We start from the raw sequence: 111835 nt of genomic DNA, 5'->3' as shown, positions 1-111835 counted from the left end.
AGTATGAATTGAGATCGCGATTTTCTAACGATTAATCGTGCAGCCCTACAGTAGATCTATTATATTACATGTATTTCTCATTTTAACCCTCACAGCTCGTCTGACTGTGAGTCCCAGCAGCTCTCAGATCTTTAAAGGAGACTTTGTGTCTCTGAGCTGTGAGGAGGACGACAGCTCTGCTGGATGGACTCTGAGGAGAAACACAAGCAAAGGAAACACCACTCAGTGTGGAGATGGGTGGGGAAAACCAGCAGGTTCTTCCTGTAACATCATTAAAGCAGCATCTCACGACAGTGGAGTTTACTGGTGTGAGTCCAGAGAGGGTCCCATCAGTAACATGGTTAACCTGACAGTCACTGGTAAGCTGAGTGTGTGGAGTTAGTGTTGATGAAGCTGTGTGTAAATGGATGAAATGCTGTAGTTTGTCTCTGTGTTGAGGTGGATCAGTGATCCTGCAGAGTCCTGTCCTCCCTGTGATGGAGGGAGATGACGTCACTCTGCTCTGTAAAACAAAGACCACTCCCTCCAACCTCCCAGCTGCTTTCTATAAAGATGGCTCCCTCATCAGGAAGCAGCCTACAGGTCACATGACCATCCAGCATGTTTCCAGGTCTGATGAAGGCCTCTACAAGTGTGACATCAGCGGTCATGGAGAGTCTCCATCCAGCTGGATCACTGTCACAGGTGACACACTCACCTGTCTGTGTTTCTGCAGCTTTCAACATTCACAATGTGACGACAACTTAATGACTGTGTTTGCTTTATTTTAGGGGAACACACCACCACACCTCCACCTACATCCACACCTCCACCTGGTTCTTACCTTTTTCCTGCATTGTCATGTGTTGGATCAGACTGTGCTATGGTTTTACTGGTGTTACTGGTTGTGCTGGTGAGACAATGTGTTCACAGGAAACCTTAAGGTGAGACTCAGACTTCCTGATCTTTCATGTTTTAATTTTATTGTTGTGGATTTGAATAATCTACACATTTATCATGATTTAATGTTTCAGTGTTTACATTTTGTGTCCATTCAAATAACATTTCCGTTTGTCTTATAAATATTTTCACTGTAAATTTTTATTGGATCCAGATAAAGCTGCAGGAGATGATGTCACATACATTCAAGTATCACATCGCTGGCTGTGAGACAAAGCAGAAGGACCTTTGGTGGGTGATTTGGTTTTTCCAGTGTGGAGAAAATAGGATGTTTATAAAATTGTATCACTTGAAACTTGGATATTTTCTAAGAGTTCAGAGAAATGCTTAGTGGAAAATGATTACACAGTGCTCTAAGAGCAATATTGATGCTGTTTGAGTGACAGTTTCTGTAACGTGTGGTCGTAGTAAAGATGTTGGTCAGTGAACTTACAAGACTGTATATCAAAGATGGAAAACACCAGAATGACTTCATCAACTGGCTTCAGAAACTAAAAGTTACAAATTTTTTAACAGCATCATTTTAGCTTTTATAGCCAGGAGAGACTCTATTTATCAGCTATCAGCTAATGTTAGCTAGCTTGGTTATCAAGCTTCTCCATAGACTGTATGAGACAAACAGAAAGGCACTGCTAATTAGAGCTCAGTAACATAATTTCTTCAGCAGAGGTCCAGTTCAGGGACTCCAATTAACTAAAGTGAAGCCCAACTGACAGCTGGCAGATATAAATAGGCCACGCCCCTAATTATGCAAACTTTAAGCCTCAATAACATTTAAACAGGTCAGTTATAACAACAATCACCTCATGTACAGCAAATGAATATCAGTCTGTCTGTAGATTTTCGCACCATGTTAAGTTCTGTGTTTGCTGAACGGTGTGTTTGTCGTCTGTGGTTAACACTAACGAGTCTGCGACTGTTTCTGAGGAAGGAACAATAAGAGCTTCATCTGCAGGTGTTTCAACACAGAGGTGTGAATGTTAAATAGAGGAAGAAACACGTGAGTTATTTGTAAGAGTATTTCTGTAAACTCACACAGGTCAGAGACTGTTATCATATTTACTAAATATGAAATATACTTATTGTATTGTAAATTTCCAATTACTATAAACTAATTTCCTGCAATATTGTTCACGGTTTTCCTTTTAAGATTTACTCTTTCATATTTATGACACCAGCATCTTAAATTTGTTCTGCCTCTCTATCTAAATTCTGAATTTATCTTTTATAAAGTCAATAATTTAACAGTTTGTCTATCTGTGATCTTGATCAGCTAACATGTTAGTCATTAGGTTACTGCTTTGTTAGGTCCCTTTATCTCACATTCGACTTCATGTTGAAATATTTAAAACTTTTAAAATAATCCTAACAGTTTTCATATAAAGATTTGTGAGTGGCAGCAGTTTCATGTCTGTTATCAGCTGTTCTGTCTGCAGTGACGTCCTCTGTGTGTTTTACTGTGCAGACACTGATCCAGCTGCAGTTTACTCAGCAGTGAGAACTGAAGACATCACTTACGGAAAAATCATCACAGACAAGAACAAACGATCACAGATAAGAGGTAAAGCTGCTCTTCATCACTTCTACAGTCAGGTTTCTCTCAAATCTAAACATTAGAGTGCTGATGTTTCCCCTGCAGCCTCCCTGGACACGTCTATGCCAGGGTGCTGGACAGGGGATAAAACCTTGGGTTCAGGAGGAGCAAAGAGGTTTTTCTTGTGGTCTTGTAACACTGGACCAGGTCTTTATTCTTCTGTATTCAAGTGTGCTTCAGAGGTTTCCAAACTTCAGCTGCATCTCTTTGGGTGATTTGCCAGTGTGCTTCAGGAATATTGAGTATCTAGCCTGCTGCTCTTTGGTCTGTCTCCACCTGGAGGTGACATCACGACCTGGTGGAGCTTTTACTTCTGTGTTTATAGGGACTTAGTAGTTCAACAGTGGAGCTCCCCGTTGTGTTTTAGGAAGAAATTTGCCCAACTGTGGCACATCTGCACTTTTGTTTGGTTAATCTGATGGTAAATTCAGGGAAAGTCTGCTGCAACTCAGCCACAGGTCCACCTTTCATAGATCAGCTGTCCTGTGTGGTGCAACAGAACACAGGTAGTGATGTAACTCAGCCATGTGTACCAAAACTGCCAAAATGAGGCCCAGATGGGTCTGCTGTCTGTTTCTGATACATGAATTTATTGCTAACATGAGTCGTATAAAGAAGAAGGCTGAACAGACCAAAGAGTGTTTTCAGCCTCTCAAACTGTCCTTTAATGAAATGAATCCTTTAAAAACTTTGTAATTATTTAATTTCTAAAAACTGAGTTCAGTAAAACAATAAAACTTCCTGTTGCTGGCTGCAGTCAGACTGAATCTGAGGACACTGATGAGAACATGTCGGCTTTCTTCCTTGTAGATATTGTATCTGCAAAGAAAGAAGATGGTGGCTTTGCTTTCAGCACAGGCGACTTACAGATCTGTCCATTCAGACATTGGTTCACAGCAAAGGTGCTGAGAAGAGAAAGAAACTGAAACCCACTGCAGTCTTTAAAATACCCCCCACCCTCCACTCTGTACAGGTTGTCAGTCATCCAGTTCATCATAGTCTAAGGACTACGGAAAGAAAAGCATCTGGACTAAGTTGCTTGAGGTGAAACGTCTTCAAGCAATTTAAAGAAGTCCAGACACTCTTTCCAAGCACTTTAGACCACTGCTCGATATTAAGTGCAATCTCAACAGTCATGAAAACTACTATGTATAGACCCTATAGACCTAGTAATACAAATACAGAAAAGAACCCAACAATCATATGACCCCCTATGAGCAGCACTTTGGCGACAGTGGGAAGGAAAAACTCCCCTTTAACAGGAAGAAACCTCCAGCAGAACCAGGCTCAGGGAGGGGCGGGGCCATCTGCTGCGACCGGTTGGGGTGAGAGAAGGAAGACAGGATAAAGACATGCTGTGGAAGAGAGACAGAGGTTAATAACAGATATGATTCAATGCAGAGAGGTCTATTAATACATAGTGAGTGAGAAAGGTGACTGGAAAGGAAAAACTCAATGCATCATGGGAATCCCCCGGCAGCCTACATCTATTGCAGCATAACTAAGGATTCAGGGTCACCTGGTCCAGCCCTAACTATATGCTTTAGCAAAAAGGAAAGTTTTAAGCCTAATCTTAAAGATAGTGTCTGTCTCCCGAATCCAAACTGGAAGCTGGTTCCACAGCTCTCTGTGCACAAGGTAGGCCATGTCAGTTTGAGGTCATACTTTTGTCGTAGGTCCGTAAACACAGAGGGATCCAAACTTCAAGTGCTGGTGTTTATTCACACACATCAAAACAAACACAAGTGTTTATTTCCAAGTTAAAACAAAATAGTAATTTCACTGAGGAAAAAAAGAAATCAGTCTACATCGCGTCGTCTCTCTGCGTCCGGCCACAAAATTTTGCATACATCACATGCAATGTCCTCTAGTCCAAGGCACCGGGGAAATTATCTTCTGGAATGGCGTGTCCAGGCCTGACATGATGCCTGGTCAATATCCCCACATGCCTCTTCCACTGCCTGTAAAAGGGCTTTGCGTTGATGGGGATGACAGTCATAGACCTTCCAGCGCCAGGCAGAGAAGAACTCTTCAATTGGATTCAAGAATGGAGAGTATGGGTGGAGGTTGAGTACAGTGAGGGGTGGGTGATCTGTAAACCAGTTGCGGACCAAAGCAGCCCTATGGAAACTAACATTGTCCCATATGATGACGTATCTGGTCTGCTCTGGTCTCTGAACAGTAGTGAGCATGTCATGTAAGGTGTCCAGGAATGTAATAGTGCGTGCAGTGTTATATGGGCCCAGGGTTGCATTATGGTGAACAACACTATTGAAAATGATAGTTTTTATATTGTCATTTGTGCTTTGAAACATATAATCATTTGTATGCTGATAAAAATCATATCCTTGTTAGGTCTGTTAAAAGTCTGTGTGCACTTGTGTACCATGAGATGAGAGGAAGCAGCCTTGACGGTATAATTTCCATTATAGCTTTAGGAACTAGACTTTGCTCTTCCTAAAAGTGCATGACTTCACACCTTTAAGTGTTCGTTTGAGAGATGATCTATTCCAAGTTCCTGTTCTTATCATTTAGCAAGACACTTACTTCTGCTTTTCTGCATACCTCATACACAGTACAGTTTAAGTTCATTGAAAGGTCATATGTCTATGTATGGTATAGCTGGAAACACACACACACACAGAATACAGACACTGATGTTGTTCAGATGTGCCTGCTCAAGAATGTCACATGCATTTGTAATTGCATATTCATGAATGATTGCTTGCTGACAATAAAAAGGGCTGTAGCGAAGGAATCAGTCAAAGTTGACTAAGGACAGGTGAAGGCCTGGGCTGACTTCCCTCGCGAGCCACAAAGACAAAGCGCTCTGTCTTGTTTTGTTTTGTCGTGCAGTTTGGGCTTGTGTTCCAGCGGGGTTTGTGCCTCAATAAACCCAACAAACACATTTTGACTTACAGCTGCACACATAGTTCTGTTACCACCACGTTGTCCTGGGACACTGATTATGGCACGGTGTCCAATAATGTTCCTGCCACGCCTTCTTGTCTTAATGAGGTGAAAACCAGCCTCATCCACAAAAAAATGCCCATGACCCATCTGCCTCTAGCTCCATCACTCTCTAGACAAGACAAAACTAATTCAGCACAGCAGGTACATGCACAGCACTGCAGTGTGCACTTCCTGATTCAGTACCAATGATACTATAGCTTACCTGCACATAGTCATATCGCAGCTGTTTTACACGTTCACCGTTTCTTTCCAAAGGTGCTCTGTAGATTTGTTTCATTCGGATTCTGTTGCGAGCAAGAACACGACCTCATACAGAAATGCTCACATTTTGTATGTTTTGAAAGGTGGTGTCATCCTCAGTTATGGTCTGCTGAAATTTGCGTAGCCTTATGGAATTATTTGCAATCACCATATTGACTATATGCGCAGTGTTGGGAAGGTTACTTTTAAAATGTATTCCGTTACAGAATACAGAATACATGCCCCAAAATGTATTCTGTAACGTATTCCGTTACGTTACTCAATGACAGTAACGTATTCTGAATACTTTGGATTACTTACTATATTATCATGCTTTTTACAACAACGTGAATGTACTATTGCTGTGTGATTTATTACTATTACTGAAGGTCCGCGTCTCCGAACTGTAGTAAAGGGACCTCTGACTAATACGGCGGGGTCCCTGTCGGCTCGTAGCCGAAAAATAGCTTTACTTTGTTGTGTGGGTCAACTTTTCTTGCGAGAGACAGAGAGAGGCGTTGAAAGACTGCTCAAACGGAACTTATTGTTTCAGAGGAAAACAGGAACACGGTGTACAGTCGAGTCTTAATAGCTTACTTACAACTGGGCTCGTCAGGCACTCTTCTTGGCTGAAGTGGTTATTATTATATTTACATGTTTCCAGCTCCCGTTTTTCCTCAACGACAACTCGTACCTTTCCACTCCCCCTTTTCTCTCTCCCTCCTCGCTCACAGACCCATAACGTGTACGGCAGTCCATTCTCCCTGCAACACGGACTGCCCATGATGCTACATTCTTTAGAGCTATGCTTGTAGCATTCTGCCTGTTAGCTTAGCACAACAACAACAACAACAACAACGAAAAGGCGCTCTCTCACCCAGGAAACACAGAGAGAGAGAGCGTCGCCCTGTAACCATGGCAACCATAACGCTGCCGCCTGGAACAACAGAACGTAGCTGTCAAACAAAACCCAAACAGTCCTGACCCGCGACAAAATGAAACAGCAAAGTACCGCAGTGTAATCCATTTATTTCAACAAAGTAACTGTATTCTGAATACCACCTTTTTAAACGGTAACTGTAACAGAATACAGTTACTCATATTTTGTATTTTAAATACGTAACGGCGGTACATGTATTCCGTTACTCCCCAACACTGTATATGTGTTTCTTGATCTGCAGTGAACATGCTTCCTCTGCCCCCAGCATCTGGTCGTCTAGCAATTCTGTAAAGTAACAATTTCAGTATTTTTACATCAATGGTATTGGTGTGTTTCTCATTGGCATATGGCAGTGCTACAAATCTTAGTGCAAAGTGACTGTGCTAACCGACTCTCATTTTGACATGTCCTTATGATGCCTGCTACAGTGTAGCGGCTCAAGTTAGGCTGAACCCGTTGGCCGGCTACCCTCAGGGTCATTCCATGGTTGATTACATCGTCCACTATTGTGCCTCTGATGTCATCAGCAATTCTATTTCTTCCTCTTCCCCCTCCTCGTCCTCCTCTTGCTCCTCCTTTTCCTCTCCCTCTAACTTCACCTCCTTGTCCTTGTCGTCCTCTTCATCCTACTTCTTCACCTCCACGTCCTCTTCCTCGGCCTCCTCTAATTCTCACTCTTCTCACTCTTCCGTCTCCCTCCATTGTACTCCACACGGACAGGTTACCTGAAGCTTATTTTTAGTTCTTAGGCGGATTTGCAAAATGTGTGTTACAAAATGGCAAACTGAGTGCAAAGCAGTGTTTGTGCTTTTAGTTTGGCAAACTCAGTGAGTGGTTTTCCTATAAGTATTAATAGTTTTAGAAATTGTGCTATATAGGGATGGGTATCGTTTAGGTTTTATCCGATACCGGTGCCAAACCGGTACTTTTGAAACGGTGCCGGTGCTTAAACGGTGCTGAAACCGGTGCTTAAAGAATGGAGAACACAATTTTGTGTCCAAAAACCTCATGTTCAGCTGGTTTTTTGTAAAAAGATAACAATGTTAGCCTTTTCTGCAGCTATGGGGCATATATGGTATCACTCTTGGCTGGAAGCAGTGCTTAAACAATGGGAAAAAACACAAACTTTGTCCAAAAACCTCTCATGTTTAGCCGTTTTCCACTTTTTCTTTGGTCATTTTAGTCTTTTTGGCCAGGGTGAAGGGAGTATCTGCCATCAAACAAGAAGACAGCCGCATGTAGCTATGATGATGTTTGCTAGTTCACCTTACATGCATTAATGTAATAACGTGGTTAGCCTACTCAACGTAAATTACACACGAACAACATTAAGCTACTCACACAGAGAAGAATGGCTGCTGCTGCCGTCATCATTTCTGCTACACTGGCAGGGCTAGGGGTCAGGACTCTATTCTTCGGGTTTTGGGGGATGTTGCTCCGGGTCCGATAACAGGCACCACACCTCCAGTAGATGTGCTCGGTGTGAGGTCTCGCAGCAAGCTTAAAGCACTTGTTGCAGGCTGCTGAGTTTGCATCTTTTGCTGTGAAGTACAGCCGGACTTTGACCGCTTCGACTTGGGCATTTTTAATCTGTAGCTCTGCTCTAAAAGAACGTATGTACCTGGACCCGCCTACTATCCTCGGAAACATGAAATGATTGGCTAGAATCTAAAGTGTATCACAGCTCAGGAAAAAAAAAAAGCATCGAAATAAAACACCGAAATGTGCGCTGCTTTTCGGTCTGGTTACTACCGTTTATGTCAGAACGACACCGGTACCCATCCCTAGTGCTATACGAATCACAGTTAGGGTTTAGGCCAGACCTTCCCAAAGTGTGGGGCCCAAAGTGGGGGGCGCAGAGCCATTGCAGAGGGGGCGCGGTGTGAAAAGGGGAGGGGACAAAACGCTTGGACACTGCTAGCACAGGCGCCCACAGAAACGCAAAGCAGGAGATGAAGCATCGAATATGTTTCCAAACCAACTTCATTCTAAGCCAAAGACTAGAAAATATGGTGAAGTATATCTTCCCTTTGGTTTCACCTGCACAAGTGCCGAGGTAGGTCTCCCCTGCAGGATTGGTTTTCCCTTCGTCGGGAGCAGCGCTGGGCTGTTTAAATCACGGACCAACAGTATCCCACAGTTGTTTATATTTTTAAACCCATTTTGCACAGAGGCATTTTTTGAAAAATCTATTGATAACAATGTTGAATATTATTACACAGGAAAAAAAATCTCAGTTTTCGGTGATTTGAAACGCCGTTTACATGTGGACGAAACAGCTGCGATTTCAAAAATACCTGTGTAGGTGCGGACGCAGCGTAAAAGAGCTAGTAGTTTATTTTACTACTACCTGTAATTTATTGCAGATTACTTGTATTTGCTTAATTGTTGACTAAATGTTTGAGGTGTGAAAGAAACCGCAATGGAGCAAAATATGTGTGTGTGGTTGGAGGACGTGTGCGTGTGAGAAGGGGGGGGGGGCGCAAACATTTTTCTTGTAAAACAAAGGGGGGCCTAGCAAAAAAAAAAAAAAAACTTTGGGAACCACTGGTTTAGACAATCAGAAAAAACTGTCATAAGAGGTGTTACACAGGACGCTAATATATATTACAGTTTTTCTGAATTGCTAAAACACATTTCTTAAAATCTCATCTCTTTGTCTCAAAGCACTAAACACAAACTTTGAAATTCAAGCTACACCCACATAACCTTCAACTTGTCTTGTAAAGCCAATCATTTGACCCCAAACTATTTGAACGTTTCTCAAAATCAAGCGCTACTGTCAAAAACCACACCAAGCCAGCCAGTTTGCAAACACATCTTAGCAACGATTACACACTACAGAAATAAATACAAAACACTGTGAGATAGCGGGAAAATATTATGTATTGGTTTCACAATGAGCAGCATTTTATCAATGTGTTTCTTCCATCATCCTCTCCCTTTTTGAACCCTATCGAGGAGTTTTTCTCAGCATGGAGATGTAAAGTATACGACTGAAACCCTTACACAAAGGAAAATCTACTTCAAGCAATGAATGGAGCATGTGGTTAGATAGGACTGGAATCTTGCTCGGGCTCGTTACACTGCAAGGGAGACCATAACATGTGTTGTGGATGAAGTCCTGCGGCTTGACCCAGCACAGAGGCATGATACTTTACTTTCCATCTACAGCGGTGACAGAAGTTGTAAAGCACAATCTTAAATCAAATTGTTTGAACTGTGTGTGTTTGTGTTCAGACTTCAAACCAGACCCAGACGTCGTCTACTCTTCACTGAAGTAGTCCACCAGTCCAACCACTGACATCCAGATGCTGGTCTCTAACTGGTCCCTCCAGAACCTCAGACCAAAGGACCCATATGCAGACATATTGCTGTGCATTTTGGGAGGAACACTCTGGTGCGGGAGTATGAAAAGGAATCAAGGAAACTAGCGGATTATAGGAACCATCTTTGTTTCAACCTAAGATGCAGACAAAGCAGAGTTGTTCCTAAGAGTTTGCGCCTTGGATCCACTGTCAGGGGATACAGAGCAGATTTGACTCTACGGAGAGCACAAAATCAGCTTCTAAGTGAGAGGATAAGACGGGTCCATTTCACTATAGATTCCCTTCAGAGCAAGATTAGCCAGACTCTGCAGGAACTGGAAACCCTTCTACCCTCTCCGATCTTAGAAGAGGTTTACAAGTTTGTGGACAAGGCTCAGCGGGCCCAACACTCTAAAGGAGAAGAAAGACAATGCAGGAAATTCCACACCTTGCTTTCAGAAACACTCACTCCTTGGTCTCTTCACAGACATATGCAAAATCAGCACTATGTTAATATGTTCTCTGCCCTCGCTAACTGGTTGTAATTGTTGTAGTTTTATTCATGGTTGTTGCCTCTTGTTTCCATGTCAGTGATCTGGTTTCACTGGTTTTCTTCGTGTGGTTCTGTGGGTTTCTGAAAACTGTCAGATGGAAAATTTGACTAGTTTGATTGTGGCTAACTGACACACACCTCCCTCCCACCTCCTGCACACTGAATATAGCGGAAGCATCATTCAGTGGCTGCAGAAAAGCTTTGTTTCACGATGGGTGTGTTTGACGCAGCAGTTTTTATTTCTCTGTGCTCAAACAACAGAAGTGTTTAATTTGTGCTTTGTAAGCACAAATACTGCTTTTTTTTTTTTTTTTTTTAAATAAAATCTCCTTAAATTTGAAAATTAGCTTTTTAACAACTCAAAATGTGGATTTTTAATCATAGCCTACATATTGTGCTTCATAACTAAACATGCACAGAGGAGAATAAACCTGATTCTGTAAGTTGTCTTTTCAATGTTTTACAATCAGTCACTTTTATGCTGATTCAATAATTTAGGATAAAAAGAGATATCATTTCTTTTTAATGTCTGATAAACTACAAACTCATCAACACAGAGCCAGAAACTTGAAATGATCATGAATAACACTGATAGCGTGCTCCCATCTCATTGTGACACCGGCTGTTACAGCAGAGCAGCTGCTTCATAAATGTCCACCAGGTCATCACTGGGGCATTAGAGTTAGGTTGCAGTTCAGCTTAGAAATGCTTAGAAACTAGAACATGTCACACTTCACATCACTGCTGATTTCTTTTGGGGGAATGACAAACAGATTAAAATTCACTAAAAAAGTGGAAAGGTCATATTTGGTCTTGGACTCAGAGAGCAGCCTCAAACTGTTCACAGTGTAAAAGTGTTTATAGAGAAGAAAGGTGGGCTTTATATTGATAATGCTACACCTTTGATAAATGACAACAGTTTAATGCTCTCAAAGCAAACAGCACAGCTGTAGAGGTTTTTAATGACTGCTGTCACTTATCGCCATCTCTCTTCTTAGCCTAGCTTCAGTAACTCTTTGCCATAGTTTCATGGTACAGCTCATCAGCTCTCTAAAGACTGTAAATTGAAAATAACCAGCTGAAGTCAGAAGCAAGAAAGGAATCGATCTGAGGACACCAATCCTTCAAAGTAAAACACAAAATGAGAGACAAACAAAGAACCAAGCCTCCACTTGGCAAGATGACACAGACAAAGGACAACAGGGAGAAACAAACACTTAGACAGCTCATTACTACTACAGTACTGCTATGAACAAGAACACAATGTGTAGTGAAAAACAAAACCCAAAGCTCTGAATTTACTAAAAGAATAAATAAAGCAGAACACCAAGAGTCCTGACAGGGACTAGAAAGAGAGAGCATATTTCTCCTGTTTTGGCTTCCCTTCATTGGCTTCCTGTTAAATCCAGAATTGAATTCAAAATCCTGCTCCTCATATACAAGGTCTTAAATAATCAGGCCCCATCTTATCTTAATGACCTTGTAGTACCATATCACCCTATTAGAGCACTTCGCTCTCGCTCTGCAGGCCTACTTGTTGTTCCTAGAGTATTTAAAAGTAGAATGGGAGGCAGAGCCTTCAGTTTTCAGGCCCCTCTTCTGTGGAACCAGCTTCCAGTTTGGATTCAGGAGACAGACACTATCTCTACTTTCAAGATTAGGCTTAAAACTTTCCTTTTTGCTAAAGCATATAGTTAGGGCTGGACCAGGTGACCCTGAATCCTCCTTTAGTTATGCTGCAATAGACGTAGGCTGCCAGGTATTCCCATGATGCATTGCGTTTTTCCTTTCCAGGCACTAAGTGTTTATAAACCTTAAACCACATTTTAATTATTCATTATTATTAATCTAAGTTCCTGATCAAATGCGATTGTCCACTTGTTGGGTTTTCTCTGTATTATCTGGGTTTGTGACTGTTGTTGGGATTTGACCCTAGATAAATAAAACTGAATTGAATCATTAAACGTTGGATTAAATATTGTAACTGGTTGTAGTCTTTTAAAATAGCTTTAATGCATGAATCTCAAAGACACACGCTCTGTAAACGTTGTGTTTGTACAAATATAGGAAGAAACAGACTCAGAGGAAGAGGGCGGGCTTTGCTTGGTGTCAGTGACAGAAATGAAAAAAAGCTCAAATGAGTGAGAAGGACGATGAAGGAAACATCTGTGCTGTGTCTGCTCTGTAAGTAGAATCTCTGTGTTTGTTTGAATTCTTGTACTTTGACTGTCTGCTCTCCTGATAACTGATGATGGAGGAGAAGACATGAAAAACAAATCAGGCTGAATTCAAGTTCAAACACCACGAGGACCAACTGCAGGTCTGAAGTTTCACAGAGTTACTGATGAATTTATGAGTGAAAAGCTGAAATAAAATGTTGGTGTTTGTGTGAACAGAGCAGAGGACAGACCTTAGTTTAGTTATAGTTTGTATGTATTCAGTGTAACTATAATGTAACTTGAAGGACTTCCTTGTTCTACAGTAACTCCAGAAGCAGCTCATGAAGCATGAAATGATGTGATCAGTTTTATTTAATAATTCTGATCATCGAGAAGTTGAAATTGAAATCCTGGAGTCTCTGGTTTAGTACGAGCAGCTTTTTGCTGACCTGGTTTAGATCCACGTTTCCTCTGACAGGAAGATCAAACTGGGCTGTAGGCGACACAACATGGAGAGTTTGATGTTTCTGTCTTAGAGGGAAACATCAAATAATACAAAGTTGTTCTGAGTGATCACCTTTGTGTGTTTATGTCAAATCAACCTGAGTGTCATTTCTCTTTAGTTCTGATCTCACTGCTGAGCTGCACAACAAACCAAGGTCAGTAACCTTCTTCTGTCACAGTTTAAACCTGATAAACTCTGACAGGTTTTACACATTTGGATTAAAACCTTCAGTAAAGATCTCAAAGACGTGATCATCAGTTTTTCATTGTAACCCTCACAGCTCGTCTGACTGTGAGTCCCAGCAGCTCTCAGTTCTTTGAAGGAGTCTTTGTGTCTCTGAGCTGTGAGGAGGACGACAGCTCTGCTGGATGGACTCTGAGGAGAAACACAAATGCAAGACAGAGGACTCAGTGTGGAGGAGATGGGTGGGGAAGATCAGCTGGTTCTTCTTGTAACATCGATGTTTTCACCCAGGACAGTGGAGTTTACTGGTGTGAGTCCAGAGAGGGTCCCATCAGTAACATGGTTAACCTGACAGTCACTGGTAAGCTGAGTGTGTGGAGTTAGTGTTGATGAAGCTGTGTGTAAATGGATGAAATGCTGTAGTTTGTCTCTGTGTTGAGGTGGATCAGTGATCCTGCAGAGTCCTGTCCTCCCTGTGATGGAGGGAGATGACGTCACTCTGCTCTGTAAAACAAAGACCACTCCCTCCAACCTCCCAGCTGCTTTCTATAAAGATGGCTCCCTCATCAGGAAGCAGCCTACAGGTCACATGACCATCCAGCATGTTTCCAGGTCTGATGAAGGCCTCTACAAGTGTGACATCAGCGGTCATGGAGAGTCTCCATCCAGCTGGATCACTGTCACAGGTGACACACTCACCTGTCTGTGTTTCTGCAGCTTTCAACATTCACAATAAACTAATGATTACATGTTGTTTATTTAAGGGAAACCTACAAACAAATCTCCATCTACTCCCACACCTGTATCTACATCCACCTCTATCCCTACATCAGCTACTCGCCCTGGTTCTTCTGTTCTTCTTCATGTGTTAATCTCTGTTGGATCAGTCTGTGTTTTGGTGCTTCTGGTGTTACTGGTTCTGCTGGTGAGACAATGTAATCACAGAAAACCTGAAGGTGAGACTTTCTGATCTTTCATGCGAGGAATTTGATTTGTTGATTAATCTAAACATTTATTATGATTACATTTTAGTGTTTATATTGTGTTTCTGTGCAAGTAACATTTAGTTTCTCATACAATGGTATTACTGTTAAATTTCAGCAGATCAAGGCAAAGCTGCACGAGATGATGTCACATACAGTGATGTCAAAATATCACATCGCAGACAGCAGCCTGTGAAACACAGCAGAGGTAATAATGAGGGACGTTTGGTGGGGATGTGGGTTTCCAGTGTGGAGAAAACTGTGTTTATAAAACGGTAAAACTCTATTTATCAGCTATCAGCTAATGTTAGCTAGCTTGGTTATCAAGCTTCTCCATAGACTGTATGAGACAAACAGAAAGGGACTGATAGCTGCTAATTAGTGCTCAGTAACATCCAAATAAGATCCTAGAATTTCACTCAACAGAGGTGCAGTTCAGGGACTCCAACAGACAAATAGGCCACACCAAGGGCTTGGATTTGGCATGGACGGAAGGGACATGTCCCCACCAATAATTTGATCTCATCGAGTAAAGAAAAACAGAACCCATAGAAAGAAAAAAAATCGATCTGTCAGCGTCTCATTCATCCAGCGGTGCAGAAAGAGTTGAATTATGTCCTCTACTGGAGTCCTACGTCATGTGACAAATATGGCCAACGTGATTGGCTGTGCCTTTCAGCGAGCTCTGTTTAGTTTTAGCAGCAGCAAACCTGCACTGCGAGGAGGAGAGGAGGATGGCAGCACAAAGGAAGAACCTGGATATAAGAAAGTATTTTTCAAAGAAACTATGGCTGTAATGTGACAAAATGTGGAAAAGTTCAAGGGGGCCGAATACTTTTGCAAACCACTGTAGGGATGGCTGTAGCTCAGGTGGCAGAGCAGGTCAGCAACTAATCAGAAGGTCGGTGGTTCGATCCCAGGCTGCATCCTGGCTGCATGCCAAATATCCTTGGGCAAGATACTAACCCCATGTTTGCCTACTGGTGGTGGTCAGAGGGCCCGGTGGCGCCGGTGTCCGGCAGCCTCGCCTCTGTCAGTGCGCCCCAGGGCAGCTGTAGCTTGCTATCACCAGTGTGTGAATGGGTGGATGACTGAATGTAGTGTAAAGCGCTTTGGGGTCCTATGGACTAGAAAAGTGCTATACCAAAGCATTTACCATAGTTTACAGAGGCTGTTAAAATTATATGTCTAACATTAAAATGTTGGTGACACAATAATTTCATCCTAATGGCACTGACGTATTCATAGGTCATAGTCATGATTTTGCAAATATCCACCTTGTAGTGTAGTTTGCACAACTTGTTTTAAAAATGCACTCAGCCTACAAACATTACTGATGAGTCAAGATCTGCACAAAGTGACAGAAACACTGAAGCAGCTCCACATTTTATTCTTATTGTCATGTATGTCCTATTTGTCAGGTGACAGAAGAACCAACACAGAGCTCAGAGAGTAATGGTGACACAAGATCACAGGTGAAACTGGATGATGACTTGTTGGTTCATGACTGTATTTGAAGCACATGTGTGACTGCATGTATTTGGAATGTCTCACTGTTATTCATCAGGTGACAGAGGCAGCTCTGCCATGTTGTAGCTCAGACAGAGGTGGAGAGGCGAGGTCACAGGTGACTGACTGATGAGTTGGTGCTATAGATTAACTAGTATTTATTATCATCATCCCAGTATCATTGGCTGAGGCTGAAAGAAGCTTCAGTGCTCTCAGAAGACTAAAAACATGACTAAGGTCAACAATGACTCAAATGAGATTAAACAATGCTGCTGTATGCCATGTCCACCAGGAGAGACTGGACAGTATAGATGTAAAACAAATATGCCAGCAGTTTACCTCAGTTAACGAGAGGAGCAGGCATGTGCGTGGCTGCTTCACATTGAGTTGTTGTGTGGGACACCAGTAGCTCATGTCTGTTGCTGTAACAGTAGTTCATGTATAGAATAAAAAGTCCCAGCTCACTGAGTTGATCGGGGCAGTAGTGCCTAAAATGTTGCATAATTTTGCTGAGAGATCTTTGACTTTGTGGTAATCTTAGATGAGTAGTTTTATGGACAAAACCCAGCAGGTCATTCAGTGTTCCCTTAGTGCTAATGTGTCAGAGATGTTGGTGTAACTGAAGTGATGTTGTTAAGTCCTTAAAGTCATATTCTTTTATTGTCATGACTGTATTTGAAGGTGTTTTTATGTTTGTATGATACTTGATTTATATGGAATATGGTTGAAGTAAACTAAAGTCTAAAATACTTTAGTCAGTCATTTGTTTAATAGTAATTTAACATTATATAATTCACATATAAAATTGTAATTTTAAACGGTTTAAAAGCAGGTAGAATAGCATATGTAGGCAAGTATATTTCTCCTTTTTTTTATCAAGAAGCAAAGACAAAAAGGAAAAAAAAAAAAAAAAAGAATCATCCGTCCCCACCAATGCCAAAACCAAATCTACACCCTTGGGCAGAGGTCCAGTTCAGGGACTCCAATTAACTAAAGTGAAGCCCAACTGACAGCTGGCAGATATAAATAGGCCACGCCCCTAATTATGCAGACTGTAAGCTTTAATAACATTTAAACAGGTCAGTTATAACAACAATCACCTCATGTACAGCAAATGAATATCAGTCTGTCTGTAGATTTTCACACCATGTTAAGTTCTGTGTGTGCTGAACGGTGTGTTTGTCGTCTGTGGTTAACACTAACGAGTCTGCGACTGTTTCTGAGGAAGGAACAATAAGAGCTTCATCTGCAGGTGTTTCAACACAGAGGTGTGAATGTTAAATAGAGGAAGAAACACGTGAGTTATTTGTAAGAGTATTTCTGTAAACTCACACAGGTCAGAGACTGTTATCATATTTACTAAATATAAAATATACTTATTGTATTGTAAATTTCCAATTACTATAAACTAATTTCCTGCAATATTGTTCACGGTTTTCCTTTTAAGATTTACTCTTTCATATTTATGACACCAGCATAAGAAATTCCTTCTGGCTCTCTATCTAAATTCTGAATTTATCTTTTATAAAGTCAATAATTTAACAGTTTGTCTGACGTCCTGTTATTCTGATCAGCTGACATGTCTGGCATTCAGTTCGTCCTTTATCAGGTCTCTTTACCTCACATTTTAATTCATGTTGAACTATTTTAAACTTTTAAAATAACCTGAGCAGTAACTGAAAACACTCTGAGTGTTTCATATAAAGATTTGTGAGTGGCAGCAGTTTCATGTCTGTTCTCAGCTGTTCTGTCTGCAGTGACGTCCTCTGTGTGTGTTTTACTGTGCAGACGCTGATCCAGCTGCAGTTTACTCAGCAGTGAGAACTGAAGACGTCACTTATGGAAAAATCATCACAGACAAGAACAAACGATCACAGACGAGAGGTAAAGCTGCTCTTCTTCACTTCTGCATAAAAACGTCCCGATGATGTTCACGTGGTTTTTATCCTTCTGTGTTTGAGTGTGCTTCTGCAGTCGCACAACTTCAGCTGCAGCTCACACACAGGTTGTTAAAAGGATGACTTAGTTGTCAACATGAGTCCTATAAATAAGGCCAAACAGACCAAAGAGTGTTTTCAGCCACACTGTCCTTTAATTCAATTTTACAACATCGTATTTTAGTTTTTGCAAACCACAACAGAATCTTCCTGTTGTTGGCTGCTCTCAGTCTGAAACTGCAGCCATGTATATCTGCCTGCTCGTTTGGAGCCACCTATAAGCAGCTCTTGAAGTTGACAAAAACTAAGCATAGATTTAGAGGAGACTGTAGCTGCCCCAGAGTTGTGCAATGATCTGCCCTTCCATGTTAGGCCTCGTCTCTTTCTGAGTTTAAAACTTTCACACTTTTTAAGAGGTTGACTGTAATTTTTTTCTAATTCTCTATTTTAAACCTGATTGACTTCATTTTCTGTTCATGCTTTTTGTATATGAACAGCACTGTGTGAAACCTGGTTTATTTTAAAGGTGTTATGGTACGAGTCTGACAACACTGATGAGAACATGTCACCTTTCGTGCTTGTGTTTAGTGTGTCAGTCTGCACTGAGAGAAGATGGCGGCTTTGCTTTTAACACAGACACCTCACAAATCTATCCTTTCACTGATTGGCTCACAGCAAAGGTGCTGAGAGGAGAAACTGTGACGAGCAGTTTATAAAAAATCCCCACTTACTGTGTGTGTGATGCTTCATTACAAATACTGTTTACACACAGTAAGCGCTGCAGTGATTAAACATCTTCTTCTTTGTCTGAACACAAAATATTTAATGATGAGAAGTTTCCACATTACTAAAGCTGCTTCTTTCACACGAGGATGGACTCAGGTGCTGCACCAAGGCCCAATGTTGGATTGAAGGATTCTGAACTGTGAATTATTCCCAATCAGATTTTCTGTGGAACATGAAGCTCAACTTAAGTTTCCCACACTGAAAGTTGGAGCACCAACTTCCCCTGAGTTAGTAATCCAAGATGGCAGCACTGAATGTAAACAGCAGTAAAAGTGTAAACTTTAAATCTGTCCTGTCACTGCTGTGTGTTTGTGACTCGCTAAATAATCCAAACACAGAGCAGTGACCAGGCTCTATTCATTAAAGTGTTTTATGAGGACAAATAAGTCAGTATTGTGCTGTTTGCTACTGATACCTGAACGGCTCTAAGAACCAAAATAACTCCTTTATTTTTGTCTCTTTGGCTGTGAAGTGTCTGGAGCCCAGCATTAGTCTGATACCAGCTGCAGCACAAACTGCTTCAGTTACCAAAAGTGCAAGAAGGTGTTTGTGGTTCACAGCAGAGGTGCAGAGAGGAGAAAAAAACAGTGAAACCCCAAATACTCCCCCACCCGCCTCACACACAAGTGCAGCCTCAGCATCATGGAAACTATTTAAAAACTGTAAACTACATAATGGATAAAAACTAATGAACAAAGACTAAAGCAACCTTTCTACGTTCTCCCAAACTGCACAGCTCCTTAGTGCACAGAGCTCATTCATGTCAGCACTGACTGGTGACACAGCTCTGCAATAAAAACTGTTTTCCAGTCTGTTTGTCCTTGTTTTAATCGTTCGGTTTTGTCTGCCTGATGGTAACAGTTCAAACATGAGCACAGTCCAAAGAAGCCATGATGATGATATTAGCCTTTTTGAGGCAGCAGGAACTATGTAGGTCCTCCAGAGTTGGGAGAAGCCATCCAGTAACCCTGTGGAGCTCCTTTTTCTGTGCAACAGCAAAACCACACACAAGCAATACACTAACATGTGGAGCCATGGTATGGGGATCTTCCTGAGGACCCTCAGGAAAGTCTCTGCTGTGATGTCTTTACCCAATCCGTGTTTAGACCCTGGGTCATTTCTGCTTGAAGTAAACTTGCAGAAACAGGAAGTCCTGACCCTCTCCTCGTGGTCAGTCGGTGATCAGGTCGTTTGTCCTGGACACTGTGGTGTCATCAGGGTTCACCAGATTATAGAGCAGGGGCTCAGCACACAGCTCTGTGAGGATCCAGTGTTGAGCTGCAGGGCTGTGTCGGCCCACTCTGACCCACTGACAGCAAGTTATTGATCCAAAGATACCAGGTGTGTGGCAGTCACAGAAACACACACAGTGTGTGTCTGACTATTATCTGTAACATGTTTTGTCATAGCTGTAATGTGTCAGCTGTTCTGTCTGCAGTGACAGTGTGACTGTGTGTGTTTTACTGTGCAGAGACAGATGCAGCTGCAGGGAGAACTGAAGACGTCACTTATGGAAAAATCATCAAAGAGAAGAAAAAGCGATCAGACACGAGAGGTAAAGCTGCTCTTCTTCACTTCTGCAGTCAGGTATTTTTTTAGAGCTAAACATTAGAGTGCTAATGTTCCCCTGGAGCTGTCCTGGACACGTCTGTGCCAGGGTGCTGGACAGGGGATAAAACCTTGGGATCAGGAGGAAGATGACTCCATGTGATCTCATGACCTGGTGGAGCTCCTACCTCCGTGTTCATAGTAACTGAGCTCTGAAAACAATGTTTGAAGATAAACTCTAATAAGAAGTTTGTGCGTAACTAAAGCTGCTTCTTTCACAGTGAGGATGAACTGAGGTGCTGCACCAAGGCAGATTAAAATATTGTAAACTGTGTCCAAAGCTGCACAGACAGGTTTCAGAGTCTGCTGGTGGTTCCTGTTTTTTAAGTAAATGGCCTGTATTTGTATAGCGCTTTACACATCCAGTCATCCACCCATTCACACACTGGTGATGCCAAGCTACATTGTAGCCACAGCTGCCCTGGGGCGCACTGACAGAGGCGAGGCTGCCAGAGACTGGCCTCTGACCACCACCAGTAGGCAACGGGTGAAGTGTCTTGCCCAAGGACACAACGACCGAGACTGTCCAAGCTGGGGCTCGAACCAGCAACCTTCTGATTACAAGACGAACTCCCAACTCTTGAGCCACGAAGTCTCACAGCTCAGCCTGTTGAGGTGGAGAGAAGAGAGACTTAAGCTGATGAGCTCTGTGGGTTAAAGGTTTGAGTTTTGTTTATTTCATCGATGTCTCACAGCTAAACTTTGTGGAGCGTGGAAGTGCTGTAACTTGTTGCTGAGATGGTTTCCAGTAAAGTCTGACTTACGTGTTTTCAGCTTGTCAAACAATCTCTGCGGTAAAGTCTTGAGCAAAGTTTGCAGCTCGGTTGATGGCACCTTTGTTTTTCTCAGAAACACTTCATAGTTCTATCCGATCAGTCATTGGTTCACAGCACAGGTGTTAAGAGGAGAAAAAAAACTGTGAAACCCCCATCAGTCATTAAAGTACTCCACCACTCAACTGTGCAATGATCCATCACAACAGTCATGACAACTACTGAAGAAGTTTACAAAGAAAAACACCTATAAACTCACAAGTTATCCAAATTGCACAGCCCCATGAAGCACATGCCTAGCACGGGAATAAAAAGGGTAGAAGGACACCGAGAGCCCTTATACACTTGGACCTACTCAGGTCACCTTGACTTGGGGTTTTCATTTGGTGGAAGTCCCTGGTACTGTTTATTATTATTATTATTATTATTCTGTTTTTAGCACCTGCTAGAAGCCAGAGTTCTAAGCAATCTGAAAAGAAAGAACAAAAGAAAAAATAAAGAGTCTCGGGGGATAATATTCTTCATGAGGACCCTGCAGAAGAAGTTAAATCTCTGCTTTGCCTTCTTAACCACACGTTCAGGCTCTTGTTGTTGTAAAATCCCAGAAACTGGACGTCTGTGACCTTTTCCACACAGTTCCTGCTGATAATTACGTGCTTAATCACAGTGAAGTCCATGGTCCTGTCTCGTGTCCTGGACATTTTGGGGACCAAGTTGTTGTCTTTAAACCACTGAGACAGTCGCTGGGTAGACTCATTGTCCCCAGAAATGACACCGACCACCGTGAGTCAACTGCAAATCTGATGAATGTGTTGCTGGGATGGGAAGAAAGTATGGAGCAGGGTGCTCAGCACAGCTGTAGAGGTCTGAGGTCATACTCTCACCCTCTTTGTGCATCGTGATGGGAAGCCGTCGATACAAAGTCATAATATGTGGCGTCATTTTCACAAAAAAATAAAATTCTCTAATAATAAGACGGAAACTTTGCTTAAATATGAGAGCGAAGCTGGAAGCAGCAAATCATTCATCTTTTAAAATGTGACTTAATGCACTTGTTTAACAAATTGTTGCAGCTCTGTGGGCTCCAGGCTCAGTTCTGTGAATCAAACAGGCACCTAAAGTGTGATTTGTATCTGAGCTGGTTCCCAGTAAAGTCTGAACTGGGACTGTGTGTGATGCAGAGAGGTTGGAGGTCTTTATTGAACTACAAAGCTTGTAATCATGTTTCCTGTTGTTTGAACTGTGTTTGTGTTCAGACTTTAAACCAGAGCCAGACGTCGTCTACTCTTCACTGAAGTAGTCCACCAGTCCAACCACTGACGTCCAGCTGCTGGTCTCTAACTGGTCCTCCCAGCACCTCAGAGCAGAGGACATCCACAGATTTCAGAGATTTTTACATGTTTCACTTTCATTTCTCTGTTAATTCGACTCAAACAAGTCATACTTCCTTAGTCTACGAGAAACAAACCATAAAGCAGCTGACATGAAAAAAACAACAGATTTAAAAGTTGTCAGTTTCTGGTAGCAGCTGAAATGTTTTCATGAGTAAAAACTAATTTTTTCTCCTTTTTGTATTTGTTTGTTCTAAACAAAAACAGCAAAAAAGCCTAATTAAAATGTTACAATTACCAGTAAAAGAGGAGAAAACCCGGCTTCTGTCACCACGTGGTCGCCACTGAAAAGGTTTTTTTTTAAATCTGCTGCCATTTACTGGCTACACTGAGTGTTACAGCAGAGCGGCTGCTTTATAAATGAAAAACAGAACAAGAAACCAGCGTTACTCTGCCATCCAGAGGAAATATCTGGCTGTGCATCATGTTTCTGAGATTTTTACAGTAGCCTCAGTTTTCTGTGAATTCCTTTTCTTTTGGATGTTCCCTTTACTGGTCTCCATAGTGACTCGTCAGCCTCCATCCCAGCATCCTCCTCCTTCTAACCAACCCTCTGTTGTATTTCTATTCTCCTCCTGCCTGCAGCTCCATCTTCATGGAACGCCAGGACTGCCATAATGAATTAATTAAATACACCATTAAATAATTACTTAAATGTGGCAATAATTAATTAAAATCAGAAATAATTAATTACATAAATATTTACGACACATGTAATTAATTAATTATTGCCACATTTAATTAATTATTTAATGGTGTATTTCATTAATTCATTATGGCAGTCCTGGCATTCCATACATCTTCACCACCCTTTGCCCAGTATATCCACTCTCCTTCCTCTGCACACGTCCAAACCATCATAACCTTTTTACGTCTTTAAGATGTGGCTGTAGTTTAGCTAGCTTGATGTTTTTCTGTTGACACGGGTGGACAGTTCCAACCTGCACTGAACACTCTGTTATAATTGTGATGGTTTTATAATTTAATTTTCTTAAATTTCACACATGGCATCACATCTGAGTAGTGTTTACCTGCCTCGTCCATCTTTGTCACAGCTGCAAAATGAAATAGATAAACACCGTGGAGCATGATGCAGGGGCTTTATTTAAGAGGTCAGTACAGGTTAGGTGTCAAAGCAGGTTATTTATTCAAAACTAAAATTTGTTTTCAATCCCACTGTTGTGTAGTTTTCTCTCAGTGAGAAAACTACAGAATACAATGATATGCAAGGCTCTTAAATTTTACTTACAGTAGAACATAGAAAATATCAAATTATTAATCTGAGATTTTTGTTCTGTTTCAAAAAAAATATGAACTTATTTTGAATTGATGGCAGCAACACGTCTAAATCTCTGGATCCAACATGCAGGCAGGAAGTAGTCTGAACAGGGCAAGCAGCATAATTAGTAAATAAACATACTTTTTGAGGGCCCATGTGGACCTAAAATGTGGACACTGACTGTAAGGATGTTTCTGACTATGTGCTGCCCTCTAGTGCCTGAGACCAATTCGGAGCTGCCTTGTTTTGCTTTATTAATTTATAGTTCTGTTCTACTTTGTAATTCGTGTTCTCTTTATTAGTAAACCACACTGACACAGCACTTGACTCTCTGTAATTCTTACCTGGATGATAACTGGAACCTGTAAAACTTTATAAGAAGAGGTGGTCGTCGAGTTAGTGGCACACTTTTTACTGTGGAAACAAAGGCAAACAAGCAAAGGATGAAGAAATAAAAGATAATAAACACTAAATCTGAACTCGTTATGTGCTGCGAGGGTCTCTGAAAACACTGAATATAAAAAGTTAAAAATATAAATATTAACCTGCAGCTACGGTGGCCCTGAGAGGCCAAATGGACTGCAATGGACTGTTTTCTTAAGTTGCAGGTTTTTTCCCCGTTCAATGCCTACAGTCTACAGCTAATTTCAAACAACTGCTGTGATATTATTGGCTTAAAAAACAAGGTCGACCTTCTGGGTTTTTTTCTTTTTAAAAAACAAGTTCATATTTGACTTAAATTCACTTTGCAAACATTTCATTTCTCTTTCACGATGTTTATTCCTTCTTATTTAAACTTCCAGCCTTTTGTGTGACCTGTGAAACCTCAGTTCACACAATCACCAACAGGGGGCAACGATGAGCTGACCTCATGGGCCAAAAGGTCACATTGATTATGAAATCGCTCCAATGCGACACTTTTCCATCTGTTCAGATCCAAAATAACTTCTCACTGTTGTGTAATGATTCTTCATCCCCAGCAGACGAGAGAAACGCTGTAACAAGAAGGTTTTACCGTCTGTGTCAGTTTCACTTCCTCCTTCCTGTGACGGTGTGAGGCCTGCATCAGCACCACACTGCAGCGGCAATGATTGATAACACAAACACTCAGACAAACATCCTCAGCAGCCTGATAACACAGTGTGAAACTACCCACAACTGTGAAACAATCAGTTTGTCTTCATTGTTTCATAAAACCACAGAAAGATTATGAAACAACCTCCGTCTGAGGAGTGACACACCGAGACATGAAACACACCGAGACCCGAAACATCAGAGCTGTGAAATGTAGAGAAAGGGAATTCCCGACATACACTGAAGGGGTTAAATCTGTAGATGGTGCAGGAGGAGAAGCTGGAGATGACTGATATGCAGTGATGGGAATAACGGCGTTACTTTTTTCAGTAACTAGTAATCTAACTAATTACTATTCCTATCGTTACAACGCAGTTACAGTTACTAACAAGAAAATGTGGTCCGTTACTATTTTTCAACAAACAGACGGTTGAAGCTGTGTTCAGCTTACCGCATCATCACGATCACTGTCTAGCACATGATCAACGGTTAATTACGGTACCGGCCGGAGTACCGGGAGCAGTTTGGAAGAACAAAAAGACGCGGAGACTGTTCTAAATTGTCATCCCAAACTAACTCAAAGTTTATTCTTTTATGCAGCAGTTTTTATAGGCAGAAGGGTTCGTGTGTCAACAAGTTTCAAGTTACAACCATATAAGGAAGTTCCCCCTAGCTCTGAAAGGGGCCTTCTATAATCTCAACATACCTTTGACAGGTCCGTTAAACACTAGACAGTTAGAATCCTTTAGTGATATAAGTTTGCACATGGTAGAATACTGCATGTCAAATCAAATCAAATCACTTTTATTGTCACATCACATGTGCAGGCACACTGGCACAGCACAGCACATGTAGTTATTTGCATTAGGAAATGTTTAACCATATATACCTAGAGGCACACAATCAATTGTGTGTGATCTTTAGCAGGCTGCAAGCTTGGTGTGCACTCCAGGAATGCACCCCCACGTCCTGTGAGCATGAGAGCTTGCACCTTGTCCCATTGTTCCACGGCAGGATCAACGCAGAAATGCCTTCTTTACATATAGATCAACTGTTGGATTTTCCAGACCAGCAGGCCAAGGAAAGTCGCCCATGGGGTCACAGCAAGAGGAGATGAGGTTCAAACAAAGGGCATTGCAGAAACAGGGTCCTTTGTATAATATCATCAAAAACAATACTCAGCAAATGCTACCATGGTATCAAAATATCACAACAGTTACAGTTACTAACAAGAAAATGTGGCCCGTTACTATTTTTCAACAAACAGACGGTTGAAGCTGTGTTCAGCTTACCGCATCAGTTGCAGGCAAGTACAGTGGGGCAAAAAAGTATTTAGTCAGCCACCGATTGTGCAAGTTCCCCCACTTAAAATGATGACAGAGGTCAGTAATTTGCACCAGAGGTACACTTCAACTGTGAGAGACAGAATGTGAAAAAAAAAATCCATGAATTCACATGGTAGGATTTGTAAAGAATTTATTCGTAAATCAGGGTGGAAAATAAGTATTTGGTCACCTCAAACAAGGAAAATCTCTGGCTTTCACAGACCTGTAACGTCTTCTGTAAGAAGCTTTTCTGTCCCCCACTCGTTACCTGTATGAATGGCACCCGTTTGAACTCATCATCTGCATAAAAGACACCTGTCCACAGCCTCAAACAGTCAGACTCCAAACTCCGCCATGGCCAAGACCAAAGAGCTTTCGAAGGACACCAGGAAAAGTATTGTAGACCTGCACCAGACTGGGAAGAGTGAATCTACAATAGGCAAGCAGCTCGGTGTGAAAAAATCAACTGTGGGAGCAATCATCAGAAAATGGAAGACATACAAGACCACTGATAATCTCCCTCGATCTGGGGCTCCACGCAAGATCTCATCCCGTGGGGTCAAAATGATCATGAGAACGGTGAGCAAAGATCCCAGAACCACACGGGGGGACCTGGTGAATGACCTGCAGAGAGCTGGGACCAAAGTAACAAAGGTCACCATCAGTAACACACTACAACGGCAGGGAATCAAATCCCGCAGTGCCAGACGTGTTCCGCTGCTGAAGCCAGTGCATGTCCAGGCCCGTCTGAAGTTTGCCAGAGAGCACATGGATGATACAGCAGAGGATTGGGAGAATGTCATGTGGTCAGATGAAACCAAAGTAGAACTTTTTGGTATAAACTCAACTCGTCGTGTTTGGAGGAAGAAGAATACTGAGTTGCATCCCAAGAACACCATACCTACTGTGAAGCATGGGGGTGGAAACATCATGCTATGGGGCTGTTTTTCTGCCAAGGGGACAGGACGACTGATCCGTGTTAAGGACAGAATGAATGGGGCCATGTATCGTGAGATTTTGAGCCAAAACCTCCTTCCATCAGTGAGAACTTTGAAGATGAAACGAGGCTGGGTCTTCCAACATGACAATGATCCAAAACACACCGCCCGGGCAACAAAGGAGTGGCTCCGTAAGAAGCATTTGAAAGTCCTGGAGTGGCCTAGCCAGTCTCCAGACCTCAACCCCATAGAAAATCTGTGGCGGGAGTTGAAAGTCCGTGTTGCTCGGCGACAGCCCCAAAACATCACTGCTCTCGAGAAGATCTGCATGGAGGAATGGGCCAAAATACCAGCTACTGTGTGCAAACCTGGTAAAGATCTATAGTAAACGTTTGACCTCTGTTATTGCCAACAAAGGTTATGTTACAAAGTATTGAGTTGTATTTTTGTTATTGACCAAATACTTATTTTCCACCCTGATTTACGAATAAATTCTTTACAAATCCTACCATGTGGATTCATGGATTTTTTTTTCACATTCTGTCTCTCACAGTTGAAGTGTACCTCTGGTGCAAATTACTGACCTCTGTCATCATTTTAAGTGGGGGAACTTGCACAATCGGTGGCTGACTAAATACTTTTTTGCCCCACTGTAGCTGTAAGTAATCTGGGCGCTACAGCTTTAAGCAGCTGCGAGCTCCCACGGACGGTAATCACGATCACTGTCTAGCACTAGCATCTAACTCCTGGAGCTCAGGGGGGCAAAACAATTGCGTGAGTGCTGCTGTTTGACTGAGGAAGAATAAAGTAGTCGTGGTAAGTCAATCACATGACCACTTAAAGACAAAGCAACAAGGTGATAGATACCAGTTTGTAAACTGTGTTGATAGGCCACGTAAAACCAGAGCCATGATAAACAATACGCTGCGTTTTTTCCTCAATAGTTTCGTCACGTTTACTGTCGGCAACCTGCGGCTCTGCGTGGTTTGGGAAAATAAATTAGAAGTATTTAGCTGAAGTGTAATTTATTTATGTTAGTTCTTTTTTAACCTGTAGTTCTAAATTGGAAGATTATTGTAATATTGAAATAGAAAAATAAAATTATATTTTATTTTTCAATTATTTTTTCATCGCTCAAAATAAGCGTCACACTTGCGGAAGCCAATTATGGATCTTCGGATCCACATTATGTCAGCAGCTGTTCTCCACCGTGAACTATGTTAAAAACAAACACCGCTCACATCTCACAGCTTACAGTTCTGCGTGAAGATGAAAGTGACTTCGTACAGCCCCGATTTGCAGACGCTGTGCGCAGAGGTTCAGGAGCAGAAGTCTTATTGTAAACGGCAGACCCGACGATGTTTACATGAACTCGCTTTTCAGCATCTCTTTATTGACCACTTTTCACACACGGTTGCTGTACGCATACAGCCGGCTGTAGCTTTTCAGCTCACAGCCCGACACACACCAACACAACAGCAGAGAGAGCACAGACGTTAAGGCGGCGAGGCGTGATTGCTGGTGCCGCTCAGGTGCGTCCGCCTCCCCTACAGCGGCGCTGCAGACTGCGCTCCGCCAGACACACTAAACCCTGGTAAAATATATATTTAAAAATTATATTATGAATAATAATATATTATTATTATTATCTATTATATATAATAATATATTATTCATCTTTTAGCAGCATAGTGTTTTTGTTCCAATTATTTTTTTAAAGTCAGGTCAAGGCTCCAACAGCCCAAAGGCGATATAAGGGTGGTGGCTCACAACAGTTTTGTTTGCTGGATCATTTTAGTTCAGCATCTTTCCTTTTGTTATATCTCTTTAAGAGTTCAAAATGTGTTAATTACATAAATAAAATGTAATTTTCTCTGTAGCACTTCATGGATTTCAAAAGCAGCACACCTTAGTTGTTCACACAAAGCATAAAAAGTAAAAAACAATATATACAGTGTTATCTTCATTTTAGATGTCACAAATATTTGTGGCTCCCAGTGTTTTCTTTTGCGTGGAAACCGGGTCCAAATGGCTCTTTGGGTGTTAAAGGTTGCAGACTAGCAAGCATTCTCTGCTTATGAGCAAAACAAAAAACAAAAACAGGGGAAGTTTTAGGAGTGAGGGCGAGAGAGAGAGAGAGTTTAGAGATGTGAGAGATTTGTGATGTTTAGCATGTTTTGAGTGTGTAGTTAATGTGTTGTCTGTGTAGTTAGTGTGTAGTGTGTGGATAGTTTTGTGTTGTGTGTCAGAACAATGAGGCGACTGCTGTCTCCAGGTAGAAACAGCAGTGATACACCTGCTGCTGTCAGACCTGCAGGTATCAGGCTGTGATGTTCTCCTTTATAGAGGAAAGAAATTATTTTTTGGAGTGGCACAAATAATTTGTGGCATCTTATTGAAGAACAGCTGATTGTTCTGTAAATAGTTTGAAATGGTTATTTAAAAAAGGGTAAAAGGTAAATTTATGCAAATAACTTTGTTTGCAAAACTTGTGCACAGGATTTTAAAATTGACAATTTATATTTGCATTTAAAGTTATGAAAGATCATCATTAAACATATTTGTGGTTGTTACAGTAAAAAATATCACTTTTTCTACTCTGATTTTATGTTTTTTGTCTGATTTTAGATCAATTGTGTTAATACAGTATATCAACATGAAAACATAACTGTAGATTCAGACACGTGAGGTTGTGCTGAAAAGAATGATACCAAACAAGGCAAAGTAAAGAGTTTTTAGGGGTAAAATATAGAGGGAGAATCAAAAGTAGTTAAAAATGGGCAATTATACCCTGGACCCCAGAGGCTTAAACGTTTTTTGTTTTTTTTAAGTAACGCAATAGTTACTTTTCAAGTAATTAATTACTTTTAGAATTTGTAACTCAGTTATTAACTCAGTTACTTTTTTGAAGAAGTAACTAGTAACTATAATTAATCACTTTTTCAAAGTAACTTGCCCAACACTGCTGATATGTAGCCGACACAGTGATGAAACAGACCTCCTGTGATACTGTGGAGAAAGACTACGAGTAGCAGCTGTGAGCAGCGTCACCTGCAGGTAGATGAGCTGATCTCAGTGCTGACACGTGTTGACACATGCTAGTGTTTCTAAGACAAATGACTTTAGTCGTAAACACAAGATGCCTGACCAGCTTCAAACTTTGTCCACCAACAGGATGGTGTTGGAGGATGGAGGATTCTGTTAATTATATCCCAGCTACAATTATCACAGAGACAAGCAACTTAATATAAAATGTTTTGCAATAACAAGTTTATATTCTGAAATAGATGTATCACATGAATGAATCATTAAGAGGTTAGGAATCCACCACTATCGCTGTACAAATAGAGGAAGAAACAGACTCAAAGGAAGAGGGCGGGCTTTACTTGGTGTCGGTGACAGAAATGAAAAAAAGCTGAAATGAGTGAGAAGGACGATGAAGGAAACATCTGTGCTGTGTCTGCTCTGTAAGTAGAATCTCTGTGTTTGTTTGAATTCTTGTACTTTGACTGTCTGCTCTCCTGATAACTGATGATGGAGGAGAAGACATGAAAAACAAATCAGGCTGAATTCAAGTTCAAACACCACGAGGACCAACTGCAGGTCTGAAGTTTCACAGAGTTACTGATGAATTTATGAGTGAAAAGCTGAAATAAAATGTTGGTGTTTGTGTGAACAGAGCAGAGGACAGACCTTAGTTCAGTACTAGTTGTTTGTATGTATTCAGTGTAACTATAATGTAACTTGAAGGACTTCCTTGTTCTACAGTAACTCCAGAAGCAGCTCATGAAGCATGAAATGATGTGATCAGTTTTATTTAATAATTCTGATCATCGAGAAGTTGAAAAGTGAAATCCTGGAGTCTCTGGTTTAGTACGAGCAGCTTTTTGCTGACCTGGTTTAGATCCACGTTTCCTCTGACAGGAAGATCAAACTGGGCTGTAGGCGACACAACATGAAGAGTTTGTTTCTGTCTTAGAGGGAAACATCAAATAATACAAAGTTGTTCTGAGTGATCACCTTTGTGTGTTTATGTCAAATCAACCTGAGTGTCATTTCTCTTTAGTTCTGATCTCACTGCTGAGCTGCACAACAAACCAAGGTCAGTAACCTTCTTCTGTCACAGTTTAAACCTGATATACTCTGACAGGTTTTACACATTTGGATTAAAACTTTCAGTAAAGATCTCAAAGACGTGATCATCAGTTTTTCCTTTTAACCCTCACAGCTCGTCTGACTGTGAGTCCCAGCAGCTCTCAGTTCTTTGAAGGAGACTTTGTGTCTCTGAGCTGTGAGGAGGACGACAGCTCTGCTGGATGGACTCTGAGGAGAAACGCAAGCAAAGGACAAAGGACTCAGTGTGGAGATGGGTGGGGAAAAGCAGCTGGTTCTTCTTGTAACATCGATGTTTTCACCCATGACAGTGGAGTTTACTGGTGTGAGTCCAGAGAGGGTCCCATCAGTAACATGGTTAACCTGACAGTCACTGGTAAGCTGAGTGTGTGGAGTTAGTGTTGATGAAGCTGTGTGTAAATGGATGAAATGCTGTAGTTTGTCTCTGTGTTGAGGTGGATCAGTGATCCTGCAGAGTCCTGTCCTCCCTGTGATGGAGGGAGATGACGTCACTCTGCTCTGTAAAACAAAGACCACTCCCTCCAACCTCCCAGCTGCTTTCTATAAAGATGGCTCCCTCATCAGGAAGCAGCCTACAGGTCACATGACCATCCAGCATGTTTCCAGGTCTGATGAAGGCCTCTACAAGTGTGACATCAGCGGTCATGGAGAGTCTCCATCCAGCTGGATCACTGTCACAGGTGACACACTCACCTGTCTGTGTTTCTGCAGCTTTCAACATTCACAATGTGACGACAACTTAATGACTGTGTTTGCTTTATTTTAGGGGAAGACGCCACCACACCTCCACCTGCAACCACACCTCCTCCATCACTCTTTCCTCCTGTTTTCTCTGTATTGTCTGTTGGATCAGTCTTTCTTGTGGTTCTACTGGTGTTACTGGTTCTGCTGGTGAGACAAGATGTTGAGAGGAAAGTTGAAGGTGAGACTCAGACTTTTGTAAATTTACATTTTACGCACACTTCAATGTCTCCAAATGTAGACGTTTTCTTAGATTAAAGGACCATTTAGATGATTTTACAGTAAAATATTTTTGCTATTAAATTTGAAAATGTCAGCAGATGAAGGTAAAGCTGCAGAGCATCAGTCGTGCCAGTAAAACAAAGCAGAGGTGATATTTATGGATTTTACAGATTTGAGAAGCATTCTTTTTATACTCTTTGGGAAGTAAGAACATTTAATAATTTAACATTGAGCACATTTGTAAATACATTCTGACATCTGTGTTGCACTGTGGTGCAGTAGATGGGTTTGATTCCAGCAGCTGACTGCTTCTGTCTGTGTGGAGTTTCTTAGCGTGTTCTCCCTGTGACTGAGTGGGTTCTCTCCGGGTACTCCAGCTTCTCCCACAGTCCAGGAAATGTTTTTGTGTGTTAGAAGACAACTGACACGTGTGTGAGTCAGCGTTCACTGTTCTGTGTCAGCCAGTTCAACAGTGCAACTCTCTGATGTGTTGTAGCATGAATAAAATATCTCAGTTGTTTGATTCAAATGAGACTTGTCTACATTTTCTTAGAACCACGTGTGGTTGCGAACAATGATGTAGGTCCACCGCTTATGAACCAGTCTGGATGTGTTCAGATTGTTTCCAATAGGAAACAATCTGAACACATCCAGCATCACAGATGCTAACAGAGTATACTCTGTTAGCATCTGTGATGCTGGATGGCTAATTGTCATACAGGTTTTAAATTATTAACCTTTAATATCATGATTTTTGGGCCACATCTGGATCACAGAGTATTTGGCAGTGCAGTAGCGGCACATATGAGGCCCAGATGTGGTTCACAAACAAGTGGTTGAGATGAGACACATAAAGAGGCCAAAGATCATCAAATGTGTGTTTTCAGCCTCTCAAATGGTTCTTTAGTTAAAGCTTCATTTCTAAAGCTCTGCATGTAAAACACAGAAGCAACATGCTGCTGACAACCGCAGTTAGTCTGAACCTGGTGAGAATTCTCACTGCACCGGGTTTTTCGAGCTTGTGGTGAGGCTTCTCAGGCTGCACTGAAAGAAGCTTCGTGGATGCCACCTTCCTGTTCACACAAACTCATGGCCGTTCTGTCGGTCATTCATTGGTTCACAGCAGAGGTGCTGAGAGAAGAAAAAAGGTGTGAATGGCTTCTGCATTTTTTAAATTCAACACTCACTCTCTGCAAGATGCAGTTTTAAAAACTGTGTTTTGACACAGCTGTGCTGCAGTAATTAAAATGTTTAATTCTTCAGAGAGTGATGCAGTTCATACCAGTTATGAACAAACAGCGTTCAGATCGAACAGACCGAGATGTGCAGTTGCTCTTCTCATTTAACTTTTAAAAGAGTCTTTAATTCTCCTTGCAGTCACTGAGTGACATCATGACTCAGGTTCAAGCTTAGATCAGACCTGTGGATGATATTAAACTGAGATATAAATAAAAGCCAGCCTGTCCTTTAAAGAGATATGAACAACACAGTCACTTATAGATTTGCTCTAAAGAGGAAGCAGCTAAACAACTTCCTTTCTGTCTTTAAATGTTCCTCTCACACACAAGACTAAGCAGCCTTTCAGCTGTAGATAAAGATGAACCATTTTGAACAGTGAATAATACAAAGCAGCTCTGGTAGAGCTCATGTAAGATATATATATATATATATATATATATATATATATATATATATATATATATATATATATATATATATATATATATATATATATATCATATAAGATAAAGAGCAGGATTTTGGTCTGAGTGCAGCACAAACTTGAAACAAAATCAACCAAATAAAAAGCAAACATCTGTGTCTCAGTCCAGATGTTTGCTTTGGTACACCACATGCATACATGTACTGGTAGTTGTGTCTCCAGTCAAACAATGGAAAGTGTGCACTTTACTGGACTAAACGCCTGCAGCATTTCACTGTGTATGTGGTATTCAGGGAAGGAACTTTCAAACTTCTCTTGCAAGTGTCTGTTTATCCAGGCTAGGGGCCAGTATTATGAAGACTGGGGCCAGTGGGATTATGTTAAATGTCTGTTATACTGACTACTGCAGTTTCTCAACATTCAGAGATGCATTCAGAAAGCAGTCCTACATATTTGTTTAATATGTGCATTGAAGGACGGCTTTATGTCTTTAAGACATTCCTGCAGTTTAACTAATTGGTGTGTGTTATCTGGCTACATGGACAGATAAAGCAACTCTGTTTCATTTTGCAGAGACTGATACAGCTGTGGTCTACTCAGCAGTAAGAGCTGAAGACATCAGGAATGGACAAACAACCATCAGAACAAGGCCATCCAGGTCTTGCTGCCTTTTAACAGAAACAAGGTGGCTGTCACTCCGTTTCCAGCAATCATGCTAAGCTAAGCTAATATAACCAAATTAAACTAGATCATCTAGAATACGCTCTCATTAGCATAGCGTTGCACCAGGGCAACAGAAAGTTTCTTTAAGCCTCTTATCCAGTACATGTGAACTTAAATGATGCCAACCAACCTGAGTGTTTGGAAAAGTTCAATAACATGTAGGAAGCTTGGTCCTTTAAGGGTGAAGCCTGATGGGAAATGTATTGGGGGTGTGTGTAGCGGGAGTGCCTGTGGGTGTGTGTGTGTTTCAACATCCTCGTGATGTTGAAACAGCTTTCTACGCCAGAGACGTGTGGATGAGCAAATGTTGCCAATTAGGGGCAAGAGCAAATTCAAGCAGTACCTGCCCTGTAAATCTAGAAAACAGGGTTTCGGAATATTGCTGGATTATTTCAGTTCAGTTCAATTTTATTTACACAGTGTCAAAACACAGCAATTCACACAGTTGTGAAATTTACATTGGGTTGCTGTGCAACCAAGCTTGGGCCAAGTGGAAATGTGGTCCTAAACTTGGAATTACACAAAGTCCAAATCCAAATCCAAAAAAGAAAGCAAGAAGAGAGAATGAAACAGTAGTGGGGTATATGTAAAGAGAAGTGGAAGAAGCAGAGACCCAGAGTTCTCATTCAAAATCAGATTGAGACATTATAATATAATATATCACTCTGGCCAACAACATATTCACCAACCCCATCACTCAGCTGGTCCTGAAGATGGCCGTCCCTCCCTGAGTCCGGTTCTGCTGGAGCTTTCTTCCTGTGAAAAGGGAGTTTTCCCTTCCTACTGCAGCCAAGTGCTTGCTTATAGGGAGTCATCTAATTGTCAGGGTTTTCTCTACATTGTTGAATGGTCATTACATTACAATATATACCACCTTGAGGCAATTGTTCTTGTGATTTGGGGCAATGCAAATAAAAGTGAAGTGAATCAAACAGGGCATGGTGCAGGGTTCCTGAGTCGACATCTGTTTTACAGCACAGAGGAACTTTTTGGGAAAGTTTCACACAGAATAAAAACAATGTCTCAAACCATGAGAATCAGTATGACATGATACTGTACTATTCAAACCTGAGTCTGTATCATGTTATATAAGTAAACGCGTTTTAAGTGTTTTTTTATGTTTTTATTCCTTAACCACAGTTGTGTAATGATGTGTGAGTTATAATTGCTCTGTTGTTTCTTTAGGGGATTTCTGAAATATAACATTTTTCTTTTGGCAATATAATTACCCAAAATTAGTGAGATGTTGAATAATTTTCAGCATGTACCGTCAAAATGTGTGCAGTAGAGGGTTTAAATGAAAAATATGAAGCAGGAAATGAGAAGAGTGAATCTACTTCAGATGTAAAGATTCAGTTTCTGTTATATCATGTTAGATTTAAACAGAGAGGGAAAAAAGTGGAGACAGAGCTTGTGAACGTCGTGAAGCACAATCGTGAATCAGATTGTTTGAACTGTGTGTGTTTGTGTTCAGACTTTAAACCAGAGCCAGACGTCGTCTACTCTTCACTGAAGTAGTCCACCAGTCCAACCACTGACGTCCAGCTGCTGGTTTCTAACTGGTCCCCCCAGCACCTCAGACCACAGGACATGTTTGAAGATTTCTTTATATATTTCATATTTTTTATGTTGTTTTTTTCACTTTCTAGACCAAAATGACTCAAATGCAAAATTTTGTTATGTTACTATGTCCCATGTCCTCGGTAACTGGTTGGAATTGTTGTAGTTCATTCATGATTGTTGGCTCTTGTTTCCCGTCAGTGATCTGTTTTCACTGGTTTTCTTCATGTGCTTCTGTGGGTTTCAAAAAACTGTCACATGGAAAATCTGACTAGTGTGATTGTTGCTAACACACACACAGCTTTAATGCAGAAAGCAAAGAATAAACGTTAAACTACAACCACAGACTGAACACAGCAGAAGCATCATTCAGTGGCCGCAGAAAACCTTCATGATGTTTGTGTTTGATGCTGCAGAGTTTTTATTTCAGGTTCAGGTCTGTTCATGTGTCTCTGCACAGCTGTAATTAAAATGTGTTCAGAGGGCCTCAGTGTCTGAATGGTTCCAGTTCAGCTCCATAACAGCAGCGTCCCTGGTTTGATTCCTGTGTTTCAGCTCATATCTGCCTCTCTCACTGAGGGACACACACACACACACACACACTGACACCTCACTGTCCTTGAACCAATAGAAAGCTGGTGCTCAGAGGAAGAGGGCGGGCTTTACTTGGTGTCAGTGACAGAAATGAAAAAAAGGTCAAATGAGTGAGAAGGACGATGAAGGAAACATCTGTGCTGTGTCTGCTCTGTAAGTAGAATCTCTGTGTTTGTTTGAATTCTTCTACTTTGACTGTCTGCTCTCCTGATAACTGATGATGGAGGAGAAGACATGAAAAACAAATCAGGCTGAATTCAAGTTCAAACACCACGAGGACCAACTGCAGGTCTGAACTGACTCTTTATCTTTGCTCAGGAGTCGAGGAAACACAGCAGGCAGTGAAAAGATCAAATCATTCACTCATTATATCAACACAGCTGAGAGTCTGAAATACGACATTTAACATTTTCATCCATTTAGTCAACTATATACTATAACTGCCTTTAAAGTTTTTGTGCTGCACAAAGTGACCGTTACTGTTTGTGGTTGAGCCGTTTGTGGTTTAAACAGAAACTAAAGGAGCTCAATTTTTCTTTTTCTGGGGACAGAAAAAAGAAGCTGCAGGTGTTTCCTCACAGGGTTGCCAATCTTATAAGGGGAAGTAACATGTCTGTGACCACAGGCCATGACTCTAAAGCAGTTTGGTTAAAAACCATCTTTTAGTTAATTTAGACCAGTGATCACTGCTCCTTTTGACGGACTTCACTCATTTCTATGAATGGATTTGACTTCAGTGACACCGGATCAAAAACAGGAAAATGAAAAATCAGAAACTGTCTAAACATTTAATTTCTGTTTACAGATTGTTTATTCCTCTTTGACTAAAACTCCAACCTTCATAATGAAATCACATTTTCTCTTTTATTTTATAAAGAGAAAAATATTTCATTTTTCTTAAATGTAATTTTGTAATTTTACTCAGTTACTGTAACTGAGTACTTTTACTCTTTTTCTAGTCTATTCACTGACATCTTAATCCTGGGTTCTCCTGAGCTTGAACCTGAACGTCAGACCAACCATCGACTGCAGGAGACATGAGCCTCAGACCATCTCACCATCACTATCTTCATCATCATCATCATCAGGTGTGTCATTTTTAGTTACAGGAGCGCAGCGACGACGGCCATGTTTGAGCTGTAACTCTTTTCTGAGTTTATGTAACCAGACACTTGTTCACATACACGAGTCAGCTATAACTAAATAATATTGATAAAATAAGTTGCAGTCGTTGTAGTTTTGCCTCTGCTCACCACCAAAGTAAGATTTCAGTCAAACAATCAAAGTGTAAGTGAAGTGCAGGCATTTTATAAAGTTTGACTGTAATTTTAAATGTAAGGCCCTCAGAGACGTCATCAGAAAAACAAAACAGTTTTAATGAAACTGCTGCCAGTCAGTCGTTCAGTTGCTTCATCCCCCCTGAGAACAGAGACCTGTATCAAAGCTGAAAGTCTGACCTGCATCACAGTGTTGCTGTATTAAAATCCACTGTGGTGCTGTACAGAGACATTTTACAAAAACATATGGACCTGATTGCATTTTCATGTCTTCGTATCAGGAACAGTTAACTGAAGACCATTTTTAAAATTAAATAAATATCACAAAGGTCCTGGGTTTGAGTCCTCCATCTGGTCAGGGCCTGTGTGGGTTCCTCCCACAGCCTGAATCACTAAGTGTGAACGGTCTCTTTGCCCTGTGACACGCTGGGTACCTCGTCTCTCGCCCGATGGCAGTGCCCCTGAATTAGGATCCCCAGCCTGTTATTTATTTATTTTAATTTAAAATGTGAATTATAGTGTTCTCTCAGTCATCAGAACCAAACAGAAGGATTTCATTTTTCAGAGTCATAAAATACTTATGATAAATTCAGCCTATGAAAACGTATCTTTTCCTATAAACATGTCCTCTGGGATCAAACGGTCATTAGAAGCAAGAATTCAGTCATATGTATATATTATTAATGCTGTTAGTCTTACTATTATTGTCCCTCTCTGTAGCCCACCTTTCAGACAATCGCTGGCATGAGAATCACGGATTCACATGTCCTCAGCTACTTTGTCATGTTACCTCTGTCTACGTCGTGCCTGATTAGACTTGTAGCATTCGTAAGAGACAGTCCTCAGGTACACCACGATTCCGAAGAAATCTCAGAAGCGGGCTATCAGTGTTTGTGTCCATGTTGAAAGCAGGGCATTCAAAGTTAAGTGCCAGTTCTGAAGAGCGTGAGCTCTCCACAACTACCATGGATTTGGGTTTCCGAATGCAACACGTTTTACGTTCTTACAATAAAATTTTTTATTGTAATGGTATTTTTTTTACGTTTGCACAATATATGATCACGTTCGTACAATATGATATTTATATTGTACGAACATGATAATTATGTATATTGTAATAACGTGATATTATGTTGTTCAAACGTGAAAAGTATATTGTACAGACAGGAAAAGTATCTTGTTAGAACAATAAACTTTTCACGTTATAACGTGATATACTTGTATTTTTCCTTTGCCTGGGTGGCAGCTCATACGCTTCCGTACCCTTAACAGATACTCTGACTCATAACTATCGTAAAACGCTACGACCGGAAGTAGAAACCTTTCGCGCATGCGGGGTACCGATCGGGTTTCCGGTGTTGTGCCAAAGTAGTTACCCCCGTCAAAAATTGTTTCCCCATTCACGGGAGCGCGCAAAGTAGGAGGAGCCACTTGCCCAGCTCCGTTCTGTACGCTACTTGTCACTGATCTGCAGTCGACGCGATAAAGAGTAAAAGCTGGAAAACAGCAGACTCGATGAATTTAATATTAGTTTCGTGACATTGTAATGTGCCGTGTGGAAGACAGTTTACCTTATACTGTACACTGAAATAACCTGCTGGGAATACTTTGTCTAGAAAAAGACTTTGATACTATAATACTGTAAAACCAGATGCGATCATGGAAACACGTTCCTCTCCAGTGACAGTAACACTGACTCTCTTTAGCTACTTGCATGCCATATGTCTTTGAGGATGATGTAGTAAGATGACTTAAAATGATATTAAAGTGTTTTAGGATGATAGTTTAGGGGATATTTGGTGTTTTAAAATAGGCAGTTTATATGTTTCAACTATTTGTGGATTGGCTACAGAGAAGGACTTAAGTGGGTCAGACTAGTCAAGCTCCTCTTTTTGTCAGTGTAAAGATGTTTTAACTAATCCCTGAGATATTTTAGTGTAAGAAAACAGAGCAGTTTCTTTTTTTTTGTCCCGTTTGGCTCTTTTGCCATCAGAATTATTGTCTAAAGGCGAAGAAAGATGCCCAATGGATTTACTTTACCAAATTGACCATCCCAGCCTTGCCATAATGGTCTATTTGATTCACCTTTGCTTTTATTGTTTATTTTATTCTATTTTATTTTCACTTGCTACACACGGGACAGACATGACTGGGGGAAAGAAAGAGAGGTAGGGAAAGAAAAACAGCGAGGAAGAGGAACGGTGATAAAGGACAAAAACAAAAACAAACAGACAAAAAATCCATATATCGATCACCTGGATCACCTGTCGAGCAAGAAATAAGAGAAACCAAGCAAAAAAAAAGCAACATAATAAACAACATCACAATGATATATGGGAATATAACAGTAAATACTAAATATTAAACATTATTGTGCAGCACGTAAGATCGACAGCGCACAGTGTGCTTTGAGGTAGGAGCCAAAAAGGGTGTAGTTTGTGTGTGTGAGCACCCGTGTGTACACCTGTGAGCATGGACGCACTTGTTTTTAAAAGGTTCCTTCATGCAATAATCTGCTAGAGGGTGTGGGGGGGCCACAGCCCCGTCCTCCAGGGCATGAAGCAGGTGTGGAGGAGATCCAAACTCCAGACATCCAGAGGCCCTCAGAACACAAGAGACCAAGGAAGACCAACAGAGGGGCAGCCGCGCCACTGTCCCAGAAAGAGCTGAGGGGAGCCCCAGATGAGGGGTCATTCAGCAGCGGAGCAGAAGCCAGGGGGGGTTGCAGTGACGTGCCCGTGAGCTCCGCCGGCAGCCAGCTGTGCCAGAGTCACAAAGCTATACTCTAGCCCCGGGTCTAGGTACCCTTACCCCTGGAGGGGGAAACTGCACCCAGACCCAGGTAGTGTTACCCTTTTCTCTGGGGTGGAGAGAAGCAGACCGCCCCGACTCGGCAGCAGCAGGGAGGCCCCACACTCCAGACCCCAGTCGGATGGCCAACTCCTCCTCCCAGCCCCCCCGCCCCAACAGGCAACAGAGAACGGGGGTGTGTGAAGACTCCAAACCTCCCTCCTCCCGCTCGTATGTAGTGTTGATGCATGTGTATTCTAAGGTGCATTTAAAATCCAGGAGGGCATGGAGCTACCTGCCAGAGAGCAGCAGGTAAGCACATAGCCCCTCCTGATAGCCCTCAGTGTCTATATGCACTTAAAATTGAGAGGTGGGCAACGACGCCAGGGGTGAGACCAGAAGTTTTGGTCTAAGTTAACCAGACAGAGAGCAATTTGAACAATACCTCTTAATTTTTTACTACATGATAAAGAAATTCTGTTGTGGTAAATGAAAGAAATGTGTCAGCATGATTTAAATTGTAAGAAATAAATGTTTAAAATTAAGGAAGAAGAGAAAGTTTCTGTCAACTCACAGAAGATATCCTGTTGGGTTTTTGTTTTAGTGTGAAAAACAAAAAATAAAAATTCCACGACACATTCTCTAGAACAGGAATCGTGGTGGAGCCTGTCAAAATAAAAGCCCCCGCACTGCTTCGTTTTGTGTTCCAGGGGAAATTTAAAGGCGTGGCATAAAATGATGATAACACGAAGCACTCAGCCCAGGCACGTGAACGCATGCGCATATGGATGCGCACTCACTGATCCACCGTATATGACATTACCGATTATTTTACATATAAATCCTTTATAAATATACATTTCGACTGCAGAATATTTACATTTATAAACATTTTTAGAGATACAAAAACAAAAACAAAAAAAAACAAAAACCACGCACTCAGGAACACCGGAAATACACGTATTTCCGTAACAACAGCATCGCTCAGTGGTCGCGTCTACGGGTTCCCTCCATTGTTAAAGTGGAATTATTGAATCCATAGAGTGTGTTGGTGTTTGGGATGTACCGGGAATGGCTTCACTAACACTCCCGTCTCTCTGCTGGGCTCAGCTGTTCCTCTTCGTCGTGGTTTTCGCTGAAGGTGAGCTCTCCTCCAGCTTCCACTTTCTCTTCGGTTACACCACAACGGCAGGACGCGAACATTCCTGTTGTTTACTGTAAACAACTGTCACGTATTTAAAAATAAAATAAAATAGAAACATACAAGCTGCCTCAGGACACAGCGAAACCTCTGAGGCCCGAGTTTCGTTCACATAAAGGACACAAACAAACAGAAAGCCTCCTGTCATAATCCCTTCACCCTGCCCGCCATGACAGACGTCACGAGGCGAAGGACGGAAGTGCAGGAGACTTGATAAGGAGTAGCTCAGCGAATCAGACTGATTAATAATTTTAATATAGAAGTGGATGAAACTACAAAACCCGAAGATGCACTTTGATCTGGTGGTTTGTTTTTCAGGAATCATGCGGCTGCATTTTCCTGTCTTTTCATTTCATTAAGGATGCTCCCAGTTTCTCCTCTGCTAAAGGAGACAATGAAGGAAGCATTATTCGCGAGCTCAGCAGAGTCAGGTGGTGTAGCTGGCAGGTAGACTGTTGTGCACGGAGGTCCAGTCCCAGTTACCAGGTAAAATATCCTCTGTGGAAACCCAGCAAACATTTAAAAAAAAACTCAGATGTTAAGTCTTTAGTGTGATTTGGCGCATCTCAAATAAATGAATGAATAATCCAACAAGCAGCTATATTAATACTGAAACAAACAAGAAAAGAAGGTAAAAATATTCCCTCCAAACAAAACGTATAAATTCTGAAAAGGCAAATCAGTCTGTGCATGAACACATTGCTCCGCCCATCAAAAAGTCACCTATCCGGTCGTTAAGTCTGACGTCACTAGCCGTGTCTGGGCCTAAACTCCGCTGCAGGTCCATATATCAAGCGATCAGTAAACTTTAGTTTAAACTAATTAAACTTTCATTTAACGGAGTTAGAAGTTAGCAGGGAGTTAGCTCGCTAGCTTCTATCTAAATACAATATAGCATGTCCTGACTGTGGGGTTTTGGAAACAAATTAAAACGTACAGCTCTGTTATCACTTCCAACATAAATGAAGACAGAAAACTAAACAGCAGTGACGTTTGTAGGGTTACTGAAGTTTGGCTAGCTGGTATATAATGATGTGCTACGTGACCGCTAGCGACACAGCTATGTTAGCATAATATAAACAAGCTAACTTTTTTTCCACTCGATAAAAGTTAACGTGAGTGTTCTCGGTGGTCAGGAACAAATGTAATCGCATGGCAGGATGCTGTAAAAGGACCAAACTTCAGCCAGGAGAACAACTGAGATAATCCATCCACAATACGAGGTTAGTCATTCATATACTGCTGCATGGGCTGGGCTGTAGTTACATCCTAAGGTTTTAAAAACTGAGCTTAAATAAATGATTAGCGGTAATAAAAGCCGAGGGAGGTCAACAGTGATCACTGACTGTTTTAGGAGCTTTTTGAGATCAAATAGAAGAAAATACAAAACATTGAACATGTCTGTTCAGCCTCCTGCCCTCTGGAAAGAGATACAGAAGTCTCCGCTCCCGCACTACCAGGCTCACCAACAGCTTCATCCACCAGGCTGTGAGACTGCTGAACTCTCTTCCCTCCCGGCTCCCAGCCAGCAGAATCACCAGATTGGCAGAAGTATAGGAGGACAGATTGGACTCTACCCCCCCCCCCCCCCCCCCCCCCCCACCCACGCACACTCTCCAACAAGGAAACACTCTCTGAACCAAGAACTGAAAACATTCCTGACTTGCATTGCAATTGCACACACCTGCTGCTATATATATATTTTTTTAGTATTTCTTTTAGCACTATTTATATTATTATATTTTATATATATATTACTATTTATTACCTTATTGTTAGGGCTGTTTTTGTTGTGCATCTGCACCTTATTGTTGTCAATGTCTACGCATGGGACAGTGTGAAACGTAATTTCAATTCCTTTGTATGGCAAGTACATTTGAAGAAATTGACAAATAAAAAGTATTCTATTCTATTCTATTCTATTCTATGTTAACAACACAAAAGCCATATTAAACGCAGACTACTTTAGACCCGGAAGTAGGATTCGTCGCGTCATCACTTAACGACCGGATTGTCATTAGGGATGGGTATCGTTTAGGTTTTATCCGATACCAGTACCAAACCGGTACTTTTGAAACGGTGCCGGTGCTTAAACGGTGCTCGAACCGGTGCTTAAACAGGGCTCGCAAAATCGTAGCCCGACGTCCTGGAGCTAGCGATTTTGCCAGTCGGGCTACCAAAATCTATCTCTCCCCTGCCCGTCGGGCTTTTGTAGGAAGGAAAAATATATGTCAATGCTTTTGCATTCTTTCAGAAATGTAGCTGGGTAATTATGTCATTGGCATCGGTGAGCCACTGTCAATATGTGACATATTGAAATCGCGTTTGAATTTGCGCTTGTTTTTTTGCTTTCACTTTGCAATCGCGCGAAGTGTGTATAGAGAGCGACAGTACTGATTGGTGAGCGATGATAATTTGCGCACCAATTCCTCTGACATCGTCTTATCAATCGTTAGCTTACTATGCAAACATGACAAGTGAAATCTCCCGCAGCTTAAACATGTGAGAGGTTGATCGCGCAGAGAATCGCTGAGCGTTATGTGTGTGTGTGTAAAAGCAGCAGGATTTATGTTTTAGTTCTGCTGAGCCAAATAAGACAGGTCAGGGTGAAGAAGTGACAGCCAAAGAAAAGTTTACCGCAAAACGGAAAAGTTATGACAAATCAGACTATAAGGCAAAAAGAAAGTGCAGCTTTATGGTTTCATGGACAAAAGAATTTCTGTGGCTGCAATATGACGAGCTATATAACCAGGGCTGCACATAAGTGGTCCGCAGGTGCGCATTCACTGTCAAAATAAAAAACAAGCACAAGATATGAAGTTGCAACGCGTGTTTGCATACATAAGATTTTCTGGAGGAGGACAGACATTTGTTTAGAACTCTTAAAGATGTCGAAGAAGCTCCTTTAAGCAATTACTGTGGTGTTCCTCCACCTCCAAACAAATGTCAGGAGTCCGAACCACAAAAGAAGCACGTATTCTCGGAAAAGTGGTTGCAGGAGGTGAGCTGGCTTCAAACAAATGATGAACGCACAGAGATGTGGTGCGGAATGTGCCGTGAAAATCCCACTCTAGCGGACAAAAACAGTGCCTTTTATATGGACGCAAACGCGCGTTGCAACTTCTTATCTGCTGCGCGTCTTTTATTTTGACAGCGAATGCGCACATGCGGACCACTTATGTGCACCCGTGTAAATAACATAATGTTCTGCCGGGTGTGTTGTTGGTTTTCTCTCGATTTCTGAGTGGACAAGCGCCTTTGTTACTGGTACCAGTCATTTTAAGAAAGGCCCCCATTAGAACCCATGAGAAATGCAAGAAATGCATTATTGCTCAGTCTGCAATATCTTTCCCAGAACAAACACCAATTGCAAATAACATACTAAAAATAAACCTGAAAAATCTGTTTAGAACAGCTACTATGTTGCAAAGAGTGAACTACCACTGGCAAAATTTAGCAGTCTTTGCAAACTTCAAAAAGCAAATGGCCTCGATCTTGGTTCCACTTGCCTCTTACCCGTGACTTCAGTGGAAATTTCAAATTCAGGATCTGACACAGACTGATTCATGTCCTATACAGTTCTTACAAGTTCATAGAAATTTCTGTTTAATTAGAACCAAGTATTTGAGTTGATGATTGTCATTTTTATACAATGTTGTAATTTGTTTTTCAACAATTTTTTGATTAATGTTTTGTTTCCTTTACAATATTATACTTTAATGAATAATATTGTAAAGGAAACAAAACTGGAAACAAAACATCAATCAAAAAATTGCTCTCTTTTTTATTCGGGCTACTTAAATTTATTTTGGGCTACCAAAAACTGAAGAGTCCCTGCCCGAAGGGCTACCAGGGATTTTGAAATTTCGCGAGCCCTGTTAAAGAATGGAGAACACAAACTTTGTCCAAAAACCTCTCGTGTTCAGCTGTTTTTTTGTAAAAAGATAACAATGTTAGCCTTTTCTGCAGCTATGGGGCATATATGGCATCACTCTTGGCTGGAAGCAGTGCTTAAACAATGGAAAAAACACAAACTTTGTCCAAAAACCTCTCATGTTTAACTGTTTTCCACTTTTTCTTTGGTCATTTTGGCCAGGGTGAAGGGAGTATCTGTCATCAAACAAGAATACAGCTGCATGTAACTACGACGGTGTTTGCTAGTTCACCTTACATGCATTAATAACGTGGTTAGCCTACTCAACGTAAATTACACACGAACAACATTAAGCTACTCACGCAGAGAAGAACGGCTGCTGCTGCATCATCATCCGTCATCATTTCTGCTACACTGGCAGGGCTAGGGGCCAGGACTCTCCTCCTCTCCTCTTCGGGTTTTTGGGGGATGTTGCTAACTCCGGGTCCGATAACAGGCACCACACCCGCAGTAAATGTGCTCGGTGTGAGGTCTCGCAGCAAGCTATCAAATACGGTGCATTTCTTGGCTTTTAACAAAATGCTATACCAGGTGTTTCATCAGATTCGAGGAGTTGCCTTCTTTGCACAGTACCAGCTTAAAGCACTTGTTGCAGGCTGCTGAGTTTGCATCTTTTGCTGTGAAGTACAGCCAGAATTTGACCGCTTTGCTTTGGGCATTTTTAATCTGTAGCTCTGCTCTAAAAGAACATACGTAAAAGAGCCTACGTACCTGGGCCCGCCTACTACGCTCGCAAAGGTAAAATGATTGGCTAGAATCCAAAGTGTGTGACATCTCAGGGAAAAAAAAATCACTGAAATAAAGCACCGAAATGTGCGCTGCTTTTTGGTCTGGTTACTACGGTTTATGTCAGAACAGGTGCCATAATGGCACCAGATACCGGTACCCATCCCTAATTGTCATTTATTGGATTGACGAATGTCGGTTGGAAAAATTTCACTTAGTGCCCAACTGTATGGTCAAGTGGCCTCTGTTCTACTTCCACCTCCACAGCAGCCACAGGTGATGTTATCAATACCCACTCCTTTCTGTTTTTCCCCATACACACAAATAAATCAGGTCCATCCTCTGTGCTTTCTAGTGAGCGTTACCGCAGTGATCTTCTTCACTGAGAACTGAAACTTCGCCCAGCTGCCCACATCTACTTATTTCTTCCTGTTTCCCAAAGAGCCAGATCATCAGATTCTCCTGTGTCTTAAAAATATCTATCATTTAATACTTATTATGCAACTAACTGCATGTCTCTGGACTGTGGGAGGAAGCCAGACTACCAAGAGAAAACTGAAAACTGCTTGTATATAACAGGAGTCTGATCTGACTCACAGCTTCAAAGGTTTGGCGACTTTCTTCTAAAATAAAGTACAAGAAGTTTTGGGGGTTGTTTTTCCTCTTATCTGTTTCAGCGGAGTTCACTGGTCTCTCTCTGATTAGCTGATGTAGAAGTGAACAGTTGTACTTTGACCTTTAACCTCTCTGCTCTGTGTTGTTTCCTGTTTCAGCCCAGAACACCATCACAGCTGAGCCTGGACAGGTCGTAGTTCTACCATGTCGAATTCCAGCAGGCAAAATCATCCAAGGTATGAAGTGGAACAGAGCTGACCTGGAAGAATATGTGCTTTTTTTCCGGGATGAGCGGCTGGATCCAGATGGCCAACATCCATTTTTTAAGAACCGGGTGGATCTGCAGGACAGGAAGATGAAGGATGGAGACGCGTCTCTGGTTCTGAAGAATGTGACGACTGCTGATGGTGGATCATACAGTTGTAATATCTTCAACAAAGAGACAAAATCATGGGAGAGCATCAAGACCGTCAGCCTGACTGTTTCAGGTGAGTGAGTAGAGTTGAGTGTGTGTGTGATCAGAGGTGAAGCTGCTTCCTGGTTGTTGATGTTTGTTTGTAAAGATGTTGTTGATGAGACTTTGTAGAAAGCAGCTGGTCTGAGTGATGTGATCAGAGTGCAGTAGATAATGTCTGACAGCAGTTTGAAGAGGAAATGGATTCTGTTCTGTTCTTCACTCATCACCTACCTGACAGCTGACACCTCACACCTGTTTCTCACCTGCAGGTCAGACAGGAGGATCTGTTGGACTGATCATCGGTCTGAGTGTTTCTGCTGTTCTTCTTGTTGCTGCTGTTGTTGGTTTTTTGATCTACAGAAAACATGAACGACAGAAGCGGGATTTTAACTAGCATCCTGATGAACAGCAGGTTTCAAATGTCTCTACGGTTTAGTACGTGTAAACTAACAAAACACTAAACTTACAAAACAACACTGGTTTAAAAACTAAATGTTTAATTTATTCCTGGGTCACACTACATGACATCACTACAGAGTGCAGACAAATGATTTACCCGAATCGCTATAATTGAGAGAAATCCGGGAAAAAAATATTAGGACATAATAAGTGACAAGTTTCACCTGCTCTATTTGTACTTCAAAGGCCTCTAACACCTGAAATCTTTTATTGTATGAAGGTAAAATATTGTGTAGCTTCAATGTTCATCATCTATCCAGATCTATCACAGTGACATGGAACCGCCCACCATATTATAAAGCCTTTCCATTTAATGTATTTAAAAGGTGGAGGTGTTGCTCTTCCATCACTGTCACTGGCAGGTCTGAATGAATACTGACCTTAAAGGTGAAGGTGAACCCTGTTTGAATGACAGCATGTTGTTTACCAGTTCATTGATATTAGTGAATGACTCTGGGTCAGAGATGTCAAACTGGTTTTACATCGTGGGCCACATTAAACTCTTTCTGTCCATGTAAAGTAGTTTAAGTGCACATTCAATCTGACATATCTCTGTGTAGGAAGGAGAAGTGCAACTTTACCAGCACCTCTGAGCTTTCTCTAATGCATTTCTGTACCAGATGGTGAAAAAAACTGGAACTTTCTGTAACTTATCAGCCTGTTTATTGTTTATTTACTTTGGTGTCGTATGAATCACCTTTGATGAGGTCGTCAGCTGTAAAGCAGCAAAGCTGCATTTTCCATAGATAGAGAGGTAAACTCTGACGTTGACTTAAAAACAAACCCGAGAAAAAGATATAATAGGACAGGATGGTTGAAATTTTCATCATGTTTGGAATATGTTTTTTCCCCAATAGCAGCTAAGCTTATTATTTATTCATTATCTTAGAAAATGATAGCAGGTTATGATATGGATGAGTTACTCAGAGAATTGAATTTGTAATCTCTGACCTTTGTGTAGCTTTTCAGCTTAAAATGTCAGAACGACCAGACACCAAAGACAAACCCACTGCGTACAGGAAACTTTACTACACTACATAAGGAGCAGAAGACACTAAAATACTAAATAAAAACGAAAACATTTTCATGCTATAACAAAAAAAACTGGCCTTTTATCATTTTTAGTTTGTCATAGAGACAAAAAGTGACGGCATTTAGAGCAGAACATCCTAAGAGGAAGTTCGACTCTGTGGTTTTACAGTTACGCTGTGTGCAACTGTGAATAGTTCAAAGCAAAGGAGGAGTGATGCCAGTGTAGCTTAGAAAACAGTCGACAGCCAGGATCACAAACACTACACAGTTTCTGATTCTTTTCCTGTAAGTAACTCGTTAATGTAACTCTTCTTTCTAGATAACAATTTGATGTCAAACGTGACTCGTGTGTGCAAATTAAAGGCTTTACTATTTTCTATCCATCCGTCCGTCTAGTGGCTCTAAGCACTCGCTGCAGTTGTTCGTAACTTCATCAGTGATGATGGTGAAACAACGGAGTAAACAAATGACATTAAATGTGACTAAATAAAGGGACCAGTGAGGAAGCGTCAGTACAACAAAAAGATGCAGAAAACAAAACGATGGAGTAAAAAAAAAAAAAAAACAAGGTTAAAAGGAAAACACAGGAAATCTGGTACTGATGTATTTTGTTCTTTGGGGTCAGGAAATGACACTAAACATATTTACTTTGCACACAGGAACATGTGAGATATGGAAAATGTTCAAAACAAAGTTTTGACTCGTATTTGTTGATTGATTCATGACCAGCTGCTGCAGTTTGGAGCATGAATGTGATTCTCTGTTTATTTTCACTTGAATGTTCACTTGTTAATGCTTGTTTGCAACGTTCTGCACTACAGGAATAAAAATAAAGTTTAAAAATCATCACTTACTTGCTTTGTTTCTCTTCCTGTGGCGTTTGTGTCTCATGAGCACAGAGTTTCTTTGTTAGCAGGATTCATGCCGGCTTTCTTCTCTGTAGAATAGACATTTCAAACAAAACTTCTTCGACTTCCAAGCTGCTCAGAAAAATAAAGAGTGTGCAGCTCCACACTGGGAGCATGGTTCATTACCTAGTAAGGCTATTTTCAGAAGATTTGATTGGTCAGTGGGAGGTGATTGCAAACCTGCGCATCATAAGTTACCATGGTAATGTACCCAGGTAAGGAGTGAACCCCAAAGTTGACCCTGAAGTTATCCGAATAAGCCAAAATCCTGCCTCACAGCACAGACCTGTGACGAGAACGTTGTTTTTTTCTTATTCTGTCGGCAGTGATGTCATTGGAAGGCGGCGTTAAACTAATCGAAAGTACGCCGATGAGTCAGCGTGTGTCCGTTAGTTTTTCTCTGTTTATACCTGCACCATAATGACTCTGTTAACATCAGCCTGTCTCTGCCTGCCTCTGTTGTTGGTCTGTGTCGTGGATTTGGCCTCTTCAGGTGAGCTCTGTCCTATTATTTCAACTCAGTGATCAAAAAGCCTCGCTTACCTTCTTTTCTAATAAGGTTACCCTGACCGCTGAGGAACAAATTTGGGCTCAAATCGCCCCATAATATACTTTATATTCTTAATTCAGGAAGGAAGTACAGATGTGATGTCTGTGTGGATCAGCAGCCTTTACCTGTATTTACTTCTGTGACATCTGAGTGGACTAAGCCATCTCGCGTGGTTTGTAGTGACGCATGTCATGTTCTGCCATGTCCCACTTGTTCCTGATGAAGTTTGTTTCCCAGGATGATTCATCAGGAGCTCAGCTCAGATAAAGCAAATAGGAGTAAATCGTAAAAACTGCAGTGAATTCTGATGTTCACTTCAATCATCTTCATCTAATCTTAATTTAGAGAGATTCTGTGTGCAGCAACAATCATAACAGCAGCAAACAGCTGTATTTATGAAGGACTTTAACCTCTGACAGAAGTTCTGAACATAGAAATACATCAGAGGAAAATTTATATTACAAATTAATAAAATTACAACACTAAATAAAAGCATCAGCATCATTAGATCAAATTAAACACGGGTTTAAAAAAAAGGAATAAGTAAATAAACAAAACAAACATCTCAAACTGTCTCGGATGCCAAGCAGAAGAGGTCAGTCTTAATGACAAAGTGTAAAAGGTCTGTAGCGTGAAACAGTTTGGGAGCCGCTACAGCAAAAGCCCCGTCCTCACATGTTACATTTTATTTATATATAACTCTTAAAAAGGGTTTACTGAGTGGTTTGACAGGCTAAAGCTGAAGATTTACACAGAGAACCGAACATTAAAATCACAAGAAAAGAAAAAAAGAATATACAAGAAAACACCTGAAAGTAAAACATGTCAGATGTAACCTCATCAAATGAAAACAATCCATTAGAAATTAGTTTTAAAGCTGATTTAAAGGAGGCCCCTGACTCTGAGCCTGATCTGCTTCCAAAGCCGAGGAGCAAAACCTTCACTGTAAAACAGCCGGGAGGCCTTGTGTGTATCTGCTGTACAGCTGGGAACCAGACCAGGTGGGTCTGTATAGGATAAAGAACTTTTATATCAGATATTAGCAAACTGCAGGCCTCTGCAGCCCAGTCAAATGTAACTTGTTTGACTTCTCAGCAAGCTGATCATTTTCAGGAGTCAGGATCTGAATACTTTATTAATCCCCGAGGAAATTATGTGGTCACAGTTGCTCCAAGACTATAATATATTGTATTATTTAATTTACCTTTGTTAATTACTCTTCTTACTAAGTTATTAATATAATAAATTTGTGTCTAATTATAAATATACACGCAAATATGTAGAAATGAAAAACTCTCTAAAACCCACAAGTTGAGAGAAAGGTATTAAAAATGAACTAACATACAATAATAATAAAAATGTCCTTTGTTTGTTTTCCATGAAAACGTCTTTAAGACAAATTAACAGTTGGTTTAAATAATAATGGCTTGCATGCCCTGGGACAGACTGACAGAGGCGAGGCTGCCATATCGCACCATCGGCCCCTCTGGCCATCACCAGTAGGTGAAGAGTCTCGACCACGGACACAATACTGAGAGTGTCCGAGGTGCAGAGGCCTCTTTCTGTTCAGGAATGTTGTGAATACTTTGAGATTCATATGAATTGCAATTCCTACCTCTACATTTATTTTTTAAAATATATAATTAGCACAGCGTGGCCGTGCAAAGTTTTATATGTTTTCTTTAGTTTTTATTCCTATTAATTATATTTTCACTTGTTACCTCTGAATTATTGAATCAGACCTACATGACATTTTCAGCAACATTATAATTCAAATACTCCTTTAATTATTGATTATTCTCATTAATTTTTGATCATTTTATATATTTTTCCATAGTTTTACATTTGGATTTAACAGATGATTCTCTCACATAACAGACAAATATTCGTGAAATTATGATACATTTCTGGACATATTTTTACAATCTAAATATGCATATGTACAAAAAAATATATTTAAAAAACAAGTAAATTGTGTTTTACTATATTTACAGTGATGTTATGTTATTTTACCTTTGACATGTAAGATCACAGTGTACTTATGTAAATTTCATGATATCCTAGAAAGACAGTACAAAACTGAAATATACAGTAAGATACTTTGACATTACTATTTTTTGGAGCAGTGTAACTGAAAACACTCTGAGTGTTTTCATATAAAGATTTGTGAGTGGCAGCAGTTTCATGTCTGTTATCAGCTGTTCTGTCTGCAGTGACGTCCTCTGTGTGTTTTACTGTGCAGACACTGATCCAGCTGCAGTTTACTCAGCAGTGAGTAAACACAGCAGGAACTATGTAGGTCCTCCAGAGTTGGGAGAAGCCATCCAGTAACCCTGTGGAGCTCCTTTTTCTGTGCAACAGCAAAACCACACACAAGCAATACACTAACGTGTGGAGCCATGGTATGGGGATCTTCCTGAGGACCCTCAGGAAAGTCTCTGCTGTGTCATCTTAACCAGCTCTGTGGTGTTTAGACCCTGGGTCATTTCTGCCTGAGGTAAACTTGCAGAAACAGGAAGTCCTGACCCTCTCTTTATGGTTCCAGCTGTCTGTTACTTTTCTTCTTGAAGTCAGTCATCAGGTCGTTTGTCCTGGACACTGTGGTGTCATCAGGGTTCATCAGATTATAGAGCAGGGGCTCAGCACACAGCTCTGTGGGGATCCAGTGTTGAGGCTGAGAGCTGCAGAGCTGTGTCAGCCCACTCCAGCGTGGGGACTAAGTAACGCGTTACAGTAACTACGTTATTATTGTGCTAACGAGCACGGTAACTAGTTATTATGACAAAATCAGGAACACGTTACTCGTTACTGGGATTTAGATAGGCTCGTTATTCGTTACTTCGTGTGGTGGTTATCGCGGAGCTTCCACAGTTTCAGTAACATTAGCAAGTGGTGGAGGCAGCAGGTGGAGGATGGAAAGGGGACGCAGAAGGAAAAGAGACCCGAGGCGGCCGCCGGTCCAAGTGTGAACTGAACTTCAGGTAAGAAGTTATGACCTGCAGTCTATCAGGGTCAGATATGAACCAAGACGTCATCTATTCTTCACTGAAGGAGTCCACCAGTCCAACCACTGACGTCCAGCTGCTGGTCTCTAACTGGTCCTCCCAGCACCTCAGACCAGAGGACATCCACATGTTACAGAGATTTTTACATGTTTCACTTTCATTTCTTTCTCAATTCGACTCAAACAAGTCAAACAATGTATTCTATAGTTTACTTACATCACTGTGTGTTTGATGCTGAAGAGTTTTACTTCCTTACTCAACAATAAATATACCAGGAAGCAGCTGACATTGGAAAAACAAACAAACAACAGATTTAAAAGTTGTCAGTTTCTGGTAGCAGCTGAAATGTTTTCATGAGTAAAAACTAGTTTTTCTCCTTTTTGTATTTGTTTGTTCAAAACAAAAACAGCAAAAAAAAAAAAAAGCCTAATTAAAATGTTACAATTACCAGTAAAAGAGGAGAAAACCCGGCTTCTGTCACCACGTGGTCGCCACTGAAAAGGTTTTTTTTTTTTTTAATTCATTCCTCCTCCTGGAGGAGAAGCTCAGTATAAATCTGCTGCCATCTACTGGCTACACTGAGTGTTACAGCAGAGCAGCTGCTTTATAAATGAAAAACAGAACAAGAAACCAGCGTTACTCTGCCATCCAGAGGAAATATCTGGCTGTGCATCATGTTTCTGAGATTTTTACAGTAGCCTCAGTTTTCTGTGAATTCCTTTTCTTTTGGATGTTCCCTTTACTGGTCTCCATAGTGACTCGTCAGCCTCCATCCCAGCATCCTCCTCCTCCTTCTAACATACCCTCTGTTGTATTTCTCTTTTCCTCCTGCCTGCAGCTCCATCTTCACCATCCTTTGTCCAGGATATCCACTCTCCCTCCTCTGCACACGTCCAAACCATCATAACCTTTTTACGTCTTTAAGATGTGGCTGTAGTTTAGCTAGCTTGATGTTTTTCTATTAGTATGTTGACGCGGGTGGACAGTTCCAACCTGCACTGAACTCTGTTATAATTGTGATGGTTTTATAATTTAATTTTCTTAAATTTCACACATGGCATCACATCTGAGTAGTGTTTACCTGCCTCGTCCATCTTTGTCACAGCTGCAAAATTAAATTACCATGACAACATCTCAGTACAGCCAGATAAACACCTGATACAGGGGCTTCATCTAAGAGGTAACAAAGTACAGGTTAGGTTTCAAAGTTTACTCATTAAAAGCTAAAATGTGTTTTCGACCCGACTGTTGTGCAGTTTTCTCTCAGTGGGAAAAGTAAAGAATGCAATGATCTGCACATCTCATAAATTTACTTACAGTTAAACATGTAAAACATATCAAATCGTTAAACTGAGATTCCTTTTGTGTTTCATAAAAATAATTCAGCTTATTTTGAGTTACCAACATGTCGAGAGCTCTGGTTCCAACATGCAGGCTGGAAGTGGTCTAAAAAGGGCAAGCAGCATAATAAGTAAATAAACAGGCCACTAAAACATGTATGAAGGGCCATGTGGGCGTATGTGCTGCCCTCTAGCTGCCGAGACTAATTCAGAGCCGCCACCTTTGGCATTATTAATTTGCAGTTCTTTTCTACTTTGTAATTCGTGTTCTCTTTATCGGTAAACTGCACTGACACAGCACTTGACTCTCTGTAATTCTTACCTGGATGATAACTGGAACCTGTACGACTTAATAAGAAGAGGTGGTCGTCCATTTAGTGTGACACTTTTTACTGTGGAAACAAAAACAAACAAGCAAAGAATAAAGAAATAAAAGATAATAAACACTAAATCTGAACTCTTTATGTGCTGTCTCTGAAAACACTGAACATAAAATGTTAAAAATATAAAGATGTTTATTCCTTATTTAAACTTCCAGCCTTTTGTGTGACCTGCATGAAACAGTTCACACAATCACCAACAGGGGGCGATGATGACCTCATGGGCCAAAAGGTCACAATGATTATGAAATCGCTCCAATGCGACACTTCTCCATCTGTTCAGATCCAAAATAACTTCTCACTGTTGTGTAATGATTCTTCATCCCCAGCAGACGAGAGAAACGCTGTAACAAGAAGGTTTTACCGTCTGTGTCAGTTTCACTTCCTCCTTCCTGTGACGGTGTGAGGCCTGCATCAGCACCACACTGCAGCAGCAATGATTGATAACACAAACACTCAGACAAACATCCTCAGCAGCCTGATAACGCAGTGTGAAACTACCCACAACTGTGAAACAATCAGTTTGTCTTCCTTTTTGTTTCATAAAACCACAGAAAGATTATGAAACAATCTCCGACACACCGAGACCCGAAACATCAGAGCTGTGAAATGTAGAAAAAGGGAATTCCCGACATACACTGAAGGGGTTAAATCTGTAGATGGTGCAGGAGGAGGAGAAGCTGCAGATGACTGATATGTAGCTGACACACCGATGAAACAGACCTCCTGTGATACTGTGGAGAAAGACTACGAGCAGCAGCTGTGAGGAGCGTCACCTGCAGGTAGATGAGCTGATCTCAGTGCTGACACGTGTATGTTGCTGTGTGGGAACGAGTGTAGTCAGTTCTCTGTGTGTGCTGACCTCTTCATGGTCTGACAGAGGCCAGGGTACATAACTGGCTCTTGACCAGCTTCAGCCTGTGTCCACCAACAAGGTGTGTTGGTACAATATTTGAGCGTTGATGGCCCAGTGCTCCTCTGCAGACTCAGACACACATTTTCTACACTTATAAAACATTTGAAACAGAAAGAATAAAAAGCAAACAGCACTCAAAAGTCAAATATATTTAAACCAAGAGTTTAATACAAAAAATCTGATGACCGTGACAACAAAATATGAAAGATTTTGTTGTCATTGTACCAATGGAAATATTTTGGGGTCATTCTAGACCCAACATTTCCTTCAAGAGTCACATAAATAAAGTGTCCCAGGTACTTAAATTTAATAATCGACATTTTAATCATATACGTAATAATTTAAATATGAATGTTGCAAAAACTTAATTTTACTCAATGATCATCTCCCATATGGACTATTGTTTGACGTCCTGGTCACTTGCTTGTCCAACAACACTTAAAACTATTGAAAACATTTATAAAAGAAGTTTAAAACTACTTGGCAAAAAAAACGACTTCCCACGACCACTGTCATGTGTTAAAAATCATAAATTACTGAACTTCAATAACTTAGTGAAACTTAAAAGAATGTGTTTAATATATAAAGTCTTACACTCCCTTGCTCCACCACCACTAAAGCAATTTGTTTAAGGCACAGGTTAAAAACTGGTTATGGACAAATCAAGTGTGTGATCATGTATAAGTTGTATAGTTTAAATGTTTTATTTGGGAATAGAAAAGTGTGTATGTGTGAGTTTGGTGATGGAGTTTTTATTATGAATGAATTATGAATTATCATGTCTATTTTTTTATGTTTTACGGACAAAAGATGGAAATTCGCCCTTGGCTATAACCTGGTATTTTTTATATTAATGGAATTTTTTTTTACATTTGTGTTCATTAACATGCACTGGCCTAAATAAATTAAAATAAAATAACAATGTTAGTATTTAAAGTCCAACATCTCCCTCTAGTGGTCATATATAAACCATGTGGGAGGATGGTGTTCATTATATTCCAGCTACCACAGCTTAACAGGCTGGATAAACTCTGCATGTCTCCTGTCAGTCTTGTGTCTAACACAGACACACAAACATTCACATCTACGACCAATTTAGACTCACAGGTTAATCTAACTGCCTGACTGTGGACTGTGGGAGAAGCAGAGTGCCCAGAAACAGCCATGCAGACGCCACACAGAAAGATGGATGCTGGATTCAAACCCAGCACCTTCTTCCAGTCAGACAACAGCATCACCATGCTGCCTCAGGGGGACGTCCACTAAATGGTTATAATGGTTGTAGTTTGTTTCATTGACTAAGCTACAACACTGACAGCAGACTGAAGTAGAGTCGACGTTTTAAATGATATTTTTAATTGATTTCTTGTGAATAAAGTCATAAATGTCATTTATTGATTATCACAGAGAAACTCAAATATCATGTAATCATCTCAGTTAACCTCAAATTATGTCAAAACAACGTTGCTGGTTTCTTAACTTTTGAAAGCACAAAAGGTTTTATGTATTTCTGTGTGTTACACTTAAAAAAAACAACTTAATTTTAAAGGTTTTGCAACAAAAGAGGAACTGCAGAGTGTCTAAGTTCATATTCTGGAATAAATTTATCACATGAATCATTAAGAGGTTAGAAATCCACCAATAACTCTCAAATAGAGGAAGAATACGTGCTCAGAGGAAGAGGGCGGGCTTTACTTGGTGTCAGTGACAGAAATGAAAAAAAGCTCAAATGAGTGAGAAGGACGATGAAGGAAACATCTGTGCTGTGTCTGCTCTGTAAGTAGAATCTCTGTGTTTGTTTGAATTCTTGTACTTTGACTGTCTGCTCTCCTGATAACTGATGATGGAGGAGAAGACATGAAAAACAAATCAGGCTGAATTCAAGTTCAAACACCACGAGGACCAACTGCAGGTCTGAAGTTTAACAGAGTTACTGATGAATTACTGACTGTGAAGCACTATGGTCAACACTGTTGTTTTAATATGTGCTATATAAATAAATTTTGATTTGATTAGATTTTGAATTTATAAGTGAAAAGCTGAAATAAAATGTTGGTGTTTGTGTGAACAGAGCAGAGAGGTGCACTCTTACGTGGACCTCAGTTTAGTGCTTTTGTATTTACTAATACATACAGTTACATATTATTATAACATAACTGTATGTGATTCCTTGTGTAACAGTAACTACATTAGAGCATGAAATATGAAATGATGTGATCAGTTTTATTTTAGAATTCATTATTATCAAATATTACGAAGTTGTTCTTTACATTCACCTCAAATCAACCTGAGTGTCATTTCTCTTTAGTTCTGATCTCACTGCTGAGCTGCACAACAAACCAAGGTCAGTAACCTTCTTCTGTCACAGTTTAAACCTGATAAACTCTGACAGGTTTTACACATTTGGATTAAAACCTTCAGTAAAGATCTCAAAGACGTGATCATCAGTTCTTCATTTTAACCCTCACAGCTCGTCTGACTGTGAGTCCCAGCAGCTCTCAGTTCTTTGAAGGAGACTCTGTGACTCTGAGCTGTGAGGAGGACGACAGCTCTGCTGGATGGACTCTGAGGAGAAACGCAAGCAAAGGACAGAGGACTCAGTGTGGAGATGGGTGGGGAAAAGCAGCTGGTTCTTCCTGTAACATCGATGTTTTCACCCATTACAGTGGAGTTTACTGGTGTGAGTCCAGAGAGGGTCCCATCAGTAACATGGTTAACCTGACAGTCACTGGTAAGCTGAGTGTGTGGAGTTAGTGTTGATGAAGCTGTGTGTAAATGGATGAAATGCTGTAGTTTGTCTCTGTGTTGAGGTGGATCAGTGATCCTGCAGAGTCCTGTCCTCCCTGTGATGGAGGGAGATGACGTCACTCTGCTCTGTAAAAACAAGACTGGTCCCTCCAACCTCCCAGCTGCTTTCTATAAAGATGGCATCTTCATTGGGAATGAGTCAACAGGTCACATGACCATCCAGCATGTTTCCAGGTCTGATGAAGGCCTCTACAAGTGTGACATCAGCGGTCATGGAGAGTCTCCATCCAGCTGGATCACTGTCACAGGTGACACACTCACCTGTCTGTGTTTCTGCAGCTTTCAACATTCACAATAAACTAATGATTACATGTTGTTTATTTAAGGGAAATCTACAACCACATCTCCATCTACTCCCACACCTGTATCTACATCCACTTCTATCCCTACATCAGCATCACCGCATCTTGTTCTTCCTGTGTTAATCTCTGTTGGGTCAGTCTGTGTTGTGGTTCTACTGGTGTTACTGGTTCTGCTGGTGAGAAAACATAATCACAGAAAACCTGAAGGTGAGTCTCACACTTCCTGATCTTTCATGTGTGGAGTTTGATTTGTTAAACATTATTATGATTAGATTTCAGTGTTTATTTTATCTGTCTGTGATAATAACATTTGCATTCATACGATAAATCATATTACTGTTACATTTCAGCAGATCAAGACAAAGCTGCAGGAGAAGATGTCACATACAGTGACGTCAAGATATCACATGGTCGACAGCAGCCTGTGAAACACAGCAGAGGTAATGTTTGGGGAAATTTTGGCGGGAGATGGTGTCAGAAAGCTGTATGTTTACGATAAGGGAGATGTGCCAGTTTTATACCACTACAGGATTTTCAAATATATAAAGAAAATCTTTGAAAAGCATGTAGAGTTCACTTCATGTGACAGGAACAGTCGCCTCAGATAAAGACCTTCAGTAACAGATGATCCTCTACAGGAGAATCTATGACACAGTTCAGTAACATGGAGATTGTTTGAGAAACAAGCATCAGCTGAAATAGGAAACAAATGACTTGTTACTTTTGTAAAGATTTACTTGAGTGCACTTATCATTTTTCTTAGCATCCTGTGTCCATGTAGCTTATTCAATAGACTGTATACCAAAGATGGACAAGGCTCTATGACATCATCCACCAGTTTCTGAAAGTCTGCAGCATTTTCAAGCCTTAAAGTAAATGTTTCTGACACGTTAGTTTTATTTAGACTAATGTGACTCTGTTTTTTATGAGAAGGAGAAGTGCGAAGTTATCAATGCCAATGCTAGCTAGCTTATATAGCTACATCCACAGACAGCATGGGGCAGATAACTGGGCACATGTTTAGTAGAAGCGTGACCTGCTGGAGGGAAAGGGGTCTAAGCAGCTTTGATCAGATTTGATTGGCTCCAGAGTGGTTAGATTTGGGCTAACGTTTCAGGAACGTAAAATCGAGGGCACATAAGAAACTGGAAGCATGTGAAAGTGTGTGTTTTGAGCCCTGGATCATGAGGAGCTTCATCTTTTCAAGTGGTTAAGACTGTGCGTTAGTCTAACGTTGTGCGTTTATGATAGATCGCGAGAATATTATGAAGCATGTTAGGCATATAGCTCACCTTCATATTTTACACATTTAATGATAAAGATTATTCAATTAGTTAAATGACTTTTTCATAGGTAGTTAATTCATAGGTAGTATGCAACACCATCTTAGTTAAATATATCTGTATGTAAAGTTTCACACCATACTAAGTGAGAATTGTTCTTTGCATGCTGGACGGTCTGTTGTCTGCGGTTAGCTGAAGCTAACAGCTCCGCAGTTGTTCAGCATCCTGTTTGTGACATAAAGAAAACACTTCAGCTGCAGGTGTTTCAACACAGGGCTGTTAGTTTAAACATCTTTAAACACGAAAAACACTTATGTGATAACATTTTAAATTCCATTAATCTCAGTATCTTTGTTTAGGCTCTGAATCTACCTTTTATGAACGTAATCATTTGTTAGTTGTGTGATATCGTGGCACGTTTACCTGATCTGTGGTCACTCAGTTACATTTTATTTGTCACAGAAGCTTTTCACCTTTTCAGTGATTCTATCTTCTGCTTAAACTATTTTAAACATCCTAAATCATCTAAATAGTTTGTGTTTTATTGTACAGAGAGTGATTCTGCTACAGTCTACTCAGAAACGAGAATTGAAGACGTCAGTTATGGAGAAATCGTCATCAAAGACAAGAAGAAAAAGTCAAAGACAAAAGGTAGAGCTGCTCCTCTTTTTCTCCATCTGGGTTCGTTTCTACATCCAATCACTGAGCTAAATGCTAACATATGAATGCTAACACTTTAATAGTTCATAACATTTGAACTTCACATGTTCACCATCTTAGCAGCACGCTCATATTTAGTAATTACCAAGCATCGTGAACACAAGAAACAAACAACATACTGCTGCATTTAAACAGTGAGCTAAATTGGATCTTTGAGGTTTTAAGCAACAAACGGTTCTTTTTACGTACATGTGCCAGTTTCCTGATTGGCTTCCTACGGTCATGTGATGATGAACATTTTCTCAGAATCCTCAGCTGTTTCGTGAAAAACTAAGTATACCTCATTTATTTATCTTCTTTTCTTCATCTTCTTATCTATATGACTTTCACAGTCTTGTCATTGTGAAGGAATTTTGGCCCACTTTTCTTTGCATCATTGAATCAGGTCTTTGAGGTTTGTGGGCATTTGCGATGCACAGCTCTCTTAATAAGATCACTAACGGTCTCCTAAGTGTTCTAATCAGACTGAGGTCTGGGCTCTAACTGGAGTGTCACAGCTTTGTTTTTTGGGTTCACATTAAACTCTAGAACACTTTGGAAGTTACTGGTTGGTTCATTTACTGCAAGGTGCTCAGGTCCTGTGCTTCAGAACAGGCCCAAATCCTCACACCTCCACCACCATGCTGACAGTCGGTATGTGGCGTCAGTGTTGATGTGCAGTGTTTGGTTTTCCCTCAAATGTTGTCTTGTGCATTATGGACAAACATTTACACTTTGGTCTCATCTGAGGACAAAGTCCCAGAAGTCTTGATTTTTGATTTCTTGGTTTGTTCAGATGCGAAAAATCCCAAAACAAAACATAAAGAGAGAAGACGTTTTCCCCTGGGAAGTCTTTTTTTATTTGAATTGTTTTAATTTTACCATAATGAACTTTAACATTTAGCATGTAAAACCTGTAGAGTCTGAGGTGTAGCTGTTGGATGTTTTGCAGTTTGGGGTCAATTTGCTGGGATGTTGACTGCTGGGGAAACTGCAGTAAACACTTGCTGATGATCAGTTAATTAAGTGCATTTGATTAGTGTTTGGCTGCTTACCTTAGAAATTCCTGTGGACACAATGAGGTTGTACTTAAACTTGTTATGTGACTGTAAATCCAAACAGTGGCTCGATTATTTACAGGAGCTTTATGAGGGAGGAATAAATCAGCGGCAGTTATATCCTGCAGTTCACATACGTTAAGGTCTGTCACTGTAAGACTAAATGAGGATTTTGTGTGAAGAAAGAATAAAAAATAAACATGTAACTTTTATTACCCTGGAAAATCTTGTCTGTTAATATTATCTGACATAACCAGACAACAGACTCACCTTCATGACACTAAAACAAATCTGGCATTAAGCTCAGCTCACTGTGGCAGTCTCTCTTCACAACAGCCGCTTTAACTTGTGGCGTCAGCCCCAAACAGTCGCTGTAAGTTGTAATTTTGCTGTCAAACAATCCTAAACAGCTGCCGCTAGCGATGTCATTACCCCAAAAAAGGCACATCAGATTGGGCAGGTAGTAACATCTGAGGATGTCAGCAGTGTTGATGCTACGATTTGAGCTGAGCTGCCCATGCTCGCTCTTAGACAAAGAGTTTTTTTATTAATGTTTTTTATTCATTCCTGTTAACAATAACCTTAGAGAAAGGCCACAGATAACAATGTATTATTGGTTCTTTCAACACTTCCTGACAGCATGACTGTCTGTGGTGGCTCATTGGTTCCAACCGAATACATAAAATGTTAAAACACTAAAAATCTAACGTTCAAACTTCCTCTGTGTTGCTTCACTCAAAGAAACAGGAAACGCTGCACTTGTTGTCGATTTTCTTTAGCAGCAGATTAATCCACACTTGTTGCTGCAGGATGGTGTGTGTAAGCATGTTGTCATGATGATGAACAGACAGGTCATCCAGCTCAATAGTTCTGCTTTCTGATGTGATTTTAGCACAAATATGGCACATCTGCCATTTTCTTTGAGCGACATGTGGCTCTCAGCGTCTGCCTCAGCTTAGCCACAAGTGCCCTGTGAATTGACCTGATGCCATGTGTGCAGTAACATTTGGGCCACTTCTCTACCACAGAACATCCATCATACTGTAATAGAGCGATACATGCCAAAAGCAGCCCACATTAGGCCCAGATGTGCCTTGGTACATACACAAGATAGAGAAGCGACGTCCTGTGGTTGAAACCAGTTAGTCTGAAGCAGGTGAGATTTCTATCTGCTATGTACTCTGGCTTGGATAGTAATAGTGTTCATGTTGTGAGACTGTAGCTTGTGGTGAAGTGTGTCATTTAGCATTGTAGAAGCAGCAGCTTGGTGGATGTCACCTTTCTTTTTCACACAAAACATCTCACAGGTCTATCCAGTCATTCATTGGCTCAGAGCAGAGAGGTGTTAAGAGGTGTGAGGTGCTGCTGCAGTGTATGAAGTACATGTACTTTCTACATGATGCAACATTGCAAATACAATTTTGACATATTTTTCGTGACCTAACAGTTATTCCCAGTAATCATATCAAAAGCAGTTCTGGAATCAGTTTTGGAAAAAACTAAGCAGGTCGGATCAACGAGGCCCAGAGATAAAGCTCCTGGTTATGTTTAACCTTGAACAGAGTAGATTTACGTCCTCTTGCAGTCACTATTATGAGTGACATTATGACTCACTTTCGGGCTTTGGTCAGAATTGTAACTGATATCAAACTTCTCATCTTTCTCTGAAAGCAACCTTTTAATAAAGACATGTGAGCAGCATATGAGGTTAGTTATAGATGACCAACACCAAACTGGACCATCTCTACCCCCAACTGTCACTCAGCAACAGATCCCCACAGCGCTGCCTTCTCAGCCCCCTACTCTACACCCTGTACGACTATGACTGTACACCAACTCACCCAACCAACATCACTGTCAACTATGATGAAGATAAAACCGCACACAGGAGGTAGTGAACATCTCCTGGTGGTGCTCATGAATGAACCTCAAGCTGAATTCCCTTAAACACCCTGGTAAAGAAGGCCCAGCACTTCCTCCGTGTCCTGACGAAGAATAACCAGAAGCTGCTGCTGGCCTTCTACGCTCCTCAGTGGAGAGCCCGAGAGAACATGTTTGCTGGGGTGTTGTTTGAACACAGGTAGCTGTGCACTTACTGGACACTCAACTGTAGCTCTCATGCTGACACAGTGAACATTACCATTCAACAAGCATTAGACGACAGCTGTGCTTCATTTAGCTACATTAAAGCTCTACACAGTACAGAAACTTGCCCACTCAAGCTGACAAATAATGTTCATTTAAAAGCTGAAATGGGAGAAAAAGCAACTGTAATTCAATCAAAGTAAAACATGGACTGGCATCAGTGAGTTTTGGGGGTATTTTTTTTTCTTTCCTTTTAGGAAGAAACTTTTTGGTCACCATGGATTACTTCTCTTTATCTACAGCTCACACTGTCTGTGGTGCACCACAAGGTTCAACCTTAGGTCCTATTTTTCTTTCTATTTAAGTTCTTCCATTTAAAAAACCCCCCCACAACATCTCCTTTATTGTTACACCAGAGCCACACAGATATCACTTCCCAAAAGACCCAGCAGCTGTTTTAAATGATCTCAGTCACGTGACTGTAAATGTTGTCATAAAGCTGGCATCAGCTTAATACTACAGAGATGAGGCCGACTGAATCAGCTAAAAACACATTTATATAAAACTCATTTTGTGTGATTCCATTACTTAATCTGTATCAGTAGGATCGGACGTCTGTGGCTGTGGTAGAGTTGGGTCATACCAGTCAGAAGGTCAGCAGATCAACCCATGACTTCTCCCTGAAACATCGATCGGAGTGTGACTGAATGTGTGAATGCCAGAATGCTTAGGCATAGATAAAAGTACTGTATGTGCTTGTGACTGGGTAAATTAGAGTTGGACAAAGAAGTCAAACTAACAACTGAACATCTGCCTAAAGAACAAATATCTGAACATACCTGTAGAGTCCTAGTTATAATTAGACCATTCAGGCCTGTGGCACAGCAAAAGTTTTCAGTGTTGACACAATTGTACAATTGTAACCATGCTCTCTGGTCTTTCTGGGCTATGGGTGTGTGGTGGGCTTTCTCTTAAAATTATATTTTATTTAAAACAAACAAACAAACAAAAACACCAACAGGGCAGGACGGTGTGCACTCAACCTTTTACTCTATCGTCTCCTCGACACACATGGCACACAGGATACGTTACTCTCCATAAAACAGTCCCTTTGTAACCACTAGGTAGGAACAAAAATTACCTCCTACAAGATGCCTTGTATGAAGTAGTTAAATATGTAAAACAAATATGCAAGCCGGCTCGTTTTCTGTCTGAGACACGAGTTATTCCCATCATAAAAACAGAAGACAGATGAAGTTAAAAAAAAGAAACAAAAAAATGGTCTCGGGATGGTTTCTTGTGAGGAAGGACGTAGTGTCTTTAGAAAATCTTGCTGACTCTTGCGATGCAGACAGGCAGCAGACTTTAGAGGTGGTTCCTGTTTTTACGTCTCACACCTCCGCCCATCTGTCAGGGTGGAAAAAAAGAGAGAAGTTGGAATCAACAAGTGTTTGACTTTTTAATGTGGCTTTTTGTTAATTTCATGGATGATTCAAGTAACAGTTAAAGTGTGGGCAGCATGGAAACTGTGATTTGTATCTGAAGTAGTTCCTAGGAGCTTCTCAAGCAGTCCTTTAATACGATTCATTAACTTATCTTTTTTTAATCTGCATGTCAAACCACAGCAGCAACTTCCTCGTGTAGCCTGAGGCCAGCTGCAGTGCAGTTTGCTTTGGGTTGGCTAACAGCGGAGTGTTGCAATAAGATGTTTGCTTCATGCACTGTGGGGAAAGTGTGGCAGTTTGCAGTAAAAGAGCACGGCGGTTTTGTGGATGTCACCTTTGTTTTTCTCATAAACACCTCACGCTTCTATCCAGTCACTCATTGGCTTACAGCAGAGGTGTGAAGGGGAGAAGAGATGTGAAAACCCCTTTGGACTTTAAAAAATACTCATCGCTTGTATCACTTGTATTCTTCATGATGCAACATAACAAATAAAGTGTTTTGTAGTAGCTGTGGTGTTGCAGTTGTTGTACCTGCAGTAATTTAAATGTGTTTTATTTTACAGAGAGCGACAGCATGGCGGTCTACTCCTCAGTGAAAACTAAAGACCTCAGTTATGAACAAGTAGCCATCAGCCCAAAGAGAACCAGAGGTACAGCTGCTCTTTATCTCTCACTTTAAACAGAGCAAAGCTAGCAGTGTCATGCTAAGCTAAGCTAACCATGTTCTCACTCAAGCTCAGGATATCAACCTTCGCATCTTGAAAGGCGCAGGAACCAAACAACTTCCTCCTCGTCTTAGTGTGATGCATAAGCATACTACACTGATAACAAGTTTTCAAATGACTAAACCAGGGTGTTTTTAGACAGAAGACGAACCAATCAGCTCAAGGCCCAACGTAAGATAAAGAAGCATTTTTCTTTTTTGAGAACGAGTTTCAATTTCAAGTGCTGCACCAATTTGAGACAAATTTAACTAACAAAATAAACAGCCAAAATCAACCCACACAAGAAGGAAATATCTCAGTGGTCACATTTTAGTGAAGGGCAGGGGTTAATGTGTGATTTGGCAGGTGGGGAAACCTTAAGATTGGCTGTAGTGGTGCAGCGTGGGGAAAAGAGTTACTTAAAAGTGAATCACATAGTAATGTATCATGTGGTAGACTTTACTGTGGGTACAGGCTGTGACTGATATTCACTGATCGTTGTGAACTGAGCCAGCTGATTTAATCACGTAAAAGCAGATGTTTCATGAGCTGTCATAAATTTTAAACCCCTGATAATAGACAGCTAATTTCAAAGGTAGAATTTACTGAGTGAACATCATCACCTTGAATTTAGATTGATGCCTACTGCCTTTGCTGCAACCTACATGAAAACCACAGCCTGCTGTGTACAGTGCAGCATAGAGTATATATGGATACTTAAGTCTGTTTGCAGGATATTTCATGAAAAACAAATCAACAACACACCTAGTTACCAGTGGACCATCCTGGTACATTGTAGACAACATGTAGCCTCAGCTTTTAGTGTCAAACTGCTAATTTTGTCACCACAGACCTACAGACTAAATAGGGACGTTGATCATTTGACGCTTAAAGTTTGTTTCACTCGGTACAAAAGTTAAAGCAGGGTAAAACAGTAAAAAAAAAAAAAAACCCAGCGATGCCTCAGATGATGGTGTGGAAACTATTTCTGTGTTTCATGTGAGGATTACACTGTTTCCTCTGAAAATCTTGCTGAGTTGCAAACAGGCGGCAGACTCTGGAGCTGGTTCCTGTTTTTAAGCGTCGCTGCTCGTCCTGTCTGATAAAATCTGTCAGTTTAAATTTAAATGTCATTCAGTGACGCTGATGAGCTCATTACTGATCATTAATCGTGTTTCCTGTTGTTTCAACTGCTTGTGTTCAGACTTTAAACCAGAGTCAGAGGTCGTCTACTCTTCACTGAAGTAGTCCACCAGTCCAACCACAGATGTCCAGCTGCTGGTCTCTAACTGGTTCCCCCAGCACCTCAGACCAGAGGACATCCACATGTTACAGATTTTATTAAATATATTTTATGTCTTAATCTCCTGTTGTTGGACCCGTGATTCATAATTTGCATTTTGATGCAAAATCAGCAATGTGAAATATTTATGTAAATAATGTAAAATAGAGATATTTCTATGTAACATTAAAAACTTCCAGATGTTTTGTGGTATTTGTTTACATTTGTCCTGCTCCTGTTCCCACGCAGCATGGGGTCGGGGGTATCTCTGTGGCATTGATTAAATTTTGCTCTCTCATGCTCCTCGTGTGGTTCTGTGGGTTTCAAACATGGGGGGAGATGGAAAACTTGATTTGCTCCACTTTTGTTGTGGCTTACCAATACAAGCCTGGCTTCAGTGCAGAAAACAAAACAAAAAGATGTATATTAAACCACAGCCACAGACTCAAAGCAGCAGGCACTGCAAACTGCACAGAGCAGCGTCAGCATGCTTGATGGAGGAAGAGGTTTACTGCTGTAGGCATCCAGAAACCACCTGCACAGCAGCTGGCATGGAAACACTTTTACATTTAAATCAATATGGTTTCTGGCAGCAGTTTCTCTCAGTTTTCTCTCAAACATGAACATGTTTTGGGGTCAACAATATAACAAACCTGAATAGTTAGTTTTCATCATAGTTGCCATTTTACAGTTATGTAGAGAATGAAAGAAGAACCCCCTGTGCTGTCAGTATGTGAACCATGTTTGATGGTTAATTATTTATTATTATTGTCACACTCAGTATTTTAGGATAAAACATGAAACTGAAACATTTTGGTGTCTAATAAAATGCACACTTATGACCACGTGACTCTGACTGGCTCCTGATCCAGCACAGAGCTCAAACAGTTACCTCTCAGTAAAGCTGAAAAGCAAAGGCAGATTTAAAGTCTGCTGCCCTCTACTGGTTAAACCTGGTGTTACAACAGAGCGGTTGCTGTGACAGCACTTGAACCTCTACTAGAAGATGTCACATTTTAAATCAGTTATCTTATACTTTCAAATTAGGTACAACACATAGATAGAAAAAAATCAATGACGGTAAAAGGATCACCAGTGTGTGGATAGCAAATTTCCCACGTGTGGGACTAGTAAAGGTTTATCTAATCTAATCAGGAGGTTAGAGTCACTAACATGTGAGATTTTACTGTTTATCTCACCTGGTCTTAGAATAACTGGGAGTTGCTGGAATAAAGCCCGTCTGTCCCTGATCAGCCTGCTGCACATCATTCTTTTGAGTTTTCTTTAATAATACAGTAGAATCTGCACATTTTTTCTCCATCTGACTGTACAATGTAAATAGATCTAAATCTAAAGATATGAAAAGGATCACAGATATGTACTCATCCAGGTCTTTAAGACATCCTTGTAACTAACTGATTAGCATCGTCTGGCTTCATCGATAAAGATGGCTGGGTATCTCCATTGCAATGAAAATAGGTTTTCAATGCCTAAAGCAGGGGTGTCAAACTCAAATACACAGTGGGCCAAAATTCAAAACTGGAACAAAGTCACGGGCTAATGTTAATATTTATTGAAATATATTTATTCCTCCAGATATAAGAATGAATCTTTTCTTATGGACTCAAACACGTTTTGCTGAAAAACTGAATATGGAACAAGCAAAGCTTAATACTAAACAATATATATATTAGCTGTATAATACCAGTAGGCCAGCTCTAATAGTAATTTGGTATGGCTTCGCGGGCCAAATGTAATTAGGCTGCGGGCCAAATTTGGCCCGCGGGCCAGAGTTTGACACCTAGGTGGCTGTGGCTGGGTGGCTGTGGCTCAGGTGGTAGAGCAGGTCATCTCCTGATCGGAAGGTTGGTGGTTCGATTCCCGGCTTCCCCTAGTCTGCATGCCAAATATCCTTGGGCAAGATACTAACCCGAAATTGCTCTCCGATGCATTCATCGGAGTATGAATGTGTGTGAATGTCAGTTGTGCTTGGGTGAATGCACAAGTTGTGTAAAGCGCTTTGAGTGCTCAGAAGAGTGGAAAAGCGCTATATAAGAACCAGTCCATTTACCATTTACCTATGGCCTAAAGGAAAGTGTGTATAACATAAAGCATATTACTGGAGCAAAAAACCCTGTAATTAATTAGTTACTAGTTACTTCTTCAAAAAAGTAACTAACTGAGTTAGTCATTGGGTTAAAATATTCTTAAAGGAACTAGTTACTAAGAAAAGTAGCTATTGTGTTTGTTTTTTACTCTTATTTTTCCAATTTGACATACTGTATTAAAGTAAAACTGCATTGCTTGCGTGCTGGTTTGGCCTATCAACACAATTTAAAACTTGGTGTGTAGTTTGAAGTCAACACTTTTAACACAAAATTGGAGACTCAGGGTTGACTTGGGTTGATGTAGCATCTTGTTGCTATGTCATCTTAAATTGGTCATGTGATTGGTTTACCATGGCTACTATGTTCCTCAGCCAATCAGCAGCACTCATGTGCACTCGCGTTACTTTTAACGCTGTTATTCCCATCACCCTCTGACTACAGAGGGTAACAGTGAGCAGTGGTGCACAGGAGCAACTAGAACATAGGTGTCAAACTCTGGCCCGCGGGCCAAATTTGGCCTAATTACATTTGGCCCGCGAAGCCATACAAAATTACTGACTACGATGACCTGGATGACTGAGAACCTTCACAGACATACAAAAAAAAAGAAATACAAAATTACCATTAGAGCTGGCCTGCCAGTATTATACAGTGCATGTACTGCTAATACTACAATTCCCAGAATGCTCTGTTGGTGTTTTGGCATGTCAACTGCCAAGTGGGCTCATTTTGACCCCATCTTCCAACGATAACAGCAATCCAAAGAAGTATTTTCTTCTAGAAGTAAAGTAAAGTAAATAAAGTTCTTATTATTAAAGTTGTCATTGTAATTTTGAGCAAAAACCCTCTAGGCCAGGGGTGGGCAATCTCAGTCAACGAGGGCCGGTGTCCCTGCAGGTTTTAGATCTCACCTTGGGTCAACACACCTGAATCACATGATTAGTTTGTTACCAGGCCTCTGGAGAACTGCAGGACATGTTGAGGAGCTAATTTAGCCATTTCACTCAGCTGTGTTGGTTCGAGGACACATCTAAAACCTGCAGGGACTCTGGCACTCGTGAAATGAGACTGCCCACCCCTGCTCTAGGCTCTATGCTGGCCATTTGGGCACCCCTGTTGCTCTGCACAGCCAGCAACCTGCCTGGTTCTCCACATTACGGTGGCCCCTAGAGACAAAGCACGTACAAACTCCAAAACACTTGCAAACTCCAAAACACATGCAAATTCCAAAACACATGCAAACTCCAAAACACTTGCAAACTAAAAAACACATGCAAACTCCAAAACACATACAAACTCCAAAACACATGCAAACTCTAAAACACGTACAAACTCCAAAACACGTACAAACTCCAAAACACTTGGAAAATTCAAAACACTTGCAAACTAAAAAACACATGCAAATTCCAAAACACGTACAAATTCCAAAACACTTGCAAAATCTAAAACACATGCAAATTCCAAAACACATGCAAACTCTAAAACACGTACAAACTCCAAAACACATGCAAATTCCAAAACACGTACAAATTCCAAAACACTTGCAAAATCTAAAACACATGCAAATTCCAAAACACAACGGAAGTGCTCCAGGACGCTAGGGGCAGTGTTGAGCTTTTGTTACCTAGTAACTACACAAGCCAGGAAGTACCAATGACCGGATTTGGGGTTTGCAGCCTTAAAGGCCGCATTTTAAGGCCGATTACGTCACAGCGACAAGAGAAGGCTTTCCCAATTCAAAGGCTGCTCGAAATGCGGCCCTCAAATGCGTCCATAATTTCCCTGAATTTTAAGGATGGGTCGGTGTAGCCTTCATGGCCCAACATATCCCAGACTTCATAGTGCGGTGGTGGTGTGGATAATTTTGCCGAAAAAAAACGGTGGAAGCGGAGCGGAGGAAGAGTAAACTTTCAGAAGTAAGTACTGAATATTATGTCACTTATTTATGCGCAAATATTTTTTTAATGAAGAACATTAAACCATTATTGTTGGCCACATGTCGGGAAAGTTATGTGACATTAGTCATGTCTGTACTTTCAGAATTAACTTGGTTTTAAAGCCTTTACTTTAAAAATATATATATAGTCGACCTTAATCTTACAGAGAATGTGATGATTCTGTGGATAATTAAAGTCAGTCATATATCCACAAACACAACAAGCTGAAAGTCAGTGATGCTGCTCGGTTTGCAGTCCTGAATATCACGGCACAAGGAAGATTCACTGCACTGTTAATGTTAGCTATGTTATATTGCTGCCTCTGTTCGGTGGTGTCGAGCCAAACGGACTTTAACGTGTGTTTGAACGAGCTGACGGTTCACTCGTTAAGCTGAAAGAAAGATGCTTTAATCACAGGAGTCACACATGTGTCCACTGCACCAGCTGGGAACTCTTCTTGTTTAGCACTGTAATAACACAAACACTAAATCCTCCTTCTCTTGTGCTGTTGTGTAGCAGTGTATACAGCTGAGACTGTCACCTGTCTGTCTGTCCTGCACTCTGGACAGAGTTTGGAGTTTGCAAGTGTTTTGGATTTTGCAAGTGTTTTGGAGTTTGCATGTGTTTTGGAGTTTGTACGTGCTTTGTCTCTAGGGGCCACCGTATGTAGCAGCTGGAAGAAACTGTGCTTCAGAAAAGAAGCTGTGCTGTGATGGTTTGGTGTGCTTGTGTAACCAGGTCATGGTATAATTATGTACATGTACATGGATGAAGGTCCTCTTCATTATTTAGCCTCATAAACATACTTGACTGATGTTAACATTAATGTTTAAAAAAAAGGCCTTCTGCCTTGGAAAAGACATTTCAATTAGTATGGAAATTTTGGTTAAACTGGTGAAAATATTGCTTTCATACTTTATTCACGTGTAACCTAATAAAAAGGGCCAGTTAGCTGCAGTCTATGCAGCCAGTTATTTTCATTTTACATACAGTGAAATTGTAAATTGAGCCCCTTGTTTTCAAGCCTTCCATTTTGGTCATTAACTGAGCAATTAATCTCACTGTAAGAAATATAAAGAGAAAAACTTACCAAACATTATTTTAATACAGTGAGTATTTTTGACTTCTTTAAATTTCTTAAGCTAAAACCACAGTGCTTTTGCTGATTCTAGTTAACTAACCCCTGAAACTGGTGAGACCTGTCACCATTTTTTCTGGTTTGGCTAAGAATAGTCTTCTTGTTGTGAGAACATGTTTGCTTTGTGCTTTGTGGTAAAATCTGCCAGCATACACTGAAAGAAGATGGTAGCTTTGTAGCTTTGGGTGTTTCCTTTTCACACACATGGATATTAATTCTAAACTGGCAGCCTTCTTCTTCAGAGGTGTTAAGAAGAAGAAGAAGAAGAAATGTGAGACCCTACTGCTTTAAAATAAAGTTATCACTTAGTCTCTTATTTCACCATTGCTGTAGTATAATATTGCAGTTGTTTTAAAATGTAAGATACACAAGAGGGATCCAGGCACAATCTACCTAACAGAGAGAACTGTAGATGTCAGTTGTGGACAAATTGTCGTCAGACCACATACCACTTTCCAGTATCATGAATGGTCATGATTTTGGGAATATTCCACCTTGTAGTGCAGTTTGCACAAATTGTTTTAAAAATGCACTCACAAACATTACTGATGAGTCAAAATCTGCACAAATTGACAGAAACACTGAAGCAGCTCCACATTTTATTCTTATTGTCATCTATGTCCTATTTGTCAGATGACAGAAGAACCAACACAGAGCTCAGAGAGTAATGGTGACACAAGATCACAGGTGAAACTGGATGAAGACTTGTTGGTTCATGACTGTATTTGAAGCACATGTGTGACTGCATGTATGTGGAATGTCTCACTGTTATTCATCAGGTGACAGAGGCAGCTCTGCCATGTTGTAGCTCGGACAGAGGTGAAGAGGCGAGGTCACAGGTGACTGATGATTTGGTGCTATAGATTAACTAGTATTTATTATCATGACAGTTGTCAGGCTGCTGATGTAAATTGTTTCATTAGTGTATATTTGACAACGAATCTGAATTGACATGGGGGGCGATTGTGGCTCAAGAGTTGGGAGTTCGCCTTGTAATCGGAAGGTTGCCGGTTCGAGCCCCGGCTTGGACAGCCTTGGTCGTTGTGTCCTTGGGCAAGACACTTCACCCGTTGCCTACTGGTGGTGGTCAGAGGGCCCGGTGGCGCCAGTGTCCGGCAGCCTCGCCTCTGTCAGTGCGCCCCAGGGTGGCTGTGGCTACAATGTAGCTTGCCATCACCAGTGTGTGTGAATGGGTGGATGACTGGATATGTAAAGTGCTTTGGGGTCCTTAGGGACTAGTAAAGCGCTATATAAATACAGGCCATTTACCATTTTTACCATGTCTCACTTTTATATGGCACGAATCAATGTGTTATTTTATCAGGTGGCAATATGTCCTAGTGCAGTCAGAGGGGAGGACCCAGGGCCAAAGGTGAGGCACATCAAGCACAGAATAATAATTTTAATCTGAGGATAAAACGCATGTACAGTGGCTATAAAAAAAAAGCTACAAACCCATGTTCAAATGCCAGGTTTTTGTCATGTAAAAAAAAATTACAGCAAGTCAAATAGTTCCAAAACTTCTTCCACCTTTATGTGACCTCTAATGTACAATGCACCTGAAAAACATGCAGAAACCTTTAAAAAGGGGGAAAATAAAATAAAAAACTTAAAATAACCTGGTTGCACAAATATGCACACCCTTATCAAACTAATACTTTGTAGCAGCACCTTTGCCTTTTATTTAATTCACATATAAAACTATGAATTGTAATTTTAAATGTAATATTTAAACCATGTAGAATAGCATATTTAGGCAAGTATATGTCTCTTTTTTTTATCAAGAAGCAAAGACAAAAATAATTTAAAAAAAAAGGAAACAGGGCAGGGTTCGGTGGTTGAATCATCCGTCCCCACCAATGCCAAAACCAAATCTACACCCTGCTCTGGATGGACAAGAGATTGTTTTATGTGTCGGTTTGTGCAACAACAACTGTAAAACCAGCTCTGCTATTTGCTTGTTTATTTTTTTCTTTTTTTACAAAACTTTTCACAATAAAAGCAACATATCCTTTTGAATCTTTTCAAAAACAAAAGAACATGAAAACATGAAATAACTATAAATGGTGCTAACATTCCAGCCCCTAATTGTTACTGATGAGGCATGACAATTACACATTAACACAATAAAGTGTGATTTAATATCAACAATCAGAATTTAACTGGCTTCACCAAACACTATATGAAACGCAAATAATATGTCTTGAACATAAATCTGTTACACATGAGGCTAAGATTCAAACTGTTGCCTCCATTTCAAGCAATAAACATAACTTGTCGATAGGCCCCTCCAAAATGCTAGTTTTGGTTTTGACAAACACACGTCTGAAAGGTCAATATGAATCAGCAACTGTTCTCTTCTTGGAACTTCTTGGAGCACTGTCGTCAACTAAGATTTTTCTTAGTCACTAACCATTTCTGTCTTTCTTGTAGAAGTGGCAATACTCTTTAGTCAAACGCTTCCAAAAAATGCCTGAGGACCCACCTGTCCTCTCTTTGGAATAATCCAGGTGGCAGTACTGGCTTCTCTTTAAGAAGAAGTAGATGATTGGATGTAAGTGCGTCTAAATCGTTGGAGTCATTAGAAGTTCTGGTAATTGGCCTGCTGTTGACAATTGCCTCAATGAGTTAGCAACATCCCCCAAGAACCCGAAGAGTACAGTCCTGGCCCCTAGCCCTGCCAGTGTAGCAGAAATGATGAGGATGATGATGGCAGCAGAAGCTGTTCTTCTCTGGGCGAATAGCTTAATGTTGTTCATGTGTAATTTCCGTTGAGTAGGCTAACCACATTGTTAACTTAATGTGTGTAAGGTGAACTAGCAAACATCATCATAGCTACATGCAGCTGTCTTCTTGTTTGATGGCAGATACTCCCTTCACCCTGGCCAAAAAGGCTAAAATGACCAAAGAAAAAGTGGAAAACAGCTAAACACGAGAGGTTTTTGTACAAAGTTTGTGTTTCTTCCATTGTTTAACCCTTTAAAGCCGGTCGGAGCGGGCACGCTCCGTTTTGCCTAACTTTTTTAAAATCCTGGTAGCACTGCAACCACGTAAGCTAGCGGAATAAATTTTTTTGCATATGAAACCGGAGGAGTTGTACTTACATCTTATGCCATCAGCTTGTCCTCGGTCACAGTTTCCTTCCACATGTAGCTTTGCAAAAACTGCATAAAAAGCACTTGCAGCAACAAACACATAATATTCCAGAAACACGCTTTACCGATCCATCAGCTGTTTGTAAAACTTCCTACGTCCATCAGCGTGAACTATTGCATGTCCGCCATGACCTGCCCGAAACCGGAAGTGACATCATTTTGCGGAAATGTAGTCTTTTACCATCAGGGCCTTATGAGCCTATACTTGTGTTTTTAAAAGTTATGTTTGACTTTATGACTTTCTGTGTCGTTTCTGGGATGCTTAGGACTCATATTGCACTGCTGGAAATAGTTTATTTTGATGCAAATGCTGTTTTTTTTTTTTGCAAATTTGCATTATAATATTGTTTTTCGTTTTTCCTACAGTAAATAAAAATTGGTGTATTTCAAAAATAAAACTATGAAGACACAATTATTTATTATTTATATAAATGATATTTGTAAGGCATCTGATATATTAAAATTAGTATTATTTGCAGATGACACAAATATTTTTTGTTCTGGGGGGAATCTAAAGGAGCTGCTGGATACAATTACTTCAGAAATGTGCAAAATTAAAAAATGGTTTAACAGGAACAAACTATCGCTAAATCTAAGTAAAACTAAAATTATCTTATTTGGGAATTCCCTTAGAAATGCACAAGTGCAGATTCATGTAGATGGTGTGGAAATTGAAAGAGTACTTGAACATAAGTTTCTTGGTGTGATTATAGATGATAAATTAAACTGGAAGTCTCATATAAATCATATACATAACAAAATTTCAAGAACTGTCTCAATCTTGAGTAAAGTAAAACACATTCTGGACCACAAATCACTCCACATTCTCTATTGTTCCCTGATTGCACCGTATTTGAATTACTGTGCAGAGGTTTGGGGCAATACTTACAAATGTTCGCTATCATCAATCTTTATATTACAAAAAAGGGCCATAAGGATAATCCATAAAACTGGTTACAGAGATCATACAAATCCACTATTCTTAAAATCAAAAATTCTAAAATTCACAGATCTGGTTCATTTTCTCACAGCACAAATTATATATAAAGCAATAAATAACCTGCTTCCTGACAATATTCTAAAAATGTTTTCTAAAAGGGAACGGGGATACAATTTGAGGGGGGAATTAAATTTAAAACATCCTCGTATCCGTACAACATTAAAAAGTTTTTGCATCTCTGTGTGTGGAGTGGGCAGCACGGTGGCACGGTGGTTAGCACTGTTGCCGCACAGCAAGAAGGTCCTGAGTTCAATTCCACCATCAGGCCGGGGTCTTTCTGTGTGGAGTTTGCATGTTCTCCCCGTGTTTGCGTGGGTTCTCTCCGGGTACTCCGGCTTCCTCCCACCGTCCAAAGACATGCAGCTTGTGGGGATAGGTTAATTGGATAATCCAAATTGCCACTAGGTGTGAATGTGCGAGTGAATGTGAGTATGAATGGTTGTCTGTCCCTGTGTGTTAGCCCTGCGACAGACTGGCGACCTGTCCAGGGTGTACCCCGCCTTTCGCCCTATGACAGCTGGGATAGGCTCCAGCGCCCCCCGCGACCCTGAAAAGGATAAGCGGAAGCGAATGGATGGATGGATGTGTGTGGAGTGAAGCTGTGGAACAGACTAAGTAAAGATATGAAGCAATGTCCAAGCATGGCGCAGTTTAAAAAGCGGTTTAAGGATACGGTTTTTACAGGGTACAGGGAAAAGGTAGAGATTTGATAGGGTGTTCTTGTCTAATATTTTCATGTGTGTGCGCATGCACGGGTTTGTTGGTATGGGTACATATATATATATATATATATATATATATATATATATATATAATTGTAGGCTGTGTATCCTTGAGGTGTTAATGGGGTTATTGACAATGTGTATATGTGCGTATGTGTGTATATACGTATGTATGGATAGATAGAAACATATATGTGTATATATTTAAAAAAAAAAAAAAAAAAAATTACACATAACATATAATGTAATTGCAAGGAGGTATTTCTGTAGTCTATTGATACTAGATAGTGGAAAAGGGGTGGGATTAAATAAGCTTATGCTTCTTCCTGCTCCTTTTTGAACATGGACGTTATTTGGAGTTGTGGTTGCTCGTTTTCCTTTTGTTTGCTTTGTTCATTTGTCTCTTTTAATTCTATTTTTTTTATACTTTTTCAACATGTTCAAAATAAAGATTCAATCAATCAATCAATCAAAATTTCCTGTGGTGGGAAAGTATTTTGTGCAACTTTTTTGTATTTACAGTTTTGAGGGATAAGCCTCTTAAATTTCTCTAACTAGAAATATATGTTAAAAAAACAAAAATGATTTTCAAATTTTTTGTAGTTTATTACACTTTTTTGCAATTTATGTAGTTACTATGCACTTAATGCATACGTATTATTAAAATATGGGCTATAATGGTTGTATTGATGTATATCAACTTGAAATGCTCCCAGAAATGGCACTACAGCATGTAAAAATATAATATAAGCACCGGCACTGTTTCAAAAGTACCGGTTTGGCATCGATATCGGATAAAACTTAAAGGATACCCATCCCTAGTCAGGATGCTCTCGAAAGATCACTGGTAGAAGTTCACGAGGATGTCTGAGGACAGGTGGTTCTTTCTCAGAGTCCTCAGAAAAGAAGAGGCGCTGGTGGACCTTTTTGTCCAGCTTGGAGCAGTTGGTCATCCAGGTGAGATTCTTGGAGATGTGGACACCCAGGAACTTGAAGCTGCTCACACGATCCACAGCTGTACCTTTGATATAGATGGGTGGATGTGGGTAAGCATTCCTCCTGTCACTCCTTGATCTTCTCTGTGTTGAGATGCAGGTTGTTGGTGTCCCACCAGTCAGCCAGATGATTCACCTCATCCCTGTCGGCGGTGGGAGTGGAAATGTGTGCAAGTGGAACAATAAAAAGCAACAAAAGAAAGAGGAATCTTCACATCTTCATAAACCACAAAAGCTCATTTGGATCTGGAAGTAGGCAGGTTATGGAAATGACAACAATTCTACACAGCAAATCCAGCATGTCCTAATTAACACTGTCAGATTTGATTTCAACACTATTAAAGTGTCTATATGGGTCCACACCAGAGAGTGTTAATTTAACTCTTTTTGGAGAGTTGGTACGTTAACTCTGATTTAGTGTTAAACACCAAATCTGTCTGGAGTTGATAATTTAACACTTGGTGTTAAGAGTTTATATATTAACTCTCAAAGAGTATTTTAGTTTAACTACGTAAGAGTTATCTTCTAATTCATTCTAAAAAGCAGGAATTTTACTGTTCTGAACTTCTAGAAATTTCTTTTGGAAATAAACATTTACTAAAAAGATGCAATGGTTTTTGAAAAACATTTATTCTGAACTGTGCACCACAATTTCAAAACATTTTCTGGAAGATGTAACATTATACATGTTCTCACTTTCATTAGAATTTTGTTTATCAAAAGGTCTGACATGGTAAATGCAAATAACAGCATTCTCATCACTTATTTCTTCAATACAATATGCTTGTCCTTCATTCATCACTTTGTGGAACTGCAACGCACTTCTGCTCTCCCCCATATTCCATCTTCACAAGCATATCCTATGTGGAGATTGAATAAAAATTAGTTGACACTAATTAATGGCACAAATAATCCAGAAATCAATTGCAGCACAGTAAAAAAAAGGAATCCTCTTTGAGCCATTTTAGTTTGTTTTAGCTGAAAGTGCATTCAAAAATTATACTGGGGAAAAACACATTTGCTTTCTTTATGTGTAGTTTTGGAGTTCCAGAGGGTTCTGTAGTGGGACCGATGGAATTCATCTTGTTCTTTTCCCTCGCAACTATTTCATGCTTACTTGGACGGTTCTGAGATCAGATGAAATACAAAATAGTTTTGTCTATTTAACATAAAAAATGATTTGAATTGGGACATTTAGCATGTCGAGAAAATCCCGCCTTCACTGTTGTGATTGGTGAGGGGGTAGGGACAGGCTTAGGGCGTCGGGGGGTTCCCCGGAGGCATCTTCCTTGGGGGGGCTCAACCCGGGGTAGCGGTCATGTCCGGTTAGGGGCTCTGTTGGCTCTCCGGTGACTGTTTCCTCGCGGCTGCGTGCAGCGGGGCTAGGGGAGGGTCTGTGCTGACGGACGTGGGTTACTGACCTGGTAGCCTGGCTGCCCCTGGGTGGGTCCGGGATGGGCGTGAGGTTCTGGGGGCGCTCCGTCTCTGGGCTGGGACCCGGACCGGGCCTCGGGGGCTTGGGTCCTGGTTGGTGTGTTGCCGGGGTTGTGGGCGGGTGGGTGCATGGGGGCCCAGCCCTGGAGCATGGTGCCGCCGGTGCGTCGAGCCACCTGGGGGGCTCTTCAACTGGTGGGGGAGATTGTCACATCTTGCAGGAGCTTTCCTCTCCTCAGGAGCTCCCTCTGCAGGAGGGGGAGATACAGGAGAGGTGGAGGAAGATCTCAGCCTGGGTGTTTATTGTCTTATGTAGTCTGGAAGATGAGTGGATGGTGGGGTGGGTGCAGTTTTCTCTGTGGTGGGGTTGGGTGGACTGTCCCGGGCTCTGTGGGGCCGGGCGGCGCTGCTGCACTGGGCCCGGTCTGGATGGGCCTGGGCCCCCTTTCCCTGGCGGGTCGCGGAGTATGGGGGTGCCTACTGGGGTCAGCGGGGGAGCTGGCCCCATGGAGGGGTCACCTGCCCCTCCCTTCCTTCCCTCCCCATCTCCAGCTGCCTCCCTCTTCCCGCTCCACCACAACCACCCACACATGCAGGGCCTTGGAGTAGGGGTATGTCACCAGGGTGCAGAGGAGGCTACCCCCCCCCCCCCCCCCCCCGTCCCCGTCCCGTCCCCTTCTGGCTGCCTCTGCCTCAATTTTATCCCACAACTTAGACATTCACATTATTCACACTCTCATTACACATACATATAGGATCTTGGGGGTGGGCACGATACACGGAATCCAAAGTACCATCAGGGTGTACACCCCACCCCTGGCATCGTTGCCCACCTCTCAATTTTAAATACACGTAGACATTGAGGGCTAGCAGGAGGGACTATGCGCTTACCTGCTGCTCTCTGGCAGGTAACTCCATGCCCTCCTGGGTTTTAAATGCACCTTAGAACACACATGCATCAACATTACAATGAGCGGGTGGAGGGAGGTTTGGAGTCTTCTCTCACCCCCGTTCTCTGCGACCTGCTGGAGCAGGGGGGCTAGGACTAGGAGGAGGAGTTGGCCGTCCGACTGCGGTCTGGAGTGTGGAGCCTTCCTGCTGCTGCGGAGTCGGGGCGGTCTGCCTCCCCCCACCGCAGGGAAAAGGGAAACACCACCTGGGTCTGGGTGCAGTTCCCCCCTCCAGGGGCGGGGGCACCTAGACCCGGTTTGTAGAGTACGCTTGGGGAGTGTGATCGTGTGTACAACGTCTCTTTATGTCTGTCTCCACGTTGGTTGAGTGTGGAGTAAGTGCATATGAGAGCATGAGGGTGGGAATGGATGTTTGTATCTGTGTGTGCCTGTATGTCTGTGTCTATATGTCAGGTTGGGTGTCAGGCGCCACCTCTCTGGGGACATCTCAGGCCCTCCAAGGTTTGGAGGCCTATCTCCCCCCACCACCACTTCCCCTGCCAGTGGCGGACCCCCTCAGACATCGGTGCGTTGGTGGTTCTTTGTGTCCGGGGATGGGCGTCCAGGTACACACCGGCTCACTCCTTGGCGGCCGCTTATCGGGGCCTGGAGCCTGGGGCTCGCTCGGGCCACTTCGGAGGTGGGGTGCCCCCGGCCTCTCGGCTTGGGGCTCGGTCACTCAGGCGCAGCTGGCTGCCGGCGGAGCTCACGGGCGCGTCACTGCAACTCCCCCTGGCTTCTGCTCCGCGGCTGCTGAGTGAGCCCTCATCTGGGACTCTCCTCAGCTCTTTCCGGGACAGTGGCGCAGCTGCCCCTCTGTTGGTCTTCCTTGGTCTCTTGTGTTCTGGGGGCCTCTGGATGTCTGGAGTTTTGATCTCCTCCACACCTGCTTCACGCCCTGGAGGACGGGGCTGTGGCCCCCCCACACCCTCTAGCAGATTATTACATGAAGGAACCTTTTAAAAAAACAAAAAACAAGCGCGTCCATGCTCACAGGTGTACACACGGGTGATCACACCCACAAACTACACCCTTTTTGGCTCCTACCTCAAAGCACACTGTGTTCTGTTGATCTTATGTGCTGCACAATAATGTTTAACATTTAGTATTTACTGTCATATTCCCATATATCATTGTGATGTTGTTTATTCTATTACTCTTGTTCTCTTCTGCTTGCTTTCTTTTTTCTTTCTCAGCAGGTGACCCAGGTGATTGATATATGCATTTTTTTTTCTCTGCCCGTTCTGTTGGTTTTTGTCTTTTGCCCTTCTCCCCCGTCCCTCTTCTCAGCTGTTTCTCTTTCCCTCTTTCTTTCTCCCCTTCTTTCCCCCAGTCAAGTCTGTCCCGTATTCAGTAAGTGAAAATAAAATAAACAATAAAAGGTGAATCAAATGGACCATTACGGCAAGGCTGGGATGGTCAGTTTGGTAAAGTAAATCCGTTGGGCATCTTTCTTTGCCTTTAGACAACAATTCTGATGGCAAAAGAGCCAAACGGGACAGGCCAAAAAAAAAAAAAAAAAAAAAAAAAAAAAAAGCATGTCGAGAAAATGAACTAAGCCCTAACCCTGCCTGTAAGTGATGACCTAGTCGACATTAAGAGGTTAAATTGTTGCCGTTATTAAAGCTGCTCTGCTGTAACACCAGGTTATACCAGTAGATGGGAGCAGTTTCTAGTGTTACTGGGAGGTTTAACAGGAGGAACTCTGTGCTGGTTTAGGTGATGTGTTCCTGAAAGATTTCTGAGATAAGTCACATGTTCATTTATAGTTCATCAAACAATAAAATAAAGGCCTAGCTTACAAGGAAATATATCACTTGTACTTCCTACTTTTGCCTATGTCATTTGTGGCACATTGCAAACATGTAAAGACAATTTGTTAGTAGCAGCAGCATTTTAAGTTATGTTTAGCATGCAATGTAAAGAAATGATGCTGCTGATCAAAAGCTGGAATGATGGCATTGATATTATTGATCGGTTTCTGAGGGACTAATAAAAAGAAATAAAATCTCTTCAGTCTCAAACACAAATAAATTATGCACTGCAGCTTTTCTTTGTAGTTTGCCCCCACTGAATGATGTCCCTGCTGATTTTAGTCTGTGGTTGCGGAGCAGAGGTGTGTATCGGTTAGCCAGTCAAATTCAAACAAATCATCTTTTCCATCAGACACTAGGTGAAACCCACAACCACATGACAAAAACAACTAAAAAAAGAAAAGACTTTTAAGTGAATACCATGTACGCCCATGACATCACCTCATTGCTACCAACTTAATGACTTTGTCATTTAAAAAAAAAAAGCCTGACAAAACATTTCTGCGCAGCCGTACTGATCAGTAGTGAGTCTGCAGACACAGAAACTGTGCTCTGGCTTCAGTGAGCAGTGGTGCACAGGAACCATTAGAAGACAGGTCCACTCTGGTCATAAAGGGATGGACTTGGTCAACAACAATAGTCAGGTAGGCTGTTGGGCCTACGAGGTGGAAAGTAAATAAGCTAATCAAATGAGTGATTTGGTCATTTGATATCTGTGTTAATGAGCAGTTGAATCAGTGTACCTATGATAGGTGAGCGTGTAACCAACCTTACATTCTCCTGTCCATCTCTCTTTTAAAGAAACCGGTCAACTTTCGATGAAACCTTTTTTTCTGACAGAGAGATGAAAAGTCTGATATTATTCTGTCACGGGTCTGGGTCCGTTGGACCCAGTATGTGGAGTTTCATGTTTTTGTTATTTCATGTTTGAGGTTATTATGTTTTGGTTTTAGTTTGCATCAGGGATTGTTTTCTTGTTCTCTTGTTGTGTTGATGATGATGATGTTTATGATGTCTATTATTAGAGTTCCATGTTTCTGTTTATCTGGGTTTAAGATGTGGGTTTAGTTTCATATGTCATTTCCTGTCTGTCTCTCTGTCGAGCCTGCGTGTGATGTTTTATTGTGAAGGTCTGCGTCTTATGTGAGTGTGTTCAGTTTTACCTCTGTCTCGTCTTACGGATTATTCCCAGCTATGTCCACCACCTGTGTGTAATTCCCGTGTTTCTCTGTGTATTTAAGTCGTGTCCTCCGTCATTGTAGTTGCTGGTCCGTCTGTGTTTCCACCCTGCTTCATCTGTGTGTTTCCCTGCAGTCAACCATCATCTGTTTCCGCCCGCTCTCATTCATGTCCAGGTTCGTGTTCTGTAGTTAGTTTGTTCCCAGTTTAGTTTAGTCATTGCTCCGTTCGCCGTTTGTCCATTTCCTTTTTGTGTTTAATAAACCACCCTCACACCCATACAAGTGCCTGCGTTTGGATCCTCCTTTATTTTCCACACGGCTCATCTCACTCGCCGTGACAGTACGGACCAGCCAGATATGGATCCAGCGGCATTCACCCCACCCACGGAGCTTCGGGACCTCATCACGAACTCCGCCTCAAACATAATCAACCTGTGGCTAGAGCATGAGGGGGAGGCATTCCTCCACGTTCTGGAAGCCAGACTGCAACAGCTGCTCACGGATTATCCCTGGCTATTGGACTCGCTACACCCACTCGTGCAAGACTTCATCCTTCACGAACTTCACCTACACCCACCAGCCGCTACCGCTTCCCAACCCAGCCGGACGCCGGAGGTTTTGCCCGGCCCGCCGGAGGTTTTGCCCGGCCCGCCAGAGGTTTTGCCCGGGAGGAAGCGACGATCGCGCCGTCGGCGCGTCGCCCCACAGCTGGAGAGTGGGACTTCGGAACTGCCGGTGCTCCAGATCTACTGGCGTTTAGATCAACTGGCGTTGGTCGAACAGATGTGTGGCAGTCTTGCGTTTCAGGAGCTGCTACCGACAAACCAGCAAAAAAACGCCAAATGTGTCATCTGTGACACTTGTGAGGTTATCTCAAACACACTCCGTCAGTCTTGATGCTGTTGAACAACAAAATGTTTAAAAATGTGGCGAGTTTACCTGGTGATATCCTCATGCGCGACGCGATCGCGAAAACAGCAAACAAGTAACACCACGCCGTTGTTGTTCACAGGACAGCAAGAGTAAACGATCGGGAGACCCTTGTCGTCGTTATCGTTCCACTCGCACGGTTTATTTCACCGAATTCAGCGTTTTTGCTCCACAACTAAAGCGAGCAGTTTGCTCTGTGCACCAACATGGAGTCGAGTCAACCAGCGCCACCTCTGGCCAAGTGCCACAGCCTACAGCCAGATCAACTGGTGACACACATCTGCAGCACGTTTGAATTCGTGTCATGCACATTTGTACCTTTCAATTGTGTGTTTGTGCGTCATGCAAATAAACCTTTGAAATGAATGAAATGATATCATGTATTTATTATCAGCCTACATTTGTACAAAATGCCAAATGACATACACATAGTCATAAGAATCACCATCCTGATATCAACACTTTTGCCCATAAGAAAAATGTCGTGAACAAATATATGACACACCAATATTTCACCAGTGTTGTAACTCACATGTCGCCAGCATAGTCTGCCTGTGTCTCCCCTCTGCAAACGCACATTTCAGAGTTGGATGTGATATACAGTCTGCATAAGTGTGGTCAATCCCATAACGATCCGTAAGGGGATGGCAGCTACGCTGAATGTACAGCAGTCACACAGTGATCAGCAATAAACAGTCCCCAAAACTTGCATATAATCCCCAATGTGGAGCCCATCTACTGACTACCACATAGCAGCTGGACCAGTCCCCAATGCAGGTCAGTCCACTGCTGCCACCTGTGGCCAAGTACCATAGCCTACCACTAGATTAACTTGTGACACACATCTGCACCTGCTGCTATGATCACATTGAGTAAAGGCTGAGTGGCTGCACTCACACGTGGTGCATCTAAATCTACCCACAAATATGTTGAAACATGCAATGCCAGCAATGTGGATTGTCAACACTACAAACAATCAGTAAGCAAAGACAACAGGGATCATTTGTTTCTGTTTATTTAGCACCCACAACATTTGTAGTCGCCTTCTGCACAGGGGAAGTCCACACACACCGTGTGGTATCACTTTCCACAGAAGGTGCAATCTGCAAGATTGAATGAGATTGTCAGGGTCATTGTCTGACTGTTTATTACTAATCACTGTGTAACTGCTGTACATTCACAGTAACTGCCATCTCCTTACAAATGTTTATTAGATTGACCACACTTATGCAGACTGTATATCACAACCAACTCTAACATGTTTGTTTGCAGAGGGCAGACACAGACAGACTACGCTAACGACATGTGATGTTACAACACTGGTGAAATATTAGTGTGTTCACGACATTTTTCGTATGGGCAAAAGTATTGATATCAGGATGGTGATTCTTATGTGTATGTCATTTGGCATTTTGTACAAATGTAGGCTGATAATAAATACATGATATCATTTCATTCATTTCAAAGGTTTATTTGCATGACGCACAAACACACAATTGAAAGGTACAAATGTGCATGACACGAATTCAAACGTGCTGCAGATGTGTGTCACCAGTTGATCTGGCTGTAGGCTGTGGCACTTGGCCAGAGGTGGCGCTGGTTGACTCGACTCCATGTTGGTGCACAGAGCAAACTGCTCGCTTTAGTTGTGGAGCAAAAACGCTGAATTCGGTGAAATAAACCGTGCGAGTGGAACGATAACGACGACAAGGGTCTCCCGATCGTTTACTCTTGCTGTCCTGTGAACAACATCGGCGTGGTGTTACTTGTTTGCTGTTTTCGCGATCGCGTCGTGCATGAGGATATCACCAGGTAAACTCGCCACATTTTTAAACATTTTGTTGTTCAACAGCATCAAGACTGACGGAGTGTGTTTGAGACAACCTCACAAGTGTCACAGATGACACATTTGGCGTTTTTTTGCTGGTTTGTCGGTAGGAGCTCCTGAAACGCAAGACTGCCACACATCTGTTCGACCAACGCCAGTTGATCTAAACGCCAGTTGATCTGGAACACCGGCTGTGGTGAGTGGAAGAGACGTTCCGTCTGTTTCACCAGTTCATATGACTGTTTATACCGGGGCTGTGTTTGTTGAGTCAGCTGCTCAGCCGGTAGCTCGGTTAGCTGCCCAGCAGTCGCTAACTCAGTCAGCCGCTCGATCATCACCTCCATTACAGTCACAGTCAGACCCAGTAGACACCATGTTACAGTCCATAGCCCAGTCAATAGCTCAGTTGGCAAGAGATTCATCAGCCTTATTATCAGTTCAGCCAGCCACTCCACCACCTGTTACTACTTTGCTACCTGTAGCTCAGTTGCCACCAGTTCAGCAGCCTGTCCACTCATTTACCCAGCCTTTATCCTCACAGCCTCATTACAAGCAGGGAACACACTCCACACAAACTTTTGCTGGTTCATTTAAGCTGGCCATCTCAGAGACAGTTGCTCCCTCTAGGGCCTCCCCAGAGGCTGGGTGTCAGTCACCAGCCAACTCTGGACCCCTAGAGGTCAAGACACCAGCACCAGCAGCCTCACCGGAGAACTCACCTGAACAGTCTCGGCTCTCAGCACCCCCTGAGAGTTCAAGTGAGTTCACCCGTCCGCCTCAGTCCTCTGCTGAGTGTATTGGGGAACACTTTCAGCCCTCTGAGGACTGTATCCCACTGTTGCTGCCTGAGTCTAGCCACTGTGCTGCTCAGTCCCAGCCAGTGTCCACACTGGCAGAGGTCTCCGTACCTGCTGCTTCAGAGACTGGTTCCACTGGAGGGCCTGAGGAGCCTGTCCAGTCTCAAGTCATGTTAGCTGGGGGTTCAGGTGAACCCAGCCAGCGTCCTGCCTCGTCGGCTGGAGGGCCTGAGGAGCCCGTCCAGTCTCACGTCATGTTAGCTGGGGGTTCAGGTGAACCCAGCCAGCGTCCTGCCTCGTCGGCTGGAGGGCCTGAGGAGCCCGGCCAGCCTCAAGTGTCGTCTGCTGGGGGTTTAGGAGAACCCAGCCAGCCTCATGTTTCGTCTGCTGGCGGTTCTGGAGTACATGCTGGAGCCAGCATGTACTGTACATGTACTGTACAGCATGTACTGTACATGTTTGGTTGTAAGATTGTAACCCCTTTGTAGTGGAGACCTGTGTTTGGACATTGAGAAGAGGTAATTTCTACATCTCTTAGTACTGTTTTGCCTGCGTTCTGCCTCTCTCTGTATGACCCACACACAGAGGGATTCAGTAGCTCTGAACATGCTAATAAGCAAGACGTCTGGGCAAAACTGCTTTCCGCTGATTCTCTGCAGCTTTATTTCTCTCTGTGCAACATTTCCTGGCATTTGGAGGTTGTCTGTTAAGTCTGCCTCTTTACTCGGAATCAATGAGATGTCACGGAGGTTGACACGCAACATGGCGCCTGTGTTCGGCTTGGCCGCTGTTGCTGCTCCGTGTGTTTGTCGACTGCTTCAGTCGACACCAAAGTCCTTAGAAGCAAATTTAACCATTTAGCAGCCAAACTGGTAAAACTTGTCCACATATGGGTGAGGTTCTGTGCTATAAAGTTTAATCAAACTATCAAACAAACTTCCAGAGATGGAAAAAACTGACAAAAAATGCAATTACTCTAATGTCCACATGAGGCTCCAAAGGTGAATCAGTCACCACAGACAACCATATTGTCCAACCCAGTAATCCAACAAAACAACAAGTAAAATGATCCCCATCTTTACTACGATAACATGGAGCTAAAACTGTCTGAACCTCACCATGAAGAAAACACAACATTACCTCTGCTTCGTCTGATTGGTTGTTGTTGATGACTGGATGTCTTCGGTTTCTTCTTGATCTGATGAAATCATTCAACATAAAAAAAATGTTCAATTAAATATCTAAACAGAGATTACATTTAAGAAATTTGTTACTGCACAAACAGAAAACTCCATGGCTGCAATGTCACATTTTCAGAGAGGTAAGTAATTGATAAACTGAGCTCCATGCAGCACAGTGCAGAGACATATTGCTCACATACCCTATATCCACTGTTTAGGTGGTGGTAACCCCTTTGTAGTGGAGACACGTGTTTGCTCATAAGTAAGAGAACATTTATACATTCCTTAACTCTGCTTTTCCTGAGTTCTCTCTGTATGACCCACACAGAGACATCCTCTGATGCTTTTTATCTCTTTGTATGACCCCAATGGGATTGGGTAGCTTGGAGATCATTTGGAATGCTAAATAGTAAAGTGGCAACACTACCGTGTTTGGAAAGACTAGATTGGGCTTAGTTCTAAAAATGAGTCAAGTAACATGCAAGCATGCATCAAGTAACGACCGCACACATAAAAGTGCAGGAAGTTTGATTCTCACCTTCAGGTTTTCTGTGAACACATTGTTTCACCAGCAGAACCAGTAACACCAGTAGAACCACAGCACAGACTGATCCAACACATGACAACACAGGTATGAGAGGGGAACCAGGGCTAGCAATGGAGGCAGGAGGAGAAGTGGATGTAGGTGGAGGTGTGGTGGTGTGTTCCCCTAAAATAAAGCAAACACAGTCATTAAGTTGTCGTCACATTGTGAATGTTGAAAGCTGCAGAAACACAGACAGGTGAGTGGGTCACCTGTGACAGTGATCCAGCTGGATGGAGACTCTCCATGACCGCTGATGTCACACTTGTAGAGGCCTTCATCAGACCTGGAAACATGCTGGATGGTCATGTGACCTGTAGGCTGCTTCCTGATGAGGGAGCCATCTTTATAGAAAGCAGCTGGGAGGTTGGAGGGAGTGGTCTTTGTTTTACAGAGCAGAGTGACGTCATCTCCCTCCATCACAGGGAGGACAGGACTCTGCAGGATCACTGATCCACCTCAACACAGAGACAAACTACAGCATTTCATCCATTTACACACAGCTTCATCAACACTAACTCCACACACTCAGCTTACCAGTGACTGTCAGCTTAACCATGTTACTGATGGGACCCTCTCTGGACTCACACCAGTAAACTCCACTGTATGATTGGTAAACCGTGATGTTACATGAAGAACCAGCTGGTTCTCCCCACCCATCTCCACACTGAGTCCTCTGTCGTTTGCTTGTGTTTCTCCTCAGAGTCCATTCAGCAGAGCTGTCGTCCTCCTCACAGCTCAGAGACACAAAGTCTCTTTTAAAGAACTGAGAGCTGCTGGGACTCACAGTCAGACGAGCTGTGAGGGTTAAAATGAAAAACTTATAATTTTATATGTGATAAAATGGTAAAATCAATGTTTTGCAGAATCCTCATTTCATCACTTTATATGTGCGCTACATTGTGAAACATGAACCCAATCAGGTCATATCAGTGAGCATTTATCAGGTTTAAACGGTGACAGAAGAAGGTTACTGACCTCGGTTTGTTGTGCAGCTCAGCAGTGAGATCAGAACTAAAGAGAAATGACACTCAGGTTGATTCGAGGTGAACATAAAGAACAACTCCACACAAACAGCTGACAAACACACAAACAGCTGTGTTCATATATCGAGTGAATGATTTGATCTTTTCACTGCCTGCTGTGTTTCCTCGACTCCTGAGCAAAGATAAAGAGTCAGTTCAGACCTGCAGTTGGTCCTCGTGGTGTTTTTAACGCTGATAGAGCCTCTCAGTCTCGCTATTGTTCTCTGAAATCTATAGAAGAACTATGGATTTGATCAACTGGTCCCTTCATGCAATTGACACTCTATTGACAAGAAGCCTAGGTGCAGGAGCGCCTGAGTATCCTGGAGGGATGTTCCCTGCTGGATACATGATGAACAGGTGTCAGAAGTGACGTGTTGTGTTCCTGGCGGGACTGTCTATCAAGGATACTGAAGACATCTACCTATTCGGCACCATGATAACGGGGTTCTTCCTGTTTGGAGCTGGCTTGGCTTATCAGAAATTGAAGAAAGCTGTAACTACTGTTGAAAACCCACCTGGCTTGCAACTATGATCGAAAGTGTGGGAAGAGTGGTGAGAGCTCAGACTGTTCTTACTGAACGAAAATATGGGAAAGATCTTGGAAGAGCTCACAGCTCTTAATTCACTAGCTGGGCCAACATCCTCATTTCTGTTTGACAGCGTTTTAGTAGGAAAAAGTGATGCTTTGACATGAAATGAGCTGTGGTTTGGGGAAGGGCTCAAAAGGGGACTGGCGATAGCTCCCGGGCCTGGCAGATCCACATTTACTAAATAGAAGTGAAGCAGTTGAAGAATGGAGACGAAGGGAGGGAGGGTGGGGCACGTAAACGAGAACGATCAGCTTGCAGAACTAGGGGAGCCTATAGAGATGACAGCCGGAAGGAGCGTGTTTGGAAGCGTGGTCCTGCTCCTGAAATTCTGATACATGCTCTCCAAAAGAGAGATACACCTGAAGACCAGTGATGGACATTAAAACGACTGAAGAATTAATGCAGTTTGTTCACCCTATTTCACATAACCAACATCTCTCATGCGGATACACCTCCACCCCAGACGGCACCAGCTGCTTAAAGGTTGACAACAACATTCTTCCAAAAGATAGGATAACGAGACTGAACTGACTCTCTGCCCTATTCCTCAAGGCCGCCTGCGTAGGCCGTGGACTTTTGGTCTTTGAGTAATAGGCGAAAGGACACTTTCTCAAGCTGAACTCAGGAAACAAACGCACAGTAATACTGATACGCCCTCACCATTGCCCTCCCTTCTACGGATCCAATGCCTCCTCCCACGCTTACCTCCCACCTGATAGGGACAGCTGCTCAGCCGGAGGCGCGATGAGGTAGCAGCGTCCATGATATCTGTGCTTCTTTGTGTGCTATGGAGTGGTTTTTTTTTGTTTTCTGCCAACAGGGGAGTCATTATGAGCAGAAATCCTTATTTTTTCTCCTGAATTGCCCCTATGTGTTACATATTTCATTGTCTATCCTTTTTTGCTACTTAGCCAGGCCTGTCTCCCCACCATAGCTGGACTGGCCATCGGACTGGCCATCCGGTGGGCCGCTGGCGATTTTTTGTTTTTATGGGCCGATGGATTATTATTATTATTATTATTATTTAGGAAGGGTATATATAATGAAAGGTGTTGGATTGGCCAATTGGTCATGATCGACTCTGGGCTGGACCAATTACAGCCGAGGAGGCTGGATGCACCCTCCCCCTTGTTTAACAATCACGTGATTTTCGCGCATTGCATGCCGGGAACTCGTGGCAAAACAATCCAAGTACTGCATCAAATGCAAACATTTGCAGCACCGCAAAACGTTCATTCTCCGGTTCCAATACCTTCTTGTTTTTTCTTTGCCGCACAAAAAAGTCTCGACGAAAAGACAAAGAAAAGATACGAGGAAAAAATCAAAGGAGTGAAAGAGTGGACAAAAGACGTCAGCGTGCTGCCCAACTTTCACCACGCTCAGATTTATAATTATACGCTTCTTGGAGTGAGTGCATACACTCATGAAGTTTAGTAACTTCAGGTCACTGCAACAAGCCCAGGTACAGTTTACCGACGGATGGGTACAGGACCTTGAAATGCACCATGTAGAACGAAAGACTATTGTACGTATCATAAGTTTACCAGTCTCACAAATCGTCTTCATAAATACACATTCATTAACAGTTTATTAATATAACCTTTGAGCTCAACGGTAATTAATTAGTAGTGGAAATAATTTCTGGTAGTGTAACAGTGTTTATCTGGTATTATTCCACTTGCCACAAATATCAGTGTAATGGGGAAACAGCGCCCCCCCCCTCTCGGTGTGGCTGGCTGCAGTAATCGCTGCCAGTCTGCCGTAGCCATACGAGAGGTGAGTTGTATTGTTCCGCACACAATATAGCTAAGTAGTACAGACACATAAAACATGTTTGATTAGCTGACGAGCACCGAGTGTAATAAGTGCTTAGTGGACACATGTCCAACACCAGTTTTATGTACTTTTCATTTGTTTATTAATGTGTGAAACTGTATGCTAAAGCGGAATGCTAATGAGATGTTCTGCCGTAGTGTGCTGTGCGGAGTGGTGTGTGGCGAGCCTGTGCACTGATAATACACCGTTGTTTCCATTCAGGTACATCATTTGTTGTTGCTGTTATTTTATTGTATATTAGAAATTGTAATATTGCTGCAGTAATCGCTGCCAGTCTGCCGTAGCCATACGAGAGTGTGCTGTGCGGAGTGGTGTATGGCGAGCCTGTGCACTGATAATACACCGTTGTTTCCATTCAGGAAATAAAGTGGCAACGATCGATCAGAGACTCCTTGTCTTTTTAAAAACACTACACAACGCAGAGTCGAGGAGTCTGTTTGGGCCGAACTGTTGCAGCGGGATGAAGCAGAAACCGGTTACAGTAGCATTACAGAAATGTAGCAGTGACAATAATATTGTATGTTGTAATCGCACTGGACAATTAGTGATACAAAACAACTGTTTTATCCTGTGAATAAAAGTATATGGTTTTGTCAATGTACCATGGTAATAACAGAAGCGAAACGCAATATTGTGTCAGGACAATTCACTATTTATGCACAATAAATAAAGGAGCATAGCGCGACCATTTCTGTTCAGCGCCAGACTTGCTTGTAACCTATATCACCAATTATGTTAAGAAAAATGACGCATTAACTACTACAAAACTCTGACCTTTGTGGGAATGCTTGGAGCAGACTAACATGTGAGCTGGAGTGTTCTGAGATGTTATATTTGGTATATCCAGACCATCCGTCGGCTCTTACTTCGGAAACATGGCTTAAAAAATTTCACTTCAACGACGTAATCCGATAAAAAAAACAACGATCTCTTTACCCGTCGGCTTCCCGTGGTTGTCATGCGACCGACTATTGCAGTTAATAATACAACAGCTTCTTGGCATTTTTTGTGTTTCTTTTTATCGCTGTGTAACTGAGTTCAATTGAAAGCCTGCGTGCGCTAGTACCTCTTGCCACAAGTTCCCAGAATCCTTTGCGGTTTTATCCCTGAATGACGTCACATTTTCAATCTTTATCCTGGTGGGCCGGTCTCTAGTCAAAATGCCCGGGCCGATTTTTTGTCCCAGTCCAGCCTTGCTCCCCACTGTTTGTATATTGTATGTATGGTTGACTAGGTCTGTCATCTCAGCTGCAGGCAGCTGCAACCGACAAATGCAGCTTATCCTTATTTCCTTAACTTGAATTCAGCCTGATTTGTTTTTCATGTCTTCTCCTCCATCATCAGTTATCAGGAGAGCAGACAGTCAAAGTACAAGAATTCAAACAAACACAGAGATTCTACTTACAGAGCAGACACAGCACAGATGTTTCCTTCATCGTCCTTCTCACTCATTTGAGCTTCTTTTCATTTCTGTCACTGTCACCAAGTAAAGCCCGCCCTCTTCCTCTGAGCACCAGCTTTTCTATTGGTTCAGACACTGAAGTACAACACAAACATTTTCCTTTGTGTAAAAAACCCTGAAATTAAAAGATAGTGGCTTAAAGCTTCTATGCAAACAAAGACCAGGAAAACATAAGTGTATACAGAAAATCCACTGTTGTCTATAAAGCAAAACATATATACATAAGAAATGTTTTCACACAGTCTGATTATATTTAATATCAGTGATGCTCTCTATCATTCATTATTTCACATAAATGAAAATGAAGAATTTCAAAAAGGAAAGAGAATGAAGTCCTTTCTGCTCTCAGTGATCTGTAGTTTGGTTGATGAACAAATCCATGTCCATGTAGTTACGTCCCCCTCAGTGAGAGAGGCAGATGTGAGCTGAAACACAGGAATCAAACCAGGGACGCTGCTGTTATGGAGCTGAACTGGAACCATTCAGACACTGAGGCCCTCTGAACACATTTTAATTACAGCTGTGCAGAGACACATGAACAGACCTGAACCGCAGACTACAGATAGTGACACGGTATGCTGGTCGAGTATGACTGAGCTATGACTGTTTTGGATTTCCAGATCAGGTTGTAATAACTTTAATAAACTAAAGAAGAGCTGATCAATTTTCCAACACAGTGTTGACTTCAGTTTGATTGAACCAAAGGTTAATTCATCTAAACATTACAAAAACAGACAAAAACATTCATTTTCCTTTATGGGTGATTATAAATTAATGAATAATGAACGAATAAGCCTTTATTTATCACATGAGAACAGTTTGAGAACAGAGAAAAACAAAACACCTCAGCACAGAGAGCACGTGAATCTTCACACCTTACAACATATAAAGGATGTGCATTGGAGGTGTTTTGAGAGGGGTAGGAGGGTGTGTGTGTGTGTGTGTGTGTGTGTGTGTGTGTGTGTGTGTGTGTGTGTGTGTGTGTGTGTGTGTGTGTGTGTGTGTGTGTGTGTGTGTGTGTGTATCCTGTGTCAACTGAAGAGAGTGTCATTTCACCCACTTTTAAGAAAAAGTCAACAGGCCTCCATGTTGCGTTCTGTAGCAGTCTGAGTACTCACAGCCCGTCCACAGCAACACTAGATGGAACAGGATGATAGAATCACAAGATGCAATGGATATGTGCAAAATGCTGAGTATTGTGCAAAAGTAACTTAGTCTCTCTCTCTCCCTGTGTGTGTGTGTATGAGAGTGAGAGACTGCAGTTAAGTGCTTGGTAGTCATGAGTATGGAGGTGTGCGAGTGTGTGTGTCATTCCAGTCACTGAGTGTTTAGGAATCTGACGGCTTGGGGGAAGAAACTGTGTGTGGGGTCCTCCACAATACTGGTGGCTTTGCCGATGAAACAGGTGCTATAAGTATCCGTGATGGAGGGAAGAGGAGCTCCAATGATCTTCTCAGCTGCTCTCACGATCTGTTTGAAGTATCTTGTCTTCAGTGTCTCCATCGAGAGTGCCGCCAGGCACACGCCACTCCCCCATCCAGCCAGCCTAACAACCTGCATAACAGACTATATCAGCTTCTGTGTGGATAACACTGTATTGACCAGGAAAGTAGACCAAATTAAAACAGTTTAACAGGTTTGATTCAGAAGCCCTTCCCTCCCCATCCACCAGAGCTCTTCACACCTCTCTGCAACCCCCAACTGACTATATTCCTGAGGCTCATAGCTGGACTGGGCATCGGGCATACCGGGCATTTGCCCGGTGGGCCGCTGGCGATTTTTTGTTTCTACGGGCCGATCGATTTTTTTTTTTGGAAGGGTATAAATAATGAAAGGTGTTGGATTGGCCAATTGGTCATGATCGACTCTGGGCTGGACCAATTACAGCCTAGGAGGTCGGATGCACCCTCCCCCTTGTTTAGCAATCTTATAGATGAACTAAAGAAAATGGAGAACAAAAAAAGGAAAGGAGGTGCAGAAAAGATTAGGGCCAAAAAGAAACAAGCCCTTCAGGCAGACGCTGCCAAATGTGTAAAAATAAGTGAATTGTTTGGCGGTAGCTATGGCATAGCTTCCACAGATTTAGCAACATCAGCAAGTGGTGGAGGCCAGCAGGTGGATAAGGGAAAGGGGAGGCAAGAGGAGGAGAGACCCGAGGCGGCCGCCGGTCATAGTGGCAGAGGAACTGAACTTCAGGTAAGAAGTTATGACCTGCTGCCTATCTGTGTCAGATATAAACCAAGTTTAGTTGTAGTTTGTTTTCGTTGTGTTGACTTTTTACAGGCGCTTAGAATAACTGGTACTGCGTACTAGCTAGCATGACGGAGTTTATATACTGCTGGGCGGGTGCTATGAAGTTACTGATAGTAAATTTTATTTTATGCTTAAGGTTAGTTTCTCAAACTCCTCAAAATCTTAACAAATTGTGCCAATCCTTACATGTTGCACCAGGCTGATTTATCATCAAAAGTGGAGAAGTCTGTGACAGAGGAGACAGAAGAGCAGCAGAGAGAGATGGAGAGATGACTTTATGTCATCCATGAGGGATGCATTTGACATGTGTTTCACATATTATAGCCCAACAAGTTACTTATAGCAATTTAAATACGAGCAAACAGTTTTTGGCAGACAATCACTTTTTGGCACAACACCGGCTATTGCAGTTAATAATACAACAGCTTCTTGCCATTTTTTGTGTTTCTTTTTATCGCTGTGTAACTGAGTTCAATTGAAAGCCTGCATGCGCTAGTACCTCTTGCCACAAGTTCCCAGAATCCTTTGCGGTCTTACCCCTGAATGACGTCACATTTTTGGTGGGCCGGTCTCTAGTCAAAATGCCCGGGCCGATTTTTTGTCCCAGTCCAGCCCTGCTGAGGCTCATTTACTAATTAAGTAGTACTTCCCACGGGTCACATCTATACCAACATATTTTCAAAGTACAGCTGCAAAATGTCAGATATCAGTATCAAACACACTGAAGCTTTTCAGTGTCATTTGAAACTACCGAGTGACACTTCTGCTGTCTTTAGTCTCACACTTTTCTGCACTGAATAGAGGTGTGTCAGTTAGCCAAAGCAAACTCAAGTCAGATTTTCCATCTGATACCTCGGCAAAACCCACAGAAACACACATGGAAAATAAGTGAGAACAAACATTTATTAATCTTGTAGAGGAACTAAATTGCTACTTCAGCAACAAGATCAAGATGTAACAAACATGAATAAAATATAAATAACAGTGATCTTACTGAGGACTTAAAAACATTTGTAACCATACTGTTGATTTTGCAGCAAAATACACTTTAAAAACGCAGATAAAAGATAAGACATTACGCAAAATACACACAAATCTGCATACAAATCTATTTAGCATGTACATATCCTGTGTCTGTGGTGCTTGGGGGACCAGTTAGACACCAGCGGTTGGACCCGTGGACTACTTCATTGAAGAGTAGACAACGTTGGACTCTCGGTTAAAGTCTGAGTACAAAGACACACACACACACACACACAGTTTAAACAACAGGGAGCCTAAGGAAAGCAACAGAAAATACTGAGAGAAATAATAAACTAATATGATCAATAACTAAAACTAAGGACTAAAGACTCAAAATACTAAGGAAATGCATGAAGATATAAATGTAAATCATAAACAAACATTTAAATACTGACTCAATAATAATCAAAAATTCACAAGTTCAACTCAGAACCATGGCTACAAAACCAGGACCATGCCAATCCCAAATTATTTATTTCCACTTACACCTGCCGTTTTGAGTGTACAAGTGCATTCACACTTAAACGTACGGCTACTTGTGATGCACGAAATATCTTCATTGTTTGCTAATAACTGTTTTTTTTTAATGTGTGTGTGTGTTGGAGTACGCTGAAATGTTGCTGAACTAATCAAGTTAATGTCTGAAAAGACAATTGCTATAAACTGTGGCAACATAAAAATAAAACACATGAACTCTGACTTTGTGTCTGGAATTCACGCTAGCAACATAGTACTACAGTGGTGCCCAACTTCACCCAACACACAGAACTATGTTGGACTGAGGTTGTACAGCCAGTGCAAGCCCTGGCCGAAATCACGGCAGAGCATCAAGAGTAGGCAGTAGCACATTGTATCCCTGCAGATTACCTACAGTGATTTCTAGGCTTGTTTGAGGCCATGCAAGTGGCATGTAAATGTCTGGAAGCACAATGGGCGGTGTGGTTACTTCCTCTGCTGTCTCGGGAGGCCCAGATACCAGTGCTCAGCCTACTGTCAGTATCTTTTGGAAGTCCATAATGCTGTGCTGGATCACTTTGGCTATTCTCAAGAACTACTGTCACCACCTTTGCAGCTCTTGTCTGAAAGTGGGGAAGTGACCCTTCTCCTACAAACAAAAGATGAAGAATGTAGCAATCAGGGAGCTGCAAACGGGAATGGCTGAGGAAGGAACGGACATGCTACAGTTAGATCCTGGAGCAGGTGGTACTGTGGCTTCTAATTAGAAAGGTGGAGTCGATGGACTGCCACTGGCCAGTGAGTGTGAAGACAGCCAAGACCTTCGTAAAAGGGTGGATATGTCGGGACATCCAAAGGGATTGTGGGCATTCTCACAGGAGGAGGCAAGCCAGTGCTGGCCCCAAGAAAAAAGCCTTTTGGCCCTTCATAGACACATCCATTGAGGTTAAATGCAAAATGTAATTCAAAATCCTGCTCCTCACAGTCAAGGTCTAGAATGATCTGGTCCCGTCTTATCTTAATGACCTTATAGTACCACATAACCCAGTTAGAGCACTTTGCTCTCGCTCTGCAGGCCTACAGTACTTGTTGTTCCTAGAGTATTTAAAAGTAGACTGGGAGGGAGAGCCTTCAGTTTTCAGGCCCCTCTTCAGTGGAACCAGCTTCCAGTTTGGATTCAAGACACAGACAGCATCTCTATTTTTAAGGTTAGGCTTAAAACTTTCCTTTTTGCTAAAGCATATAGTTAGGGCTGGACCAGGTGACCTTGAATTCCCCCGTAGTTATGCTGCAATAGATGTAGGCTGCTGGGAGATTCGTATGATGCATCAAGTTTTTCCTTTCCAGTCACCTTTCTCACTCACTATGTGTTAACAGACCTCTCTGCATTGAATCATATCTGTTATTAACCTCTGTCTCTCTTCCACAGCATGTCTTTATCCTGTCTTCCTTCTCTCACCCCAACTGGTCGCAGCAGATGGCCGCCCCTCCCTGAGCCTGGTTCTGCTGGAGGTTTCTTCCTGTTAAAAGGGAGTTTTTCCTTCCCACTGCTTGCTTTTCTATTTTTCTCTGTATGTATAATTGTAGGGTCTACCTTACAATATAAAGCACCTTGAGGCGACTGTTGTTGTGATTTGGTGCTATATAGATAAGAACCTGTGTGCAGATAAAGATAGTGTTGGGAAGGTTTCTTTCTGAGATTAGAAGTTTAATATCCTGAGCTTGAGTCAGGCTGGTTTAGCTACCAACTAACATTCAGCACTGTTCAAAGTTAAAGAGCAGCCGTACTTCTGGGCCTCTTTGATCTGATGTGTGTTTGTCCATAAGTGGCGCCTTCCTAGTTGCTGCAGATACAATAGTAGTAGTAATGGAATAGTATTAAATAGTTGCTATAGCAAAATGTTATTTATACTTGTTTATGAAGAAAATAAGTCCCAACCTTTACAAACATCAGAAGCTTTTCACAGTTTTTTTCCAACTTCTTAACACCTCTGCAGAGAAACGCTAACAGATGACAACGATCTGCGTGATGTTTGTGTGAAAACTGAAGGTGAGCAACCACAAAGCTGCCATTTTCTCTCAGTGCAAAGTGACACATTTCACCACAGAGCACAAAGCAAACGTATTCTAACAACAAGCTGAGTATTCTTCATCAAACTAAAGAAGGCTTCCTATAGATAATTGGAATCATTAAAGCGTGGACTGTCATGCAGAAGTTTAAAGTGAAAATGATGAAACCAAATAAGCTGTTATTTTTGGGGGGAGGGGTGTCATTCATTTTGGCATTTAAGATATACGATCACTAGTCACAAGTCAAGGTAGTGCTGATTACACCACTCTTTTGGAACATTGTAGATTTATTATTATAGCAGTTGTCTATGTGACGAGAGAACATGTAATGATCTGACATATCTGTCATAAAGTCTGAAGTGGAATGAATAACGATGGCTCATTCAGCACCAACAAGCTGCATCTCCTACGGACACATGTATAGTTGTCCATGGATGCTTCCTGTTACCTGTAACAGTGACACATTCAAATAACGTTATTTAGAATAAATAAAAACTTTTGTCCAACCACATACTAGTAAGCTGCACAAAAGTGGCTGGTGAATGTAAACTGGAACTCCTTACATGTCAGGCCATGTGTCATGGGCTGTATCCCAATTCAGGGTCTGCAGCCTTAAAGTACGCATTTCAAGGCCGATTGCGTCACAGCGGCGCGCGACAAAGGCTGTCCCGATTCAAAGGCTGCTCGAAATGCGGCCCTGAAATGCGTCTTTCATTTCCCTGAATTTTAAGGCTGTGGCAGTGTAGACTTTGTGGCCCAACATATCCCAGAATGCATAGCGTGGCGGTGGGTGTGGATGATTTTACCGGAAAAAAAAACGGTGGATGAGGGGCGGCCGAAGAGTAAACTTTAAGTAAGTACTGAATATTATGTCACTTATTTATGTGCAAATATTTAATAACGAAGAACATTAAAACATTACTGTTGGCCACATGTCGGCAAAGTTATGTGACATTAGTGACGTTTGTACTAACTTGGTTTTAAAGCCTTTACTTTAAAATATACGCCGTTCAATCGCTGAGCTTAATCCTGCAGAGAATGATCAAAGCTCATGTAGCAACAAAGAAAGAAATGAACAAATGATTTTCTCCTTCATTTCTGTCAAACAAAGCTGTATGACACGTTTCCAGCTGTTAGTATCATGGTTGCTAGGCAACCTGGGCAGCGCAACGGAGGCTAGACCGTCCCATTACACAAACCTCGCACTTCCGGCCTTAGCGATCCTCAAGTACGCGGCCCTTGAGGATCGTTGGGGCTGCGTACTTTAAGGCTGCAAGTGATTCTAATTGGAGGTTTTAATTTGTACACTGATGAATCCCATGAGCTGCCCAACCACGGACCTTCTTAATATCATCATATTTAAGCAACATGTTTCCAGTGGGTAAACACTGGCCCTTGAGGTAACTTATTATTACTTAGTTATTCCAGTTAAATAAATTGATCTGTCCTCCTTTTAGAGAAATCAAACCTAGATGTTTCTGTTCAAAGAAGCTGGGGACACCAAGTTTGACTGGACCATGTTCTGTATCTTCATTGCTAAGTTGGCTGTTCCCTTGGAGGCTTTGAGACCTTGGAATAAACTCAAAACATGGTGGAGAGATAATTTCTCTGTGAGAGATTTTGTCTTTCTGTTGGCTTGGCTTGGAATTCCTTTACAAGAGTTAAAGGAGGTGGCTCCAGAGAGAGAGGTCTTGTTATCTTTGCAGTCTGGACCAAGAGAAGCAGGAGAAAATGGATGTATGCCAATAAATGGTGCATGTACGAATTCTCTTGTGGACACACAATTATAATTGTTTGCGACTTTGTTCCGAAACAAGGTTTAAAAACAAGTTTAATCGTTCAGTTATGTCACATTCTGTTGCATTTCCAAATGCAATGACAATAAAGGCTTTGAACTTGTGGTATCGCATCAAGAAATTAGTTGGTTATATAAATATATGAGTATGCATAATAGTTATTATTCATAGATACCTACATCCTAAGTTCCTGTTATTCATCTGAAAGAAGCAGAATGAGAATGAGTGTGTCGTTACAATGGTAATGCCAGGAGAGGCAGTATTGGTTCTGTGTTACATTAATGTTGTAAGGAAGTGGAAGAAGAGTGTGTCCTGTAGGAGGCAGTAGAAAATGGATACTGATGTTCTGTACATGCGCTGAAAAGAAGGTTCAGTAAACCATTTGCAACGATACTCCATTGTAAGTCTCAGTTATTTCATTTTTAATTTTTAAAGATGCAACAGAACTGAATTGAATAAATGTCAAATGTTCACAAATGTTAAATGTTCACTTGAGGCTCCAAATGTGATGTTAAAATGTGTAGGCTTACTTCTACTTATGAAATGGTTTTCTACTGTTCTAGAGTAGAAAAGTAGCAGTGCTGCAACTGTTGCAGGATGGAGTCAAAATGATCTCCCTTTGGTGGTTGTCGTGTTGTAGTGTGTGGACTACCTCCTGAGTCACCCAGATAAGGAAATCCCAGAAAGATTTCAAGGTTTGCCTGCTATAATCCAAATCAAATCAAATCACTTTTATTGTCACATCACATGTGCAGGTACATTGGTACAGCACATTTGAGTGAAATTCTTGTGTGCGAGCTTCACAAGCAACAGAGTTGTAATTACATTAAGGCTTAACGTTTGCATTATTAGGGGCGTGGCCTTTTGACTGGCAGGGAAAGCTGCCTGTAGCTGCTAGCTGTCTGTTAGCCTTCACCTCAGCTCATTATCCCAAAACTGGATCCCTGAGACTGTGGCTGTGCTGTTGGAGGTTTTGGGGGCATTTTAATGTAAGTCTGTACAGTAATATGGCTGTTTTGGGGTAAATTGTACAAGAACACTGAGCTCCAGTATTGGTGAGTTAGCATCTAGGATGTTTGTGTCTCTGTGATGCTCTCATACAGTTCACGGAAGCGGATTTAAAACCAAGCTAGCTAACATTAGCTGATAACTTTACAAAAAGCTGAAATGGTCATAATGTTGCTCATTTGTTTCCAAAAATAACTGTTGATTGAGAACTATTTAAAAACGTTATTTAGATTTGTTTCATAGTAATAGCTTTCTCAAAATGTCTTTGTTTCCTTAGTGGAGTGGTTAACACAGTGTCTGGGTAAGTGGAAGACAATTGGTTTGATTGGGAAATGGTATCCCCTACAACACTTTGAAAACAGGTGGAGGTACCCACTTGTGACAAAGAAATGGCAAAAATAGTTTCTTTATTCATTATCTCATGTCTTCACAGTCTCCTGAAATTACGGAATATTTAAATTTGTATATACTTCAAAAACCAAAGTAATCTTGTCCCCACCCCGGAAGCTACTACAAAAACAAACAAAAAGAAGACGAGACCAATATTACCTCTGCTTTGTCTGATTGGCTGCTGCGGACAGTGTGATGTTTTGATCTCACTGTATATGATGTCATCAATGACTTCATTTTCTAAAGTGTTTTCTTGTCCTTCTGAAATTATTTTTAAAAAAAGAACAATTTACTGTATTTAATGTACTGTACAGAATTTAATTGTTAAAAATGTAAGGAAATTATTTAGAAAAATCATTTCTACATTTTACAATGTCCAGAAATAATGACTGTGCACATTATTCAGCAAAAGAAAACCATGGATGTAAGATCAGGAAGTACCTACAGTACATTGCTGTGCTGTCTCTGTGTAATCATAATGAATGTGAACTTTATTCTATTAGTCTGAGACTCACCTGCAGGTTTACTGTGAACACATCGTCTTACCAGCAGAACCAGTAACACCAGTAGAACCGCAACACAGGCTGATCCAACAGATGACAACACAGAGAAAACAGCAGGAGAGAGTGATGGAGGACGAGTGATGGAGGTGGAACCAAGAGGAGGTGTGGATGTAGGAGGAGGTGTGGATGTAGGTGGAGGTGTGGATGTAGGTGGAGGTGTGGTGGTGTGTTCCCCTAAAATAAAGCAAACAGTCACTAAGTTGTCGTCACATTGTGAATGTTGAAAGCTGCAGAAACACAGACAGGTGAGTGTGTCACCTGTGACAGTGATCCAGCTGGATGGAGACTCTCCATGACCGCTGATGTCACACTTGTAGAGGCCTTCATCAGACCTGGAAACATGCTGGATGGTCATGTGACCTGTAGGCTGCTTCCTGATGAGGGAGCCATCTTTATAGAAAGCAGCTGGGAGGTTGGAGGGAGTGGTCTTTGTTTTACAGAGCAGAGTGACGTCATCTCCCTCCATCACAGGGAGGACAGGACTCTGCAGGATCACTGATCCACCTCAACACAGAGACAAACTACAGCATTTCATCCATTTACACACAGCTTCATCAACACTAACTCCACACACTCAGCTTACCAGTGACTGTCAGGTTAACCATGTTACTGATGGGACCCTCTCTGGACTCACACCAGTAAACTCCACTGTATGATTGGTAAACCGTGATGTTACATGAAGAACCAGCTGGTTCTCCCCACCCATCTCCACACTGAGTCCTCTGTCGTGTGCTTGTGTTTCTCCTCAGAGTCCATTCAGCAGAGCTGTCGTCCTCCTCACAGCTCAGAGACACAAAGTCTCTTTTAAAGAACTGAGAGCTGCTGGGACTCACAGTCAGACGAGCTGTGAGGGTTAAAATGAAAGTTGTATGATCTGTTATGTTTGTCTTATGATGAAACAACAGTGAAAATAATGTTGCATTAAAATTAGTTTGTATTTAGTTATTTACTAAAAGTAAACAACTAAATACTTGAGACATGAGAACAATTACATAATGTGTATGTGTGTGTGTATTTGAGGTTTTGGGGTGAATTATCAGTCCTGATAAAAATTTTGCCTGCCACCAAGGTGCAAGGTGGTGACATGGCTCACTGGCCAAAGTGCTCATGGCTAGACAGAGTCTACCATCATAACAATGTTACCGAGTTGCAGTGTCCTTCTGCCCTGAATCATCATACACCTACGATTTCCACTATGTTTCCTCAGAGGCCCACTGGGCTTGTTATAGGATCTCTGTTGCCCAATATTCAGTAGAGGGGAGAAAGTAAGTGCTGCAAAACTTTGGCTTGGCATGGATTTCTGATTCTTTGGAGCCACTCTTAATCATGCAGTTAGATATGAGGCATCTACTTGTCTCGCATTGGTCTTCTCTACACATAAAAGCAACTGAGCTGATATAGCAGTCAGGGAGGGATATCTGCTTTAGGTGTTCTAACTGCCTTCAAGTCCACATCTGCAGCTCTGCTTCTGACAGCACTGGACAATCCCACGTTCTGGGTCTCCTCCACATGTCTTCCACTGAGATCTTGGCCTCAGGGATAAAGGGAAGGATGAAGCCCAGAGATGTGAAAGACCTGTATAGATATTATTTAGTGCATGTAGGTACAAGGGGATCATGTGGGCAGTATTTGTATCCAAAAGTGTCTGAGTGGCAGAGTCCATCCACTGAATCCAACACTTTGCTTTGGGCCTTGCTATTGGTGATACCAAATGGAAGAACCTCCAACTCATAGATGCAGGTAGAGGCAGATCTGTTTGCCTTTATTTATGAAAATAAAATATTCCCAGAAGGATAATAGCACTCCAGGATGCACTATCAGAAGAAGGCAGTGATGCTTAGGGCCAGTTTATCCTGGGAAACCTTGGGTTATCCCATCCCTGTGAATTTTACTTTAACATGCACTGACCTAAGACCCTGTTAAAGACTAACGGGGTCTTAGGTCGGTGATGATGTTATTTTGTTCCTGTCGAATCCTGAGCGATCTGTTCCTGTACTTTTAGACCTGGTGAGGTCATTTGGGGAAATCTCAGGTTATACAATTAACTGGCAGAAGAGTGAATTTGTGACTTTAACTGCAAACCTGGATGTTGACTTTTTGAAAACTTTAACTTTTAAAATTATAGACAGTGTGAAATACCTGGGTGTTATTATGCTTCTAATTAGTTATTAGTTCCTTGGTGGGACGCATCAATGCAATTAAAATGGTTTCTCTCCCTAAATCTTTTTGAATAAACAGTTTTTCAAATTGATCATCTCAGTGGTATTATCATTTGTCTGGGGCTTGAAAACTTATAGAATATCAAAAGCTCATCTATGTAAGTCTAAAGATGAGGGTGGATTTGGTCTGCCACATTTTCAGTTTTGTTATTTTTGTTATTTTTTTTATATTTTTATTTTATATTTATTATTATTTTATTATTGGGTTGCAAATTTGCACTGCTCTTGCTCTTGATGAAGGCGGTCGCACTTTTCTCTGGAACATTCTCTCACAGTCTGTTCTCTAAAACCTAAAAGAGGAATTGTGGATTTGATCAACTGGTCCCTAAATGCAATTGACACCCCTTTCTCAACGAGAAGTTTGGGCTTGGGTGAGCCTGAGTGCTGAAGATATCTACCTATTCGGAACCATGATTGCTGATCGGAGCTGGCTTGGACCTGACTTATCGAAGAATTAAGAAAGTGGAACCGGCTGTTCAAACCCCCACAAGGCTGCCCGCTGGGATTAAAACGATGGGAAGAGGCGTGAGTTTCTCAAAATGGGCTCATTGAGTCAGCACGGATAAGATCTTGGAGAGGCTACGGCTGCTTTGAATATTCAGAATAAGATCGCTGACTGCAGACTGGATACATCTCAGAAGGGCTAGCCCGGAATAACATCTCTGGGCGCAAATTGGATGACATCTCGGGGAGGCACACTGCCGTGAGTTCTCAGAAATCGGCTCCTTGAGCACAAGAAATGACAACATCACAGAACGCAAGTATGGCGAAGCTCGCGGCTCTCCAACGGGAGATTGAGAGACCAGTGTTGGACTGTAGAACTGCTTTGAAATTCATATGAGCTGTTCACACTAAAGTAAAAAATACCATCACTTATGCAGATACCCCCTTTGGCGCCAGCTGCAAGGCTGGAGCTGAACAACAACACCCTGATAACGACTGTGTTTAGTCTGTTCCTTCCCATTCCATGCAAGGCCACCTGGGTTGGCTGGAAGACTGTTTACTTAGCCTGGCAGGGTGAAGGACACTGTCTCAGCTGAACTATGGACACGCACACATACACTGATATGCACACACTCATCCCCCCTCCCTTTCCAAACGCCTTCGATGCTTATTCCCTTCTGATGCTGCACCCTTTACCCACCCCTGTTGCTTGTCATGTGTTTCTTTGGTGTATTAAGAGTTTTTCATGTGCTATGTGCAGAGGTGTTTTTTTCTGTTCTCAAACTGATCTCCCTGTTGGAGCTCAGTCTGGGGGGAGTTATTTTTTCTCCTTATCTTTCCTCATGTGGTGCATTTTCCATTGTTATACCTCTCTGACCTCTCTTCCCCATGTGATGTTTGTGTAATGTATGTATGGTCAGAGGGTAAGATGGCGCCACCATTGCGTGCAATAGGTCGGCAGCCTTGTGAAATTTCCCCTTGTGGGACTAATAAAGGTATATCAAATCAAATGCCAAAACGTTTGCTTATTGGCAGGAATGGTACAAAAAGGTCAAGTCTGCTAATACCCTCCCTTGGGTGGTCATAGAGAGTGGTGGGGTTGATAATAGTTCCATTCCAGCTCTTCTCTTTTCATCTTCAAATACACGAACCAAGGTCAATAATTTTATAGCTTCGAACTTCGCTAAAATCTTTAGTCAGATCAAAAAAAAGGCTGCGCTCTACCAGAAACTTGATCCATACTCCAATATATTGTAATAATGCATTTCCACCCTCATGTTTAGATCAGATAAAGAGAGATATTAACAGGAAATTTGTGTCATTTCCCCAGTTGCAGAACAAGCTCTCTCCCTGCGTCACATTTTTTCTTCATTATTTACAGATGAGAAACTATGTTCGACATCCGTAAATTCAAAGTTTTATTTGTCACGTACACAGTCATACACAGTACAATATGCAGTGAAATGCTTAGACAACTGCTCGTGACCTAAAGAAGAAAAAAAAGGAAAGGGCTATGAATAAGATAGGAAATAAATATGAAAAATTAAAGTGTAAATTTAACTAGGAAGGAATAAAATATAAAAAATTAAGGTTAAAAATGAAATAACTGTACAACACAAAATTTAATTATCTTTTCAGGAAGAGGGACCAATTTTTTCATTTCTTTGGTTTCCCGGGTTCTAGAAAGTTGGTTTCTGGCTTTGTGAACGCTTTTTCAGGATATTTGAATATTAAATCTCACTGTTTGAAGACGGCATCGGAGGAAGAGTTGGGTTTGCAAATTGGAGATGAGGTGTGAGAGAGGAATCTGTGTAGGATCCACTCTTGCTCTATAAACACCAGTAATTTCAATTCAAAGTGCTTCACAGTCTTCAATATCCAAAAACTAAATTGCAGAGTGTCTGTGAAGGTTCTCAGTCATCCAGGTCATAAATTGCAGAGGATTTTTCCTTCTATTGGTCCGATACGTGATCGTTGTAAACTTGAAGAAGGCTGTCTTATGCATCAATTTTGGACATGCCCCAAATTGTATAATTACTGGCTGGATATCTTTAAATTGTTCTCTGATATGTACAACTGCACATCAGAGCCGGACCCAGTAACTGTGTTGTTTGGCTCTTCCTCTTCTCTTCTATAGCTCTGCTGCACAAACTACAGTTTTGTTCAGAATGGTAATTGCTACGAAACACATATAATAATTCTCTGGAAGTCTGTGTTAGATTTGTGTTCTCATGAGTAAATATATTAATTTATTTTATGTTGTGAAAGACGTTTTCTGATTGTCATTTTATTTTGAAAATGATTTTATTGTGGTGATTATAGATTACTTCACTTCCTGTTCCTGTTGTTCCGAAGCGCGAACTGCTGAAGTAATGTATGGTTTTCCCTCCTGTGTTGCTAACAATTAAAGAAACGGGGAAAGTAATCAACCACCAAGTGTGTGCATTATTAAGAGAACATGACCGAAGAAGAAGAAAACTCTTCGAGCTCAACAGTCTGACATTGTACCTCAATTAAAATGTGGCTAAGAGAACTGACTGCTCTGCTGCACATGGAGAGGATCAGCTATATATTAGAGCAGGTGTCGAACTCCAGGCCTCGAGGGCCGGTGTCCTGCAGGTTTTAAATGTGTCCTTGATCCAACACAGCTGATTCAAATGGCTAAACGACCTCCTCAACATCTCTTGAAGTTCTCCAGAGGCCTGGTAATGAACTAATCATTTGATTCAGGTGTGTTGACCCAGTGTGAGATCTAAAACCTGCAGGACACCAGCCCTCGAGGCCTTGAGTTCAACACCCCTGTATTAGAGGATAAACTTAATAAGATCTTTGATGTGTGGCAAACTTTTTTAGATAAAACACATTTATTTTTGATTGATTGTAAACAACTTGAATAACTTAGTCCACCACCTAAGCGTTGTATTTCTGTTTATTACCAGTGTTGAAGACTAACAGGGTTTAAATATCTGAGACTCTTCACCTGCTGGTTTTTATAACTTAAGAAGCCTCTTGGATGAGAGGTAAAATGTCTTCATCTAAGTCCAGTCACCTTCTTTCCTAGCTCAGGAAAGCTGGAGCAGACCTATATATTCCTGGTCTCACTTGGAGCTTGATGCTGCCATGTCACTTTGTAATAACAACTCAAGCGGACTCCGGCAGGACCACAGTGGATTTACGCTGGAGCCATAAAGCGTCGGGGTGATGAGACGCAGATATTTAAATTTAATTTGGACAACAAGCTGTTGTCCTAAGAGAGAACAGGTCTTCATGTTATGCGTGCCGAATACTGGATTACAGTCAGTGCCAGCAGCTGCTTTGGAGTACTCCGGTGTGGCTACTAGAGCTCGCTCAGGTCTCTTGCTGATACTCTCTATGTAATCAGAGAGCTCATCATGTTATTCATCTCTTTTTCAGCCTCACTAAATGGTGTACTGATGGATTGCCACCATTATGATAAAGTAAAGGGAGACTAGCACCCGCTGATGTCCTTAATAAAACAGACTGGGATAGCACTGGGGGTGAGGTCAAGTGCTGTATGATGCCATTTCTAGTGACCTTTCTTGACCTGCTTAATCACACTCAAATTCTCCAGTGACTGAAAAAGTCATTCCGACTTCAGTCGGCGGCTCTGTTCTCTCAGCCACAGGATGCCCATGTCAGCAACATTACCACACTCACACCCTGTTTGGCTGAATGAGTTGTGCCATTAGGCATGCATGCACCAAGAGCATGACCCAGTGACAGCAAAGGGGATAGTGATGTGCACAATTTTGGTCTGCAATGTCAGTGCTTCATAAAAGGTTGTTTCATTTTTTTACTGACCTTGGTTTGTTGTGCAGCTCAGCAGTGAGATCAGAACTAAAGAGAAATGACACTCAGGTTGATTTGAGCTGAACATAAAGAACAACTCCACACAAACCGCAGAAAACCTCTATGTGTGCTCTATTAAACATATCTGCTAATGCTTTGCATTCTGTGTTTTTTAACATTTCTTAACACATATAAGTTGTTTTTTTCACCACTAACTTGATATTAATGACGCTGCTAAGTTACAGTGTTTCCTCGACTCCTGAGCAAAGATAAAGAGTCAGTTCAGACCTGCAGTTGGTCCTCATGGTGTTTTGAACTTGAATTCAGCCTGATTTGTTTTTCATGTCTTCTCCTCCATCATCAGTTATCAGGAGAGCAGACAGTCAAAGTAGAAGAATTCAAACAAACACAGAGATTCTACTTACAGAGCAGACACAGCACAGATGTTTCCTTCATCGTCCTTCTCACTCATTTGAGCTTCTTTTCATTTCTGTCACTGACACCAAGTAAAGCCCGCCCTCTTCCTCTGAGCACCAGCTTTCTATTGGTTCAAACACAGAGGTGGGAAACTCACTTTTTTCCTTTTTTAACAATAGAAGTTATAAAATAATGTAAACATATATCTAAAGGTACACTGTAACACTTCAATTTTATTTCAGAAACAAAAAAGAATGAATCACAATTCTGTTCTTTTAAACTTATGTACAAAGACTTGGACATGTAAAAAAAGTTTAAGTTGTGCACTGTTGTGACATAATCTAAATTTGACCAGTGAGATTACAATTCATGTCTATGATGCCCAAAAGCATCATATTCAACTTCATTGAATAAATCAGATGTCCTCTGCTCTCTGTGATCTGTAGTTTGGTTGATGAACAAATCCATGTCCATGTAGTTACGTCCCCCTCAGTGAGAGAGGCAGATATGAGCTGAAACACAGGAATCAAACCAGGGACGCTGCTGTTATGGAGCTGAACTGGAACCATTCAGACACTGAGGCCCTCTGAACACATTTTAATTACAGCTGTGCAGAGACACACTGATGACTGACTGGAACACTATGATTCACATTTACATGAACACCATCCTCACACATGTTTATATTTGGCCACTAGAGGGAGATGTTGCACTTTGAATACCAACACAGATACAAGCAGATCACCAGTGATGCTTTCAGAGTTTCTTTTGGCATGCTGTGCATGTACTGTTCATAATAAAATGGTTGTTTACTTTATTTCAAATAT

The 111835-nt window shown here is 41.6% G+C and overlaps 5 protein-coding genes across 8 annotated transcripts; 3 read left to right on the top strand and 2 right to left on the bottom strand.

The window, feature by feature from the left end:
• The first annotated feature begins 12999 nt into the window (after window positions 1–12999).
• On the top strand, window positions 13000–35418 carry LOC146578601 (sialoadhesin-like). The gene is made up of 11 exons (XM_085269160.1): window positions 13000–13365; window positions 13492–13755; window positions 13835–14080; window positions 14159–14350; window positions 14499–14585; window positions 17675–17770; window positions 31064–31103; window positions 31422–31486; window positions 31566–31811; window positions 31898–32053; window positions 34331–35418. Exons 1-11 carry the CDS (start codon window positions 13296–13298, stop codon window positions 34474–34476), a joined length of 1608 nt encoding a protein of 535 aa, XP_085125286.1. The 5' UTR covers window positions 13000–13295; the 3' UTR covers window positions 34477–35418.
• A 6222-nt stretch (window positions 35419–41640) lies between these two features.
• Window positions 41641–49974, top strand: LOC146578600 (hyaluronan and proteoglycan link protein 4-like). The gene is made up of 3 exons (XM_085269124.1): window positions 41641–41842; window positions 47336–47665; window positions 47904–49974. Exons 1-3 carry the CDS (start codon window positions 41773–41775, stop codon window positions 48026–48028), a joined length of 525 nt encoding a protein of 174 aa, XP_085125250.1. The 5' UTR covers window positions 41641–41772; the 3' UTR covers window positions 48029–49974.
• Window positions 49975–50232: 258 nt separating this feature from the next.
• Window positions 50233–68190, top strand: LOC146578599 (uncharacterized). The gene is made up of 10 exons (XM_085267826.1): window positions 50233–50248; window positions 50360–50421; window positions 58484–58568; window positions 58695–58955; window positions 59035–59280; window positions 59359–59541; window positions 59685–59774; window positions 61170–61268; window positions 66468–66554; window positions 67813–68190. The coding sequence occupies exons 1-10, from the start codon at window positions 50233–50235 to the stop codon at window positions 67854–67856; spliced, it is 1173 nt and encodes a 390-aa protein (XP_085123952.1). The 3' UTR covers window positions 67857–68190.
• Window positions 68191–79593: 11403 nt separating this feature from the next.
• LOC146578598 (Fc receptor-like protein 4) lies at window positions 79594–94635 on the bottom strand. Its single transcript, XM_085268956.1, has 7 exons — window positions 94503–94635; window positions 90622–90657; window positions 90181–90441; window positions 89856–90101; window positions 89599–89769; window positions 89020–89077; window positions 79594–79805 (listed from the first exon to the last, which is right to left on the bottom strand). Exons 1-7 carry the CDS (start codon window positions 94531–94533, stop codon window positions 79793–79795), a joined length of 816 nt encoding a protein of 271 aa, XP_085125082.1. The 5' UTR covers window positions 94534–94635; the 3' UTR covers window positions 79594–79792.
• Window positions 94636–97732: 3097 nt separating this feature from the next.
• On the bottom strand, window positions 97733–111120 carry LOC146578597 (Fc receptor-like protein 4). 4 transcript variants are annotated; one of them, XM_085268907.1, is made up of 7 exons: window positions 111017–111120; window positions 110604–110639; window positions 104702–104962; window positions 104377–104622; window positions 104071–104292; window positions 103715–103816; window positions 97733–100809 (listed from the first exon to the last, which is right to left on the bottom strand). In XM_085268907.1, the coding sequence occupies exons 1-7, from the start codon at window positions 111045–111047 to the stop codon at window positions 100745–100747; spliced, it is 963 nt and encodes a 320-aa protein (XP_085125033.1). In that variant the 5' UTR covers window positions 111048–111120; the 3' UTR covers window positions 97733–100744. The 4 variants fall into 4 exon arrangements, with proteins under 4 accessions (XP_085125033.1, XP_085125034.1, XP_085125036.1 ...); XM_085268908.1 differs by having other exon boundaries at window positions 97733–98038; XM_085268910.1 differs by lacking the exon at window positions 103715–103816 and having other exon boundaries at window positions 97733–98038.
• Window positions 111121–111835: the final 715 nt, after the last annotated feature.

The sequence above is a fragment of the Mchenga conophoros genome, linkage group LG3 (genome assembly GCF_057382185.1).
Source record: "Mchenga conophoros isolate Kocher_MC1m ecotype Shallow Benthic linkage group LG3, M_conophoros_male_GT1.1, whole genome shotgun sequence".
Taxonomy (NCBI): domain Eukaryota; kingdom Metazoa; phylum Chordata; class Actinopteri; order Cichliformes; family Cichlidae; genus Mchenga; species Mchenga conophoros.
The sequence above is the reverse complement of the archived record's forward strand: the minus strand, read 5'-3'. Positions and strand labels throughout refer to the sequence as shown.

Excerpts from the sequence above, each read along its gene's own strand:
- LOC146578601 (XM_085269160.1), top strand. The coding sequence starts at position 13,296 with ATGTCAAATCAACCTGAGTGTCATTTCTCTTTAGTTCTGATCTCACTG. Across the intron at positions 13,366-13,491 it reads GAGCTGCACAACAAACCAAG|CTCGTCTGACTGTGAGTCCC; the intron begins GTCAGTAACCTT and ends TAACCCTCACAG. Across the intron at positions 13,756-13,834 it reads GGTTAACCTGACAGTCACTG|GTGGATCAGTGATCCTGCAG; the intron begins GTAAGCTGAGTG and ends CTCTGTGTTGAG.
- LOC146578600 (XM_085269124.1), top strand. The coding sequence starts at position 41,773 with ATGGCTTCACTAACACTCCCGTCTCTCTGCTGGGCTCAGCTGTTCCTC. Across the intron at positions 41,843-47,335 it reads CGTCGTGGTTTTCGCTGAAG|CCCAGAACACCATCACAGCT; the intron begins GTGAGCTCTCCT and ends TTCCTGTTTCAG. Across the intron at positions 47,666-47,903 it reads CGTCAGCCTGACTGTTTCAG|GTCAGACAGGAGGATCTGTT; the intron begins GTGAGTGAGTAG and ends TCTCACCTGCAG.
- LOC146578599 (XM_085267826.1), top strand. Across the intron at positions 58,569-58,694 it reads GAGCTGCACAACAAACCAAG|CTCGTCTGACTGTGAGTCCC; the intron begins GTCAGTAACCTT and ends TAACCCTCACAG. Across the intron at positions 59,281-59,358 it reads CAGCTGGATCACTGTCACAG|GGAAATCTACAACCACATCT; the intron begins GTGACACACTCA and ends TGTTTATTTAAG.
- LOC146578598 (XM_085268956.1), bottom strand. The coding sequence starts at position 94,533 with ATGAAGGAAACATCTGTGCTGTGTCTGCTCT. Across the intron at positions 90,442-90,621 it reads GAGCTGCACAACAAACCGAG|CTCGTCTGACTGTGAGTCCC; the intron begins GTCAGTAACCTT and ends TAACCCTCACAG. Across the intron at positions 89,770-89,855 it reads CAGCTGGATCACTGTCACAG|GGGAACACACCACCACACCT; the intron begins GTGACCCACTCA and ends GCTTTATTTTAG.
- LOC146578597 (XM_085268907.1), bottom strand. The coding sequence starts at position 111,047 with ATGAAGGAAACATCTGTGCTGTGTCTGCTCT. Across the intron at positions 104,293-104,376 it reads CAGCTGGATCACTGTCACAG|GGGAACACACCACCACACCT; the intron begins GTGACACACTCA and ends GCTTTATTTTAG. Across the intron at positions 103,817-104,070 it reads TGTTCACAGTAAACCTGCAG|AAGGACAAGAAAACACTTTA; the intron begins GTGAGTCTCAGA and ends AAATAATTTCAG.